This window comes from Ascaphus truei, chromosome 4 (assembly GCF_040206685.1).
Source record: "Ascaphus truei isolate aAscTru1 chromosome 4, aAscTru1.hap1, whole genome shotgun sequence".
NCBI classification, from domain to species: Eukaryota; Metazoa; Chordata; class Amphibia; order Anura; family Ascaphidae; genus Ascaphus; species Ascaphus truei.
Window position 1 is genome coordinate 283,130,857 of NC_134486.1, and position 144,179 is coordinate 283,275,035.

At 40.7% G+C, this 144,179-nt stretch overlaps 1 protein-coding gene across 1 annotated transcript; it reads left to right on the forward strand.

Moving 5' to 3' along the window:
* Positions 1-23,903: 23,903 nt before the first annotated feature.
* Positions 23,904-104,163, forward strand: LIN28B (lin-28 RNA binding posttranscriptional regulator B). The gene is made up of 4 exons (XM_075597534.1): positions 23,904-24,182; positions 24,979-25,193; positions 49,025-49,209; positions 103,468-104,163. The coding sequence occupies exons 1-4, from the start codon at positions 24,173-24,175 to the stop codon at positions 103,835-103,837; spliced, it is 780 nt and encodes a 259-aa protein (XP_075453649.1). The 5' UTR covers positions 23,904-24,172; the 3' UTR covers positions 103,838-104,163.
* The last annotated feature ends 40,016 nt before the right edge of the window (positions 104,164-144,179 follow it).

Consider the following 144,179-nt stretch of genomic DNA (forward strand, 5'->3'; position numbering starts at 1 on the left):
AAAAAGGAACAGGCTAACGTCCCCCACTGTTACCACTCTGGATCCTTGCTAGAGAAAAATGTAATCCAAGTCCTCAGCACCGCAAACGGGACAGATGTTATAACTGTGGTTCACTGCTCCTCCACGCCGACTGATCAGCAAGGTGAGGTGGTACCATGGCTTCTTTCAAGCCCCCGACACCACTCAGCGGGACAGATGACATCACTGCGGTTACCGCTCCTCCACGCCGCCCAATTCGTGAGGATAGAGTCCCGTAGCTTGCCAAGTTATGACTTGGGCAACAGTGTATCACAGGAACAGCGTCCACAAATCACTCCTACGCGTTTCGTAAACTGAATTACTTCGTCAGGGATTTTCTATTAGATGAAAGTGCAGTTGTGTTTATTATTATTGTAAAGTGCCAACATATTGCGCAGTGCGGTACAGTGGGGGTACAGAGTGACCTCAATTGCATAAATAGAATGACATACAAATAAGAACAGAAAAGCACAAACTGAGACAAAAGGTAATGCGGGCCCTGCTCCTGAGGGCTTATAACACTATTTTACTACCAAAGAAATACAATATATTTTTTTATATTCAATTAAACTTTATTAAATACTAGCGTCAGCTCGTGTGCGCTCTGCGTGCCAACCCCAGCATCTGCAAAATAATGACAGGCTTGACTTGGTTTTTTTGGAGGGTTTTTTTTCTCCCTCCTCTGTCTTTTCACAGCATCACTTTCATTAAATACCATATGATGTCATCAATTCGTTTTTTTTTAAATATAGTATTTAATTATAAAATGTTTTACCAGGAAGTAATACACTGAGAGTTACCTCTTGCTTTCAAGTATGTCCTGGGTACAGAGTTATGATGACAGATACATGGTTACATTAAGTGACATGGGTTATAGATTATATATAAAGACATTGCATGAACAGTTTAGCATTTAATCTTTTAGGCGTAAGAAACAGTTACAGACCAGATTAAAGTGTGATTAACAGCATTTATTTATTTATATAATATGGCAACAAAATCTGCAGTACAATGGGGCTGCAATACACACAGCAGTTGTGCAGGATGTAACTTAGGTGAAATAATATAAACGATATGGGTTTGTACTCCTGTAGAGGTTTCTATCGATGTACAGCAGGACCGGTGGAGAAAATATTATGGGGGAACTAGAGCATGGTAGACAGACACTTGTGAATGATATGTGTGTAATATATATTCTACGTACACATAACCATCTCTTTATATTATATACAGTATGCTTTAGAACAGTACAATATAAAACATTTGAATCTTTCATTTTATCTTTTGTTCCATTAAATAAAAAATATCAGATTTCTAGCTTCATTAAAAGTAAAATAGATGTATATTTTCCCTTTCATTAAATCCCGTCACAATATCCTGTGTGCTGTGTGTAAAAACCAGTGACATCACCCCAGAAAAAATGCTGCAAAGCCACCGCTGGCTAAGTTTGGGCTTGTCCACTTGGGACCTGCACTCAACTAGTTAGTGTGTGATACTTGGATTACAAGCAGCAATGATCAAAATGTGATCGAATAGAGTATCTCTATATATGTGTGTGGATAGGTTTACATGCTTACAGATCCTTCCTTTATAAAGAAATTAGCTTTTAACAAATGTCTATAAATTACAATCTTAATAGCTTCTCCCCCTATATTTAGTCAATTTTTTTTAGTTTTAATCAAGCACAGCACCACTACTATTCTCGAAGACATGTTGACCACTGCTGAGGAAGGTTGATACAGGAGATTCGGACCCAGAGCTGCTCGGTAACATTGAGCTGTGGCTAAATTACAGCACAACTTGGCTCTGCAATGCAGATTTCAGGCCCCTGTGGCAACGGAGGAGTTAATGGCAGGCTGGTCAAGGATAGTTTGGCCCTTCCCCCTATGCATTCACTGGGCTGTCGATATAGTGGTCACGCTTATATGTTATTGATGATTGATAGATTGGTGGAGAGAGGATTGATTAAAATCCATCAATAATTCATGTATTTCTATTTTGTCACTAAAGTTGCTGGGCACAATTGATTGGAAATGTGAGCAGTGCCCAGTCATTAACATGAAGTACACGTCCCCTATGCAGAGAAGTCCTGATTAACCTGATGATCAAGGGCCCCATAGTAACTCCCGATTGACCTCTTTGTGCAAGTATAAGTACGGCTGAGGAATAATAACTCGTCCTCTGGTTACTTTTTGCCATCAAATATTAATAAGTGGAAAGAACACCGTCCATTGTGCAGGGAATCTGTGTGGTTTTCTGAGCTGACACCATCTACTGTATGACACAGACATTGGCAGTGCAGCCCCCAGTATAATGGGGAACTGTTTCTGATTAACAGGGATCTCCTCTTGGTTTGGGCAGCTGCGGAGGTAAGTCTTGTTACCAGATAATAAATGAAAGTATACAGGTCAGTGCACAGTCAACATCCTGCCATCTGATGGCCTTCTAATGAGGCATTACAAGTAATGCAAAGCAATTAAAAGAAGAAAACTGACCAGGATTTGCATGGTACTGACCAGAGATCTGACTTCTAGGTGCAGCAGAAGATGATAAGACCTTTCAAGAAGGTGTCCAAGGCTCCAGGTGAGTTCATTTATGCATCTACGTGTTTTGGCTTCATTTCAAATTAACCCCTTTTTTTCTGCCTGATCTGCTTACTTAATGGAGCAGTAATTCATCCCTCATCGTGTGAAACTCATCAAATGCTTCATTTTCAGCATAATATGCCATCTATTAGGACTGTAACAGCCACATGAAGGGTAAAATATGTGGCACTTGTTCAGTTACTTTGTAGTTAGAGAGGCGGCTAAACCTCTAGCAATGAATGGTTTATAAACAAAAAAATTCCATGCACTTCTAACCATGGACTAATAGATCTGTGATCATTATGTAGCACCCTACCGTGCAATATTGACATGATGTTCGAATGAAATAGTTGAGTGCCTCGATCCTCAGTATTCAAAACACACTTATGATTCCTCCTCCCCCAGATTCCTCCTACTGTTTCCATGGCTATAATATGAAGACACCCACCCTCTCTGTGTAACGTGTACAATCCCATTTCTAAGCTCGGTAAACACATGCGGGGGGCGTGCTGCTGCTGCTGCTTCTCATGCTCTGCCCTTTTCCTGCATGTTACTTATCCCTGACCGGGAAGTTTGGGGACTTGGCTCTGCTCCAGATGCGCGCATGCGTGAACAAGGTGTCTGTGATGTCACAAAGCAGGGGTTTCCTCCCGTAACGTCGGCACTCTCGCTCCTGAGTGCTGGACATTCTGGCCAGACATAGCCACACTTGTTTGGCAGAGGGCACTGAAAACGTAGCAGTGGTGGGTGGGAATACAAGATCCGTATTCCCAGGAAACATGGCATTTCTTGTTGGAGGGTTTGATAATAGAATAAGGCACCATTCCATTTTAACATGAATTTCTGTTTATTTTAGAACATCAGATATATTGGGTTTATAGAAAGCAGATCATGTGTGGTCTTTGTTAGCACCACACTTGGTGACAACTATTACATGTTAAATATGTAAAGTGTGTGGCAACTTGATTATACCACAGATTTTTTTTTTTATGATGCAGTATTGTGAAGCATGGTAACCTAATTCCTGAGTGCCAGGAAGTTTTTGTATTTTTTAAATATGATGCTTTGTTCAGGAGATATAGTAGGTTAAAGTGAAACTCCCCAAAGCCCTTGTAGTCTCTAAAGGTTACCATAATAACTTCAAAAGTTGGCGATTAAAACCACAAGTGTGCTTTCTTTTGTATTAATTAATTAATAATAGGATTGAAGCAGGGGGCCTCCGGAGCTGAACTATGTTAATTTGAGCTCCAGGGCCCACTGATTTCTGAGATACTGCCGCTGTAGGGCGCGTCGGTAGAGGCTTTGACTGGGCTATGCGGGCGTTGAAATGTCCCACGTCACGCGGGCCAATAGGAAGCCGCGATGTCATCCCGTGCACTTTCCCATTGTTCTGTGTGACCAGGATCTTTAACCCTCTGAAGCTGCTAACGGCACCCTCTACCAAGGTAAGTATCGGTGGGAGTAGGGGGTCCCGGAGCTGAAATTAACATCATTCAGCTCAGGAGATCCCTTGCTTCAAACCTATTTTTTTTTAAAAACATCTCTTGTACAACCAGTGCAAAGGGAACCAAAACAGTTCACAACTGCAATGGATATACTGTACGTTTTTGTTCTAAAAAAGCAGCTAAAGTAGCAAATTCCCCCATCACCCCCTCCCTCGCCCCAGAAGGGTATGTGAGTTTAACATATGAACATTATATATATTGCACTTTTTATTTAAAAAAATCTAATATATATATATAAAAAAAAATTAAAGGCGCAGAACATGGTTTTTTTAAATAGCTGGACAGCAGGTCTCCAGAGCTGAACCGCGTTAATTTCAGCTATGGAACCCCGTGCTCCCCAAGATAGATACCTCTGTAGGTGCTGCCAGTAGCAGCTCTGGAGGTTTAAAGGTCCTGGTCACGCGGTCCAATAAGAAGCTGCAAGGCATGATGTCACAGCTTCCTATTGGCCAGCATGATGCAGGACATTTAAGCCGCTTTTATATTGCCCACACCCAGCCAGAGTTTCTACCGGAACCGCCTTCCGAGTCAAGTATTTCGGGAAACAAGTTGTCCCCGGAGATGAAATGAACACAGTTCAGCTCCAGAGACCCCCTGCTTCAATCTTATTATTAATATATATTTTTTTAAGGAAAGCAGGATTGCTGCTTTAAATAACAGGTCCTCAGTCCACCATTTTACACAATAAAGGCTACATATTGAATCCTCTTCTTGGGCAGGTGTGTTGAGAACAATCTTTTGGGGAAGATTCTATTTATTTCCTATTTCTTTTTGCAAAGGAGAAAAATCCTCATGGTGCAACCTTTTCTTTAAACCTGATCAATCAGGATAAGAAAGTTCTGCTGACATAATCATTGCATCCTGAAGAATTAAAAGCGGCACAGCAGGAGGGTCCTGGCAGGGAAGCTGGTGCTAGTCAATTGAGAGCCCCAAGCAGGATTTTTTTTATGGAGGTCCACAGACCTCATACAGAGTTAAACCATTTAACCCTATTGCTGTCAGAGAGGCAGCATCAAGCTACTTTCCAAAGTGCTGTTCCTCTGGTAATGAAGGGGTAAAGTACTGGGTGGGTTTGCAATACATTGTAAATCAAGCTATTCTTCAGTAGTTCAAATTGTAATGGGGGAGGAAATGCATAGACAAGCTTATTGATGGGACCACAGTCACACACAGCTGTTGGTACATGCAGAGTTTTGAATGCTATAAGAAAATCTCGTCATGCATAACACACACTTACGAGTACCCAGCCACGCATAGAATATATATCCAGATAACATGGAGCAAACATTTTGATTTGTGTCAATGTGCACCGGTGGCACGAGTGAAACGTGTCACTCTTGTTTCTTAACGTTTGATGCAGATCTTTAAGGAACAACGCTTAAGGCCACCTAACTGATTGATTTCATTGAAGAAAGGAAAACTGCAGCTGCTGTTGATGCAAATGGTGAGGCATCTCATTATCAGATTGTGTGGATTATTTGCTCCCTTACCTCCGCCTATATCACTCTCCAAAATGCTCACTAGTGCAAACAGCAACATTGGTGTAAAACACCTTCAGATATTGCTACGCACCAATGTAGAGTCAAAATGACACAATATACATACTTTTTTTGTGAGTAATGCTCTAGTTTGTAACACTTGACATATACAGTATGGCCTTTGGTCTCCTACAAATATAATTACCAGCAGAAAAGCTAGTTTGTTCATACAGTATAAATGAAAAATGATCCTCTGTAACATAGTGCGTTCATTTTTCCATATAGAATCAAGGGCACAGACAGTAAGCAAAAAGCTTAACATGTCATTATTGTATTGGGGGGGGGAAATAGAGCTGAATTATTCAAAACACATAAAAACATTGTGTCTGTATGTGAGTGAGCCAGTGCATCCACCTTGGGCTACATGACCTTGTGTATTGGTGAAATATGAACAATAATGCATGTACAGCCGTAGTCTGCGCTTATAGTGACGGCGACAGCGACGCAACATTGCGTCAAAACAAAAGCATTGTCGTAGTCATCGTTTAGAGTGGACGTGACGGTGACAGAGCGACAGAGCTACCACAAATCTGGTAGTCAGTAGAATTTGATTTTTGGAGAGACGGTCTCCACATGCGACTGGCTATAAGAGAATCAGAGAGCTTCCCCGTCCCTCTGCCTTCCCCCTTTTTGACGTCACTGGCCTTGTAGCCCGCGACGTCTCCAAAATATGAATTACAATTTAAGCAATGGCGACGGGTGACATCATCGGTCGCTTCGCCGTCGCCAACTGTAAAGCTGCACTTATAATCAGCATATATCAAACAGAAAAAATATTGATAGGAAATTCAGTATAAAATATATGAATAGAAAGTTGTGTGTAAACCGCAGACATGCAGACGCCGCGCTGCCATGCCAACATGACGCTCGTGACGTCATGACGTCACGCAGCATCAAGGAGCTGAGGCACACGAGCCGAGCCACCATTGGAGCCTGGCGCCAGACCGTACCATCTGCCGCCCCTGCGTGTCCCATCTCCCGCCCGACTGACCGCATTTTCCATCTCCCGCCCGCATCTCCCACCCGACTGGCCGCATCTCCCGCCGACCTCCAGCACCGCCCGCATGACCTCCAGCACCGCCCGCATCTCCCGCCCGACCTCACACCTGGCGTCACGCACCTCCCGCCCAACCTCACACCCGGCTTCCCGACGTCACGCACCTCCCGCCCGACCTCACACCCGGCTTCCCAGCGTCACGCACCTCCCGCCCGACCTCACACCCGGCTTCCCGACGTCACGCACCTCCCGCCCGACCTACCGCACCGGCTGCCCCACCAACAGCACCTCCCGCTTGGCTGGATGAACTGCTGCACAGGTGGGCCCTCCTTTCAATGAATACCGTGTCTCTGTGTCTCTGTGTCTGTGAGTGTGTCTCTGTGTGTGTGTGTGTGTGTGTGTGTGTGTGTGTGTGTGTGTGTGTGTGTGTTTGTGTGTGTGTGTGTGTGTCTGTGTGTGTGTGTGTGTGTGTCTGTGTGTGTCTGTGTGTGTGTGAGAGTGAGTGTCTGTGTGTGTGTGAGAGTGTGTGTGTGTGTGTGTGAGTGTGTCTGTGTGTGTGAGTGTGTCTCTGTGTGTGTGAGTGTGTCTCTCTCTGTGTGTGTGTGTGTGTGTGTGTGTGTGTGTGTGTGTGTGTGTGTGTGTGTGTGTGTGTGTGTGTGTGTGTGTGTGTGTGTGTGTGTCTCTCTGTGTGTGTGAGTGTGTCTCTCTGTGTGTGTGAGTGTGTCTCTGTGTGTGTGAGTGTGTCTCTCTGTGTGTGTGAGTGTGTCTCTCTGTGTGTGTGAGTGTGTCTCTCTGTGTGCGTGAGTGTGTCTCTCTGTGTGTGTGAGTGTGTCTCTGTGTGTGTGTGTGTGTGTGTGTGTCTGTGTGTGTCTGTGTGTGTCTGTGTGTGTCTGTGTGTGTCTGTGTGTGTGAGTGTGTCTGTGTGTGTGAGTGTGTCTGTGTGAGTCTGTGTGTGTGAGTGAGTCTGTGTGTGTGAGTGTGTCTGTGTGTGTGAGTTTGTCTGTGTGTGTGAGTGCATTTGTGTGTGTGAGTGTGTCTGTGTGTGTGTGTGTGTGTGTGTGTCTCTGTGTGTGAGTGAGTCTGTGTGTGTGAGTGTGTCTCTGTGTGTGTGAGTGTGTCTCTGTGTGTGTGTGAGTGTGTCTCTGTGTGTGTGTGTGTGTGTGTGTGTGTGTGTGTGTGTGTGTGTGTGTGTGTGTGTGTGTGTGTGTGTGTGTGTGTGTGTGTGTGTGTGTGTGTGTGTGTGTGTGTGTGTGTGTGTGTGTGTGGGATACCAGAAGTGTCACCCAATCACCCCGCCTCTCGCCCTCTCTCTCTCGCCCTCTCTCTCTCTCTCGCCCTCTCTCTCTCTCTCGCCCGCCCTCTCTCTCTTGCATTCTCTCTCTCTCTCTCTCTCTCGCCCTCTCTCTCTCGCCCTCTCTCTCTCGCCCTCTCTCTCTCTCGCCCTCTCTCTCCTCTCTCGCCCTCTCTCCCCCTCTGTGTGTCTCTCTGTGTCTCTGTCTCTTTCTCTGTGTCTCTCTCTGTCTCTCTGTCTCTCTCTGTCTCTCTCTCTGTCTCTCTCTCTGTCTCTCTCTCTGTCTCTCTCTCTGTCTCTCTCTCTGTGTCTCTCTGTCTCACACTCTGGATCTCTTATTTACCCTATATATCTTAACTGCCCTATACACCGAAATAACCTATACTGCTTTATTCCAGCTCTGACTCAAGCTTCACACGGAAGACATCGGAATCCCCTCTAACCCAGAAGACAGGTAGGGAACACATCCCCTCTAATGTATAACATTGCGGGAATGAGGGTACCTGGACATTGAGGGACTGCGGATCAGGTAAGATCCCAGGCGGGATTGCTGCTTTAGATATTGTGAAGCGGGGACGTCCAGACACTGGTTAAGGGGTTCAGGAAACTAGTCATTCACACCTGGCTTTTATTTCTAGATCCGACATTTACACACACACACACACACACACGTAACAAGGCCTAATTGTAGTATAATGTAATACAATAAATTCATTTATGTCAAAAACGAATGTTGTTCTGACTAGGAATTTATTAAATGTATTTTATTTATATATTTTATTTTAAAGCGGGGTTGGGGGCGGGACTAGGGCGGGGTTGGGGGTGGGACTAGGTGGCGAGTAAATTTTTTGGTTGGGCGAGTAGATTTTTGGGTGATTTGTCGAACACTGACTATTACTATTCCTTAGAAAGGCACCAATTGGTGAGTGATAAAATAGCTTTCTAACACACAAAGATTTCATTGCCATAAATGTACAATTGGTAGAGATGTTCTACATCATCACACATAATTGTAGTTTTCATAATTAGATATGTGACATCTATAGGTTTATCTACCCCTCCCCCCCCCCTACCCCCCAAAAATGCTCTCTGTTTGCACACGGGTTTTGGGTCTAATGCCCATAATAAAGGATATTGACTGAAATATTTGGTGTCAGGTGTCACCATAGATTTGTAGTTGTGCATAATTACTTTTGTAGATTGGTAACTTTTCATTTTAGATGTTGGACAATAGGTTTCATGTGTGTGTAGCTCCTGCTATGAAATTGTGTATGTATGTGTGTATGCATATCTCTCTCTCTCTCTCTCTCTCTCTCTCTCTCTCTCTCTCTCTCTCTCTCTCTCTCTCTCTCTCTCTCTCTCTCTCTCTCTCTCTCTCTCTCTCTCTCTCTCTCTCTCTCTCTCTCTCTCTCTCTCTCTCTCATATAGTGACAATTAGTACATGGAAAGAGTAGAAGTGTTAACCATGTCAATCAAAGATCCAAAGACTATGACCTTATTCATTAGACTGATATCACCGATCAGGGCACTATCGCACACAGGACCTCCTATTGACGTCAAAGCATGCATTTTGTGTTCCAGGGTCATCAATGTGGATAAGCTCTGAATACGTGCTACTATTTAGACGCTTAGGTAGAAATGAAAACTATAATTTATTTATAAAATATTTTACCTGGAAAAAAATACATTGCGTTAACTCTTATTTTCAAGTATGTCCGGGTACAGAATATTAGGTTGACAACATTAAGTGTTAGGCTGCGTCCATGGAAGGACAGGCAGCGCTGAGCCGTGTGGACACTCCGTGTGATGAGGATGTCTTGGGAGGGGGCTCACGCGAGCGTCCGCAGGTGTGCTGAGGAGTTCATTCCTCCTTTTTACCCCCTTATTTGTATATGTAACGTTTGTGACAATGTTTGTGACAATTCTACATTCTTACTTAAGCTAGCAATCGTTTGTAAATCTGTCAAAATCATGATTGTGTACCTAACGAAATGGCCGCCTTCTAACTTTGTGCTACAGTCTGTGAAATGCTGCAGCTGATATGTAACAGTATATTGCCGAGTGTAACACATTATTGTTACAGCTTTCAGAATAATAGACAGCCTGCTGTTTGGAACACAGCAACAGATCTGTTTGTGATACTTTGTTGCCAAAGCTAAAAAAGGTGTGTGTCAGAGCCTGTTTTAAAAGCGGAAGTGGGTATGATTTTCTAAATGGTTGCTATAGCAACCAAAGGATGATCAGTACGTTAAAAAAAATCATTAAATGGCATTAGGAGTAAAAAAAAAAAAAAGAACCCAGACAGTATCCTCTAATACTAAAGAACTGCTTTATTTAAAAAACAAAAAACATATTGGATTTTTCACGTTTTTGCTGCTTTAAATTAACCGTCTTACTTATTTGTATGTTATGAAAAACGAATAAGCATGGCTTCTCGTCGTCGTGACCACTGGGATCAAGCATATCAGCTACTTGTGTTTTATCTGTTTTACTAATGATGGCACCATAATTACTTAGCTATAACACATTACAGATGTAGCTGAGCTGGTTTTAAAAGCAGTGTCATTTTTTTAATTCTTTTATTACTTCTCATGATGGTTGCACAATTTCTGTAATAGGGACTACATACATCATTTGTGTAACTGCGGATCCCTTCGTAGTCCCTATTGAGAACTCTAATTTAATTCATGGAGTTAGTCCTATTCCCAAAGGGCAGTTGCGTCAAAAATGTATGGAAATTGTGTGACTATTTCTGTAAGTAAAAACAAAAGAACAAAACTTTTTTTTTCTTTTTTTTCTTTCCTTATCGCAACTGCCATGTGTGTCACTAAATGTGTGACTGAACTCCAGGTATTAGAATAATGGGTGCTACATCTGTACCTGCGGTTTTGAGGACTGCAAACAGTCTTATCACAGAGATCTTGGATTAAGGAAAATGTAATATCTCCAGGGCATTTGTTTATTTTTACATTTTACACTTCTATGGTAATCTGACATACTTATGCTTGTCTGGTTTGTTTGTTAAAAAGAAAAAAAAACAATCGGCTACATTTAATCTAAAAACGTAGCATTTTGGCTCCCTTCCAATTACTGAGAATTGTTTGGGATATGACTTGAACTATTTTATTTTGTTTTCATTTAATGTTGATTTATTATTATAACACATGTAATACATATAGAAGCATACCTACAATAAATACAAATGAATACATAGGCGTAGAAAAGTATATTATTAGCTTCATCATGCAATGTCCAAGAAGAGCCATTAAAGCAGCATTTTATTCACAATCGTACATGGTTTTTTTAATCCGTTGTGTAGTATTAAATAATGCTTACCGCATTTTAAAATATTATACTCTGCCTTTTTTTTTAAATGATTTTTAATTTATTAAGCGTCTTCAGGTTGCTATAGCACTTCCTATTTTGAAATAGGCAGCCATATAGCGCACCCTGGAAGCAGAATCTTCACTGATCGATCACGGGGGAAATGAAGGATCGGCAGCTTGGATAACTGCATTTCCGGGAAGGCAAGGAAGTGCTGCATTTATTAAAACAAAAATACAGTTAGATAACATTGGCCAAGAGGAAATGCCCCTTTAAAATAAGTGCAATATGTTTCCATAGCGCTACAATCAATTTGAGAGAATCTAACATTGTCAGCCTGGCTAAATCAGCATGATGAACTCTAGAGAGTATTTGGGTAGACTTGCTTTTACGAAGAACTATACTTTTAAATTGTGTACAAAATAAAGCAAGTTTATTTATTTTATTTATAAAATGTTTTACCAGGAAGTGATACATTGAGAGTTACCTCTCGTTTTCAAGTATGTCCTGGGCAGAGAGTTAAAATGACAAATAATACATGGTTACAAATACAGTTACATAAATGAACAGGGTATACTTTATATACAAGACATTGCATGCACAGTTAAAGAAGATGTATATTATAGACTTATGTAACAGTTACAGACCAGATTAAAATGTGAGACATAGTAATCGAACTGTTAGAAAATTAATTTCTCTTTTTATCTTCTGAGTAAATTATCTGTTTGTATCCAGAACTATTCTGATATTCATTTTAGACAGCTTTACAACATATTTGGAAATCCATCCAACATCTTTAACAAATGTTATGTGGCAGCATAAGTATATCAAGCTTTTCTATGCGTTTTATACCAAGTGTAACATTTAGTTTTGTATTAGTGAATGTATAGCCTCTAGTTCATGGGTGCATATTAAGCACATTTGCCAATCTTCCTGACCTAATGATGTTAAGCATTTGTACTAATTATTTTTGTAAGTCTAAAGATTGGTTTACTTCTTTTTCTCTAGTTTATAAAGTGTACTCTCATAATTAATCAGACAAAACTATAAGCTCAGTTTGAGTTTGTTTTTATGTTTCTTTACACTTATCCTGAACCTAAAAATATCCAGATTTGTAATTCTGGGAAGTACTATCTAGACCAGTAGTTTCCAACCTTTTTTTGGTTAAGGAACCCAAAGTGGAATTCTGCAGAACCCCCCAACCATCTCTAATAGCACCTCTGTGATCAGATGCATTGTAAATTCTTCTATATTTTATACAATTTTCAAATGAACAGACAATTTGCAGGGAACCCTTTAGAGATGCCTAGGGAACTCAATGGTTCCTAGGAACCGTGGTTGAAAAACATTGATCCAGATAACTCTTGGTAATATGCCATTTGCAGATATGAAATTAAAGTATTACATTTTCTATGATATCCAATTAATTTATTTTGCATTATTTAATTTTTAAGATGGATTGCTCCAAATGAAAGATGGTGCAGTTGGGAAGTGGTCAATATTACATTTCTTCAGATTTCCCAGTATTTTATCATACATAGCTGTCTGATTACACTTAGCTTACACAATATGCAAAGGTTGGTAATATTAAAATAAGACGTTTCCCCCATAATACACAAATAAAAGGCACGTTTGTAAATTACAAACCCATCATGCTACGTTTTCAAACTGTAACATTTGAAATTAACCTTGTATGTGCCCTTAACATATTTTGTTTGTGAGCTATCTAATTAAAGTGTAACAAAGCTAAAACCACCACAAAGACTCGCTCTTCTCATGAAAAATATGTAACCATGTGAGTTTAGAACATGTTTAGTTGGATGGGACGCTCAAATGCTTACAGATCAGTCCTACTAACAACATATTATTTAAATCCTATCTTTTAAAGATTGTCTTTATTTTAGCATCACATTCTGCAGCTGAAAACATCCAGGCTGCTTTACTGTACATTCCCCAGGACTGTGTCTGCTGTGTGTTTCATCCCTTTTCTCTCTATCCTTTTAATAATTGTGTGAGACATCAGAATGCCTAACAATGCCATGTACATCACTGCAGCATTATACATCAGTTAGATGTTCAGGTATACAAGAACAAATTATTATTATTATTATTATTATTATATTCGCCACAGCTAAAGAAATTGGCTCCTCTGGGGAACTAGTTGAAGTCTTTTGAGGAGTTTGGTTTGTGGACAAAAAAATAAATTTAAAAAATCCCTATATATTACTAACCGTGAAACAAACACTGGACATTATGGAGTTATATTGCCCTCTTACTGTGTGTTGTAAATCCCATATATAATGCGTGCAGCTGGAAGTGTGTGGTTATACTCTCCTTATTACCCCTAGCAGCCGCTACACTCAGGCGAGGTCATGGCATTGTCTCCTGTATACTCTGTGCTAAATGCTATATTAGGAGCAGACGGTGTGGACTTTATGAGCCGTACATCTGAGGCCGGGGCTGCCCCCCTCCCCCAATCTTCATACACACAACACCCATTAACACTTGGATTTGTTTAACCCCGTACACGCCTGCTGGCAGGTGCCTGAGCAGCAGCCAACCGATGTGCTAATGGAAATATAGACAGTAATTAAGTATAGTAGAGGTTACAGAGACCAGGGGGCAAATAACTAGGGCTGTTTGATCATAAATACATTGCCACATTAACCCGTTCACTGCCAGAAGGGACAGAACATGCTGGCCATGAGGTAGCCTGCTGAATACATGTCATGTCAGCGGGTGGCGCTCTGATCCATGTGCGTGCAGCTGCCTGGCTTCCCGGGGAGGGGGTCCTGCTGTGTGAGGCTTCTTCGTGCGACACTGTCACTGCTGGGAGGGGGGAGGGGCTGCACTGCGCACAGGCACAGGACAGACACAGCGCTGCCCCAGAGCACAGCACAGCGCTGCCCCCGGGCACAGAGCACAGCACAGCGCTGCCCCCGGGCACAGAGCACAGCACAGCGCTGCCCCCGGGCACAGAGCACAGCGCTGCCCCCGGGCACAGAGCACAGCACAGCGCTGCCCCCGGGCACAGAGCACAGCACAGCGCTGCCCCCGGGCACAGAGCACAGCGCTGCCCCCGGGCACAGAGCACAGCACAGCGCTGCTTCCAGGGAACAGGACACAGCACAGCGCTGCTTCCAGGGAACAGGACACAGCACAGCGCTGCCCCCGGGCACAGGACACAGCACAGCGCTGCCCCCGGGCACAGGACACAGCGCTGCCCCCGGGCACAGGACACAGCGCTGCCCCCTGGCACAGGACACAGCGCTGCCCCCTGGCACAGGACACAGCGCTGCCCCCTGGCACAGGACACAGCGCTGCCCCCGGGCACAGGACACAGCACAGCGCTGCCCCTGGGCACAGGAGACAGCGCTGCCCCCTGGCACAGGACACAGCGCTGCCCCCTGGCACAGGACACAGCACAGCCCCCGGGCACAGGACACAGCACAGCGCTGCCCCCTGGCACAGGACACAGCGCTGCCCCCTGGCACAGGACACAGCACTGCCCCCGGGCACAGGACACAGCACAGCGCTGCCCCCTGGCACAGGACACAGCACAGCGCTGCCCCCGGGCACAGGACACAGCACAGCGCTGCCCCCTGGCACAGTACACAGCACAGCGCTGCCCCCGGGCACAGGACACAGCACAGCGCTGCCCCCGGGCACAGGACACAGCACAGCGCTGCCCCCTGGCACAGGACACAGCACAGCGCTGCCCCCGGGCACAGGACACAGCACAGCGCTGCCCCCTGGCACAGGACACAGCACAGCGCTGCCCCCGGGCACAGGACACAGCACAGCGCTGCCCCCTGGCACAGGACACAGCACAGCGCTGCCCCCTGGCACAGGACACAGCACAGCGCTGCCCCCTGGCACAGGACACAGCACAGCGCTGCCCCCGGGCACAGGACACAGCACAGCGCTGCCCCCTGGCACAGCTGGCTTGTACTGTAGCTTATATCGTTCAAGGGGGATATTGTGTCAGCGACATGAAAGTGGGGAAAGGGCTGCGTGGTGTCAAGAAATGTCCCATCTAATAACCTCCCAGGGCTATCATAACAACCTGAGTGGACACGTGTTTATATCGCGCGCGAGCGTGCGTGTGCGTGTGTGTGTATATATATATATTACTATATATATATTACTATGTTGTCTGACTAATCATTTTCTTAATTAAAAAAAAACATTACACGATGCAGCGCTTAATTATTAAAGGAGAAGGAGGCAAAAAGAAAAGCAATCCAGGACATATTTATTTTTTTCATTTTGGGGGGAAGAGAGGAAAATTGATTTTACTTTCTTAAAAGAGCAAGTCACATTAAGCACGTGTAATTAGATATGATAATAAAAGGGATAACATAGTTAATAAAACAAGGAGAGTATTGTTTTTTGGTTAAGAAAATAAATGTATCCAGCAACATGAATACGAGTTTGCGTAACAAAGTTGCACAAACAATTAATGAGCGATGTGTAAGTATTTAAATTCTGGCTTCGAGTAGTGATGGGGCTGGAAACCGCGCATGCCGCAGCCCGGGACCTTTATCACGCGACACACACAACTTGTGACCCTTTTGCTGCAAGAGGGGACTAGCACAGCATTGCAAACACGTGGCACGGGAAAGCAATGCGTTGCTGTCACTTCTGGAAGCGAAGGGATGGTATGGGCAAATGAAAGAATAAAAAAGATCTATACACGGTTACTCTGACGGTTTGATCACTATGTTTGTCGACGTCTTTGGTCTTTCCTATACGGCCTTTACGATTGTAATTAGGCAAAGCCTTTGCATAGACAATGGACGGTGTCAGGAAAATGACAAATATGACGTTCAGTATAAAATGCAATGGGTGTTATACCCCTAGAGCGTAATCGGGTTTTAATTCCAGTTACTGTCAGACCTAACGAGCGCTCGTAATAAATTCGCCTCGTGAAATCCCCACTTATTCGTTATAGGAGGGGATCCAGACCAGGCGTCTGTTTGTGTAAATGCACATGAATGTTAGAAGGGGAGGCGGGACGTGGCCCCTGGATTCCTCGCAACCAATGACGTGGCCCCTAGATTCCTCGCAGCCAATGAGGGTCTGCTTGGGAGGCACATCTGCAGGTCTCCGCTGCAAAGCGCTCCCCGGGGAAGGCGGGAATGCCTTCGCTGGGTCACGTGTCACGGCGAAGTTCCCCGGCCTGAGAATAGAGACAGAGCGGTCGTGGAATTAGAACCAAGTGACGTCACAATCCCTTCCTGGAAAAGCTCACAGAGCCTATTGTCAATCATCAATATCCCTTTGCTGGCGCACAGTTCCCGAAAGTGATAAAGATTAAAAAAAAATGGTGGGGGTGGTCTATTTTCTATGGAAAGGACCATTTCAATGTGTGGCTTGCTCACAGTACTTATCCATTTCCCACCACAAACACATTCATCACGATTAATAAAAAGAGGAAAGAAGCCTGACTTTGGGATTGTGTAACTGAACAGGAAAATGCATAGATTCCTTTTATTTATTACATTTATGCGTAGCAGATTTTTTTTGTGTAAAGAAAAGTGCACGTTGTTTACAATAACTTGCAAACCACTTGGGATTTCAGGGCAGAATATGTTTTGGCATCATTTGATATATATCTTAATAAGAAATAAACAAAAATCCGGTAAAGAAAACTTGGAGATGTGTAGTTTGATGGGTTTATATCACTCGCTGTGTATTATATAAATTGTGTGTTCAAAATGATTCACGTGTTAGAAATTCGTTTTGTGCATAATCTCTTTCATTTCCACTATTACTGTACATTATACATAGTGATGCGTCATTCCAAAAAGGGTGAGGCTTTAATGAAGTGTATGAGACCATTGACTACAAATACGCTGGAAATCACTTACTCTTGATAGTCCTGCATTTGCAAGTCATACAATCTGGGTATAGAGGAGGGGGCAGAAAATGTTGGTGAAAGGGGGTAAGTGTATTTGCATCTGGGGGGTTTCATCGGTGAATGAATTGGGGAAGGGTTTTCTGAGAGTTCCCAGCTGCTGAATACTTTACCTTCTACTAAAAGAAAAACACACACACACACACACACACACAAAACCCCAGCAACTTGAAAGGCTGATGTTCCGTGCAGGAAATGAATGAGTCGATAACATCTGACACCAGTGACCAGTCCAGTGACCCCGACCTTAATTCCACTAATACTAGATGCCTGCTCACCATGAAAGTCTTTCCACCCTCCCCTTGCCCTGATCTCTGTAAGACAACCTACTTAAATATCCTGGAAATAGATTTACCATGGAGAAATGGACCTTGTGTAGATTTCTTCACTGTCCAAGTGCTGGAACTGGATGGGGTGCTATGAAATAAGTTGGGAAGCTGGGACAAAAAACTTGGTGTGGATTTAACTATTCCATAAGAAATGCTGCTGCCGCTGCTGCCGCTGCTGCCGCTGCCACTGGATCCTAAGCACCAATTTGAGTCCGGGAAGAATCGCGTTCAAGTGATGGTTGAGTTTGCACAGATATAGCAGGATCTTCAGTATAACATGTACTGTAATATTTAATGTTACAATTAATATTTTACATGGATTCAATTCAACGCAAACGCAAATGCTCGGATTCAGTTGGTTAATGTCAAATGTAACGTGACATCCACACATTTGGAATACACGTTCACTACGCAAAGACTTATAAGTGTTGGCCAGGGCAGAAAGAGTGTTACAGACTTTAATTATGTCAGTCACGATCTTGGCCTTCCTCAAGGGAAATCAACCCACACAACAGTACTGTACAGTACTTACATGACCCAAACAAATCTATGTAATGAAAACACTAATAAAAGCGATTTTCAAACTTTAAAAAAAAAAAAAAAAAAAAATATTTTACATGGATTCAATTCAAAAGATGTCCAAGAATGGCAGATGTAAGGTTGTGGTGACATATTGATGCTCTGTAAATGACAGAAAATGAACTAGTCAGAAGAAAGGGTACAAAAGATGTGGGGTGAAATATGTTGAGATCTTGTTAATTCTCACTCACTTCCAACATCACTATTATATACTATCACTAAGTGTCATTAATTCCAGTCAAGGCTATTCAATTAAAATGCTGCAAAAATGCTTCGTGACCCTAAAGGACTCTTCAGGACCCTAAAATCTCACTCATTTGTTTTTCTGGACACTTACACGTGACGTTGAGAGGTTATGAACAGAGCTCAACATGAATTATTCATATTACTTTAATTAAAAGAGAAATCCCCCTTTATACTGAATGGATACTATTTATCATAATTTCCCACCTGCAAAGTGGTGGAAAAATGAGGCAATTTTGGCAGCAGTGAGACATGGATAAATAAAAAAAAATGTTTTGCAATGGGGTGAACAGCTTTTTAATGACCTTATCTAGGTTATTCTCCCTTGAACTGAAAGATTAATCTGCAATACACTATTTACTATTTGGTAGATAATATATAATTCCTATGAAACGTTAGGCTCACCTGCCTATGTTTATTTGACAGTGACTGTGTATTTCATTCAGACAGCAGTGTTTTTGGCAATTGAGGACAAGTATATTATTAATTCTTAAAGGGAATTTAATGAAATGGGGCTATAAAGCTCCTTTAAAAAATGTTTTTTTAACTGACTGAAAATGTATTTGAGACTGATATGATCCTTTCTCAATCCCAAACTTTGTTGACTTTAAAGATTTCGGTTGTATCAGTAAGCAGTCCCTGACTGCAAAACTGGGTCACATTTTTATTTTTTGCATGGATAGCCAACATAGATATTACGGGTGAATTTATCAGAACATTTTCTTGCTGCAAATTGATGCAACTATGTAGCAAAAACTGCATTAGATTTACTAAACGCAAACAACACTGTTTTTAAAATGAATATTTTCTTAAATAATCGGAAGGAGTTTTATTGCTGCAGAGAACATCAATGTACAGTTAAACATGTTTTAGTTGCAAAAATGTGTTTTTGGCAAAATGAGTAATATTGGTGTGATGTGATCAGTATATAAGTATGATAAGCCAGCAAAGGGAATGTAACATACATCACTGCAGTCACCATTCATTGTCACAAATAAGACGAACAGCGTTCAGCTGCAAGACAGAGCCATCAATGTACTAAGCACATTTTAAAAATAATTTTGCATATAATATTCTATTTCACATGGCATAGTCTGATAGTCGTTGGGACACATAGTACCACTACTTTTTGATATACAAATGCGCATTAAAAAAATAAACCCCTTGTTCTTTAATAAGAAATGTAATGTTCTTATTAAAGAATATATATGTGTGTGTATTTCTACCTTTGTTTTTGTCTCCTGTCTGGGTCATTATTATATAACAATAGAGCAGCCTCTTCTGATTATTTTCACACTGGCTTGCCAGCATCCACCCTGTCATATTATCTCACCGCCTTTCAATAGTAACTAGATACCATCTCTCTACAATACGGTGCATGTAATATATTCTGTTGTCTGTGCTACTACCATAACTGAGGAAGAGCCCTCTGCGGGTTTCAACCTTGTAACGGTAACTATCTGTTAGTCCAATAAAAGGTATCATACTATCTGCTCATTCTCCATCGTGGGATCCTTTACCACTTTGGTGTTTTGAGACAGTAATATTGTATCTCATTCTTTAACAGTTGTGGAATCCCTTGGTGCAGTGCACAGTGCCACCATTGTTTAAAAGCATTGCAAAGTGTTCTTATTGCATTGGCTTTCAGAAGGAAATGTGGTGAAATTCATTGTATCCCCTTCTTGTTGCAAACACAAATTAAATTGGTAGCCCCCCCCCCCCCCCCCCGTGCTGGGACTGCTTAAGAATTAGTGATCCTATGTCCTATTTGATAGAACGTGTATATCTGTGAAACACCGGGGCTTATCTCGTAACACATGTTATCAATGTGTTCTTAAATCAGGGAACAGAGATATTTTTAAAATACTAATGGCCTTAGGCTTGCGAATGAAAAAACAAACAAACACGTAATGGTACTCAAATCTCTTTAAAATTTACCATCACACTCCCAACTCCTGCAGTTGTGTAGCAATAAGTGAGTATTTCAACAGTATGTGATATTGAAGATCTGTATTTTCAATACAACCTTGCTAAAGCTGAACTCTCTCCCTAAGTAAACTAGTAGTGCTTGATCATAGGAATAGTCTGTATGGCAAATATATAGTATGTCCCCCATAACACCGCCCCCCCCCCCCCCCATCCCATTAACGAACTTATTTAATCAGGCACACATTTACTATTACAATACAATTTCGGCTACAATGTTTAACAGGTATAGGCACCCTCCGAACCGCATGTGCCTCTGCACCCTTGGTGTGCTAACAAAGGGGTGATGAGGGCTGGGTGAGCGTTCCACTTGGGGACAGCTCGCTGTGCTCTCATGGGCTCCTCCTACAGAAGCAGTGCTGGGAGGGGCAGGTCCCATATAGGATAGCTACCTCCACTATAACCTATTGCAAATTTACGGTTCAAGACTGCAAAGGAATTTCAGGATTAGGCTTCTGCTTCACTTGCCTGATCGTTTGTGTTTCTTGTACTTAATTGTCCCCTCCCCGTCCCTGCCAGCAATAAACTTGCGCCCCCTTTTACACTATTATATATGTGCAGGCAGTGTGTTCATACAGAGGTGAATAAGCAAGTTCTGTGCAAATTTGAACACAACCTTAGATGTAAACTAGACGTTGATTATTAATAGTACAATGCAGTATATCGTTATAGTGTTAGAAATAGACAATCGGTGGCATTGTCAACACAATTGTGTTAGCATTACAGAGAAACAATAATAATGCAGTAGCGAAAAGGGTACCCTGAATCATAATGAAAGTACAATACATCACTGTAGTCCTTTTATTACAAACTGAAAGCAAAAGAGAAGGGGGGGCACAACATTGAGGGTTTATAATGGAAATAAACTAAGAATCAAGTGTTCCCTTAGTAATATTTTTCATTGAATTATGTATGTGTGTATATATATATATATATATATATATATATATATATATATATATATATATATATATATATATATATATATATATATATATATATATATATATATATATATATATATATATATATATATATATATATATATATATATATATATATATATATATAGTTATCTTACCCCCCCCCCCCCAAATAAATTGTAATTTTCTTGATGTCTTTTATAACAAGTGCTCTATACAGACATCAAGTGCAATAAATATATATACAGCCAATAGGTTGTTATTACTTTTACCCTTACATTTTGACTATAGCATCGCGATTGTGCTGTGTTCCTCTTTTCTGTTGCTGTGTATGGCGCATAATGTAGTTAGGAAACCATTCCCCACCAGGCTTTAGGCTTTATTCATTGTAACATTGGTCATTGTTCAAATGTGCTGTGCGATGTCTTGTTAAATGAGACTTGTGGTGTGTTGTGTTTGCTGGTGAGAGACAGAACATGCTTTGTGGCATGAAAGGTATCAGCGCCCCTCCCCCGTGAGCTGTGCCTTGCAGATCAATGCACACAAATACCTCCTGGCTTTGCATGTAGGGAGGAGGAGGAGGAGGAGGCGGCGGTGCTGAGCGACCTCACACTCACCACCTCGCAGTATTATTGCTGCATGAGCCGGGCATGGCTGTGTTATTCTCTTTCTAGGCCAGGTGACAATGTGACTGGTGGCGTTAAGGAGGACGAGCACTTGTGGGGTTTAGTTACCTTTTTGTTTTGTTTTTCTAGCGGCAGAATAGATAGTTATCCTCATTAAGGCTCAGATCAGAGTGGTTTCTTGCTTTGACGCAGATGGGTGACGCTATGAAGAGGGGATCGGTTTCATGTGTTGACGCTACTGGTTTCCAGCGCATGATCCTCAACTTCAACTGGGAGTTCGCTGACCTCTCTAGGTCTTCCCATCACGAAGTGTATTTACAGTCATGCACCGGTCCACTAGCACAGGCGGGGCTAACTGGCTCTTAAGTGTTCACAATGTAGTAATACAAAAGTAATATATTTTGTTAGAGCTGTTGTATTGGGTTCAATCAACGTGATATATATATACACACACACACACACACACAAAAAAAAAAAAATACAACAGCTCTAACAAACAAAATATATTACTTTTGTATTACTACATTGTGAACACTTAAGAGCCAGTTAGCCCCGCCTGTGCTAGTGGACCGGTGCATGACTGTAAATACACTTCGTGATGGGAAGACCTAGAGAGGTCAGCGAACTCCCAGTTGAAGTTGAGGATCATGCGCTGGAAACCAGTAGCGTCAACACATGAAACCGATCCCCTCTTCATAGCGTCACCCATCTGCGTCAAAGCAAGAAACCACTCTGATCTGGGCCTTAATGAGGATAACTATCTATTCTGCCGCTAGAAAAAAACACACACACACACACACACACACACACACACACACACACACACACACACACACACACACACACACACACACACACACACACACACACACACACACACACACACACACACACACACACACACACACACACACACACACACACACACACACACACACACACACACACACACACACACACACGTTGGACACGTATCAATGAGATGATGCAGGCGCACCTCACTCTCACCCCAGACTTATTCTTTTGTTCCTTTCCTTCTTTCTTCCCCACCACCCTTCCCCATCATTTTTTCTCTCTCCCCCTTCTCCTAAACAGGAACAATCGCTGTTTATTGAGGTTCTCTCTCCCCCCTCTTCCCTCTCTAATGCTGGGCTCTTATTTAGGAAGTCATTAATCACATCCCCTCCCCCGGAAAGAGATGGCGGAGAAACCTGTGAAGTCCGATCCAGCAACCCGCCCCTTTCCCCCCTCCTAAAAACAAAGTGCAACCTCCACATTTAACCCCTTCCCTGCCGTGCGATGTGTGGCAGCCCTGCCTGGCAGCGGAGGGGTTAAGGCACCATTACTTCGGGCAAACTCCTTAATCTCATGAATACATGAGTCACTTCAAACAAATGCAAGCAAACTAATAATGATTATGTACTAAGGTGTGCATGGTGTGTGTGTGAGATTCCACTGGGATTTATTTAGCACACGATATATATATATATATACACACACACACTTCATATTAAATGTAATAGTTCATTCAGATGTAAAATATAATTGAACATTCTGCGGTGTGATTACACAATTATGTCCCTAATACATGCATATGTACACTAGGTACATAGTACATTCATTTGAGAACATATACATATTTCTGTTACTTGTATTATGCGCACACATTGACATTAAAATGCGTAAAATTACCCCATGTATTCAATAATATATATATATATTTTTTTTAAAAAGCAAAGGGATTAAAGATGTAGATACGACAACATAAATAAATGTAAAAATACAAAACAATAAAAAAAAAAAAGACAACCTTAACGCATCATATGAAAGTACAAATGCCTGAGCGATGTGTTCATGTATGGTGCAGCATTTGCACATGACACCGGGGACGTCTTCCCTTAGTGATGCTCCTCTTATGTGTGTGAGAAGACACTGGCGTGTTGGAGTACTCCCTCTACCCCCCCCCCGCCCCCCGCGCCGCCTTCTCCCTCGTTCATTCATAAATAATTTCCGTGGCAGCCTCGGGTGAGGTGGCGATTGGCTGCACGCAGCTCCTGCCAGCCCCTCACGGCTCCGTGGGTGAGATTAGCAGCAGCAAGAAGGCATGTCATTGCCAGAGTCACGTGTGCGCGAAGGGGGCCGGGGAGCGAGCACGGAGCAGCGCAGGGAGCAGCACAAGGGGGAGAGCACGCTAGACCATGCGAGCTAAACTTGGGATCGCTGCAAATCGGGATGTCACATTGATGCACAAGATCGCCCCGATCAAAAAGGAAACTTCTCATCTCTCGTTTCTGGAGCAGAGGGCATCATGGCCGAAGGTTAATTCATATATCATTTTTTTTATGCGTATTTTCTATTTTAAAGAACAACGACAACAATGCTTGCGGAATGACGAGAGAGGGGAGGAGAGGGACTTTTTTATTTATTTATTGTTGCCGATCTATCAAAAAAAAATTATGTGGCGCCCAGGATTTATTCAGAAAACGAGTGCAGAAAGTTTCTTTGGGGGGGGGGGGGGGCTTTTTGTTTTGAATTGTTTGGTGTAATGGAGATAAGCTTGTGAAAGAATGCCTCGTGCAAACTGTATTCCACCTGCCCTGATTTTGATCATAACTTTTTCACTCCTGGGGATGCACATTGCAAAAAAAAACCCCTGGCTCCAGTGCATGTACAATAACAAGTTGTTGTGCAACCGTCCCCCATACCTCGCTTCACCTCCCTCCCCGCGCCGTGCGGGAGAGGAGCCCGAGGGGGGGGGGGGGGGTGTTATTACCCTCCTCGTAAATGGGATCGTCCAAACCCCAGCAGCGATCGAGTTAAATGCCCTTGGTTGGGCGAGCGATCGGCGCAAGCACACCGCTTCATAAATAAAGGCACCGGGTCTTGCTCTGCATTGAATGGCGCGTTGTGCACAAGAGCTGGATATTCCCTGGCATGCAGGATGTGTGCAAGTGTGTGTGCACTGTGATAGCATCATCATCATCATCATCATCATCATCATCATCATCATCATCATCATCATCATCATCATCATCGTCCTTGTGTGTATACTGCATATACATAGTATTGTTTCTGATTAACTTTTCCCCTCCCCCTCCCTTGATTTATTTCCAGGAGGAGATGGTAAAGGTGGTGGAGAAGAGCAGGGAAAGCTGCCAGAGCAGGAAGAAGAGGAAGAGGAGGAGGAGGAGGAGGAGGGGGGCTCCCAGGTCCTGCGGGGTGCAGGCCATTGCAAGTGGTTCAATGTGCGGATGGGATTCGGTTTCATCTCTATGACCAGCCGGGAGGGAAGCCCCTTGGAAAACCCAGTCGATGTTTTTGTACACCAAGTAAGTCTGCCCCCCCCCCCCCACCTCTTTCCCTCTCTCTGCTAACCACCCACAAGGATACGGATAACTCAGCCACCCACTTTGACCCCTTCAGTAGCAGAAAGGGGCTGCAGCGCATTGCCTGGCACCAGTTACTGTAACAGGGGTGTAACTGCAGGCAGTGGTTTACACTGAACCCCATAACATTTCTTCAGGGCTGAACTGTAAACATTGTTGCAGTGATCACTTTGCACCGATCCCTGCAGAGCCGCAGGATTTGGCGTTGTTATGTCACCGTGGCTCTGAATGGGGTTAATCCCACTTCGTTTAGCTGTATATGAGAGGAAATGGTTAATAATCTGCAGATATCCCACTGTCCCGATTTTATGTAATCACTTGAGTTTTGGAAACGGTGTTGATCCACTTATACGGTTAGCTGTAATGTCTATATATATATTAAAAAAAACAAGTGTGTGTGTTTTCCGGATTGCGATCAAATTGCAGAGCTGTTGGCTTTCACCCGCAAGTTGACAGGATCGCTTCAGTTCAGACATTTTAGAAAGGATCAACACAACCATATAATAGCTGGGAGTGAATAATAGTAAAGTCAACAGCCACGTTTTAATGGGGCTGCTGGGTCCCTGTGCCCCGGTTCTGAGCAGCAGGAGATCTGGTGTGAGCTCCTGCCCTGTCTCTTTCTGGGCGCACAAGTCATGGGAGCATGTGGCTAGAGGCGGTGCATGTTTATACTTTGCTAACGTGTGGACTGTGACCGAGTTTTACTTATCTCCCAGGGCCGTGTGAAATCACAACACTGCTCCACAAAACATGCATCTCAGGCTGCCTCTGCCTTCAGACAGATGTGACTTTGCAGGGTGGTTGTGGCTGCTGTGTTGGGGGTCTGTGATTTTCTTCTGTGGGGTGGGGGAGGGGGGGGGAGAAGATAACCCCTTCCATACCAGAGAGGTGCCTGCAGTGCTGTTTGGTTTTAATAGATTGACCCTGCCCAAAGTGGCTGCAATGAGTATCATTCAGGGTTGGAGTTAAAAGAACATGTTATGCTTCAGCACTGCCACCTGCAATCACAGTTTTATACCCCCCTCCCCCCCCAATAGCAGTGTGTTTAAAGTCCCACTGGAATGTAAGAGTTAGCCAGAGGGGCCACTTCCAGAACATTGCTTCTACTAAGATAGTGTTTCCAATCTTGCTATGCCATCCACTGTCAAAGCCCTAAACACAGACAACATAGCAAGGTGTCCCTGGCACATCAGACTATGATGGGGTTTTAAATATCCCAAATGGTGGGTGTTTTGGTGCTTCATGCATTGCAAAATGTATTCCTGTTTTCAGTATGCCATTAATGGTGATTGTGTGACTCTGCTGCCCACTGTATATGACGTTTACACTTTTGTGTAAAAACTGGAAATTAGTTGGTAGTTTTGTTGGTTTTTGATCATTGTTTTTATATGTATATAAGCATGTATTTTATTTGATTAATGCAGATCTGTCCTTGTCCATCCTCTTGTATTCCTATACTGTCTTGTGATTGCTTTGATTGGGGCCATGGTTCAGCCCCAAAGAGACAAAGCTCTGGTGACATGGAGCCTGATGGGTCACATGGGGACATCTCCCAGCTCTTTGCTAGATAGCTTTCGCCCAGGCCTGCGACTCTGTGCTTTGTCTGTTTCAACAAATAATAGGTGGAAAGTGTGAAATCAAACGCGTGGGGGATTATTTTTATGGAAGGGACATGCTTTATTCTTTCTCCCCCCCCCCCCTCATTCTTTCCTCTTCCTGCTTTTTGCTGGACATGAACCAGCCTATTCTTTGGCCATGTGGGTTTTTTTTCCTTCCCTGAGATCCAGTTACCTAAATCTCTCTCAGATCTGATTGCGATCAGTCTTCTGGTCCCCTTTTTCATTTGAACCTTCCCTGGGTCGTTAAATTGATTTTTACGATCTCATAAATTTACTTTATAGATGAATAAACTAAAAAAGAAAAGAAAAAACTTCTGTAATTGTATCTTTAGTTTCCTTTTTTCTCACCCTAACATTAAAACATTAAGATGTTATTTTCTTATGCCAAAAATGTCCATAAAAAATTATGTGAGCTTTTTAACTACTAAATGAAATGATATGGCACATTTATATTGCTTGCGTACCTGTCTTGGGCATTAAATACACTTAAAAATATTAGAATTACAATCCTTTTTAAAAATCTTATATGTAAATGCAATATATTTTTCAGTATTTTAAAGCAGTGATGATTTTTAGCACGACTTAGTTATATTAACTGTTTTAATATATAAAGCTATTGGCTGGTTGTTTTTCTCTGACTTATTCTTGGCAATACTAGTGTAATTTTGAATTACAATGTTTTTACATATGCTTATGAATTATTTTCCTTTTCTTACTGTAATATTCCAATTTGTCATTATACCGACATTATGAATTGAGAGAGATGTAGCTGATTAATATGATTAAATGAACTTGTGTTTATATTGGTTGGCAGCCAATAGAATACCCTTTTTATAATATAATGAATCAGGGAGCCATTTAACAGTAATGTATATTGTGTTTGTGTGTGTGTGTATAATCAGAGAGGTTGAATGTAGTCATATGTGACTGTTAAAAATAAAAAATACATTTGACTGTTGTTCTGCAGGAACACTTTGTATTTGTTGCATCAGTAGATAGCTCCAGGATAGAAAGATATACAGTATCTATATATCTATATGTATATTCCTAGTACTAAATTCAATTAGTAGAGCCTTAAATGGACCCGTGTTGCATGGCTAATTAGAGGCAGTTATCCATATTTCTGTCTCTTGTAAATTACATGCACTATTTTACCAAGACACTGTATCTGTATTAGTATCTAATTGGAATACAAATGTTTGCCTTCTGATTTGAGTTTAAAATCACACAGTAGTTAATGTAGTGTAACATTTCCTTTAAAAATGATAACATAGGAATGCACATGTAATGGCAATTGATGGCAGAAGGACTTCATCAAGTACAGTGTGTGGATGTTCATCAAGAAACGTCAACATTTTATTAGAAAATGTATTGGGAAATGTGACATTGGTAATTTGGATTTACTAGATTGTAACCAATGTTTAAAGGTTTTACAATTTTCTTATTTGTTTTTAAAAACCGTCAAATTATACATAACAATGTTATCATTTGATAACTGCAGGGATATACTACATAGAAAATGCAGCATCACATTTTGTTCATGTAGATTGATGCAATTCTGATATTTTCCTTATTTCTTGAATGTTTACAATGAAAGTAAAGAGATGCATGAATGCTGTAAAGTCATTAAAGGCTTGGCTAGACTGTTAATATATTTTGTTTCTTTCAACTATATATATATTAGTCTATTAGTGAATCCTTTTCAATGGTTGATGTTCTTATGTTTGTGCTGGATTCCCAGCCTATGCCATTGTATGACATCCTATCATTGTATTTAAATACTGTCAGAGAACTGTAATAACTTGTGACTCCGTGAAAATAAAATAAATCTACGAACCGTGTATTGATTACACTGTGACTGTTTTCAGCGTACTTTTCAGCGAAATATTCAACGAGATGTTACAAACAAACGGTGTGACTACAAGCGGCATAATTTACTGCAGGGGTAGCCAACTCCAGTTCTCAAGAGCTACCAACAGGTCAGGTTTTCAGGATATGCCTGCTTTGGCACAGGTGGCTCAATCAATCTTCGACTGAGACACTGACTGGGCCACCTGTGCTGAAGCAGGGATATGCAGAAAATCGCACCTGTTGGTTTCTCTTGAGGACTTGAGTTGGCTACCCCTGATCTACTGTATATCAGCCTTCATGTCACGTGCTGTAACACTGTCACATCAAGCAGTTGGAAGTGCTGGAGTAGTATCCCCAAATGAAATGTTTCCTGTTTCTATCTGTATAGCTTTCCTTATTCTTATGGAAACCTTGCATTTTATTGCACTAAAACAGTTGCCATAAAACACGATTTGAGGTATAGTATCCACACAGGGCGCTGCTTACTTGGCCATAAATCAACATATTGATTGCATATTTTAATTTACTGACCACTATTTCTACATTATATACCTCTGTATAGACTAACATAACATATATAGTCAATGATCTCCTGTCTACACTTTCATATTCCCATACTTTCGATCAAATATGTTATTGCCAAGAAACGTTTGATTTTAACTCTTGGAGCATATTTCGATATACAGCACTTAAAATGTGTCAACATATTCTGCAGCGCTATAAAGGGAGATGAAAGACCTTCATAAATATATGTGTAGATTATCCTCTGTATATTTAGCAGAGTTTGGTGGTCATGGTCTTGTTCAGATGAACTTAGTCTTGAAATATATCCATAGTGGCATAAGATAAGGTCAGTGCTTTACTACCACTCCACTGTGCATGAATATCAAAGGCATGTCAACTATTTTTTTTACCCAGTAACTTAAGTTACTCTATTGTTTTTTGTAAATGGTGTAATTGTTTTGACTATCTCCAGTAGATGTAATTTCCAAACCGTTTAGTGGACTAATTGATGGTACAGACCTAGAGAACAGATGTGTGTATTTCTGTGTGTGTATATATAGAATATTGTAGATGGGAGGGAAGCTCTCAAGTCTCGAAAGCACAAGCTGAGCAACATCTAAGCATAATTCTTACTTGTGTAATGAAATGTATATACAGCCTGCAAATAGCCCACTCTTTGCTCCAATCAACACAGCTACTGGAATCATTTGATAGTTCTAATGTTGGTTTAGGAGATTTATGTTTTTTACTAGGCATTATTTTCACACAACTATAGTTTGCCCCATGTGTCTTATTACAGTTCTAAACAAGAATATGCATATTATACTTGTTTATTTTATGTTTTACAATTTTGATATAGATGTGTCCATTGGGAAATTTTATTTTTATTTTGTGTCTTTGATCTACTCTTTGTTTATGAAAATAAAAGCTGCCAGTGATAGTTACATCTGCATAGTACTTGAAGTGGCTAAGCAGCTAGAACAGTTTCCCCCCTTTTGCTGTATGAAGCTAACTGTTTATTGGCTCTGCAGAATGTCAGTCATCCAAATAAAGCTTTGTTATGAATATTGTATTCAATAAACTGGTAAAAAATATTCATGTACGTACCTCAGCAAATTGTACTGAAGCTATATGTGAATCAATCAATATATTAGAATTATGGTCTCATGGGAAGGATGTACAATAGTAATCTAATATTTTTGCCGATATACTGAAGACAATTGGAAACTTCAAATAGTTTCCTTACACATTTAAGAATCATTATGGCAAAATTTGAGGTCAAATCTAGTAAAAAAAAAAAATTTGCCAGATTGCAACAGATTATATTATATTGAGTATTTTAATGGAAAAAAACAAGCAACATGAAACGCCTATTTATTGTTGATTTCCCTGCCTTTCATATCTCTTGTGGCTTCTAAGCTCAGTTGTTAGAAAGTTGCATATTTATTTGTATCAGCGGTATGAACAAGAACAATATTTTGCTTCCATAGATTAAAGGAAAGTTATTCTGCATTATTTACTTAACTGCCTACTGGTACAGTTAGTGGAGTTTTTGTGTGTGCGAAAGTATATTGAATTAAGTTGTTTCCTATTTGACCGTGATGTGTGCAAGGCGAAGTAGTAACAGATCAATCAGTACATTATATTTTGTGTACATTTGTAGTTGTGCTGATATTGTACATCTCTCTATTATACACATGACCAAGAACATATATACCTTAAACCGGAAACCCTTTTTTTTCCAGACAGGGTTGGTTCTAATGTTGTATCTGCTACTGTTATCCCTGTATTGCATTACACACTGTATTCTAGAATATACACGCGGGTGCCCCTTCATTTTACCGGACCTTTTTATAAACTTCAACAGCAAAATCTCTTTCTCTCTTTTTTGTTGAAAGAAGGTACGACCTGCACATGCAGGTACCCAAAGACATTCAAATAATTTTTCTAAATAAAATAAATGAAAATATGCTCCAATGTTGTTTTCCTTCCTAATAAATAGCTGCACATTAGTATATATAAAGTTTTTTTCAATTTCTTTTACACCAAGTTAATTTGTCTAAGGTTTCTGTTTGTGACTCATCTGTGTTCCAATTGTCATAGATAATTAGCTATTGCATTAATTGTAGAAAATGATGGTGTGGTTTTTCAGTGTTAATTGATGCCCTTGCTGCCTCAGGAGCAAACTTCATTGCAACCATCCACTTGGATTAAACTAAATACATTCAGTAACAAAACATACCTTCTGCTTTTAAGGAAGTTGTGTTCTAGTAACATGGCTTTTTAACAATGTTGTAATGATGTTTGTTAACTATTTAAAATTGCAGATGGTATTGGCAGAAAACTGTTACATTTTTCACATTTATTTATCAAATGTTTTACCAGGAAGTAAATCATGGAGAGTTACCTCTCGTTTTCAAGTATGTCCTGGGCACAGAGTTATAACAATACATGGTTCCATTACATGAACAGGGTTATACATTATATTTAAAGACATTGCCTGTGGGATAGCATTGTCTTCATATGGATATTTTTTTCCCCTTCGTCTGTTGCCTTTATTGATTAGGTTATTAAATATCACTTGTGCATCAATATCGATGGATGTTTTTGTGTTTTTTCCATATTGAATGTTTTACCTCTCCAGCTATATTCTTGTGCACTTTGTTTTTGCTTAATGTATGTCTGTTACCTTTTCCGATTTGTGTAGCCCTATTTTAACACTCTTATTTGTCAAATAGTCTTAAATACACAGAATAACTTGAGTATTTTAAGTGGATCAAAAACAATGTACCCATTATTTTCTGTGTATTTCATTCTACTAGCAGGGCAAAAACTAGGAGTGAAGAAGATATATTTTTGGTAAGAGCACCATATACAGTCATTTCACACTACAGGAGTACTGCTAGGTTTGTCCCTATATGCAAAAGAATGCAATACCAATGCACAATTACCCTCTTTTGATTTCATGCTTAATATACACTGTCAATCCATTGTCATTAACATATAATTCTCTCAATTCTATAGTATGCTGCATAAAATCTACATTTGAATACCTAATTTAGATTTTTGTTGCTTTTTTTCATCAATCTATTATATCTATATTTAGTCCTGAAACACTGTCAACTGATCAATTAAACATTGTCCTCTGACCTGCTTGCAGGAATGTCTGGATTTCATTCTCCAGGCTTGGTGTTTTTATTTTGAAAATTTTTTTTAATCACCATTATTTTATTCTATATATGTTAGTACCCTATATGTAATTTTTCATAATCCTATCTGTGTGGCATCTTCAATGACCTTACATATGATGAACAAGGTATTTTAAGTGTGTAACAGTATTCAGGTTTTGTTTTTGTTTTTCTTCCTTTTACGAAGGCCTAGAATCCATGTAAAGCGATTCTATATATGTCGGTTGGTTCTTAACAGAATTCTCTATTTGTTGAATATTGGTTGGAAATCCCCGGACTATCACATTTGACACTGCCCTCGAAAAGCATTCATATTAACTCATAGTTGTAGAGAAATGCAGTGTGTTTGGTAGAAATGGAGCTGATCATCAGATATACCATAAATATGTCTGGTAATCATCATTGGAAATTTGAAAGCATCAGATTTGCTTCCCTTTTGTATTTAGGGTGCTCTAACCAGAAGAAAAATCTTTGAAATCTGTCGTTTCTAAATTTGCTACAGCCCTATTATGTAAATTTGCTTGGTAACTAGACAAAATAAACCACCGTGGCTACAAAATAAATAAAAAATTAGCCGGTGTTTTTAATGAATCATTGTGTAATCTCCCTCATAGCCAGAAATTCAAAATAGGTTTAGTATATTTTTCATCTTTAGCACAGAAGGATGGCATTGGTTGCAAAGGATACCAAGTACATGCAGTATTGTAGCAAACAAAGGGTTGAATAGAGATATAGACAGAAATGGCTTATTTCGACCTTTACAACGGTTAATTAATTTGAGCTTATTTCTTAATTTTTCCGTGCTCTTATAGTAATTCTCTCACGTGACCTAAATTAAAATGACCTAAAAATGTGAAGCTGGTGGATATTTTCTAACCACCATGTGCTAAACCTATCACTGCCTGCATTATACATTCTAACACATTGTGGCTTGCTGCAGCAGATAAGGGGTTAATGTTCCCTCCCCCACTCCATTGAAGAACTTTGAATGGGAGGAATTTGCACCCTTTGGCTCAGGTTGCAGACTCTCTTGATCAAACCAGGGAAGTGAGGGTCATAGCTATTCATTGCTTACTACTTCCTTGGGCATTTCTAAGCATACTTTTCCCCTTCCCTCTCCCCCTCTAATTAACCCTTGTGCTGCCTAAGGGGTCTGCCCAGCGTTGGGTTGGTGACCCGTCTTGCAGCAAAGGGATTGATATAAAGATCTTTTATTTTCCCCCATTGGTCCAGTTTTATTCAGAACTCTAATCGATAACTCACTTGAATCCATTAATTTGAAACTTAATCAATAAATGGACAGGAAAGAAAAGTATTGATCTATGCAAAAGCAAGATCTAAGATTTTCTGCCAGCTTGGTCGAATTTCCTTAAAAATAAATAATAATAACACATTCCACCCCCCCCCCCCGTCAGTTGAAATGCTTTGTGTTATGACTCACTATCCAAACCAGTGATTTTTCTTAACCAACCATTCATTTATATTTATACTTCTAATATCCTGTTTTAATATCCAGTGTTTGAAATGAGTACATGTGTACCTCTGTGGTATTGATGTAGGATTGGCAGTATTTATGCTGATAATTGAAAATGGGTTGCATCAAAAGTGGTATGTGTTTATAGAGAGATATAAACACTTTTTAATCTAGACCCAAGTTAAAACACACTCCTAATACTATGTTATCTATTCATCCCAAATAGCATACACAGCAGTGTTTCAGGACCTAGGGACCACCCATCACCCTGGTCATTGGATACTCCTATTTATTCAGGAAGCTTCTGAAGTGCATATCATGTGCATCTGGGGGAGGGGAGGATTTATCTTGACATGTTTTTAAAATAAAGATGGCCACATTACTTTACTAAAAAAAATAAAAAAAGTATTGTTATTACCTATGGAATGATACCTCTGTACAACGGTTTCTGTGGTAGATAGATCTGCCTATTTTCATCGGGAGTACTATGGGTGCAGGAAACCATAACGGGGAGTTGGGTGCAGGTTTTGCATTTTTGATGCATTCAGGAGGTTAAAGTGGGGCCCCCATTAAGATTAACCTCAGCCCGTTACAGCGTTTTTGGCATGCGGGCCCCACCCATGAATGGCCCTGGACAGCTAATACCAAGCTTTTGTTTCTCCTGCAGAAAGCTTTTTTTTTTTTTTTTTTTCCTCCAGAAAGAAAACAGTTCTTTCTCTTTCAGCCTCTGATCATGTGACTTCCCTTCAGTTAGTCACAGATAGGGTTGAAGGTGAATCATAGGATGAATCAGACATCAAAAATCCAATTTTTGCTCCGAAGACAAAATGTGGTGAAAATACCTCATTTAGAATCCATAACATGGTACTTTCTTTAAAAAAAAAAAAATTGATATGTCTATATGAATGTAGGGCAGTTTTTGTTTGAAGACCTGTTTTCATCCTACCAATGATTGGAATGTGTTACGTACGAGCGCTTCATACACATTCTACTTATATATTGTAGAATATATATAAATTGATATCCCCTGAAACAAGTTCAATTTTTTTTTAATTGCGACCCCTCACCCACTTCCAAAGAATTAAGATGGCAGAAAATAAACCTTCTGTTAATGCAGTTGTGGATACTGGTGTAAATTGCCCATTGTTGTGGGCAAATGAAATAGCTTGCTTCTGTTTTAATGTCCTGTCATGCCAGGCTCTCTTTCTTTTTTGAGCTTGCTGAACGTTACCATATTTTCTCAGAACTCACATGGCAACTACAGTGGGGGAGGGAGTCCCACCCACAAAGCTACTGATGGGGGCTGGGATTCGTGTTGGAGAAATGGGGTGGTAAACACTCCCAATTTTACCAGAGCAACAACATATCAAACCCGGTGTCCAACATGTAACATGTAAAAACAGGATGATTCACTGGTTAACCATTCCCTGCCTCTCTTGTCGGCACATGACTGCTTGTCTGTGGAAATATACATGGCTGGAGTGAACAAAACATTCCTGTGGCTTGTCGTTTGGACTTTATTAAGACATGTTCTTGACACAACAAAATATGTTGGGGGACTGGAGCATGGCATGTTACACACACAGACTTCAGTGATCAAATGTGAAAATACTGTTCTAATTAACAACAACTTGACCTGTTTATCTGGCAATGTTCACTTGTTGTTCTCTGTTTAAAATTGTGATTTCCCTTTTCAATTACCTGTTTGCGTAGTGTAATTTCTCAAGTGTGTTACAAAGGCCAACAATATTGGCTCCAGTGCCCTTGCACACTTGTTTTCTTGCAGTTTTAGAAGGGTGGTTGGTGAACAAAATGCAGAATCCTCATGGCTATGACTTGTTTGCCTAATTAGTAGGGAAGGCTTCCAGGCTGTTTTTACATTGCAGCAGTGTAAAGTATGAATGTATGATCACGTGGGGGTGGGGGGAAAACTGTGGATTTGCCCACACACAATTCTGAGTTTGATATACTGTAACAGATGTATTTGTATGTTTGTGGATGTCCCCGCGAATGTATTTCTGAATTTTAAATGTGCATTTTTGGATGTTCGTTTCCATCTAAGGTGTTTGGTTGTGAGTATAATGCAATGGTTAATGAAAGATAGAATATGATTGTTTTTTTTTTCATTTTCTTGTCTATTTATAGAGCAAATTAAAAATGCTATTAGATCATGCCAATACTAATTAGATCTTGCCCATTACTCATTTATCTGTAAATAATCCTTGCAACCAAATTGACACCAGTGGATGTTGACAAAGAAAAATAAATGACTTAAAACATAGAATATAGCATAATGTGCCTTCTGTGTCATCAAATACTCCCATAAAGATGCACAAAGGTGTTCTTCCCCTCTCTATTACCTCGTTATTGGAATACACTTTTTAAGCAACATTTTACTCGGGATTTCCAGTTCAAACAAATAGGACATGTCCTAAATTATAATATTAAATATCCATTTTCCAGTCGTGAGAAAATGCTTTTATTATTCTGGACATTTTTGTTTTTGCTTTATTTTTGCTCTATAGGCAATATTTGGTAAAAAAAACAATGAAATTATAAAAATGTCAGCTAAAAAAAATAAAATTCTTGAGGCTTCCAGATTGAGTTTGTTGCCACTTTCCCTGACTTTCTCAGTGTCCTACATATGTCCCAACTGTGATTCAATTTACTACAGAAATATAGAATATTGCCACATGCAGAATGAGCTTTAGTTAGACAAATTATCCTGCAGGCTGCAGAATTGCTTTTATTTTGAACGGCAAGTTCTAATTTGCTTAATTGGTAACTTCTACCAACCATTGTGGCCAAGCATTGCCACTTACTGCACTTATTCCTTCACCTGCTGTCTCTGTAAAGTCTCCCAACAGTCCACTTAGATTGTAAGCTCTTCGGGGCAGGGATTTCCTGTCCTATTGTCTGACTTTGCTGCGCTTATTGTATTATTATAATTCCCTTTAGTGTATTGTCTTTGTAAAGAGCTGAGTACACTTTGGCGATGTATAAATAAAGATATACATACAATTTGATCATTGGGAAACAAAATGTGCTATGCTTAAATCAGGAGCGTTTTATGCTTGGATTTGTTTTAGACAATGACACTATCATTTCCATGCACATTTTCACATGGAGAGAATAAAGTTTTAAGAAGATAGCTTTATCTTTTTTTATAGACATATAAGCGAATTAATGTCTAGTGACAAACTATCTTTTAATCCAAAGTAATTATATCAGTACAGGAGGGGCTTGCTCTAAAAAATGAAGGTGTGATGTTTAAAATAGTACTGTGCTTTTAGATCAGTAACAAATTGTCATTTGTGTATTTTTAAATATATAGAAGTGTTGCCAAAATATGTTTGTTTTATTTTTTTTAAAATGTCCCACCGCATGTTATAAATGCAGAATTCTGTTGCACGTCAAGCATTTTCACTCATATGGTGATAGTATACTGTGTGTGGTATGTTTTAGCGTAAAGAAAATAAACCGTTTCTAAAATTCTTTCATGGGTGTGAAACAAGTTGCAGTATGGTAGAAAATACGATTGTACGGCCACGTGAGAAATATTTGATAAAATCCTGGGCCATCAAGACAATTTAAATGTAATATTTTTTTTCAGCAAGATGAAATCCATATTTATTTAATTAACAAAAAAAATCAGAGTTTTTGAAAGAATCCTCCCAAAAGAAAGGCATGTTTTGTTTTAACATAAATTCTTGGGTTATTTTGATGATGGCATGCAGTTAATGGTGGCTAAATCCTTTTTAAGGTTGCCCTTTAAAGTTTGTAGGTTGACCTAGGAAGCGTTTTCATGAAGCTCTGTTTTGTTCTCTAGTGGCGATAAGGAAATGCTACTTCACTGAAGCTGAACAAAATATGCTGTAGGCATTTTTGCTAGCTTCCCTTCATCTTCTTCTCAGGGTGCTCCCTCCTCCATTTTGTTTTTTCTTTTTCTCAAGTCTTCTGGTCATGCTCTCTTTGACCTCACTATGTGAACTCCTAACCATCGAGGACACTTGTAAGGTCAGAGGGTGCCAGCTTCAGATTAGAGCTGGAGACCATAAATATACGCAAAGAATGCAAGTCCCACCAAAACATGCAGTAAAGATTGCTTTGGAATGTGTCCCCCTGTAGAATGAGCAAGCTGACCACCAGGTAAAGGGGGCTGGTTAGCCAAACGCACAACATTTACTTTGTCAAGCACGTGTTCCTGTCATAATTTTCATTTGTTTTCATTGCTTCTTGACATTATTCTATTCACTTCCAAAACAAGTTTTAGGAACATTAAACCCTGTGAAGAAAATGTTTTTTTGCCCAGTTAGTAGATGTTCTTGTTTCAACCTATTATAATAAATTATTATGTTAAAATACATTGGCCTAAGAATTTACCTAAATCACTAATTTATGAGTAGAAAAACAGATAATTATTTAACTATATAATTTGTCATATTGGATGCAGCACTGGGGCTTTTTGTGTTTTGTTATATACACGAAGTCACAAGCCCAGTAGCACTCCTTTTGACACAAATATATATGGTGTGGTGGGTTTGGGTTCTGAGCTTGCTGGGTTTGAGTGTATTAATGTATATCACTTCCTTTTGGTTTTGTCTTTGACAAAGTACTGTTTCAAAATGAATAAATGTTGTTTGTTTCAGGAGGTTTTTGCCTAACTCTTAAGCTGAGGGTTTGTCTTTTTTCCCCTCTACACACACAACAAACAAAACCATTTTGCTTCCTTTCCTGTTGGTGTTTCTTGGTATTTAGACTAGAGTAAGTTTAAATACCAGGAAATGCCTTTTCCCAAGTATCACCTGCTTCTTTAAGTGTGAACACGATCCCCAAGCCCCACCGCTGTAACGTGCCAACGACAAACCACTTCATGATCACTTAGGTTTATGTCAAGTTTTGGGATCAAGACTGACAAGCTGGTGATAAACAAACACGAGCAAACAAAATTAACCACTCATAGCTTCAAAAAAATAGCCTAAATAGGAATACTTGAACTTTAAATAGTCCCATGATGTATAATGATAAAGCCTGGGTATGAGAAGTAGCTATTAAATGCAGGTGAAATAAGTGATCCGGAACAAGTCCCACAGTAATTACTTGAGGTGAAGAAAAACAGAGTTTTAGGAGACAGAATATGTATGAACAACTGGTGGGGATATACACTACAGAGGATAAGTAAATTAACTCTGAGGCCCAATCCATGTAGAAGTTCTCTGGCCGTCACTCTGTCGCCTGACACTCCTTGAGAAAGCGCTGTTTAGCGTGAAACGCGTGGGAGGAGAATTCCCCTGTTTTGTCTTTAGTATGTCCTTTGTTTTTTAAGATGTAGTTTAATAAAAGTTTTTTTATTTTTATACTTACCCGGTGTGTTGATTAGAGCTTTTTCCTGGGTCCGCTGTTTAACCAATCCTTCGTTGTATGATAAAGAAACATGGACTGATGAATATTGAATGGTTTTAAGTGCAGTTTCCCTCTTGGTAATATTTAGAACGATTTGAAAAAATAAATGGTGCAAGTTTATATCTTGACGTTCTTGAAACAAGGTTATGATGGCATTGCCGGACCCTACCGGTAAACAAAGCTAATTACATAATGATATAGAAGCATTTCCAGAGCTTTGTGATGTAGGCAGCTTGACCAGCTTGAAGGCTGGACTGTGGTGGAACACTGTGTCTTTAAACCTGTAGTTTTGTCAAACCGTGAGATGAGATGTTCAGTGACAGAAAATGAGATGTTCAGTGTCCCAGAGGCACAGATTCACATAATGTGTTTTCATGGCAATTCTGCACCACTCAAAATTATTTTGCTAGAATCCTGCACAAGACCTCCTGCCACTGTCTTCTGTGACAGATGAGCATCTCAGCTAATTATTAAGGTGGACAGTGGCACACTGTAAACATATTTTATGTGTGTATTTTATTTGTACATTGTACTCCTTTTATAAGCCAAAGTACTTTTAAAAAAACTTCCAGTACAAAAAAAAGCTTTTTTTTAAATGTCTAGGGCTTGAAAATTGAGACCCGCCAGTCCACAAATAAACACATTGTTCAGATCTTTTATAAACAACTTATAAAATCTGTGCACTTGTGATTTACATTGAATTACAATTTAGAGCAGCAACTCCCTCCCTCGGGGGAGGAGGGGGCCCCCACGGCTAAATCCTGCAATTTTGCAGCTCTGGGACACCACGGTTCCCAAGATCTTTACTGATTAAGTTACAGGTAATACTTCCTTGTTTTTAAAGGGGATTTTAAATGGTGGTCTAATAGGAAGGCACGACAATGTTGCTGCTCCTATTGGCTGGAGCTTTGGCAGCTGTTTTTTGTTTCCCCTGAAGGGAGATATAAACTGTGATTTCACCGGTAAGAACCTTGGAAACTGGGAAGGGGGGCTCAAAATTGCGCAGAGCACATAGCAATGTGCAGTTCAACTCCAACGCCTTGATTCGCGCACTGTAAATCAAATAGAAATAATTAAAAAAAGGGAGGATTGCTGCTTTAATATATGCTTTTATAATATTTTCACAATTGCTTTAGCTTACTCCTTTGCCCCCTTTATTCATGTTTTTTCTTTTGAACAACTTAGTTGAAGAGCACGGTCCTACTATTTCAAGCCACACCAATATATGCATTAACGTTTAGGGGCAATAGCCTCCTTTATCCAATAAGGGGTGTTTAAGATGATTGTATGTAGACTGCCAGGAATGGAAACTAATGTGCACTTCATATACAACAGGTCAGTTTCTCCATGATAAACTGTTTTAATTATTTGATGTATAAAGATACATCAATGATGTCTCTTGTTGTGGTCAGAATTTGTTTAAACCAAATGGAGCCTGATATGTTTAAATTGAGTGTGTTGGGTAGTTACTGATGCAGCGGCCGTTATTCGAACACATCTCGGCGCCGATTTTGAGTTCTCTGCTGTTCCCCACGCAGCATGAACGCGGCCAATCGCCCCAGGCACCCGCACTTATCGCGGATGTTTTGTTTGAATTTCATGGATTCTGTTTCTTCGTTTGCAATAAAATGGATGAATACTGTACTGTGTACTGTACTGTGCTACTAAAAGCCAGAACACTAAAATTAGTTTTTTCTGCACTCGCCGCGCTCGCATCTTAGTGCGGGGAGGTTGAAATTCATCCCGCGGTTTCAAATCGGGATTCCGATGTACGTGACGCGTGAAGTGTTCGAATAACGGCCGCAGCGTCAGTATACATCAGATCAACTATTTGTGCATGAGCCATAGACATTTGGATGGGGCTCGGTGTGACCACTGATTTAACATGCCCAACATGTACGTGACAGATTAGGGATGCAAAAATGAACAGGTTTCTGTTGTAATAATGTTTAATGCCAACAAATTACTTTTAAAAACAATAAGGGTCCATGTCATTTTTTTGGACCGTCCTTTGTTGACTTTAGGGGAATGCTAACAAGTTATTTTACATACGTTATAGTGACTTGCATGAGACGAGTGGGCTCTCATTTTCATGTCACTACCTAAACCCCTTGTCTGCAGGTAAACCAATGTATAACCTGTGGTAATGAGGTGAATGCATTTCTTACAAAGGTTCCCAAACCCATTCCAAACAACTCCATTTGCTGTAGTTTTCACCTGCCATGTGTCAAGCAACATGTATAATACTTAACCAAGACACCAATGTGTTCTTTTTTGGAAACCACTCCCATAAGACATTTCAATGGTGAAGTCCTTATTTTGTTTAAGTTTATTGTGGCTTCCTGTGCCAGCAACAATTGTTTAAATCAGGGGTTGCCAACTCCAGCCCTCAAGACCCCCCCAACAGGTCAGGTTTTCAGGATATCCCTGCTTCAGCACAGGTGGCTCGATCAGTGACTCGGTTGAAGACTGGGATATTCTGAAACCTGATCTGTTGGGGGTTCTTGAGGACTGGTGTTAAGAACCCCTCCCCCCCCCCCGCACATCCTGCCACTATTTGGTTATAGCGTAACTACATGGTGTGAATATAGGGCCATATTTACTAAGTAGTCTTCTACTATAGGACACCTTCTGGTGCTGGAAGACACCTTCCTACAGCCCATTCAAGTCAAGCTGCTGTCTACCAGTGTTGGAAGGTGTCTTGGGGCAGAAGACTGCTTAGTAAATGTGGGCAATCGCTGTTGCTAATGTTTCCAACATGACACAAGGGTACTTGACCGTTTAAAGTTCCTTTTGCTTGCACTCATTTTTGAAAACCCAACACATTTTAATTTTCTTTCCATTGATTTGCATTCGCATCTATTGGGCATCAAGGCAGCCAACTGTAATGATCAAGTTAGAGTTTTAATTTTTTAATGTATATTTGATATAGTTTATATATTACTTTAAAGGATCTTAAGATGCCAGTAATGTGTCTTAAATCTAGGTAAGCAGGGATCATTTTAAGCAACCTCATTAAACAAGCTATGTAACTCACAATGCAATCAGTGTGTTGATTATTAGCATGTACTATTGATGTATTAGTGTATGCCTGATGTACATATAAGATATACAAGTTATGACTCGGCTGCTAAATATAAGGGGAAAGTCACTTGTGTTGCCTCAGCAACGGGTGTACAGTACAGATTGGACCCCCTGCCTATTGTAGACATATGTTGTGATTTTAGAACAATAAAACTCTGTATATTGTGTGCATCTCGCAAGCTATTTTGGTGGCATATTCAAAACCATACATTGTTTAGATATAAATTTTAATGTGAATACTGCACTAAAACCCCTATTAATTAGCAATTGACTTTAATCAACGTTTTATTTGTTTTACCTATAATTATGCCGATTTTTAATTTTTTTTTAAATTGGAAGTGAATTCCATACTATTTGCATACTGCCTCCAGCTTTTTTCCTAATTGGGTTGGGTTAGTCACATGCATTTATACACAGTGTAGATTTGGTCTGTAAAGTGCTTGTAGTTGACTAGACATGCAGCACAGGGTTCCTGAGTGAGCATTTAAGGTGTGCAAGAGACCTTTTTTTTTAGTTTATTCTGAATACTGAATAAAAGCATTACATTACATTACATTAAACAGCGCATAGTCAGTTGGCAGTTTGGAAAATGTTATTACTATTACGTTAAAATTATTGCGCCCACTTATTTCCTGCTCTAGTGAATGAATTGGTCAGTAGTGCATGCCTGGTCACTATACGTTTTAAAAACATTTTTTTATTTATTGTAGTTTTCATTTTGGTCTTGAAAATAGACTACATATTTTTTTAACAAAGTTGCTTTTAAGGAAGTAATCCAAGCAGCGTAATTTTTTAAAACTTATTTTTGTTTTAATATATGCAGCATTTGATTAACTTTAGAGAAAACTAATTACCTAAGCTGCCAATCGATTGGTTCCCCTGTGATCGATCAGCAAAGATCCTGCTTCCCAGGGTTCATTAAATGGCTGCCTTTCAGTTTCAAATCAATCCTTCAGTCAGTGTAACTCAGCAGCTACAATGTATTCTTATATTACTAAGAAAACATTATCTATTGTTACAGTTTGCAGCTCAAACTGCTGGGAATATTTGCAACAAATTATCACAAACAGGAAAGTGTTACAAAGATCTTGCACTGCTGGGGAGGTGGGTTAAAACCTGCTCTAGAAATCAAAAGATGCTTAATATAGTAAAACTCATTAAAAATGGCATTAAGAGTTGAATTTTAAAATAAAAAGGGAGTAAGTAGTATCTAATACTACAAAGCTGACATTAAAAAAAAGAAAACACCGGTGGGATATTGCTTAGATTGCTCCTTTAAAACTAATAAAAATAAAGTCACACACATAACATGAAAAATAAGGGAAATTCTGTGACTCCCCGGATGCATGAGAGGTTAATTTCAGATCTTTAATAGTAGCTCTCTATGACAAATCGGCTAACTATTCTAATTCAACTCTGTTGCATCCTATTAGTCACAGAATTTCCCCTATTTTTGATTTTGTTTCATTTGACTTTTTTTTAAGTGATTCCCTTTAAAAATATGTAGTCTATTTTCGAGCCCGAAATAAAAACATTATAAAAAATTTTTTCATTGTGTTGAGTACGATTCACTATATTTCTTTGTTATTGAGAAAAATCTTTTTTTGTTCTGAAATGCTTGAGTTTCTGTAAACACTTTGTTATCCATACTGAAAGGGGAAAAAAATGTGCACACACAACAATTAGTTTATAGCATGTAAAACACATTTGAAAATATATTGATCTATTGTGTGTTTTTATTTTGTACTAATAATACATGACATTTATTTATTTTAAAAAAAGTATTAATCTTCACGCTTTTCTGTTACAATCCTTTCCCGTGTAATATCCTTTTGACATCATTTTGCTTTGGTGTTTAAAAAACCCCAGATAAAATAAAAATGAATACATGTTTTAAATTGCAAGGGAAATTGCCTTTTTAAAATGGTAAGTCAGATTTGGCTGAAATCTCAAAAAGAATTTTGAAAGCAAGATATTACTATATCAGGAGGCACGAGTCTCAGGTTTGCCTAAACCCCACTAGGCATCCCCATTATAATTTAACACTGAGGAAACATCTTTACATTTTTCAGAAATGGTTTAAAAATAGCTATGCTTTTATTAGTTCAGAGCAATAATGTCCAAGATCTAAACCATCAAACACCATACTACAATTAGAACGATTTGGTCCTGTTTTGGACTGCACTTTAATTGACTGGGGTCACCACTCAAAATAGAGTATATTCCCAAAAGATACATTTGCTTTGTAATTATTGGTTAGTGCAACTTTGGCTGCTTCATTGATATTGTCCTTGTGGTTTTCATGGTTAAGCCTAGATTCACAATGTTAATCAATACATTTTTGCTAAAATTGTGAAACCTCTTAAGTGGCGAAGAAGAGTGTTTGCTCCAATATGTGCAGTGTGACAGTGATAGGCAATTATTGTGTGTAGATGATTTTTGTGTGCGGGGTGTACACCAAAACATCTGATAATGAAAATAAGGGAATAAAAATATTCTGCTTGTGTTGGGGCTACATTTTGAAGGGATTGGAAAAATAATGTAAATCTACTCTGTATCATTCCACACGGCAGTAGTTTAGTTCCAACGTGGATCTATCAAAATATAAAGCAGACACTTTAACGTGGTATAGTAACTTTTGATGTAACGAAAAAGGTCATTCTTACGTTGAGCTGTTTAAGTTTTTTTTTCTTTCTCTAAATGCATGCACCATGTATCGTGGCTTTAGTTACCAATGGCACATAATGCATCATATTCTATTATATTAATCAGAATTAAACATTTGACCGTTGCGTTAGGGTAAGACAATGAGAATGTGGCTTAGCTCTTTTTTAAAAAAAAAGAAGAAGAAAAAAGCCTTGCCTAAAAAGTATTGTGTAGTGGTATTTCAACAACGAAGGCAGGAATAAAGACAGCCATCCACTATTATAATGTGCATTTGTGTGATGTGAGCCATTTCCTTGAAGTTGCACTTTTTATATCACCCTGTTGATGTCTGAACTTGCATTGTTTGTATGCAGAGCCCTCATAAAACCTGCTTCAGAACGGGATTTTGTTTTTGCGTCTGAATGCAGCGAGGTTATCATTATGGTGTTTTATTTACACTTGTGTGGTAATGTGTTCTTGTGATTGCAAGTTTATGCTCCGTAAAGTCAAACCCACATTAGTGCTTTTCATGTACCATGTTCTGCCCTACCGATGACCGTCAATTCAGTGTTAAACTAAGCATCCCTGAAATATAATATATTACGCTTACAAGTATGCAAGTTTGTTGCGTTACTCCCATATATCTCCAAATTAGAAAATTTGAGAAAGGAATGTTTACAAAATGGAAGAGGAAGCAACTTCACATTAATGCCCCTTTATTGCATCTTGCTGCTATGAGTTTATTTTTTTACTTTAATCAAATAAAAATACCACTTGTGGGGGCATGTCTAAGACAGGTCTGCAACCCTGTGTTATCGCTTAGCATACACTGCTTCCACTGCAGCTCAGGATTCTGGGATTATCGAGTTTAACATGGATACCTATAAATTGATGCCTGCCACATTCCACAGCTTTTGAGCACAGTTAGGTTAAAGAAGTGCTTAGCCATTTAACCTACTCACAGACAGCGGTTTCGACCTTTTGGGTCTCATCAGTGGGAGGTTGGTTGCTGGCTTTGCAAAGTGAATCTGGTTGTGGCCATAACCAAATAATTCACATTTTTATGGTAGGTAAAAAAAAAAAAGTGACAGAAACCTTTTTACTTCAAGCAAAAGTCCCTGCAAAATCTAATCTGCATAGCTGTACTTATGAATTGTACACTATTGAAGGTATTTTAGGAAAACAAGTAGGCAGTAGTATCCTTGATAGGACCAACAAGCTTTGAAGCCTCACGGCTCCTATTCAGGTATGGTAGTTGTACAGCAAGCGCAATAAAAGGCATCATACTACCAATTATTTTTTTTATTTTTTTAACTTAAAATAAAGGGACCAAATAGCGCCAAACATTTTTGGAAGATATTTTAGCTGGGATTTTAAATATTATTTAATGTTGAAAAAGAGCTTGATATTCAGTGCTCTGTTCTCCAACATTGTAACAGTTACAGTGCCAGGTGATGTGCCTGTCCTAGTTCTCTAAAACCTTAGAGCAGGTGAGTTACTACAATAATGAAATATGAAAAAGGGGGGTCACGTGTGTGGGATTTGTGGTAAATATACAGTGCTAGTTGCTGCTAGCATAGCCAATGAAAATACATTGAGACAGCCCCCTCACATGCTTTGAACGATGGCCGTAGTGTCCGAATTCACACTTAATAATGTGAAAGTTGCAGTTTCCCTACCGAGCTGCAGGTATCTGAATGCCTGGCTCATCAATGGAAATGGTAGAGGTTCTATCTTGCTACAGCAGCCAAATAGTACTCATAACTTTGTTTTTCTGACCTATGTCAGTTGTCCTTTAGGTTTCTCTTACAGTGGAGAAATTTCTTGAAACAGGAACAGGAAATGTGAGACAAACCTGCATAGTGATAAGGGCAGCAAGCAGTGCTAGCAAGACCATGTGCATGTACAATGAGCATTTATTGCCACTGGTACTTGTTAGAAAGTGTCTTTTCATTTAACCATTTTGCTGCCCGTGATCGGGTTGATATTACATCACTGCATTGCAGCATGAATACTATTTGTTTTATTTTTGTTACTTGGGTTGAATGGTAATGTAGGTTTGCCTTATTATAGTGACAAAACTATTTTTTTTATAAATAGATGTTTTCAAGTATTGTTAGTGACATTTTAAAGGTTCTTTACGACATCCAGTGCACAGTAATTGCAGCTGAGTGACATCACTCTGTGTTCTCTCCCATGCTTATGTTTTTTTTAATTAAAAATGTGAAAATACAATACAAACTGATTGTGGTGTCACAAATTAGAAAAAGGTAATACTGGTGCAATTCAAACGCCATTTTTGTATCCATCATAGTTGCTGCAATTTCTGTTTTTACTTGAATAATTTATAGCAGAAAGCTACTGTGGGCTTTTACAGTGAAGTATGAAAAGGGGGGAAGGAACATTTTTGGGAAAATTACAAATTTTGACAAATAGCATATATTTAAATACCACACTTTGTTAAGTTATGGTGGGTGAAAAAAGTGACAAAAACCCTCCACAGTAAAGCATATAGCAAATGGAAATATTACTGTATACTCATTTGCATGTCTTAGACAGGTCTGCAACCCCGGCTTTCACCATTATCACCCAGCACACAGTGTTTCCACTGCAGCAAGGGATTCTGGGAAATGACATGCAAATGAGCACACAGTGCCACCTTTTGCTTCAAAACCATTTAACATGGTCACCTATAAGCTTAAGCTTGCTACATTTCACAGCTTTGAGCACAGCCTGGGTTAAGATGCATAGCCAGTAAACCCACCCACAGACAGCCGTTTCGACCTTAATGGATCTCCTCAGTGTGGGGTTGGTTATACTGGCTTTGCAAAATGAAGCAGGGATAAGTTTCACCACACTTAGTTAAGTTATGGTGGGTAAAAAAAGTGACAAAAACCCTCCACAGTAAGGCTGAGTCCATGCTCCCTGCTTGCTCGCTGAGGCGCGCTGAGGCTCAGGGAAAGCGGGTGCTTTCCCTGGCCTTGCGGTTGCTTACCGCACGCGCCGTCAGCGGGCCTTCAGGGGGCGGGGCGGGCGCGTCACTGGCCGGGGGCGGGCGCGTCACTGGCCGGGGGCGGGCCAGTGACGTCACGGAGCTGGTTCGTCCTCATTGGGCGAACCGCTCACGTGACCGGCCTGTCTCGCCGGCAAGCGAGGAAATTTTAAATTCCCCTAAGACCTGCGCTTACTGTATGCTCATACATACATACATACATACATACATACATACATACATACATACATACTGTACATACATACAAAATTAAACTGAAAGAGGTCAACTGCAAAAATACAAAACAAACCTATATTTGTGCATAATAACCGGGCAATTAGTAGGTCTATAAACTTAATAGGAGAGTATATTAAAGATGATGAGGAAAGCCAGAAAACACGAAACCCCTGATTCAAGTAAATGGTAGTTAATGCCAGATCAAGCTCTGATACCCCTTATTGAAGCTTAGTGAATCCCAGCTATAGTCCCATGTATACTAAGCCCCACTACTCCCAGGACATACTTGAAAACGAGAGGTAACTCTCAATGTATTACTTCCTGGTAAAATATTTTATAAATAAAAATAAATAAATAAAATAAATAAGAGACCTTCAGTGGCTGGAGATCATCTTCCGGCTAATTAACTTAAATGTGCCCAGAAGGTATCATACTGGGCAGCACCACTTAGGAGATATGGGCCAGCGTTGTCATTTTAATAGTTTAATATTTAAGCAAATTCTTAGAATTATTGGAAATTCTGTCAAATACAGCTGAGGTCAAATTACATTCACCTTTAAAATCTCTAATTGTGCAGCATCAATCCCTTCATTTGATTGTTTTCTGAAGTTGGAACTATATAGCCCAAGCAACATAATGGTTTTATCCCTAATACACATGTCTGCCTTCTTACAAGTTAATATAACCTCAGTATCTGATTGGGAATGTATGAATGTATGTACCAATATTTGTGTTGTGGTGGCTAATGAAGATTTTTTTTTCTTTTATGATTTCAGAGCAAACTTTACATGGAAGGTTTTAGAAGCCTAAAAGAAGGGGAACCAGTAGAGTTCACTTTTAAGAAATCTTCCAAAGGCCTTGAGTCATTACGGGTAACGGGCCCCGGAGGGAACCCCTGCTTAGGAAGTGAGAGACGACCCAAGGCAAAGACTGTTCAAAAACGAAAACCAAAGGGAGATAGGTAAGGCTTTTTGTTTCTCTTTTCCTTTTCGTGCACAACCTATTTCTCCTATTTTATTTCTGGAGGGAATGATCTAGATTCCCTTTTCACCCTGGATGAGTGCTGAGGAGGCCTGCAATGCATACTGGTTTAATGCAGGTTGCTCTAGCAATAAAGTGTGGATATTTTATTTGAGCATATTGTTGGAGAGGAGTTTGTATGTACATGGTGTAGTGGGTTATGGACATAACTTTACTTTGTTCTTCACCCACTTGCTGATGCCTAATATTTGTTTACTTCCCATTAGAATCCATTTTGCTGCTGTTACAATGTTTTGTGCGCACTCAGTGCAACTGGAATTTAAATTGGCTAGATGACCACAGGCATCAGCAGGTGAAATATTCCAAATGTCTTGTTGCAACTTGCTATGCTAGTGGTTGTGTGTCATCTAATGCTGGGATAACTAGTCACCGTCTGTTTTTTTTTTTTTTTTTTTAACATATGAAAAGATAAACATAGGTTTTAAGAGTCACCTCAGGACATGTATTTCTTTTTGGACAGTAAGGTTTTAATAAGTCTGAGAGAAAATTAAATGAACAGTACTTACAGAATGTGTGATTTGCAGACTGGAAAATTACGTACATTTATTACATTCAATAAAATGTCAAGTGAAGCTCCATTTTTCTTCTTTTTTTTCGCACCAGATTCCTTTACTTTCCCTTTGTTCTGCGCACATATTTCTCTTTTGAAATCCTTCTGCATTTTTCTGCTTAGCATGAATGGTTTTATATAGTTATTTTTGCTAACGTCCCACACAATAGGATTGTATTCCCCTTCCTACTTGGGGTAGGACTTTTCCCACCTTTCAGAGTAAAAAGTTCCCCCTCCCCCTTCCCGACCATTTCGTTATTTTATGTGCTACCTTCAGCTGGGGAGGCATCTCTCCCCTCTCACTGTACTGTGGTGCCTCTTCTTTATCGGGTGCTCGCACAGCCTTACTCTTCTCTGCTTGGGAAGTAAGAGATCCATTCTGCTACAGCTACTGGCCATGGAACTTGACATGTGGCCAGCTTCTAATGACCACAACCGCACCGATTTGCACTTTTGTAGAGGAGACACCGGGGGAATGCATTTTGCCTTCCTATGGAGAATCCCTACCCCCTCTCTTTCTCCCACCCGCATACCTTTTAATTTGGGGTTCTAATGTCCTCTAATTAGAACCACAGTGGAGGGTCGACCCCTTGGAATATTCTTTGAAAAGTAGCCTGTATATTTTGGCTTTGTCTGCTTAGTGGGATGTGTTGCTGCGCTGTGCTCAATACGGTCTGCTCTGCTGTAGCTTTGCTGTCTGCTTTACTTGCCTTGCTATTGTCAGGAATCAACTCCTGGCTTTTCTCGCAGCCTTGCAGGGTACTGTTGTTCTCACTAATTCCCTCTTTGCAATCAACTGCAGCCGTGTGGGCTAGCCTTGTACTCACTCATTGGAGCAGTTCCCTCACACCCTCCTCCGGGGATTGGCCCGCTGGCCTTTAAGTACTGCATTCCCACAATCCTTTTCTGCCGAGCATAATCCTTCTTGGATGTTCACTGTGTTTGCCACAGCCACCTGTTTGGCCGCCTTGTTGCTGTTTCCATGTTCATGTTCCTTGTTCCTAGTTCGTGTTCCTGGTTCCTGAGGCCTGCTGCTCTCTCTCCACTGCAGAGGCCGTGTTCTGGTTCCTGTGCTGAAGCGGAGGATATCCAGCGTTTACTTCAGCTCCCTGTTTCCTGAGGCCTGCTGCCCTTCCCTTTGCAGAGGCCGGTCTACTAGTCCTGAGGTCTGTAGCTCTCTCTCCTTGCACAGGCTCGTTCTGCACTCCTGCGCTGAAGCATTGGTTTTCCAGTGCTGCCTGGCGGTGTGCCCACTCCGGTCTGCCTACCCCCCGGAGACCGGTACCATGGGCCATGGTCACCGCACGCGCAGAACCCGCTCCCGTCCTGCAGCTACTACGCTGAAGCGGGACCTAGTTGATTTCCTGTTATCGAAACTCCGCTTGGATAACATTTACCCTGATGTCTCCTATCCTGACCCTGGCTTGTCCACTGACTACGCTGCTCTCTCCAGTCCCGACCCTGCTATGTACGACTACGAACTGCTCAATCCTGATCCGACTACGTGGTCTCAGGTCGGTGATTATACAACCCCACCTCAGCCCCGCGGTCCGGTCCTGGTTTGTGGTGAGCACAACCGTGACAGTATGCTTGGCCCCACAAACTCGGACCGCCCTGTGGTGAGGGTTGGTATATTTCTATCTGAAATCCTGTCCCGGCCTGCGGACCAGTTCCAGTTTGAAAATCAGTACCTGTATGAAAGACTGCCCCCGCATGAAAGTCAGTTCATGTTTGAAGGTTTAACCCCTTATGAAAGACAGCTCTGTAAAGAACTCCTTACCACGGCCCAGCGCCTTCGAGAGTCAAAACAAACCCTGGCCTCCCATCTTCATACCTTAAACTGGGACACTGTAGATCCTATGGCATTGGTTCAGGCTCAAGATACGATCCATAAACTGTCCCAAGATTTGGACGATTCCATAAGAGTACAGGACCCTCTCCTCGCTGGCTACGCTCTTTCTAATCACTTCCCCGGTGTTTCCAGTCCTGTTGCTCAACCTTTAGGGGTACCGCCCTCTCCTGAGTATGACCAAACTGTCCCACTCTCACTGCCCCCTAAGGTAGAAGCTGCCACGGTCTCTAACCCTGATTGCACTTCCTGTTACTTAGACCCCAAGGATAGGTATATGTTAACCTCTGCCAATCAGCCCTGTGAGACTTCCGTGGAGTATACGTGTATTTCCCAAGCTATGGCTTTAGTGGCTGATAATGAACCGCTTCTACCCTCAATTTCTAACTCAGAATCTCCAAATCCTGCCCTTGAGGTCATTCCTGTATTAACCCCTGTGGGGCAGCACTAAAAGTCTCCTTTGGAAATTCCCTGTTGTTCACCAGCTAAGGTCACATCCTTGGCGCCAGAGGAGGAACTCCTTGTGTCCCCAATTTCAGAGGCAAATCTCCCTCTTTTTGACTCTCAGGTACTATCTGCATTAACCGCTGTAAATCCTTGCTGTCCCCAGGCTAATTCTTCCTTTATAGCATCAGAGAATGAATCCCCAAGTCTGACAGCATATGTGGCATTGAATGACTCACCTAAGGTTGCGGAGTCCTTGGATATTCTTTGCTATAATCCCCCTGCTTCAGCTCAAGTTTCCGCTGCCATGTCCCATGAAACTTCTGCTAAAATACTGATTCCAGTTAAATGTATTCAGGAACCAGGTTTTTCCCTTTTTCGCAGAATCCCCACTCCCAGGTATTTCGCTGACCCAGTCTCACCCAGAGAGCTGAGAACCCAACTTCAGCGCATAGTCCCCTTGTCAGGGAATCTGTAGTCGTTTCTGGTTTCCCAGACACTCTTTCCCAGGTACCCACTTCAGAGACCAGCACAGTTGTGGTTGACCCCCTTGTACTGTCTGTGTTCTCCTCTTCTCAAACCTAGGGTTAAAAGCGAACAGTGGTCTTTATGCCCCTCCTGAGGCTCAAGTTGTTGAGTTCCCAGGAAGTTTTGCTGACACACTGCTCCCACTCAAAAGTGATGCTTTTTCATATGTGCTAGCTAGAAGCCTGTACACAGTTTCCCCCCTCTCTGAAATTTGCCTTGTCGGTCCCGCTACTCAGAGAGGTAAAATCCTTCCTTCAGATCCGGAATCACTTTCCATAGAGGCCGTCCTTGCTTTTGGTCCCTCTGATGCCTCTGCCCAAGCAACCCCTCCAGAGATCTGCGTATCTGTCGTCACCCCCTTAGTACTGTCAGAGACCACACTGCCTACATTACAAATTCAGGTGTTTAAATCTGAGCTATTTTGTTTTCCTTCCCTTGCTAAGCCTCAGTCCCTTAGCACTGCATCTAAATGTGCTCCAGCAACCGTTGGGTTACTCGGGGCTAAAATTAAAACTCCTGTGTTAAAGGGTACCTTCTCACACATGTCCAGCAAACCTAGAATTTCCGTGATTGTTTCTAAGTCACTTTCCACTATATCTGATTTTCTCACTAGTTAAACCCAGACATCCACACCACTGACTAGCAGTTCCGTTATCAGAATTTTCGCACTAGTAAACATGCCTATTTCTGATTTTGTCATGACAAATACTTCAGTTGTTAGGGCCCTTGCAGTTTTGGATAAGACTCTCTTTTCTTCTGAGGGTTCTGCTATTAAGAGTTTCCCCAGTTCCAACTTACCGCTTATTGACCCTCTAACTCCTACCATTACTTTCCCAGTGCCCGTCACTGATTCCCAGGCACCAGCTCCAGACACTAGTTATCCTCCTTCCAGTGTCCCTGCAGTACAGGACGTCCTTGTTACAGATTCTGAGCCTCCAGCTTCAGACACTAGCCCCCCTCCCTCTGCTTCCCCTGCACTGCCTGATTCGCAAGTTCCAGATAGTAAAGCTCCAGAGCCTATTCCCACTCCTATGACAAGTACGATGCCCTTGGAGTTCATTGCAGCACGTTGTCCGCCCCATCCGGTTGTTCAAATCTCTGCAAGTACCTGTATACCTTCCCCGGACTCTGATGCCATATCTGAAGTAACCCTTGCCGCACTCCAAATTCCCGGTACGGGAGGGCAGTTTCTTTTCACGGATCGTTCTGTGGCCCCTGAAGTACCCCAGAATGACTTTAACTATGGGGGTTCTCTCTCCCTATTGTCTCTAGAACTCTACACGCTGCCTTGGACTCTGTGATCTCCACGTCCCAGACAATACTGTCTGTCACTGAGGGTTCTACAGTATTTGGGAGCTCCGCTACTAGCTTCTCTGCCTCTGCGAATCCATGGTTATCCCTCTCGGAACCTTCTGTTGCCCCTGTTATTTCCTCTGTGTTGGAAATACTCAGTACGTACCCCAAGATTTCGGTCCCTAAGCCTAGTTTACTGCTTGCCTTGTCATCTACTATACCAATACCTGGCTATGCACCCACCCACCCTATACCTTTGCTGACCACTACCCGGAAAACCTCTGGAGGAGAAGACCCTCTCAAATTCCTACGTGTAGATGTCAGCAAAAACTTTGCCTGTCCGGTGGTCTCCCTGTTATAACCGATCAATTATCTGTGCCTCTTGGCCCTGTGACGTTAACTTTGTAACAAGCTATTAATAATACACACCAAATATAACTGGGTTGAACTGAACGAGGCTTAGATATGATAAAATATAATTTATTCCTTGAAAAAGGTGAACAGAACAAGATATACAAATAACAAACAAAATATAGCACTTACTGAAAGGTTTGGACAAGAAAGCCATCAGGATACAGGATGGGCCATTTCTTCCAGAATTCAGGTTCAGATGTAGACATCACGACAATACATGAAGATCATGAAGACCATGCATGAAGACATTTGAGTAAGGGCTGACTCTGGTTTAAATACCATTTCAACCCCCTCTCTTACAACCAAGGCGCCGAGCTGGCTAGAAAAATCTCTTTGAAGGAGATTTTGGCTTCCCTTGTAAGTGTGAAGACCGACACTTAAAAACACCCAGTCCCTTTGTTCCTGCCCTTAGTATAAACATTCAGGACAGTTAGTTTTTTATCACCGGGCAATGCTAATTCCTCAGGATGCCCTTCCTGCCCTATTTAGCATAGCAGATGGAGTCTGCATTTTTCAGAGCAGATCCAAAACCCCAGATACACTTTAATACCTACACATATTAAAATACCCGGTTCTGGTAGGTCCAGCAGGTCCAAAATTTCCAGACATTAATGCCGGAAGTGGTACACTATAGGGTCCAAGTTTCAGCCCGCTGCGACCTTCGGAACCGGAGTTATACAAATACCACATAAACCGTTTCATATTTTATTATAAAAATCTCCGCTAAAATGAAATCTCAGCTTTTCACTAAATCCCCATTGAAAGCAACGGGCTCCGCCGCCATGGGTTTCAATGGAGCAACTCCGCTGTTGTAGTCAATGGCGTTTCCCGCCATAGACTTTCAATGGAGAAACCGCCGCCATTGAAGTCTATGAGAAAATCCACAAATCTTTACATTCGTCCACACGACTGGTTGGTCTGAGAGGGCTGGGAAGGGGCACGCATTAAAGCCGGAACCTTGGCTACATGCCACCCAAATCCCATCCCTCTGGTCATTCCAGAACCGGAGATATAGACTTACATTTTTCAGCATTTTACACTTAGTCGTTTTTACGCCACACGGCTTTTCCCCATTGGAATTAATGGCCGGCGCCGCCATAGACAATGCATGGCGCACGCCACCATTAGATTCAATGGTGCGACCCTCCTTCTCCGCTTGACCCTTTATGATGGTCCCTCATTCCCGGACCCGGTGGGGGTCCCTAGGGGCTAGGAGCAAAAATAATTTTATTCCCAGGGGCCCTAGAATTTAAGATTCCCACGCCAATTGTCTTTGAACTTGACCGAAGTGATTAAACTCTTTTCAAAGACATTGTATCCGCTTTTGCGGTCTGCGGTTTGGATGGCTGCCAACCTGTTCCTCTAGGCCGGCGTTGAGGAATCTCCATTGAAGTCAATGAGCCCATTGACTTACAATGGGAAACCGCCGCTCCTCCTCTCGGTCGCCACCTGCTGGTCGTCGCTGGAAAACAGGTCCAAAACCGCTACTTCTGCCATTGGAACGCATGGAGCTGCAATGGTGGCCTATGGAAGGCTGCAAAATGGAGCCTGAAAAGGCGGGAAAAGGGAACAAAGGACTATAATCACTATTTTAACATTAACCCCTTCCCTCCCGCATCAACCCTAGTGTATGTGTGAGTGCAAACACCAGGATAACACAATACATTTCTACAGGGGAATAAACATTTGGATACTGAAGCAAGGCAAAAAAACATTACTGGACCTCAGTCCAGTTAACCCCTTGCTTCCCAGGTGAGAGTAGAGGGTGGCCAAATGGGGTGTAACCCCTTTAATCCCGGGCCAAATCCTCTCTATCATGACAAGCCCGCACTCTGGTACGATTACTAGGGACCGGGCACCCAGCTGGGGTCCCTCTGCCATTTCGACTCTGGAAACACCTCCTTCTCCACAGCTCTGGATTTACAAGTCATTTCGCGTGGCGAGCCCCATACTAAGAATGTCTTTGCCACCACTCTCTTATCCTAGAACAGTACTCGCCAATGAACTGCTCGTTTACGGATCCCCTTCCTGCCTAAAGCACTTTAGGAACAACTCAATGTCACCAAGACCCATGAATGGCCCTGTCTGGCCGCAGTTCGCAACCGGGGGGGTGGGGGTACGCAAAGGAGTACTCACGAGTCGCTGGACCACGACTCTACCCCAATCCTAGACAGTTCAGGAATAATTCCAGGTCCCCCAACTCTATGAGTGGTCATTTTCGCCCGGGGGTCTCACCTGAAGGAGGGGGGTTACTGTCAGGAATCCACTCCTGGCTTTTCTCGTAGCCTTGCAGGGTGCTGTTGTTCTCACTAATTCCCTCTTTGCAATCAACAGCAGCTGTGTGGGCTATCACTGCAACCTAGCCTTGTACTCACTCATTGGAGAGGTGCCCTCACACCCTCCTCCGGGGATTGGCCCGCTGGCCTTTAAGTACTGCATTCCCACAATCCTTCTCTGCCGAGCATAATCCTTCTTGGATGTTCACTGTGTTTGCCACAGCCACCTGTTTGGCCGCCTTGTTGCTGTTTCCATGTTCAGGTTCCTTGTTCCTAGTTCGTGTTCCTAGTTCCTGGGGCCTGCTGCTCTCTCTCCATTGCAGAGACCGTGTCCTGGTTCCTGTGCCTGAGAGGATCTCCAGCGTTTATTTCAGCTCCCTGTTCCCTGAGGCCTGCTGCCCTTTCCATAGCAGAGTCCTGTCTACTGGTTCCTGGGGCACTGTTGTTCTCTCCATTGCAGAGGCCGTGTCCTGGTTCCTGTGCTGAAGCGGAGGATCTCCAGCGTTTTCTTCAGCTCCCTGTTTCCTGAGACCTGCTGCCCTTCCCTTAGCAGAGGCTGGTCTACTAGTCCTGAGGTCTGTAGCTCTCTCTCCTTGCACAGGCTCATTCTGCACTCCTGCGCTGAAGCATTGGTTTTCCAGTGCTGCCTGGCGGTGTGCCCACTCCGGTCTGCCTACCCCTTCCGGAGACCGGTACCATGGGCCATGGTCGCCGCACGCGCAGAACCCGCTCCCGCCCTGCAGCTACTACGCTGAAGCGGGACCTAGTTGACTTCCTGTTACCGAATGTTATGGCCCTAAACTGTTCAATTCCAGGTACAGGGAAGACCAGAACAAATATGAAACATGGAGTACCCCATTCCTTGCTGTGCTTCCGGTGAGAGGAAGAATTTCTAATTTGACAGAGATCTGAGTCAAGAAGACGTCAGATCTATGGGTCTTGCAGATTGTAGCAAAAGTGATATAGAGTAGAATACAAGACCGTGCCAATAATACTCAGATTTTATGTTTCAGGAGTCCCCAGTCATTACATTTGAAGCAGGCCTTCAAGGAAGTCATTTGCTGCAGGACCAGGAAAAGTACATAATCTACTCCAAACTTTTCATACATACCCAGAGCCTCCGTGCAGTTGTCTTGTTCTGCATCACAAGCATGTAAATAGCTTTATCAAAATGAGATCAAGGTGCAATTGCTTGGATCCATAATTAATGTATTGTAGCCGGGGGATTTTCTAGCTTCAGTCGACATCAAAGATGTTTACCTGCACATTCCTATCAGGACATTCAGTCAAGTACCTGAGGTTTTGTTTGATGAGAGAACACTTTATGTTGTCCTTCTTTTTGGGGCTTGCAACCACTTTAAGAACCTTCACAAAGGTATTGGCTGTAGTGATTGCCCATCACTGGGGATATAAGTATTGCCATACTTGGGTAAACATTTGGTAAGGTATCAACTCTTGATCAACAGGTTGGATCATAAACACAGACAACAAGCTCTTTGGAACCGTCCCATACACTAGGCTTTCTAGGGATGGAGTTCAACACCTAAAGACATGTACATTTAGCTCAAAACAAGGTAACCAAGATTTTGTCTGAAGCAAAATAAGTATGATGGAGATATTTGACCACAGCAAAAATTGCTAGGTCTTTAAAAAATAAATAAATATATATATATATATATGTTACCTCCGCTGCCGACATAATTCCATGGCCTCAATTTAATCTCCGACCGCTTCAAAACAATTACTTGAAGCTTTGACATAGGAATCCACAGAATTCCAACCAGAAGATTTACCTGTCCTCTTCTATACAGCAAAGTCTTAGGGCCAGATCCATTGAGCTCTGTTAAATCAAGGCAAATAACATGACATTACCTAAGTAGGTAATGTGTATTATTTTCCCCTGAGTTTTATGGTTATCCACAAAGCTGGATATATGCAAAAACAGCAGTTATCAGTTACAGTTATTAGTTATCTCATTAGCATAGGTTTAACATCATAAATTTGCACTGCCTCATGTTAGCTTCAAATAACATGTCAAACCAAAAGTGGGTTTTGCTCCCATCAAGATCCTGAATAGGTGTTTAATTAAAGTTAATGAAGCGAAGAGCCGGAAAATAACCATGTAAAGAACAAAATAATAGGTATGTGATTTCGCTAACTGGTTTTACAATTATCCAGATCCTGTAAAAAAAAAACTATTTTAGGGTGTGGATGTGATTAATGGCAAGTTTTGCTATAACCGAGCGAATGCATCGTTAAATCCCTGTGTTACTGTAACGATGGTCTGTGGATATGCGTTGATACAGGGAACACCTCTTTTGCATATCTTTATCGCTGTACTAATGCAATGGCTCCTTATGGCTGAAAATAGCACTTAATACTGCATTACTGAGCCTCGAAGATACCCGTTAGTACTTAACGAGACGTTAACGCCTCGTTAAGTAAATAACAGCTTTGTGAAAATTCCTTTTTACAGACAACAGCAGCCAAGGCTGGGGAGCTCGTTTTCTCAATTCATCTGCTCTACAACAAAGGCAGCTCTGCTACTAAACATCTAGGAGATCGGTCATCTATGCAATATCAAATATCTCCTATCTAAAGGAAATTACACTAAATATATTCTCTGGCAACGCAACAACAGTCGTGTACATATACAAGAAAGAGGACACGAAGTCAAAGGGCAATGACAGATGTCTTAAGGATCCTTTTCTGGTCAGAAAAACATCCTGGCCATACATATTGCAATTCATTTAAATATCTCTGCAGGTTTTTAAAGTCACAATCTAATTAATCCCTGAGAATGGTCACTAAAATGGACATTTGCAACCCTGTTTCCAGATGCGGGTTACCAGTGATACACCTCATGGTGACAGTGTGAGGCTTCCAATCTATTGGTCAAGAACAGTCAAGTCAAGAAGCAATTTATCTAGATGCCATGTCAATTAAGTGGGACTTAATCTACATCACTAATCTACATCTTTTCCCATGAAGCCGAAGGTTCTCTCAAAGATCAGATTAGAAGTTGTGATAGTCATAGCCTCCTTTTGACCGAGATGGCCCTGGTGTGTGGACCTAGTCAAGAGTCATTACATATGAATCATGATATTGTTGTCCTTTTTCTGTTAGTATCCCAAGGATAATGAACAGAACTTTCCCTGCCTGGATGACATACTACATCAACAAATCGGCAGATTAAAGTCTACCTGGCAAAGTGTGGTGTGTGTCTGTGTATAGTATATTATGCTAATCTCTAAGGATGTGTGCAACAACCGTAATGCCTCAAGGACAGGCAGCAAGGAGAGGAGACAGAGATGACGAGGAGGGGGGAATGGAGAGCAGTGTGCACATGGGGCACGAGGGAGTGCAAAGAGAGGGGAGGAGAGACTGCAAGGTGAGTAGGAAGAGGAAACAGATAGCAAAGGAGAGGAGGAGACCTAGTAAGGCAGAGAGGTGAGGAGAGTGTGCTAAGAGGAGCAGGGTATGATGGAGGAAAGAGTAAGGTGGGGAAGAGAGGACGAAACAGCACGGCATTGCAGGGAGGGGTGAAAACAAAGAGTAATGTTTCATTAATACCCTTTAAAATCTGCTAGATCAGCATTTGTTACGCTGGGTATAGCTACTGTGTGTGTATATATATATCTATATACACACACATACACATGCTTGTGAATCCTTTAGGATTTTCACATATTTCAAACCTAAAATGTTGCTAAATCTCAATCCTAATAATAGATAAACTGATCAATCAATGACATACAAACATGATACTTTTTCAAGATTTATTTATCCACAATTGATTCAACATTCAATATACATGTATGGAAAAAGTATGTAAACTTTTAGATTCAGTACCTGGTGGCACCCCCTTGAGCAGCAATAATTTCAAGTAAGCGTTTCCTGTAACTGCTGGTTAGTCTCTCACATTGGTTTTGATGTATTTTGGTCCATTCCTCCCTATAGAACTGCATCAACGTGTGACATTTGAGAGCTTCCTTACATGAACAGTTTGCTTCAGGTTCTACCACAACATTTTGATGGGTTTAAGACCGGACTTTGACTAGGCCAATCTAAAACACAGAATTTCTTCTTTTGTAGCCATTCTTTTGTAGATCTGTTTGTATGTTTAGGATCATTGTCTTGAGCATGAGCCACTTTCGCTTCAGCTCATGGACGGATGGCCTGACATTCTCTTCTAGAATCTTCTGATACAATGCAGGGATTCCTGGCTGTGTCAATGATGGCAAGCCGTCCAGGTCCAGAGACAGCAAAGCTGTTCCAAACCATCACACTCCCACCACCATGCTGGACGGTTGTCTTCTGTTCGAACGCAGTTTTGTTTTTCACCAAACATAACGTTTCTCATTGAGGCCAAAAAGTTGTACCTGTTGTAGTTGAGAACATTGTTTCAGAAGTCTTGTGGATCACCTATGTGCTATTTGGCAAACTTCAGACGGGAAGCAATGTTCTTTTTAGCCGTGGTTTCCTCCTGGCTATCCTTCCATGAATACCATTCTTGTTCAGTCTTTTTCTGATAGTTGAGTCATGAACACTCAAATTAGCCAAGGTGAGAGTGGCCTGGAGATCCTTGGTTGTCACTCTGGGGTTCTTTGTGACTTCCTGGACGATTTACCAGTTTGCTCTTGGAGAGATTTTGGTAGGGCGACCACTCCTGGGTAGAGTGACTGCAGTCTTAAACTGTCTTCATTTGTCTGACCGTGGATTAGTGGAGCCCCAGATCCTTAGAAATGGTTTTGTAACCCGTTCTAGACTGATGAGCATCAATAACTGCTTTTCTGAGTTCCTCAGATTTCTTTTGATCGTGGCATTACGTATTTCCACACACCTGCATGGTGAAGACTAAACTCACAAAGTTTCTGATCTTTATGTAGGGTAGGGCCTCCCAAACTCGCCTAAAGAACTCCTAATTATTTAAACACCTGATTCTATTTATCCCCTTTAATTTAGCTGATAAAACCAGGGTTTCACTTACTTTTGCACTTACCCTAACTTTAAATTTTTGTCTGAACAGTGTCTTAATTCATACATCATTTTGTTTCAAAAGACATGGAATGGTTAATATAAATCCTATTGGATATTTAAGAAAAGACAGGTTTTGATTGAAGTAGGTTATCATGGAAAAACTATGGAATTTCCGTAATTACCATTGCGGTGCACAAACTTTTCCTCGCCATTGTAAACTGGATGTAGTTAGAGCATTGACAGCCGTGTTTAGGAGAACCTCAAGGCTGTTTACTCTGTTCTAGGGCACGTGGCCTCAGCACACCACAGATTAGGGCTCATTCAACAAGGTCTATGGCAACTTGGGCTTTAAAAGCACAGGTCTCCCTCCACACAAGACATTTGTAAGGAAGCAACATGGTTCTCATTGCGTACCTTCCTTAAGCATTATAGGTCAAATCTCCAGGGCTTGGCTGATGGGAGATTTGGGAGGAAGATTTTACACGTCGTAATTCCTAAGGCTACTAAGGATGTGCCCACCCAATTTAACTGCTTTGGACATCTCAGATGTTTTTGGCTGTCATAGAGGAAGAAAATAGGAAATTTACCTACTGATATTTCAGTTTCTTAAAGACCTCTATAGCAGCCTACTTGTTTTTCTTTTTACCTGTCTATTTTTGTTCATTTGCGCTTCTCAGACGCTTAGATAACATATAATTGACTAGGGAACAGGCTACACTTTCTTTATACATGCGTCAGAAGTCTTGTCCTACCCCAGCTAGAAGGAGGAGTTAAATCTCGGCTGCTTTTGGCTGCCATAGAGGATTTGAAGAAACCGAAATATCGGTCATTACATTTCCTATTTTTGTACTGTCATGGGAAGACTGGTAAGGAAAGTTCTTTCTTTGTGGCAGCCCAAAAGTCTACCCCCGCCCCCCTCTTTTTTTCCCCCTTATAATTTTCTAAATAATGTCCTATTCTTTAACAAAATGAACGTTTTGTATAAGGCATATATGGCTTTTTTCTTTTCTTTAGGCAATTGATATGAATTTTGATAGCAAATACAGTGCGTCCAAGTCTGCCTGTACCCTTATAGGTCAGTGTTCTGACGTTGCATTGGGTGATGCGGAAACGAGTGGGAGACGGTTGAAGGAAATGATCTGGTAGGTGTGTAGGTTGATGGCGGAAATGTTGGAAGAGGTTTCGTGCAGCAGGATACTTAGTTGCATAGTTTTTTTTTTTTTTTTTAAATACAGGACTAGAAGATGCGAGGGCCACCAAATATTGTCTCATTCTCTTAACCCTGTACTTGGAGAGGGCCCTGAAATCTATCCTTCCCCCTTCTAGGAGCTGATGGAGGTTCAGGGTTTGTACCTCTCAATTCTCATTAGACGGCACAAAATAAAAACTTGGCCCAAGATCTAAAACATCCTATTTTATTACATGAGAATCCTTGTACAGAGGTAAGTGTGTTAATGGTGTCTGTTAATATCGGCTGCAGGTTTGATATCCTGAGTCCAGACATTAGCTGCGGCATTAATCCATTTCATTTGGAAGAAAACAAAATCCTCACAAGGATGAGAAGCAAATAATGATAATAATACAAAATAGGAAAAAATCAATAGAATTTCTCATTCAAACCTTTTTCTTTTCTCTGGCACATTTTCCTCTGTTCTAATGATGGTATATCAATGCGTTTGTATAATGTAGGGGTTGCTTAGCAACCGGAAAATGCGGGTCTTGCGAGATCTGCAGTGTCGGGTGGAGCTTTTGAGACCTTTAACGCTTGAGTTGCTAGGTAACCACCAAGTAATCACTACGCACTATATAAAAATGGATGCCATTGAAAATGGAAAAATACTGCACACGGTTAAGCAATTATAGAGACAACCTGTTGCTGTGAGATAAAATGAGGTGGGTGGCATTTGTTGGTGTGTTGCTTCCTGTTTGATCTTTCCCCGTTGTGAAAAGAACAGCCATTAACGGCACAGCCCTTTCAAAAGAAATATCTTGGGAACACCCACACCCTCCCCTTCACCCCTCCCACCCCCTTATAATCATAACAGTGTAATAAAATTGCACAGGCCTAATGATCACTTTTACTCTCTGGAATCAGTGTTGCAATAATGGACAAAAGCATAGAGGTTTTTTGTTTTTAACGGCTGCAATCACTTAGATTGTAAGCTCTCCGGGCAGGGATCTATTTTCCTATTGTCTGATTTTGTTTGTTTTATAATTCCCTGTACTGCACGGTCGCTTATGTAAAGCACCGAGTATAGCTGTGGGCGCTATGTAAATAAAGATATACTGTACATACACAGCAATTAGACATTGTTATGGAACATGATGAGGGGGCCCTGCAGTTTTGGTGCTGATCATGTATTATTGTCCATGCATATACTGTACTGTACCATGTGACTACTGTTGCCATCATAAACGGTTCTGATTCTCTTCCTCCCCCACACTACTCCATGTGGCCTTTTATGCCATCTTTCAAGTAGAAAGCCTGTGATGCCTGATGGGGGAGGGAGCAGATAACACCATTCATTCAAGGCATCATGCGTTTTTCCTCTTAACCCCTTCAGTGCCCGAAGGACACAAAATGCTGTAGGCATTGAATTTCTGGTTTACTTGCCATACTCGTTACATTTGTGGTTGCGTGTCTCGTATCGATCTGTATCAATTTAAAACATCACCCAGATGAACCGTGCCATATCTATCTATATATGTATGTGGAGATAAATATATATTTATTTTATTATGTATTTCACTGTTTTTGTTGATTATTTACATTGTTTTGCATCAGGGATGTGTTCAAATCTTAAATGGAGTGACTAATCAGATTATCAACCTGATTAGTACATTTTATTCGTTTTAGGACTAACAATTATGTTGACTATTTAAACTGTGTGTGTGTGTGTATACATAAATGTATAATGCGCGTCATTGGCTTTTACAAAATGCAAAGCAATGCCAAATTTGTCTGGAGAAGTGTTATTAGATTTATGACCTTTAATATAGCTCTGATTTGATACTTTTTAAAAATATATATTTTTGTATTCTTTAACATTCTAAGATAGAGTTGTGCCATAACTCAATAAACATTTCCATTGATACTGATCTTAAGAAATTTGTCATGATGATATTTCTGCTGACTAGGAAGCATACAAAAGACCTCTAAATCTTAATATATAAAATCGAATGGTTAGTGAGGTTAGTGCTATCTGCGGTGAATCTGATTGGTCCTCAGCCTCTGGCCAATCAGATTGCTGTGTGTGACGTCACCCAACTGCCACTCTTCCCCCTCGGCTCGCGACACGCACACACACACACACACACCTACCTCTCTCTCTCCGGCGCTCATCTCTCCCTCCCTCCCCTCATCTCTCCCTCCCGGTGCTCATCTCTCCCCTCCCGGATCTCTCCCCCCCCTTCCTCCCTCGCGGCGCCAGTAGAGGTCCGCCGCTCATCTCTCCCCTCCCGGCGCTCATCTCTCCCCTCCCGGATCTCTCCCCCCCTTCCTCCCTCGCGGCGCCAGTAGAGGTCCGCCGCTCATCTCTCCCTCCCTCCCGGCGCTCATCTCTCCCCTCCCGGATCTCTCCCCCCCCTTCCTCCCTCGCGGCGCCAGTAGAGGTCCGCCGCTCATCTCTCCCTCCCTCATCTCTCCCCCCCTTCCTCCCTCGCGGCGCCAGTAGAGGTCCGCCGCTCATCTCTCCCTCCCTCCCGGCGCTCATCTCTCCCCTCCCGGCGCTCATCTCTCCCCTCCCGGCGCTCATCTCTCCCCTTCCTCCGCTCATGTCTCCCTCCCTCCGCTCACCTCTCCCGGCGCTCCGCTCATCTCCATCCCCGGCGCCCCCCCCCTGCCTTTCACGCCCCCCCCTGCCTTTCACGCCCCCCCCTGCCTTTCACGCCCCCCCCTGCCTTTCACGCCCCCCCCTGCCTTTCACGCCCCCCCCTGCCTTTCACGCCCCCCCTGCCTTTCACGCCCCCACCCCCTGCCTTTCACGCCCCCCCCTGCCTTTCACGCCCCCCCTGCCTTTCACGCCCCCCCTGCCTTTCACGCCCCCCATGCCTTTCATGCCCCCCCCTGCCTTTCATGCCCCTCCTGCCTTTCATGCCCCCCCTGACTTTCATGCCCCCCCCTGCCTTTCATGCCCCCCCCTGCCTTTCATGACCCCCCCTGCCTTTCATGCCCCCCCCTGCCTTTCACGCCCCCCCCCTCACAGCCTCCGGGCAACGCCGAGTATATCAGCTAGTACCCAATAAAAGCAGAACAATACGTAAATACCTTAATTTGAAAGCCCCCCTTTTTTTCTCAAAATAAATGTTGATTCTTTTTTTAATAATAATAATTGAAAACAAATTACGTTAAATAAGTAGAAAATACCCTTACATCCCTATATCCCTGGACATCCCGCATGTACATAAGGAAGGGAATTGGGGGAATGGGGAAAGGGAGGAGTGCTGCTAACCTCTGGGACCGGGGCAAAGGGAAGGAGCTGCTACAACCTTTACACTGGCAGCTTCTTTAATAATAATAATAATAGCATGTTCTTGTATAGCGCTGCTAGTTGTACGTATCGCTTTACAGAGACATTTTCCAGGTACAGGTTCCTGCCCCGTGGAGCTTACAATCTATGTTTTGGTGCCTGAGGCACAGGGAGATAAAGTGACTTGCCCAAGGTCACAATGAGCCACACTGAGAATTGAACCAGGCTCCCCTGCAACAATCTCAGTGTCAATCAGTGTCGTTACTCACTGAGCCACTCCCTCCTCTTTACTGTAAGTCACCCGCTATCTGTAAAATGTCACTGAATCTTAGGGCTGAAAGTAATACTGCAATAAGAAATATCGATTTTAACTGTTTTTCTTTATCGCGATATTACTATCCTATCAGTCTATCCCAAACTCTACTCAAAACTTGTGCCGGCAGCGTAAGTGATCGTGGTTTTGTCATTGTATGTACTGTATGTATTTACACCTGCTCAAGCCAAATCCCTTTTAAGCGTTAACGGCTTTACGTTTACTCAGTAGTTTTAAAACAGAACACAACACTGATTTCATAGACACAATAAACGAATGACATCAATTGCAGCACTGCATGAACAAAACGATTTGGTTTATGTTGATAGACTTGGGAGCTTTGTTAATGCATTAGAGAAATAACTGAATGTTCTCTCTTCACATTCCATGTAAAATGCCCCGTGGTTCTTCCACAGCGTTGTCCTAGTGTGGGGGGTACTCCACCTCACACACAGAAAATGAAAGCTTTGGCATTTGTGGAATGTAGTGTCACTTGAATAGCAAATGGAACATCTTTAGTGGCTTTTCAGCCGATTTTGTGGCTTACTCTTTTATACAGAAGGGGGCTCTCTGGTCCCGTTTCCTCTTCATTATATAGTGCTGGAATGCTATTTGTTTTAGATTCTGCCAGCACCAAAGAAGTCGGTGTTTATATTGAAAAATGCTACTGGAGGTTGTAGGGGGATTTCGTTAAATGCCAATGGAGGTCTTTGAGAAGCAAGTACACCGCATATGTTCTGGTACAGTGGTTCCTTTCTGTGTTCTACATCATTTGTCAGCTATCTTCAATACAAATACTTTAAACTGGTTTTGTCATATTCTGTAGAAAAACAGTGTAGTGTAGTATTTTGATGTTTTTACGTTGGAAAGTGTTTGCGTCTGATCACATTTATTTTCCTGCAATGTATAGCAATTTTTAAGTATTATAATGTAGCTGGTGGCTAACTGGAAAGACTGGTTTGCATTATTGATTTGCATTACATCCCTGAGTGAATATACCATGGTACACATAGTTTACAGAGGAATAGGGGGAGGGGGGTGAAGCTTTACAGAGCAAGCAGAATAATAGGGTACTGTATGTACAGCTGGGACAAACACCTTTGGCCATAATAGCATGAAATTTTGTGATATGCTGTATATTGTGAACAATTTTTTTTTAGGAATTCTTTTTTCTGATTTATGCTAAAATATCCCCAATTTGTGCATTAAACATGTCTTCCCTTTTTGAAAGGATTTAATTTAAGTAAAAACATTGTCCTACTGGTGATGAAGTCCAATGTTGAAAGTAATGAATGAATTTAGGTCAAAAACAGAAAAAGTTGTTTATCGGCCAAAAAAATGACAGGTCATGTAAAACCTGTCCCCAGTCCATCCATGGCCCCTTCCTCGCAGAAATAATGCAAGCATCCTGTAGCATAGAATGCAAATCATCTGGCACTCCCCTTTAGTAAGAATCACACATCTGTTTTACAGTAGTTGCTCTGACAACGGCATGCAAGTTAATGGGGGATTTGCAAAGATGGATAGAGACCGTTATGGTGCAGCACACCAAAGGTGAGAGAAATCTTGAGACTGGTCCTGTTGATTTTAACCCATTCAGCACAAGAGGGGCCATCACTGAAGAGGGTTAACATCAAAGCATTTCCAGCACTATAGGGGTTATATACACCTGCAATAAAACAAATGCATATATTGCCTTTCAAAATTCAAGGATTTGTAAGATTTGGTTTTCAAAGAAAATGCAATTCCGAGTAGAAGGAAAAAAATGATATATTGTGCATATCGCTCTTAATTTAGGTTTAAGCCTATTCAGGGTTAAGCAAAATAAAATAAATAAAAAAATCAGAAGATAAATATATAATTAAAAGATGTGTTTTTGAAGCATTTTAATGAAAAATAAAATGCAGGGGGAAAAGCAGAGGAGCTAGAACCACAAAATGCATCTTTCAGATCAGAAGAATGACTCATAGTTTTCCTCGTGTTTTTACCGGATGAGAATGTAATTGATTGTAATCTGGTTTGATTAATATTTCTGGATTTCCTATTGTAATCAATCATTTCCTTTTTTTTTATTAACGCAACTCAGGTTTGGAAGCCTGTTTTCTGCATTTGCTCGGGTGTCTCCCTTTATTCATTTTTTTACTGTCTAATTCACAGTAAACTTTTTTTTTTAAATTATTATTTATTTCCCGGCAGGCTTTCTGATTGAAGACATCCCCTTCCCCTCCCCCCCCCCCCCCCCATAATTTTGCTTGAACTCTAGGCAAAATTACACAGAAGTATGAGAGTATAATGACAGGCTGTAACTTTGCACTCAACATTATGCTTCTGCTTTTCCATGTCCATTTAATATAAACCATAAAATGTAATTAAAAATAAGTTTAAAATGGGGAAACAAAATACATTGTATAGTACAGATTATGCATCCTAGTTCTGCAGCAAATGTAATATATGAGAATTGACACCATACAGTTCTGTTTTTTTTTGGTGATCTAGTAATCCAATAATCAAAACAATTGTCCCGTTATGAATTTCACATAATTTTTGGAACATGTATTTGATTAAAACAAACCTTGCACAACAATTTATGATCGTTAAGAGAAAATATACAGTAGCTGCTGCCTCACACATATTTGCACGTTTATTGATTTGATCTGTGTGTGTGTTTGTGTGTGTGTGTGTGTGTGTGTGTGTATATGTATATGCATATATATATATCCAATAAAGATTATCACTTGTGAGCACATTCACAGGTCTGCAACACTGCCTTTCAACTATTATCACCTAGCATACAGTGCTCCACTGCAGCAAGGGATTCTGGGAAATTACATGCAAATAAGCACACAATGTGTCACCTTTTGCCTGGAATATATGTATATATATATATATATATACACTGATCAATAAACTTGCAAATTCTTACACACTCGCACACACACAATTTCGCTTCTTGGTCCATTAGCAAGCAATTCATTACATAATTTGTCTTGTGCATTATACAGTACATGCCGCGTAATAAACCATTGCTTTTACTTAATAATAATATTACATTTTTTTACGTGCACAGATAATTGAAATAAAGTGACAATACAGTCTCATTTCCATATTTGTTTACCAGTTGCAAAAGTGTTACTAACGGTTCTCCCATTTGTAACCTGTAATCGAAGTCTCTAATTGAGATCAGCCAGTTTACAAGGTAGCTGTTCTATTTCTATCTGAAACTCACAAGCCCTTTATCCCCTGTACCCAATTTTCCTACTTTACCAGTCCATGAAATGTCTGTGAAGTGACTGTATAACCCTGTTCTTTTATTGTAACCATGTATTTTTTTATAACTCTGTGCCCAGGACATACTTGAAAACGAGAGGTATCTCTCAATGTATTACTTCCTGGTAAAACATTTTTATAAATAAAAAATAAAAAATACCGGTGTTTTATGTAATTCATGGCAGAACAATATGTGACAGCCCTACTCTGGTTTGGAAGGGACTTAAAAAGAATCGACTGGTTAAGGTCGCAACACTTTTCAATCCTTATGTTTTCATTTGTCTTTAGATGAAATATAGAGGTATTTAAAAATGCTAAATAAACGATGATAAAATTGGAGTGTGACAAAAAGTGGGATATTTTATTTATCTATATTTGGTCACAGCATAAACAGAAATTACTTCCCACACATGACCGGAAGAGAAACAGCACACAATACAGAAGATAGATTAAATAGAAACCTCTGAAGAAACTTGCAATCTGTACTTGTAGGTTTATTTTATATCCTAAAATTGTCTATACCATCCATTATTCCATCTAAATTAAAAAAAGAGAGGTTGATTGAATTCAACAATTTTAACATCATTCATAACAATTAAGTGAAATTGTACTGTTTTGGAAGTAGCGTAAACATACCATTTTGAGAATAATACTGTTTGAGTATAATGCATTTAAAGTTTGGTTTTGAAAGTGCCCATTAAGTCATTTTTGGGCGTGATTAAGAATTCTTTCAGGCATGAATTGTCAGTCCCGCTCTTTTGAGGTCTGTCTCTTTATAACCTCTGACCTTTGTCCTTATAAAGTCAACATCTGTGGGCAGGAGATTAAGGAAGTTTAAAGACCAGTGTGGTAAGTGAAATGGAAAAATGAGCTTGCATATTTAGGGTGCAAAACATCAAAGTCCAAAAATGTGCTTGTTGTGACCCTAGTGTTAGAGCTTAAGCAAGTTATTGTATTCTGTTTTAGTTTCAAGGTGACTAGCTCTGATAAATGAAGTCCATTTTAATGCAAGACAGTTTTAGTTATCTCTGCAACATATTGTAGTGAAAAAAATGTCATGTAGTGAGTTTGACTAGATTTACACTAAAATGGGCAGAAACTTTATAATCACAATAATCAAGATGGAATGGGCAATTGAATAAAAATGTGATAATGTATCCACTTAAAAGTTATAGAGCAGTGTTTTTCAACAGCGGTTTGTAGGTACCCTTGGGTTCCGCGGCATTCCTAAAGGGTTCCCGGCAATGTTCAGGTAATTTGAAGATTGTACCAAATACAGAAGAATTTACAATGCATCTGTTCTCAGAATCGCTATTAATTAGAGAGGGTTGGGGTTCCTTACAATGCATTTGATCTCAGACGCATATAATTATAGGGTTACATAGTTACATAGTAGATGAGGTTGAAAAAAGATGTGCGTCCATCAAGTTCAATCTATGCTAAATTTAGACAACAGATACTTTATCCTATATCTATACTTACTTATTGATCCAGAGGAAGGCAAACAAAAAAGCCCAGTGACATATCATCCAATGATATGTCATCAGGGAAAAAATAAATTCCTTCCTGACTCCAAGAATTGGCAATCGGATTAATCCCTGGATCAACATTCTTCCCATGTATACTTATTTGGTATATCCCTGTATACCTTTCCTTTCTAAAAAGATGTCCAACCTTTGTTTTAACAAATCTATTGTATCTGCCATCACTGCCCTTACTGTAAAGAACCCTTTCCTTTGTTGCTGGTGAAATCTCCTTTCCTCCAACCTAAAGGGATGACCCGAGTCATTTGCACTTCCCTTGGGATGAATAGTTCATTTGAAAGCTCCTTGTACTGTGCCCAAATATATTTGTATATAGTTATCATATCCCATCTTAGACGCCTCTTTTCTAATGTAAATAAATCTAATTTAGCTAGCCTCTCCTCATAATATAGATTGTCCATTCCCTTTATTAATTTGGTGGTTCTTCTCTGCACTCTCTCTAGTTCCAGAATGTCTTTTCTAAGGAGGGGTGCCCAAAATTGTACTCCTTGGTGCCCAAAATGTGTTACTTGACCAAAAAAAGGTTTACCCCACCCCCCAACCCCCACTAACCTAGAGGATTCTAGATCACCATAGCATATGTTTGTAATTGTTTATAGCATGAAACTAGTTTTTGCACAGCAATATTAGTTTAGGATTAGTCAAATGTGCATCTAACATGGAAAATACACCCTCTAAAATGTGTTTTGTGTCCCAATGAGCACACTTATTGATTAAAAGGTGCTTTATTGTGGCATGCAGTTTTCTTCCTAAAATCTGCTATGAATATTGTGTCTTTATGTACACTTAATAAGTACATTCGTTGGGCATCTATTAAGCTCATTTAATGAATTATTTTGGAAAAGTTGACAAAGTGAATATGCTTTCCACTCTCATGCATGCACCACTCAATAAACCCCTTCAGTGCCCAAATGATGTACGTTGTCACCCCAGGGGGTCCTTATGACATACGTGCATCATTGCCGTCTACTGTTTTTTTTAGGGGCTGTACACAATCACGTACCACACTGAACTGTCGGGCTTATCACATCCGTTTCGCGGGATGTGTGTAGTGATTGCTCCGAAAGAGCGATCACATGATGCGGTAATGCCGGGGAATCTGTGGCCACTTAAAGGGTTAAGAATGCCCAAAATACAAAACCTTACATTTTCTCATGAAGGCGAGTCACTTAATAACTAGTAGACCAGGTTAACTTGCTACAAGTTTTTTATGTATTTTTTTCTCCGTTACGCCTTGTATCTGAATGTTCATTCACATACTGTACAGTAGCTTGTTTGGAAGCAGCGGAGGTGTTAGGCATTGTTTTACTTTGACATCTTCCTTATTTCTGAATCTCCCTAAATTACATTTCCTCTATAAATCTCTAAGGTTGTAAAAGCCGTTTGTGAACAAATCAGATGCAAAATATATAATCAGGACAAATGTTGTTAAAAATTTATGCACAGTATTAAAGCAGCAGTCCAAGCTGACGTTCCCTCCCTTTAATATGTGCATTAATACAATACACACAATGATAAGTAATTAGCTAAGTTGTCGATTGATCCGTTCTCCTGTGATCGATAAGCGAAGATTCGGCTCAGGGGTTCACTAAATGGTTGTCTCAGTGCAGTAAAAGAGGACCAAAAATGCAAAGTTCTGTGGGGAAGATCATGTGACCAGGCAGTCACTAGATACAATTGGTGCACTGCTAGGGAGAGGGCAGGGCTCAAAAAGGGGTGTGCCAGAGCCTGTTTCTGAAGAGGAAGGGGATGTGACTTTGTAAATGGTTGCTATAGAAACAAAAAAATCCTGTTACATTATTATACATTAAAAATGTAATTTAGAGCTGTTTAAAAAAAATGCAACAAGAATTTTCTCATAGTACAGAACGGATTTATTAAAAAAACACGTAGGATATTGCTTGAACTGCAGCTTTAAAGGAGTTAAGTGAAAATATTCCATTTAATGTTACTTCTTGTTTAGTTTCCGCATTTATTATTCTAATTATTTGTTCTGCTCTTAAAATGTCATCCATAGTTTCATGTGTTCTGGATGAAAACAAAAATTGTCCTGGCCAAAACTTTCTTCCATTTTCGATTTCCAATGTGGTTTCCCCTTAGCCATCATTCTATATTCCTTATATGGTTTGATAATGACAAAGGCACCTACCTCCTTTCTTGCATGGCCGTTTTTCACAGTTACAAGAGATTTCAATGATTAATGGTGCAGAACCACTTGGAGTTTTAGTTATGAAACGGCACTTTGGCATATCATGATGTCTCAACGTTTCTGGGAACAACACTTTGTCAAGAGGAGATATCTCAGTTGTTCCCTAAATTCTTGAGATGAGGTGTGTTGAACCATGTATGTATGTATGTATGTATGTATGTATGTATGTATGTATGTATGTATGTATTTGCCGATACTATGATTATGAACATTAGCTGATTGTAAAAAAAAAAATGTTACTGTATACATTTGATTTGAGTAATTTTACCCATTGATTATATTGTACCTTTGTTAGTGGGTTATACTTAACGGAGTAAAGAATGCAGTAGACATTCCAAAATGTCAATGATCAAGTCTAACTCATAAAGCCGTTATGAAATTTAGGAATAATAGAATACAAAATGTATTTATTTTTAAGAGGTTGCAGTCAATTAATTTCTTACTTCAAAAAATGAATACTAAATAATCTCAAAAGAACATTTTGTTGAAACAATAAATGGAATCCAATTTTTTGTCACATGTTTTGAAAATGCAGTAAAGAACTGTTCTATTATACTGACATTTGTTTTATTTGTGTGTTTTTTTACGTGTTAAAGACAGAGGGGCCTATGCACTAAGCGCCGGGGAAAACAATCACAGGGCTGTTTAAATTGCCAAACAATCACAGGGCTGTTTAAATTGCCAGTTTTGACAGCGTTGCTATCACGATATGCAGAAAGCCCAGAATACCTGTGATAGCAACATTTGCAAAACTGGCGAGTAGCCGGCGATGTTATGATCGCCCCTCTGAAAAGGCCTCACCTGGCGATTCCTTTCTGCTGCAGAGAGAGAGCCGCCTCTCCCTGCGCAAATCTCGCCAGAGATCAAAATGTTTTAATATAAAATGTAATACTAGTGTACTGTAGCAGGGGGTCTCTGGAGCAGAACCTTGTTGATTTGAGGTCCGAGGACCCCCTGCTTCCCGAGATACAGGCCCCGTTATGGGGTGCCGGGATCTCCTAGGCATTTTATTCCCACGGTCACATGACGCGGGACATTTAAATGCATAGGAGATACCGGCACTCCATAACAGGGCCTGTATCTCGGGAAGCAGGGGGACCCTGGACCTCAAATCAACGAGGTTCTGCTCCGGAGACCACCTGCTACAATAAACTAGTATTAAAACCCAAATATAAAATTGAACAAATTTGTTACCGTAGCAGCTATGAAGCTGCTTTAATATAATTTTTATTAATAGTATGCGGGAGCAGGGGGTCTCCTGAGATGAACCGTATTTATTTCAGCTGTTATTTCTTGAATTGATTGGTTGGCTAGTGCTTTTATTTATTTCATTGGGGTATTTTAGGTGCTTCTGTGTATCTTTTATTATTGTGTAATGGGACCACCCACTGGGGCCCCCAGACAGCCGTTGGGTCCACCCGAGGGCCCACAGACACCCACAGGGAACACCTGGAGGCCCACGGACACTTGCGGTGACCACCCGGGGACCCCCGCCAGCCTCTGGTATCAATCCTTTGTAGAAAAAAAATTAAAAAGGCTTTTATGTGGGGGCAACAGGGGTGGTTGTGTATTGGTGATTAGTACATATTGTAATGTTTATTGGGGGCAGAGGGGGTGAGTGAAAGGCCAAGTACCCGCTTCACTCACCCCCTCTGCCCCCAATATAGCTGCTGTTGTTCCTTAACCCCTTCATTGCCTTTGTGGTTATCCGCTAAGGTAAGGAAGTTGCCTGTAAATGCATTTTTATTGCATGGGATTCATGCCGGGGGGCTCCGGTGCTGATATTAATGGGTATCAGCTCCGGAGACTCCCGGCTTCAATCCAATGCAGGAAAAGTGCATTTTTTCTAATTCCCCTCTTGCCGCTTCTCGGCGGCTTCTCACCACCTTTCTGCCAACTTTTCCTGGCGGGAGGATTTTGAGAGGAAATCTCTATTCTAGAGCCGCGATTATCCTCGATAAGCTAATGGGGGCTACTAGAATTGCACGAGTTTGAAAACCTGCCGATAAGTGGCATCTCGCCGCTCGTTTGGCGGTTTTTTTTTTCCCTCTGGAAAAAAAATTGCTGAAATGGGCTTTTATCGGCGACTTATCGGGGCTCACTGAATAGCATATGGGCCCCAGAAACTATAAAACTGTTCAAATATTTATTTGATTGGAGGTAATGTCCATATGGATTAAAACGTGTGTGTTATTATTATTTTTTTAAACAATGTATTCCACAAAGTCTCCTCCCTTTTTAACTTGCTTTTATATTAATTCATTACATTTGTAATTCTGTCCCCTACTTTTTAAACTATATAGTTGAGCTGATTTTGATTTTATTTATTTGGATTGCGTGCAAAAAAATATAATGTATAAAAAAAATTGCCCCAATGTAACAGATTTCCGTTTGTTAATTAACCCCTCTGGCAGCCAAGAGGTTACTCCCTGAATGGCCTGTTGAGTTGTACAGGGCTTTGTGATGTCTGTGTCCTGCTGACACTGGAAAACCGGCTTTTCTTCAAGTCAAAAGAACCACTTGCTGCACCCGTAATTCACCTTGTCGGATAATGCATTATATCATATTTCTCCCCTATTTTGCAAAAAATGATCCTGTATTCTAAATGTTTATCACTTGCATTTAAAAAAATTAAAAAGATAGAGCTATTTACCAGCCCCTGTTTATCATGAGAGGTCATCCACAAGGTGAAATAGATTCATTTACTTTTCGTTTCGTAGCTCATTCTTTTGTTTTTATTATCTATATTTTTGTACTTGTACTGACAGCTACAAGTTTACCGAGAGGCCAGTTTGGTAAAGGAATGTGGCTTTTTTAAATTGAAACACTTGCAGTAATTTAAAATGATAATTTGTTGAACTTTTAAGAAGGCGATCTGTGTAATTCATCCAGTGTGGCTTGCATTCATTGTCAGTCAGTGGCATCAGTGGGGTTAAGTACAGTATCCACGTGGGGTGACCTGAGCGAACATATTTATATCGGATAAAGTGTTTTTTTTATTTCTTTTGACAAAGCTGGTGATTGATTTACATCACAGCTCATACATTAAACACATTGCCTGTGAAGAGACAATGTGATGGAAGGAAAAACGTTGGAGACACAGGAATCCTGTTTGTTTTCGACATAGTGGGCATAGGTTGAATTACACAAGAACGACCTATTTTACATGTTTCGTAGCCCATTTCCAAACGCAGTAGAGAAACCGATCAAAATTTGGCAGAGAATGCAAAACATGTATTCATTAGGATAGTATTTCAATTAGAATTGTGCACTACAGAAAGTAAAGGGTTCAATGTACAAAACTAATACAATATGTTAAAGTATTTGTAATGTTCTCAAATGAGCCTGGGTTTTTTGACCACTGTTTTTACTTTTTTTTTTTAACCCCGGCGATCCTTAAATTTCTTCTTTTGCGGTGCTTAACATATTCTCTACCTCTGGAGCTGACGAGGTACATTTTGCTGAATTTTGTGAATGAAAACATGATTTTTGGTGTTGAGCAGGTGTTTAAAGTCACAGCCCCTCAAAGGGTTAAATAAGGCAGGGGAGCGCAGTCTTTTTCTCCTGTGCCCCCCTGACAGCTGTCCCCCTCTCTGCGCGCTCCAACCCGCCCCCCCCCCCCCCCCTTACCTTGGTTCCGGCATTCTGGGCGTCATGACGTCACGTTTCCATAGCAATGTGACATCACATGACTGTGTGGCGTCATTTGACGCCGCGTTGCCATAGCGACGCATCTCCAGATGCCGTCTGAACCAAGGTAAGTAAAGTTTACCTCTGTATACCCCCCGCAGATAATCTTGGGCCCCCCAGTTTGTGCACCCCTGAAATAAGATGTTTACAAGTAAAACAAAGCCCAGTGTGTGTTTGTGTGTGTGTGTGTGTGTGTGTGTGTGTATATATATACACTTAGTCCATTGGTTCTCAACTTTTTTTTCTCTTGAGAACCCCTCATATTAGTGCTCAGTTACCCAGGCGCCCCTCATCTTAGTGCTCAGTTACCCAGGCGCCCCTCATCTTAGTGCTCAGTTACCCAGGCGCCCCTCATCATAGAACAGTCCCAGAAAACCCAGTACAGATAGACACAAATCCTCACCTCTTCCTGGGGTATGCTTTTTCCTCCTTGTGAGATATATAAATATATATATATATATATCACTAAAATGTTACTGAATGTAGTGGGCTGGGGACTCGGCCCTAAAGAGAATTAGGGAAAATAATACTGCTGCAATTTCGAAGTTGTAGGAAATATTTTTTTTTTAATATTCCCAATAAAAACACTGAATCTGTTGTTATTAGGAAGAGAAGAAAAAAAAACTTGCAATTTATTTTTTTGGTACCGGCTATGGGGTAAATGCTATCTATCTGCCAAAGCCTTTAATGGGGCTTTGTGGCTGCAAATGCTAGGTTGGTTGCTCTGGCAGATACAGAATAAGGCCCTGAGTGGGTACTTTGTGAGTTGTGATACCTTTTTAATGTATTCATTGAACAAGGTCATCTTGTGCATAAGCTTTCAAGACTGCCGAGGTCTTTCCATCATCTTGATCAGATAGTTCACGATTTAGTAGTAAACAGTATAAGATCATTGAATCGGTGATATTAGCATTCTGCATGATCTCTCACGAACGTCACGCTATGGTTTATGAACATATGTTCTACCCATGCCACTTTGCTTTCCTTTTTGGGGTTTTTAGGACAGATTGCACCTTATTTGGCACCTGTAGCATTACTTCCTGCCCTTGTGTTAATCATTTTATTCGTCAAAAAAAGGCAATTGCATTTGAATAAATCTTTCTAAATAGGGCATACCATATGTTTCTTGAAGAATACTTAAATGTCCATGTATTTTGATAAATATTCAAACCCATATGGAGCACCATGAACACTGCCTTTTCATATACAAAATAAATATGAAATTGTTACTTTAATTTGCCACATTAATCCTGAATTGCTCAATCTACTTAATGCCTAATGATATTTGAATTTAGCTGGTTTATTCCACATATATGCAAAAAAATTAAGCTTGATAGTAACTTGCAAAGAAGAAGAGAAAAAAATCGCAAAATAAACGGGATGGAATAAGGCCACATTGAAGGGGCAGGGTCGCATTTTCCTAATGTTACTTTTATGTCTGAGGCGGTTAGTCCCCTTATGTGTTCTGTTATTGCCACGTGTATTACTGCTGTGAAGTTCCATGTACACGGAGGGCCCTATATAAATAAAGATGTACAGAACACACATTGAAGTAGACACCCCCATTTTTGACTTCCCTTTCTCCAGTACCCTGAAAGCAGGGTCCCCCAGAGCTGACCTGAGCTGCTTCACGAATCGCTTGGTTCCTGAGGTACTTATAGTTTTGTTTCCCTATAAATAAAAGAATAGCAGCTTTGTTGAACCAATAGAAAACTGCAGTCACGTCCCATTGACGTTGAAGCTTCCTAATGACCATAAAAATGATCCCTTTCAAAAGGAAGTCTTCTAGCTGACATTCTTGTAGTCCGTTATAGAAATATCATAGTAGAGCAGCATCTTACTGCACAAGGATTCAAAGTCCCTGTGCCCCTTTTTGCCAAAATAGAAACCTCCGTTATTAGGGTCGAAGGTGGTTTGACAATAGAAATGATATTGTGATATTGGGATGCAGTCATTTTCTACATGTAGCAATTCTCTTTGGATACAATTACTATTCAAAGATGTCCTATGGCAGGAGTGGCCAACTCCAGTGCTCTAGGGCCACCAACAGGTCAGGTTTTAAGGATATCCCTGCTTCAGCACGGGAGCCAACTGTGCGGAAGCAGGCTCTTTGACTCAGCCACTGATTGAGCCACCTGTGCTGAAGCAGCGATAACCTGAGCTATTGGTGGCCCACGAGGACTCTAGTTGGCTACCAGTCCTACGAGAAGAAAGAGACCATATAAAAATAGAACAGTTGGATATTTGTTTGTGGTTAACATGGGCAAATTGGAGTTAACAGAGAACCATTATCATTCATTTGAAACCTTTTACTGCCAAATTGCAAAGTGTTTCATTAACTTCGAATATAGTTATATTTGTATTGTGCTGACTCCTGAATCATGTTTTTTTTTTTTTGTACTGTTCCTTTCGCTGTATGGAGTAAAGCACATTTCCATGTTAATTCTGTTGTGCATGTCTCGTAAGCCCCAAGAAAAGATTTGTATTATTTGTTTACTAATGTTGATGGTCATTCACCGTAGATTTGGCAGAGTAAATCTAAACTATACTATGGACTTTGAGTGGTCAAGTATAAAGTATTATGGCATTAATTTGGGTTTCATAAATGTTGTGATTCTCGTTATTGATTGTTGGATAAAGATAGAAATCATTCGTTTTCAATTAACACTTTTGCGCAAGAAGGAAATGGTGGACTCCTCCTATACACAAAAATAATCCCATTTTTTGGCTATTTTTGTTTGGTTGTTTCTTTCTTTCTTGTAGAATACAGTATAAATAATGTTTGGATCGATGACCCGAATCTTTGTGTTATTTTATGTCTTTTTTTATATAGCGCAATTAATGTACATAGCGCTTCACAGTAGTAATACGCGACTATCATATAAATAACAAATAATATAAATAACAGGTCATGGGAATAAGTGCTTCAGACATTACTGTGAAATTTCCCTGCAGTCCTTATATTCTAAGTGTAATTCCAGCTCTTCCTGGTACACACTGGTCCTATATTGCTATACAAATGGAGACTGTAAAAGCCAGTAATGGCGTAGGGCAGGTGTGCGCAAAGTGGGGGGCGCGGTATTTTTCTGGAGGGGCGTTGCAGACGCCCCGTGCTCTTCCCCCAAGGCATTTAAATGTAATGCCGAGGGATCGGGTGAGGTCTCTGCAACTCTAAACTTACCTTCACTCTGCCGGCGTCAGGACTCGTGTCCATGGCCAAGCTGCGTCAAATGACGCTGCGGGGGACGTCACATGACCCCGCAGCGGCATTTGACGCCTCAAGTTAAGGGGGGGGGGGGCGCGAACACCAGAGGCAGAGGAAAGGTATGGGGGTGTGCGCTCGCCTTGGGGTAGGGTGTCAGCACTTATTCTGTAAGACACTATGTTGTGTATTTAAGTATGTGCAATGCAGTGTGTTTCATGGTGCTGATTTAATAACTTAAAATAAAGAGAAAATTATTCTAAAAAATATATATACATCGGACAAGTCGCTTCGATGCTGATCTGTTTCTACTCATATCACAATACACTTTGTAGTAGAGATATATTTTTAAACAAGCCTGATCTTGCTTCCCACTGGTTTATTTTAGTAATTTTGTATGCAGTAGCTATCTCAAGACACTGGCGTTGTCATTTCACAGACTCTTGATATCTGTTATGCTGGTTGTTGTATCATTGAACTAATGTGACTGGGGCTTGTGTGATGTGAAAGCGCGTTTTTAGATTACTCATGGGAGGTAGGAAATAATGAAGGATGCAAAAAAGTATACAATGTTTGAGTAAATATGGGCTTATTCTATATCCACTGAACCGGCCAATCTGGCTCTTTTTGGACGAAATTCCACATTGGTGCATACAGAATATGGCTGTGGCCACGCTGCCGTTGAGCACGCTTGGCGCACTCAATTCAATTACATCCAATCAATACGGCCACGCACGTGCCCGTACGCTCTCCAAAGCTCGGTGCTTGGAGAGACTTGGAAATTTGATTTCCAAGCGCAGAGAATTGTCACATGACCGTTCTGCAACCAATCAGCGTGGAGATTCGCCAGAGAGGGATGGAGGGGGGTCGGCGGGAGGATTGGAGGGAAAGCCAGACACAGACACGCACACATCCAATCCAGCCAATTACACGCCCCCTCCATTAATAGCCACTCCACCCCCCCACCCTCCTTCCCCCCGCCCTCCTTCCCCCCGCCCCGGCTCTCAAATGCTTGCAGGACAGCCGAGCGCTCATGTTTGGAGAGTTGCTGACGTCACCGCTCTCAAGCATGAGCGCTCGGCGGCAGCGTTGCCGCAGCCTAAAGCGTGTGTGGGTGTTCCCAGTTATGAGCCTCATTCCAGGACTCATAACTTCTCCCCTCTTCATGACATCATTAATGGCATCACTGCATGATATCATTGGCAAATGTAATCAAATAACAATCTATAATTTAGCAAAATATAAACATTTTACAATTTCTTTAAAAATACATTTTAATAGCGTTTGGTCAAAGCAAATCAGCTGTATGGTTTCACACTTAATATATGTCTTTGTATATGTTTTTTCTTTATTTAAACAGTGATGCCATTGATGCCAGTCGTTTTTTAAAATATTTTAAGACGTTAAAATTGCCATATTCTGCATAATTATGGAGTGTCTTTTGATATAATGTGTTATCATGCACAACAAAGTGGGAGGAGAGTCAGTCATGGATTCCGGACTGGGGCCGAAACGGTGAATTTTCACGGCTTTTCATTGTTTCATTTCTCACCCACAACATTTCTTTATAGAAAAAATGAACAGAAGAAGAGTAACCTTCATTACAAAAACTTTATTACACTTATTTTCAAAATATATGTTGCAACTCAGAGGACATCTAAACCTATTTCTATTTAATACATTTTTTCACATACTTTTAGAAAGTCCGATATGACTAACTTTATTAACCATAAATTTAATTTGCTGCCCTATACTGTACTTCTTTACTTTTCTGCCTAATTTCCTACCGGAATATCTCCCAATCGGTTGGGCTGATTCACACACAATTGTGCACGCTGTATCTCACAGGAACATTATACACACGTACCAAAGTTGGTGCAAATTCACCCAGTCGTGCGTGTCTCTGTATCAGTGTATGTGCAGAGCTGTGTGTATTCTGTACCTGTATACAGAGCAGTGGGGATCTGTGTCTATTCAGGTCTGTGTGGATCTGTGTCTGTATACAGAGTTTGGGCGAGTCTGGACCTATAAGTGGATGGCTTTTTTTGACACTGGGAACGACTCCCTCCCCCATTTTCTTCCTGCTTTCCCCTGGTTGCTACTTGGAATATTAATTTGAATGGATGGTTGGCAGGTATTATTCAGAGGTAGATGTTAGGGTTATGAGACACACGGGAAGACTATTTAAAAAGAACTCCAAAATACACTTATCTTCTCTCCCTGATCTTACTTTTCACCTAACTTCTGACATGTTCACACCAAATTTTGCACACTGCATGTCCCTGGTCAACAAATGTATTACATGTGGTGCAAATCATTTGATAAAGGAAGATAAATATATATATATAAAATCTGTTTAGAGTGTTGTATGTTTGTATTTTATTTTAGTGAATACTCTTGTTAACTTATTCGAACAGTATTAAGAATATTAATCAAATTCTTCTCAGTGCTCTATAGTTTTTTAATTGCTAAATTATAAAAACCCTAATTTTAATATCCTTCAAATTATAGGTGTAATTTGTCCAGCTATTTGTCAATTTGCTGTGATATGAACATGAAAATTAATTGTTGTATACAGAAATAATCTTGACAACATTTGTTGTTTCATTTTAGAACATTCTGTTTTGCATTAATTTTTCAATCTGCCTAAATAAATAAAAAAGGTGATGCGAGAAACGTTTAAGTTTGATCTTTTAGTAACAAATAGATTCTTTGAGATGAAATGTATCTCCTGCATTTAAAAGGAATGTTCCATTAAAAGTAGTATTTAGCTTTTTCAAAAACTCTGACAATTACATGAATATAATTTGTTTAAATACAAATTTGTCTGATTCAGTCAGACAAATAATGTTGGATGTAGATTTCAAAGTTTTTTTTATGTTTATTAATTTTTGAAATCTAGTTGATCTTGGTAAATAATGTTGCACTTTTACCTACTTTGAGACTTCCTTTTACCTAAGATCATACATTTTGTTTGCTGCAAGCAAGGGTTCATTGCTTTCGGATACTTTATTACATTGTAATTCTATTGCTTTTAAAAAGAGATGTTCCATTTTATATCGTGTACTTACAAGTGGTGTTTTTATTTTCTGTTCCTTTTTATTAAAAAGCTTTTTTTTGTTTTGTTTTTTAAAGCCAGCCTTTTCCTACTTAAAGCAATTATGTTCAAACTTTTTCCCTATCCCAGTAGAATTCTATAATTTACATTACTTTGTTAAAGGCTTTTAGGTATATATTTTTAGTTGCACTTTAATTCACACTGTTTTTATATCTTGTTATTTTTGCCCTGTTCTTCAGTTGCTGTGAAAATGTTTTCCCCCAAATGACTAAAATATATAAATGTGTTTAAGTGTACATCAGACATTGTCTGTTTTGTATTATGCGTTTTAATTATAACGTGTGTGTGTCACACAATTTGTGCTAATTTTAAAACCTAATTAAAAAGTGAATGTGCTCATGTCCATCTGTGGCCAACCAGTAACCCTTAACCTGTTTATATTTTTGCTAGTGGACAAATTGGTAATCATAATGGTGTGTTTTTTTTTTTATCCTTTCTCTGCCTTGTTGAGCTTTGGGATACATTTAAAGATTTATCAGCTTTAGTGGCTTGTAAAATGCAGGGAAACAAAGCCAAGCTGAGCTAGGAGCAATGAGGAGCTTGCTTAGCAGTAGCTAAAATTAACCTGAATTCCTCCCGCCCTTCCCCCTTCTTTTCTACAATTTGAGATGCCACCATGCGTGACCCCACATAGCCTTCTTGATTCTTCACTTGTTCCTTTTTTCTTTCGCTAGCAGCTGACGGAAACGAATGTTTCTTTCCTCTCCTCGTGTTGGTTGCTGTCTGTTTTCAGAGGTCACAATCTGAACATTCCGCTCTAAAAGAAATGTCCCAGGTTCTAAGGAAACCAGCTGCAAACAAGGTGTTGCCCCCGTACACTTCAGCCGGTAAAAGGAGCAGCAGCAGAAGCAGCCAATTATGAAGAGTACACACTTCCCCACAGATTATATGGCAGTCGGGTTAAAGAGGCAATCCAAACGGCTTTAAAATATATATATATATGCAAATATTACTGTATGCTCATTTGCATGTCTTAGACAGTTCTGCAACCCCGCCTTTCACCAATATCACCCAGCACACAGCACTTCCACTGCAGCAAGGGATTCTGGGAAATGACATGCAAATGAGCACACAGTGCCACTTTTTGCTTCAAAACCATTTTTAACATGGTTCCCTATAGGCTTAAGCTTGCTGCATAATATATATATTTTTTATTTTTTGCTTTAATTTAATGCAGCATTTGATTACCTTTATTGAAACCGTAAGCTGTCAATCAATTGTTTCTCCTGTGATCGATCAGCAAAATCCAGTTTTCCAGGGCTCACTAAATGGCTGCCTTTCCGTTTCAATCAATCCTTCAGGCAGTGTAGCTCAGCAGCTACAATGTATTCTCATATTACCAAGGTAACATTATCTATTGTTACAGTTTACAACTCAAACTGGTGGAAACATTGGCAATAATATGTCTCAAATAGAAAAGTGTTGAAAAGATCTTGCACTGCTGGGGAGGTGGGCTAAAACTGGCTATAGAAATAAAAAGATGCTCAGTATAGTAAAAATGATTAAAACTCATACAAATTGAGTTGAATTACAAAAGTAAGTTATCTAATACTACAGAACTGATTAAAAAAACATATGTAGGGTATTGAATAGATTGCTCCTTTTATGAACTCTCAGTGGTGAATGATTTGGCATTTTGTTTCTGAGCTGTATTCTACTAAAAAGTACGACTTTCTTACAGGCAAATTAATCAAGTTGCATGCAAAAAAGATGATGGTTCTGGTAAAAATGTTCTGCTGAAATTTGGGATTTGAACCAGACTCCCCTGTTCCAAATTCAGGAGAGTCAGTGTCTTTACCTTTTGAGCCTACCCAAAAACTAAAATGTATTTCAACAGATCAAAATGTGAACCTACTATATCTCAGACTATAGAAGAAAACCATACTCTTTATAAAATGGGGGAGAGTGATTTATTTACTTCAAGGGAGCAAAATGATATTATAGGAATTACTAAAACATGGTTGGATGAAACTCATGCTTGAGTCATTCATTTAGAGGATTGTTCCCTGTTATTGAGGGATTGAGCAAATAGAACAGGTGGTGGAGTATAAAAAGAGGGTGATGGTGCATTACAAAACTGTGGTTAGTAAATATGTGCAAAATATGTTAACAAGTTTTAAGGATACCTATCCAATCATATATATCATCAGATACCTAATTCACAATAATAAAGTGTCGAAACATGATTACTACATAAAGTGCATAAGAAAAGTCCATCAATAAAACTCAGGTCTAATAAGTGAAAAATAGAAAGTTTTATCTGTAGAAAAAATGACAAGTTTTCCTCCGATTCCTTAGTGCAAATTGCAAATGAATCCAAGTGTGTGCTGCTCTCTGTTGGAGGTGTTCCACTCCTCCCTCAGTACATGCAAAGAAAAAGAGAGAGGAAAGCGCAGAGAATACCCACGGTGTAATACAATTTATTTAAAAAACATGTATAAAAAAAGTGGTATCAAACTCACATTTAGGGCCTATGCACTACTAAGCACCGCTAAAAAAAAATCACCATTTTTGAGAGCGTTGCTATCACGGTATGCAGAAAGCCCCGGACACCCGTGATAGCAACATTTGAAAAAATGGCGCGTAGCCAGAGGCGTGATGATCGCCTCTGTGAAAACTAGGAAATGGCGTGGCATGTAAAAAAAATAATTGGCGACCGGCCTATTTAAATGGTCTATTTATTGTAATCTTTCTCTGCATTGTTGGGAGTGATTGAGGGACAGACAGAGCTAGGTATTTGGAGGATTTGGGATTGCTAGAGTTGTTGTGAATTTTGATAGGCTTGTCTTCTGTTTTGTTTTCTTTACAATTTTATTGTCTTGTGAGTTTGAACGTTTTTTTGTTAGTGTGTCATTTATTTTATTTCTCTGTTATTTGTGAGTGTTTGAGGTATGGACGGGAGGAGTGGGAGTAGGCGCGGATGTGCACGTGGGAGTCAAGGGAGTGATGGTGGCGTGAGTGGTGGTTGTGGTGGGGTGAGTGGTGTTCGGATGAGTAGGCGTGGGAGTCAGGGGAGTGATAGTGGGGTGAGTGGTGCTGAGGTGAGTGGTGTTTGGGTGAGTAGGCGTGGGAGTGCACTTGGGAGCTAGGTGAGTGGGGGTGATGGTGGTTGTGATGAGAGTGGGAGACTCCTGCAGTCTCTTCCATTGCAAGCAGGGAAGTCCAGTCAACAGCAGCAGAGCTCAGTAGTTTGCAGCTCGGCGTCCACGTATGAAGCGTATAGAAAATAAAAGAAATATACGTTTTAACGATGAGGCGAACAAAGTCCTTGTGACTGGTATATTGGAGCGTTATGACCGGCTGTATGGGCACTTATTAGGTAAGAATAGCATTAGCAATTAGTGTCCCAATAATGATTGCCATCTATTAGCTAACATTTCGCATAGAACTGACACTTATATATAAATGTCATTGTTTATATATACACATGCTATCATTGAGTGTTGGCGGACAGATAACAATTATAGGAATTATACAATTCTATGTAAATGTTATATAACCTGCTATACATAATTTTCTAAGTATGCCTCAAAAGTTGATAATCTTGATGTGCCACAGATATACATTTAAAGACAGGCCTGGCGTACAAGTGGGAAGCAAGTTTTTTCTCACGGACCTTGAGTATGCCGATGACATCATATTCTTAATGGATATAGCCCAAGAGGCACAAGAAACTTTGAAAGACATGCAAGCCAATGCAAAGAAGCTCGGATTATCCATGAATATGGAAAAGTCGAAATACATATTTACCGGTACCCAGCAGATTCAACTTCAACTGGATGGCAACCCAATCGAGCGAGTGGACTCATTCAACTACCTAGGGTCTATTATTGATAGCCAAAGCAAAGCAGCTACGAACGACATCAAAAGCTGCATCAGTAGCGCCACTGCAGCGTTCGCCTCTAAAGAAATGCTTGTGGAACCAACAGGACGTAACAAATGTAACAAAAATTAGATTTTCTTAACGCCTCGATACGCACCATTTTACTGTATGGCTCAGAAACATGGACAGTACTCAAAGGCGATATGAACCTACTCGAACAATTCCAACTAAGATGTCTACGTAACATACTCCATATTACGCTACGAGACTGATGGAAAAATGAAGATGTACGGTTAGCCTGTCTAAACCAATTCACAATCGACCAGTACATTAAGCGACAAAGACTTAGGTGGCTTGGCCACGTCTGCCGTATGAACATCACCAGCCTACCCCACCAGTGCCTCAACACTACACGACCCATAGGCTGGAAAGTGGACTGAAATGCTCCAAAGAAAACGTGGTCGAACCAGGTGGCGCAAGATCTCAAACCGCTCCACATCACAGTAGCCGAAAGCCCAAAAAGCCACCCTAAATCGAGATCAATGGCATGGAATCACTAGAGACGTATTGAACATCCTGCCACTGGCCTACACAACTCATCGCTCCTTACCTTATAAAAGATGAAGCAATGTCGTTTACGGAGTACAGTATGTACCATATACCATACAGATACTCACTGACAAACTGCATGTCAAATAAATGTTACAAGCGTTCACACATTTGTTCACCATGTTTGTTTATTACAAGATATGTACATGAACAAAGTTATTTTGTTGTATATCTAAAGGCAAGACAGCATACAAGGTTAAAAAGGATTTGTGGGAAGAGATTAGAATGTCCGTGTCGGCCTGAAGAAATCAGGTCAGAAGTCATGACAAACCAAGTGAAAATATAAGTGCAATATAGCGCTCGTGTGACAATTAAAATTAAAATAATTATGAACATGTGACAAAAGTGAACCTGTCATAAGGAGTCCAAAAGAATGTCCTGGAGCTGCCCAAAAAGTTTCTCTGGTTTCTCGCAACCAGATATGGATGTAGAAGTGAGGAAACCTCTTGTGGCGCTGAGGCAAGGGGTAGCCTATAGATATGGATATGATCGTGGATATAGTTCTTTTCTTTGGGCAATTACCTCAAGAAAGGAAGACAAAACATGCAAAAAACACTGCAATAGTGCATTACCCAAGGACAATATGAATTGATTAAACAGAGCAATTTAATAAAACAATTGAACAAGAAATAAAATGGCATACATTGGTATAACAATTATAAAACATCTCTGTGCGGCTGCACCTATAGAAATGGAACTTGCTCCGCCGTGAGAAAAATTGGAATCCTGACACACTTCACCCCATGGCGAGCGGTGTTAACCAGCGAAAGACCTTAAAACAAATGCGCATGTCCTAGCCACCTCTGGTGAGTAGGATTCCAATTTTTCTCACGGCAGAGCAAGTTCCATTTCTATAGGTGCAGCCGCACAGAGATGTTTTATAATTGATATACCAATGTATGCCATTTTATTTCTTGTTCAATTGTTTTATTAAATTGCTCTGTTTAATCAATTTATATTGTCCTTGGGTAATGCACTATTGCAGTGTTTTTTGCATGTTTTGTCTTCCTTTCTTGAGGTAATTGCCCAAAGAAAAGAACTATATCCACGATCAGAAGTCATGACAACTGCAGGAAAAGATTTGATGATATAAAAAGAAAATTGAAGGCTAAGTTGCAAAGCATATGTAGCAGAGTCCCCCCCTTACCTCCGGTGAGGGGAAACTGCTGGGTTGCCCGCCGGAGCTCCGCGCTGTATCAAGAATGTGGGGGAGGCTATATTGTTATTTGCGCATGCGCAGTGCGGCGAGGTGCTCATGCGCAGTCAGGAGTGCGACAGCCATTTTAGTTTGGGCTCTGCATACACCGCAGTGGGACTACATGTCCCAGAATCCTTGGGGGGAGGAAGATCAGGTGGGCTGCCCTAGCCAATGAAAATCTGGCAGCAGGAGAAGGACAGGATATTCTCTGGGTCAAGGAGCCAGCATGCTCAGTCGGATGGAAGGCTGCAAGAGAGAAGGTTGTGTCCAGGGAGCAGTGCTTCCTGGGCTAGGCCTAGACCTTGCCCCCTAGGCCCCTGTTAGGCCCTGAGCCATATCAGAGACAGTGTTGTAGGGATTGCCCCAGATTGGGACGCTCTCCTTATTACTATAGTAGTACTGGTGATCGGGCGGCCACGAGGCGCACTGCGTCCTGGGACCAGGCTACAGGACATAGAGATATTCAGATGAGACACTCCAGCTGGAGCTCACCCCACGAGGTAGATTAGGACCCCTTAGGAGAGATGGGAAATATGTTGTAAACAAATGAGGGCAACATTAATTGATTGGCACAGAAAAACTACCGGCCACATAGTTCGTTGTTCCAATGCCTGCTCATTTCATTCTCACGAACACCTTCAATGATGACCTCAGACTCCAAATTAATTAAATGGCTGCTGGACAATTGGTCATGACTAATTTGAGGCCATTGAAACAGTACCTATTGAGTCTGCCATGCAGCAGACCAGGAATATTTGTGTGATCTCATAAGTAATGATGTTGATTTGACACCACAACAACACAATTTATAGGTGAGTGCCACATCAGTCTAATTTTTGTGGAGATAACAACTCTGTCGATGTGTCGATGTCAGTCACACCTGCAACTGTCCCATGGTCATATGAATCGTTAGTTGTGGCAGAGAAGGTGCCACACAATATTCTTAGAGATGCAGGGTCTGCCACCTGTGAGCCAACCTGTGATGCAGGCGCCACTATGTAGAGTTTAGAGAAGATTGTTGTTAATAAGGGCAAGTATGTTAACATAACATTAACTGTAATATGAGTAAATAAGACTATAGAATTCATTAGACTCTTTGTATATGTGAGAGTTTAACTATGATCAGCAGCAGCCATGTCTGCTACATATCAATGTTTTTATTTTTAACACAAGACCTACTTAAAAATACTATGGTAATACTACTACATACTATGTGAATGCAAATATGTATGAAGGGGTGTGTAATAGTGTTTATGTAGACTCACATAATTAAGTGTATGTACTAACTACTATTCTGCTCGCATTGTCTATTAACTCATGACATCCTAACAGAATACTAATTAATGACCAGTAATGATAGTGTTCTGTTTATAATGAGACAGATATAAGGACGCAGAGATAAGTAAAAAAGGCAAAAAATGGAACAATACGAATCCTCTGCTGGGTTCGCGTCCGTGGCTCTCATGGAGTGGTCTGTGATAGTCCCGGAGTCAGGTGAATGAATAGCCAAGTTATTTAAATGTTCCAGCTGATTTGAGCCAGATTATTAATTCACAGTTCTTTATATTGTATACGAAATCGACGTACATATATAAAAAAAAAATTTGTTAATGGAAAGAGTGAGAATAAATAAAGGTTATTAAAAAGTACAATAGTGTTATGTATCTGACTTGTGTAAGCTGACTTCACATATGAAGTGTAAATATTATGCAGCTGTCATCTATCTCACATACATTTCACACATACACAACAAAACTAAATGAATGTCCCTTTTGTACATGCATAACCCTCATGCACACATGATTCATATTTATTGTCATGGTTATAACAAAGGTGTTTGAGCTTGACATACCATAGGCAGATGGGCATGTACACACAACAGAGGTTGTATACCCAAGATGTGTACAGACTGCACTATCCTATGATGAGAAAAGATTATTACATAGAAGTTAAAGAAACATGAAGGGCAGTATACATTTATATCAAAACATTAATTGCAGCTTACCTGAGAAATAGGTTGCGATGACATTCCGCCTTTTCTCCACCCTACTGGCTGTCTGCTCATTATCCCCTGCAGCACGGACAGGAGGGTCCTCCTCGAGACCCGTATGTTGTATGGAAGATTATGACGCAGTGCAATATTGTGCAGAATGCAGCAACACATCACTATGTCACAAACCTTTTAAGGCTTGTACTGTAGGGCACTGCCAGATCTATCTAGACATCTGAACCGACTTTTCAACAGTCCAAACGTCCACTCAATAAATGCTCAATAAACGATCGAGTGGATATGTGTGCCGCATTATATCGCTCCTCTACAGGAGTTTGAAGGTTACCCAGTGGGATTAGGGGCAACGGTAGGATCCCATATCCTGAATCACCTATAATACAGCAACAGAAAATATTTCTACACATTTTACAATGTAGTTGTGTATATAAATATGTATTATTGACCTCAAACATTCAATAGCTTAACAAGAACAATGTAGTTTCAGATGTGAGGTGTTTATAAATATATTAGAGGGTCATCCTACATGCAGATATCGGTGTTTGAGACATTATTTCTGAATGTAAGTTTGGCAAATTACACATCCATAGTATAGGCATTCATAATTGGCATGATTTAATGTTATCTTTGTTGGCACCAACTATGCAGAATATTCTGTCTGACATAACAGCTGCATTATGTAAAAAAAGGTGTGTGTGTGTGTGTGTGTGTGTGTGTGTGTGTGTGTGTGTGTGTGTGTGTGTGTGTGTGTGTGTGTGTGTGTGTGTCTATATATGTGATAAACTCTATTCACATGTAAATATGTATGAGAAATAAAATTGAAAACATGAGAACATGTAGCTTAACCGATTTCTTACTATAGATCTGAGTATAGCAAACTGTATCTATTTCCAAGTAATATTACTATTATGTATAAAAGCCATATATATCAAACAAACGTGATATTCCCGCTTACTTATATTATATGTACTCACCGACCACCCAACAATGTCCAAAATAATCCGTTTCAAATGCATGGAAGACTGATGAATTTCTCAGAATAAAGGAAGCGTGGCTGGAACCCGAGAATCTGGCTACCACATTCAGAGTTTTCATGTTGGCATTGAATACGACCTGCACATTGATGGAGTGAAAGTGTTTCCTGTTACGGTACACATGCTCATTTCCACTAGGTGGGGTCAGCGCAACATGTGTGCAACCTATTGCACCCATCATGCAGGGTAGCCCGGCTATGTTATAAAAGCCATTCCTTAGTTCCAGCCACTCTGTCTGCTCTCTAGGAAAATTTATATAATTCCTAGCGCATCTAGTCGGTGCACATAGAAACTGACTAAGGGCCTGAGAGAATGCCACTTGTGAGACCCTGCCCACTATGCCCACAGTTGACTGAAAAGACGCAGAAGCAAGAAAATGTTATGAGCTCCGCATTTTGACAAGGCCAGGGACTGCACCACCTCTGCCTGTTACGGAATCTAAATAGGTTATCTCATGCGAGTATGGAGGGTAAGGAGAAACATCTATATGGACCGGGTGGAATATATCCCCGAGCGGGGTCCCAAGAGGGTGTATTCTGTCACTGTTCCTGACCAAGAGGGTAGGTTGGTTAAGAAAACTGACCCAAAACACTACTACTGAAGGGGGTATGGGATCTCCATGTTATGGGAGGGATCCAGACATACCTCATTGGTTAAAATTGTTATGCTATGAACTGTTATGCCATCAAATGTTATGCCATGAACTGTTGTGCATTATTCCATCTTATCCAATTTAGGGATGATGTATAAATTGAGTTCTCAGCGGTGTCCGTGAGATTCCACCAGGGGGAGTTTGTAGCCATGTATCCTCTTGGCTACTAATCTGCCCTGCCTAACACATAAAACCTGCTACCAGTGCAGGCAGTGCTAGGGTTAATCTGGGTTTTCCCCTGTGATAAGCAGCTCCCTTGAGTCACAGGGGGTGGACCTAGGGCCTGTGTGCTGCCCTATCAGGGGCTCAGGCCTAAGACCTTCCCCCTGGGTACAAAAGGGGCTGCAGATCCAAATTCTAGGAGTTCTGAGTGTTGGAGAGACCCTCTCCCTCGGGAGTGGGGTACTACCCCTTATTACGCCAATAAGGGAGCTAAGGATAGACCTTTGGGGCCTCATGCTCCTTGAGTTGAGCCCAGGAACCCCTTGGAAGAAGTGTACCTGTTGTATGCTGCTGAAGAATAAAGAGTTGTTCCTGTTTTATACTCCTACCTGAGAGTGCAGTTAATCAGGGGGAGTGCCGGAGGGTCTTCCTGCAGGGACTGCACCCAGTTCTGCTGGGGCCTGCTGGAGATGGAGGCACTGCACCAAGTAAAGAACTGAGAAGAACCCTAAAGCCTGTCGTGTTCATCCCCATTACCACCGGCGGACACTCAGTATCCTGTAAGCCTAGCAGGTGAGCAGCACAACAACACCAGATACCAGTGAAATCTCCCAGAGGGTGGGGGAACACCTGTTACATTAGTTTGCAAATGTATTTTAAAAAAAATGTTTCAACAATAAAATGGCGATTTAAATGTAAAAGGTATTTCTGTGTGTGTGTGTTTGTATATAATTTCTAAATAGAGAAACGTCATTTATAGAAATGGAGACACAAACTAACAATGTTTCTGCCCATTATATTATACCATACTGCCCATTGTTAGAATCGGCATACGCGTTACACAGTGAGGGAATACACCCACCGTATAAACATGCCCAGTGCACTAATAGCAATGTGTCTGTACATGTATCGAATTATTGCAGCCCAGCTCCAAATGATAATCGCATTAGAGGTTGGGGAGCTCAGCTCTCTAGTGTACCTGTACTCTTGCTAGAGATTGTGTGTGTGTTTTCATTCCAAATGTCGAGGTCATTGTTGCTAATTATTTTATTTATCGTCTAAGTGGTTTCTTTGACTTAATTCCATTGCTTTCTTCACAATTACTATTTGTACTTCTAAGTATTATTACATATCTTAAGGATCATAAGGTACCAGAGTGTCCATTGATACTTCATAAATATGGCTATACTATAAACCTTACTGTAGTCTGTCTCCTGTTGTCTGACCTAACACCACGTGTGGAACATCACCTAGCACAGGAATACTCTGGCTCCCACCTAAGCAGCATGTGTTAGTCTGAGACAAAATAAGAGGGGATTTACATAGCTGTGCTACTATGTTAATTAAACCGAACAGTCTTTGCTTAAAGCTGCAGACCAAGCAATATTCTACATGTGTTTTTTTTTTTTTTTTTAAATAAATCAGTTCTGTACTATGAGAAAATACATTTTTAATGTATTATAATCTAACAAGCATTTTTAGTTTCTATAGCAACCATTTACAAAGTCGCATCCCCTTCCTCTTCTGAAACGGGCTCTGGCACACCCCTTTTTGAGCTCGGCCCTTTCTCTAGCAATGCACCAATTGTATCTAGTTACTGCCTGGTCACATGATTTTCCCCACATAACTTTGCATCTTTGGTCCTCTTCTGCTGCACTGACAGCCATTTAATGAACCCCTGAGCCGAAGCTTCATCGATCGGCAACTTCGCTAACTGCTTATCATTGTGGGGATTGTATTGATGCACATATTAAAGGGGGGAAAATAATAATAATAAAAAAAATGGCAGCTTGGACTGCTCCTTTAAACTGGTAACAAAACGTATTTTTTGGTTTGCTAACTTTGTGTGCCATCTTGACTTCCAGGTTACATTACAGTGCAAGTGTGTAAAATGTGGCGTTTTATAAACTAAGCAATTACACGATTATTGTCCTCGTGCGGTTTTTCTGGCTCTGAGTTTTCATTTTCATAGTTGGTTTATTTGCTGCATTTAGTCAAACAAGGATACATATATTTAAAAAAAATCTCCTCTGGTAAAATACAGCCTATTATAACATCAACACAAAAGCATTTGCCAGGATATGTATTCAGGATAACACTGCAGTGTGGTATTGGACTTTGGATGTGCTCATTTGCATGTCATTAGCCAGAATACCTGGCTGCAGTAGAAGCATTGTATGCTGAGTGCTTATGGAGAAAGGCAGGTTTGTGAGACCTGTCTGAGACGTGAACGTGCTCATAAGTGGTATTTTTTATGTGCAAACTATTTTTTGGTACGTTACGGGTAAGTAACAGTGGGCAGAAGTGGTAATTGACCCATTTTGGGACCACTTTAACACCCAGTGCCTCCTGTGTAGACAAATTTGTGAGGAAGGGGGACTTTGAAGTCATGTGATGATGACAATTGGCTGTAACTGCTTTCACATTTCCAATGGGTTCACTGCTAGTAAAGCAAGACGATTCCTTTGTTCTTTAGTATTGCCTTAGTGCCCTTTGCAGCCACCCTAAGAACCACAATCACCTTTTGGTGATTGTCACGCGGCAGCCACTATCACTTGCATGGTTGATATAAGCTTTCGTACCAGGTAACAATACTGCCAATATATTAACCTAGGGGTCCCCAAGTTCAGTCATCAAGAGCATGCAAAAGGCCAGGTTTTCAATTAACTAATTTACCTTGATTTTTACATCATGCTTGGTTGCAGGTTGCCCTGAAAACCTGGCTTGTTGGTTGCCCTTGAGAACTGACATTTGGGAGCCCTGTGTTGTTCCATGTATCTGGGTGGGACTAGGTTTGATTTGTCGCCTTAATGGTGCTATTGAGAGCGAGTAGTCATTTTCAGGGTGGCTTTTTACTGCAGACTGAGGGGTGAAATCTAAATGTAGCTTCTGTAATATATGGTAGAAATATTATAAAAGATGTTGCTACATAAGGATTAGGTCATGCATATACAAATATGACATGTACACAAAATAATAATGGTGAATTGGCATGGCAGTGCACAATTGGTTTATGTACAGAATATTGGTTTGCCATTGCTACAAGAAATATGGATACTACGTGGTACAGCAGTTAGAGCTGTTGGCCCAGAAGTGCTGTGAGCTTGTTTTGGAAACCATTTTAAGCCCAAGTAGCATGGGATAAACACTGCTTCTTTTCGTGGTGTGTGTTTACATACTAGGAGTTCTTTATACATATAAATATATAAATATATACACATGCAATTATGAATTCCACATTTTGTATCTAGAAGTGAAAGTAATAATCTCATGATCTACGTCTCATTATTCAGTCCTCTTGCTCACCGCCTCTAACTTTTTGGCACCTGGTTCCTTCATCGTTGATAAAGGAAAAGCTGTATTATTCATTTGTACATGGGTTTTACCACACATCTTACAAAATGTAATAAGCTTTGCACAAAATATGAAATTAGAAAAATGACATCGCACAATTTCCCCTCCCTCTTGTAAATTTATGGTGACACCAGAGGGTGAAAATGATGTTTTCTCAGGAATGTTAGCGCTTAATAACTTCTCAGCACTTACAGCCACCTTCCCTTAATACACCGTTTTATAACCATCATGTCAATGCATGTTCTATGCTCACAATTGTAGGGATTTGTAAGCTTGTGTGTAGGGGTCCCACCTAATACTTAACTGATGCAAGGTGATTATTTGTGTTATTCAATTATTTGATCTGCATGTGAATCCGTTTGTTGCCATTAGAAAACATTCTGTTTTACCTCTGTGTAATTGGTGAAGATTCATTGCAGATTGTAATACATTTTAATGTATAGACCAAGCGCTGTGAGGTAACAAAAGCTCTATCTATATACACTGATATATATATATATATATATATATATATATATATATATATATATATATATATATATATATATATATATATACTTTGCTGTGGAGGGTTTTTGTCACTTTTTGTACCCACCATAACTTAACTAAGTATGGTAAAACCCATCCTCATTGCTTCATTTTGGCGTAGCCAGTATAACCAACCCCACACTGATGAGACCCATTAAGGTCGAAACGGCTGTCTGTGGGTGGGTTTTCTGGCTATGCATCTTAACCCTGGCTGTGCTCAAAGCTGTGACCATGCAACCATGTTAAAAATGGTTTTGAAGCAAATGGTGACACTGTGTGCTCATTTGCATGTCATTTCCCAGAATCCCTTGCTGCAGTGGAAGTGCTGTGTGCTGGGTGATAATGGTGAAAGGCGGGGTTGCAGACCTGTCTAAGACATGCAAACGAGCATACAGTAATATTTCTATTTGCTATATGCTTTGCTGTGGAGGGGTTTTGTCACTTTTTTTACCCACCATAACTTAACTAAGTATTGATAGATATATATTTATATATTAAGATTGGTTAAAAAAAAAAAATTACCACAACTTGGGGTTTTCAGGCCCAATACTTGCATTAGAACACATCCACTGAATACTTTAATATATTCTTAGCAATGATTTTAATGACTGTGATACACCCACCGGGTGCAAAGTCAGCTCGGTTTCTCGTTTTTGCTCAAAGGGGTTGAATTAGAGGCTAAATTAGCCTAATTTCTTATCTAGGTTTACACAGAGTTGAATGTCCTTAGAAATATCACAACAACAATCATTATTGACAAAGAAAAATTAATAATCCTCTACAGAGCGCACATACTTTGGGGACATGCTCATGTTCCCATTCTGAACATTTAGATTTAAATCACTTTAAAATGAGATTATTATCTAAAGATATTTATTTTAGTTTTAGGAGCCCATTTCTTTATTTGCAGGTGCACTCTTTCCATTTCATGCTTATTATCTTAAAACAGAAGTAGGTGTAGGTAACGTGTGCGTGTGTGCCTGTGTGCGCACGCGCGTGTGTGTGTACGCGCGTGTGTGTGTGGTAAGGTGGGAGTATTAGGTATTATAAGGGTGGGAGCAAATCCCGTTGCTATCGTATGCGTTTGACATTCTCTTAGGAAAGGAATAATAATGTAAAAATAAAAGGCACATTTTCTTAATTAAAGATGCCTGTGTGTGAAACCGGGTTAACATCTGAACTATCTCCCTGCTGTGGTAACCCATGAAATCGGTGACATAACAATTCTTCTCCAGATGATGGAGAGATGTGTTCTTAATGTCTTCTTTCATGATGTGAAAACCTTTCTCTTGTCATCTTTTCTTTCTTATCCCAGCTCTTTTATATTTCCAATTATTTTCTTTTTCACCCATATCACTTTCCTCTCTACAGTTTGGAGATTTCACCCCCTACTGCTGTCCACTTACATTTTTGTTCAGTTCATCATTTGTCGGGTCTATGACCCTGCACATCATTTTGACCGATCTTGGCTTAACACCGGTCCACTTTATGGCTGTCCCAGAGAGGGCTTAGTTGCTTGAGTCTTTTGTCCCTCAGCATATAAAGGTCCAACTAGTGTATGTGTCTGTGGTCGGCTTATGCATTCTGACTCAATTGAAAGAGAAAAGGGTTTGCTATAGAGACTTCTGTACATCTACTTTCTGCATTTACAGTGTGTGTATTTGAAATCCGATACTTAGATGCAGAATTTACTGATCAGTTTATTACTTGTTTTTTTTTTAAGGAAAAAATCAACAGGCATAGTATATATGCCAGCTATCTAGCATTTTACTTAACACATTATGCATGGTTGTGGTTGATGATCCAATATCTGAATTTAGCCATCTTTTGATCCAAATATTTGTATGTCTGAACACAGAATTATTCTACACTACGCTTTAAAGCATCTGACACTTGTCATGTATTAAGGCTGCGACACAGCAGTAAATGCCACATATATTGCATAGATGATGCTGGGTGGTATGTCATTTGAGTGGTTGGAGGTAGCTGACTATTTCCATTTTGTAAATCCCTGGAGGAGAAAAACATTTAGGGATGGGGTCTGTGCTGCTTGTGAGAATGATTGACATGAAGAGAATAAATACTCCAAAGGATGGAATAAATGCCTCCTCCTTCCCCTTTTTTGGCTGGAGCACACACGAGAGCAGATAGCATCTAAGGCATTGCCTCACTAGGGAAGCCAATTTTGATGGGGGTAGGAATTCTGAAGGGCTACTTCAAGCAGCAAATATAATTTTCCATTACAAAACCAAACAAGTCTCTCAGCAAACCACAGGAATAAACTGATCCTGAATACTCTGGAACCAGAATGCCCTTAGAACTGTAGACAAAGCAAAAGGTGAGGATCCATGCATGGAAACAGGTCCCTGACAGCAGGTTTTTGGTCAAATGGTGACGTGCAGTGGTTCACTGAATCGGATAACACAGCGCATACTGTAGTGACTGATTAAATTGATTTGTCCATGACTGCAGGCTGCTCCATTACATAGACCCTTTAACCCGCTTCCTCCTCGAGGTGTCTGCAGCACATTTCGTTTAGCAACGGCTTCTAGCAGGGATGGGGTTAACTTGTATCTGACGTAGCCAGAACCTTTCCATAATTAATATAATGTCAAGAAGAATGCATTTGGTGCACCAATAGTGTTTGTATAAGAGCATCCATTCCTTGTCAATAAAAGACGCAGAAATATGAACTCAAATTAACATTGGTGTTGTGAGTCTGTACTCTTGTCAGGAAGTGTAGGAAATAAGTGACCGAATAGGATTCTCATTTATTATGTTAATTTGAAGGGGAAAAAAAACAAATATCAAATTTTTCTCTTTCTCTATTTATTTTTATATATGTGGTACAAACAGTGTTTTACGGTCTGTGTTTATATACTTGTAGAAATGTTTCTTAATGCTGCACTACATGTTGGTTTGATTGGTATTGTAGAAGGACAGCTGCTTCCTTTGTTGAACAGTTACTGAAATACACTTCATGTCATTGGCTTTTTTTGTAATAGTGCCGTTTTTGTGCTAACCTATTTTGATTTTGCTTTGTAACCAGTATTAGTGCTACCTTTTATAATTTTATGCAAACGAATGTCTGAGATGTCTTCTAGCGTTTTTAGGAGCAATGAGGGGCATACAAATTACTGCAAAGCATTGACGGGGTTAACAAAATGGCTGCTATGCTGCCTTATGTGTGATGGTAATGTTGTTGCTTATTTTGAAAACTAGTTTATATTAGATTGCTAGTGAGAAATGAATTCTTAAAATAAAATATTTAACAAATTGGGTGAAAATTTTGCACTGTTCATTTATTTTTGCCAAGATACTAGAATTAACTTGTAGTTTCAATGGTAAGAAACTCTCAGGTTTATCTTCAGAACTTTATAAAACATTTTGGAATCGTATTAAAACTGCAAATTGTAACAATAATACTTGCAAAACAGAAAACAATGTAGTCAATCCCCCCCCCCCCCCCCAATAAATATATGGCATGTTTACTGTTCTGTGAACATATAAAAAAGGAACAACTATATTTAGTGCTATAAATGGGGAAAAAAACTGTACATGAATACACTCAGAAGTTATGCAAGATAAATAAAAGCAGTCAATATGAAACGTAGGTTAATTTATTTTACAACCTATTTAGACTAGCAATTAATCTTACTTTGATTTGAATTTAAACATTTAGGAAATTCAATTCTAGTAGCCGCGTTTTGGTCCTGGAGAAAATTTGAGAAAGAGCTCTGAATACAGATGAACTAATTGCATTTAGAGGGAAGGAAACTTGAATAAATTGGTGAAAACCTCCGATACAGGGGGGTGGGGGGGAGGGGAAGGGTACTTCCCTAACTAAACATTATTTGATGGATTTCCTTTATTTCTTAACACAGAGTGTATTGGCTATTTTGTATGTATAAACAGTGTTTTTATAATATGGTCCATTAATATTATTCTTTGTTTGAGGTTGTGGAGGTCATTTTAATCATTGTGGTTTTGCTATAGATTTGAGATGCGTAGAAATCATGGACAGAAATAAATAAACGTTCCTAAATTTGATTTGATTAGTGCATGGTTATTTTGTTTTGTAGCAACTAAAACATTTATTTAATCTAAATTATTTAGATCGTTGTTCTTTATGTATATTAAAACAGAAATCGTTTAAGAAAATAAATGAAATTCACATAACCATTTCAAAATAAATTTTAAAATATAGATTGCAAGTAAATGCATTCTTTCCAAAAAAAAGAAGAAAAAGGGGCTTTATTTAAAAATAAGAACATGAATTGGACGCGAAACGTACTATTCATGATGCACGTTTCTTTCAACTTTCTCTATAATTGTCATTTCCGTAGCTGGGAAATTAAATGTAATGATCAAACGTGTTCAAATACAAGCACAAATTAAAAATAAAAAATAAATTGTTTTACAACTGAATTAAAATATATATATATAATTTTTACTTGACTGTTAAGTCTTTAAAAGACCTTTCCTTCAACCGTTCTGATTTATATGAGAAAGACATTGTCTAACCTTTAAATAATCAGCAAATTTAAAGAATTGGATATTTACAGTTGAACAAATATTTGAGATGTCCTATTACAGTTGACTTATTTTAAGTATGTTTAAATAGTTTCAGGTAAGAGTACCACATCGAATCTTTGTTGTAGGTAATTTGCCAGTTACAAGACCTGCGTTTTTAATGCGCTTTTTATACATAACCCAGCGAGGCGTGTAACTGATATGTATGAATGTGGTGGTTAGTCCATTACGGGTAAATCTCTGCAAATGGTTACATCGCCACCTAGCGGATTGTTTCTTGTTAGCAGCTCTTGAGAAAAACAAAAAAGGCAACACAGCTATTTTCTGCCTTTTTGGTTAGCAGTATATTGTGATGAAATCTCAGATCTAGCTTTATTCAAAAACCTTTTTCACAGCAAAATAAGTGCACCGAGCCGCAATTGTCTGTAAAAATTCCCATGCGCTGCGTCCTGCGCTGCGTCCTGCGCTAAACTGTAATTGTGAAGCGGTGTGAGACCCATTGGGAGAAAAGCGCTATATGAAATAAAGTTATTATTATTACTAATTGACAAACTGCACAACCAGGAGAACATAACGCTATACCAGAGACAGCATAGTCTAAAAGTCTCTTGGAAAAATACTAAATACATATTTGTTGTTGTCATGTAACGAGCCCATTCAAATGACTCATTTAGGACGTAACGACTGTTTTAGCCAAAAATAAACACCAACATTTGTATATATATTAGTCTGTCAGATGAGAAAATAGGTCAAAATTAGTTGACATCACGGTTTTATTCTTTTGCCCTGTAATTAGTATGCAGTGCAGTATATATATTTTACTCTCTGGAAGAGAAATGTATTTTCTTTTTATCTGATTATCTTCATATTTTAAAAATACCAGACTTATCTTTTTTTTTAAACTTAGTGTTGTTTAGCGTAAAGCAGCAAGTAATTTATTATTTATATTTATATGTGAATCCCATGGTTATATATCGATCTTACTTTTTATTCAGTTGTTGGTTATCAGCTATTTACAAATTACATTGGACCTTTTAATATTTGTTACGCAATTGCAGAGGAAGTTTTTTTTTTTTTTTAATGCGCCAAACATTGTTTTGCAGATTTTTTTGTTTTTCTATAGAAAAAAAAAATAAAACTACATTTTTCATTTCAGGTTTTTTTAATATATATTTGTACAAATGTCTTACAATTAATTTGAAACATAATTCTATTTCATGTCATATAATATAGCTTTTGCTTAGGAATAAGGTTTATATAGTGTACAATTATCCTTCATCTCGGAACTCCAGAGTGTGGCTGTGATGCAATGCAAGATTTAATGATAAACTGTTGGAGGTAGTGGGTTCAATTTCTGAGTTTGGACACCCATATTAATTCGGCATTTCCAAATGATTCTATGTTTTTAATGGAGGAATGTACATGTTACTGCACTTCACCCCTTTGAAGTATGCTGCTGGTAAAAGGATTGGCCTTACATACATTATATGGAAAACAAAGAACAGATCCTGTTGTTCCAATTGTACTAGTATATTTTAGCCCAATTCCAGCACTGCAGAAACTGTTTATTTTTTCAGGGAGACCTATAAGGTTCCCTCAGCATAGTATTTGGCAATGAATGCTGTTTAATGTATTTAGTACAATGACTGTGTCTTAAAGCAAATCTGACATTCTGCATTTTAGAAATAAACGTGTTCATTTTTAAGAACATTCACATTGAGTTATAGTACACACAGTTGTGTTGTAATGCACCTATCAGCTTGCAATATTAAAAATGTGAATTGTTTTATTTGTAATAATATGTATTTGTCTGACCCTGGAACTTAGACGTTATCGAATCCTTATTATTTGAAGCAGCTCTTGACAAACTGATTTGAAACTTGACCTGCTGCTGTTCTACAATATTTTGCACAGATATATGTATATGTATGTTTAAATTGATTTCCTGCATAGTCAGAATTTCTTTCCCAGTGTATGAATAAATTATCAACGTAGGGGGAGGTTATAAGCATGACACAGGTGGGGGAAATGATTTCCCAGGAGGAGTAATTCCTGGATCTAATGTGGGGGAGGTGCATCATGCCATCTAATAGATTAATTGTTTATTCTTTCTTTCCGTTCTGCCTTTCAGATGCTACAACTGTGGTGGCCTTGATCATCATGCTAAGGAATGCAATCTACCTCCTCAGCCAAAAAAGTGCCATTACTGTCAAAGCATAATGCACATGGTAGCCAACTGCCCCCACAAAATGGTTCCACAGCATCCAGCAACTTCTCAGGGAAGATGTGAAGCAGAACCACAGCCTTCAACTTCTGCTTTTCAGAGAGAGGGAGGAGGGGCCTTCGGCTTTTCATCTCCATCCTATTCTCAGGAGGGAAGATCAGACCTTTCGGAACGTTCAAGCAGGTCACCTCAAGAACCTTCCATAAGCAAGATATCTGCATCCCCCGAAGAACAAAGCAGAAAGGGGCCTTCTGTTCAAAAAAGGAAAAAAACTTAGCTTTGTCCTGGTGTTTCCCTTCAATTTGCCCTCTTGGGGACGTTCTACCTCATACAAGTACAGGGGAAGTCATTTCATTATTCGCAGCTGACCTGGAATTTTAACTACTGTTGAGGAACTGTGAATTCAAATATATATATATATTTTTTTTTATCAACAATAAGGACAAATCACTCCAAGCAAACTGAACATGCAGGGTGTCTTGTGTTTTTACCTCATTTGTGTGTGTGTGCATGTGTCTATATCATGTCTGTATGTACAGTATACATATCAATCTATAATCTCTAGAATGAAATATGTATATATATATATGTATATATATATGTATATATATATGTATGTGTATATATATATATATATATATATATATATATATATATATAGTGTTCGACAAACCTATACATTTGCACGCCCCGGGCGAGTGGATTTAACATCGTGGCGAGCTCCTATTGGCCCAAGCAGCACACGTTTGGTACTAGGTGGCGAGTAGATTTTTTTGTGTGGCGAGTAGATTTTTTGGTGATTTGTCGACCACTGTATGTATATATATATATATATATATATATATATATATATATATATATATATATATATATATATTAGAACTATCTGCATTCCCACATTCCCAATATACATCACCGAGTATGAAGCAATATTCATTGTTCTTATTTTTGAATACTTTGTTCTGGAAGCACTCCTGCTATTCATTTGATTTTATATAATTTTTTTACAGTCAGAACCGTATTGTATGAGCAGAGGGAGTTTTTAATGTCTAGACTGTTAGTGAGCTGACACCAATATTATTATTACATCCTATACTGGATGGTTGCTTTTTATTTTTTTTTGTCCAGATCAGCTGGCATTAGCATTTTTGACTCTGCACCAAAGCAATATTGTGAGCCAAATATGCTTGTGGTGTCCTTGAACACTATGTGCAGGTGTGAGCGCTCCAGAAGAGACAGTGAATGTTTATTTTCTGTGATGTTGTACGAATATTTTAATAGAATGATTTATATTGTGTACTAGATGAAGACAATGCGAGAAGAATGACCATTGCCGTTAAAATAGTTTTGGGCTAGTGCACCTGTGTGAGGTGAAAGAAACAAATCAGCAGCATCCAATATCAGGATACCCATTTTGCTAGCTGGATACTACTAGGCTGTAGTGATCCCATTTTGATTTTTGTTCTATGCTAACACAATTGGTTTGAGTTCAGAGGTAAGGTGTGAACATGGAATTACTTGTGTGCTTGCTACCACCTCACTGCTGGGGGGTAATGCAATCAAAGCACATTATTTAGAAGCACTCTTGACTATTAAACATGTTGTCAGGTGTGATGGTAAATCGGATTTAACATGAATGAGATTATTTAATGAACCTGTAAACTTAATAGCGTGAGAAAAATCTAGCTAGCTTCTTTTCAAGGATGATCACTAGCTATACAGTATCTCCAAATAACTTTGTAGGATACTGCTGGCAAGTCACAGCAGAGCTATATTGTCGTAAGTGAACCGATATTTGCTTTCTGATCATGTATGCTCATCTTACTGATTGAAAGAAACTTTTTGCATACTCTGTTTTTACATATTGACGTTAGAACATGAAGCGAAGGCTCCGTTCTTCGTGGAATGGATTATGAGCTGACCAGTTTATACAAAATATGCGAAATATGATACCAGTTCCAGACATATCAAAGTGACTTGATATTCCATTGTCACATTGGAGTAACTGATTAATTTACAAGTGCTTTAACTAGGGATTTGAGCAATTCCACACCAGCCATTTCCATGCTTTATAATGGCAAAGGGACACCTGTGTGCCATATGAAGCTTATATACCATTAACCGTGGCACAGGCCCATATAATGTAAGAAAAGGTTGTGCTGATAACCTCAAAGCTTCTTCCTTACTTATACACAAAAAATACTTTTGGGCTCTGTCAATAGTTGTGGGTTGCTATGCACAACCATTACAAGAATGGTGAGCTATTTATATAACAGTTTAACTGAATCGGATTTGCCTAAAAATAATTGCCATGGTCAAACCTTCTTTGGAGCTGTTCTTAACAATATTTTTCATGAATGGTTTGGTTTTCGCAGCCTGCACGGGCAGATGCGAAATACATCATGATTACTGTTATATATCAGTGTAGCTCCGCTAACACAGTACAACATACTGTGGGCCACGGAGGACAGGGCCTAGTGCCTAGTGCCTGACCCTTTGAAAAATGGTTTAGTTGTATTGGTGCCAGCGAGCAATGCATCCAAGCTAGAATGGAGGGTACAAGTTGTGATTTATCAAGTTGGTTTTCAACATGTGTGGCAGCATATATGTTTCATGATTTACTGGGACCAAACACAACCTAATTACATCCCCCCCCCCTTCCAGAGAAAAAAAAATCCAGTGTTATTCAAAACCGTCTCTGTGCTGTGACAGATTCTGTAAAAACAAGAGATCGTGTCCCACACAATGAGGACATTTGTATCCCCTTTGGACAAAAACCTGGAAAATATTGGAGATCTTTTGGATGTTCAGAACTCCTACTTCTCTCTCCCCCCCCTTAAATAACATTTACATTCCTCACTGTTGATTAAAAGAGGGTACTCTTGCAGAGGCCGTGTATGCTCTTGATTATGACTCTGGACTGGAGGGATTTGAAATTTGGTACCATAAATAATCAGTACGACAGGCTTCATTTAAAATATGTACCATCTCCCGGAGAATGGAGCCTTGTGATTCTATGAACATTTAGTTATATCCCAATAAACACCAACATGTTCCTGTTTGAGGTACATTTTGTAAGTGAACTGCCATTTAAATGTCATTAACTGGTGTATATGAGCTGGACAGGTATAGCAATTTGCAGTATTAACAGAGCCCACCCAGTGCTGCTACTGCTTACAAAGGTTATCTGTATCCACTAGGAACAAATCAAGTTATTATTCTTGAATTCCATGACTGTGTTTCTCAATGGTTTATACTGATTTTTGTCAGTATGGTCTAATGCAAAGTTTAACTTGTGACGATATTGAATGTGATGTATCGATCGAGTACTTCCTTGCCTGAGGTAAGGAAAGTTGTCTTATTTAAGTTATGTGGACAAATCAAAGTGGCGTTGCATAACCCTGTGGCAGGCGTGATAACTGGGTTATCCCTGACCCGGCTAGATGGTCCAGAAACTCCAGCACAAGAGGGGTTACGCAACAAAGATGCAAAAGAAAGGGGTCACTTTGGGATTTGAAACCAAAGTTTCCTCACTTTCTATAAGGAATTGAAAAAGTGGGCATTCCCTGTTTACATAAACATTGTTCAGAGTTGAGACCACAAAACAATAAGAGGTTAATCCAACATGCAGCGGGGTGCAGTCCATCACTCCACCACCATCTTATGCCGCACCTCGGACTGAACTGCAACGAGCACATACCAAACCTATGTTAAGCCTAGGTTTTATTTTTGTATATGAGAATATTATCCCTATTACAGAACATACTCAGGACGAAGAACTTTGCTCAGGGAATATACCATGTAATGTTGTCGTTTCCATTACTGAATCGTCTACAGACCTGCTTTCTCAGAACAAACCAAATAGACGTAGACCTTTTTTTAATCTAATCTATAAGTGTTATATACTGGTATTAGTAACTACCTCTTAAATTTGACATAAACCCACAATTCTGATAATCAGATACATATTTTTTGTGTGTGTGTTTTTGTTTCATGTGTTAACTGTAAAAACTGTGTTCATTTTCATTTTCTGATTTACATATGTGAATATTTGTGATTTTATCCCCCCGACCCCCTCCTCCCCTTTGGTTGTATTCACAATGTTTACATAGGTAAAAAAAATGTTATTCTGTTTACAGCAAAAGGCTACCTCATATTACCACATAGCATATCTTTATGCTGCTCCAGCCTTACAGGTGATTGTCAAACCAATGGTACATCATTTTTTTCTTTTCCTGTGTTGTGAGTATCTATTTTACAATAAGGCAAGTTAGTCCATGTTTGGCCAACGCTCCTTAGAATCAACGCAATTGAAATAGACTGCAGAAGACGACTGCAAACATGTACTTCATTTAAGTTATGTGATGTGTATAACATACAATACTCTTCATGGGAATTTATATTGTAATTATGTAGAGAAAGAACTTCCTGCTCGGGAAAATGTTGTCTGCTGGAGTGGCCAGCTATACAATGCTGCGCAAATGTATTTCCCTTCATGTTGTACTCACTTGCATGGTTATACCAACAATATTTGTGTCTACAGTGTTTTACACTTTGGTACTCCGGCGGATGGAGCAGACTGTCTGTGTAAGGATGTATGTGGCACATACATGTGAGCCATTTGAGTCGTTTTGCACCTCCGCTTGATACTTGCTTTCAATTAATTCCATATATAGTATAATAATCATTGGGAACCACTGAATGCTACTAAATGGTACTGTGTTGCATTTATAACCAATAATAATTACTGCAATGCTGGGATGTAGTAAAAGGTTATTATTATCTGGCATCAGTTGGTTGTCGTTAGCAGCCACGTAGGCTGTACCAAAGAATCCAGGGTTTGTGGTTTGTTTCGCCGGGCCTCTGTAACTCTTACCTTCTCCGATGGCATCTCCTCATACAGGGTCCCGTCATCATGGCTCCGCAAAGTCAAATGGTGTCACGTTCCCATGACAACGCGATGGCGCTATGACATCCCGTTGTCATGGCAACTCGACACCATTTGTCGTGATGGAATGCTGAGGAGATGCCGTCGGAGAAGGTAAGAGCTGAGGCCCCGCACATGTCCCTGCACCGAGCCCCGTAAACATCCCAACCGGCACGGTGTGTTTTTAAGCCAGTATTGTGACACTTTGAAAGTGTCTCGTAGAAAGAATGAGAGGTAAGAGGAGAATGAGAACAGGAAACCAAATGGTTAACATTTTGTAATCGGGTATGCCGTGTAAAAGTCTGCAGTGGTTCTCAAATGGCATCCAAAGAAATATTTAATGATGGATCCTTATATAAAATAAAAAGAGTATATAATTTCTTTTCATAAATTCCTTAACTGACAGAGGCATCTTCAGTGCAGTGCTTTTCTGGAAATAAAGAGTATTGCGTTTCTGTTTGTTGCTGGTGGTGCTTCTGCAGTTTGCGACATTGCAGAGGTACCTTTAGTAACAAAGGCTACCATTTGATCATAATGTAATATTAGTCCATTTCTAAAAAAAAATATTTTATCTTGTGATCGGATTTTGGAGTGTTTAGTAGATGTCCTTATCAATATTACTTTTGAGACTTTTTATAGTGTTATCCAAACCTTACAACTAATAATACTTTTGTTTTTTAGATGGTGTTCCATAATTTTTGTGTCTTTTTTAAAAAATTTTTTTAATGCAGCTTATAACATTCTTTATGGAAAAAAAAAAGACCTGGGGAATCTCAATAAGTCTTAAAAGTAATTTAAATTAATTTATCTCCTCTGTAAGAAATGTTTATCAAAAAAGTTATATATGTGAAAATCACCCGTTTATAAAATAGATCAGGGTTGGGGAATAATATGTGCATATGCACTGTTTTTTTTATGTGTAAATGTCTTCATGAATAAGACATGTTTGAGACAAAGCAGACTTTTTAGATATATTGAGTTGTACCTCTTCAAGAACTGTATATCCTCTGACTTGTTCGCTGCAACTCTCTTGCAGTGTAGCAATACAAATTAGATGTGCATACTTTTCCCTCATGTATGTAAAAATAAGAGACTAGTCTATGAAGTAACGTCTGTTTTTAAAGTTTATCCACAGGACTGAAGTTTTGTCACAAATATTTTGTGATCTAAAGGGTACCAAGTACTATCTGCAAGTTACCAGCATTAATGGCAGTACTGACTACCTCGTGGAGTTCCACTACTTTAAGCAGCAACTGGTTAGAAAATCTTAAAATGCTTTAACTAGCATTTGTTGCAAATAATCATAATAGTAATAATAACCATACTAGAGACCAAAGTAAACACTGATTTTTCTATTTGTTTTAAATACCATGTCTTATATAGTGTTTAAGTTATCTTTTGTAGCCTAGAATACCTTATTTTCCATTTTTATTATAATATGTTTACAAGACCATATAAACCAACCATGCTTGAATTGTATGTATTCTTTGTTCCAAAAAAATAAGTGAATGAAGTTTTATGGGTCATATTGCCTGTTTACTGTCTTCTCAATGGACTTAAGCACTGATTGCCTTTCTGCATATCATGTATTTTATATCTTCATTTCATGCCTCGTATCTTTATTTTTTTTTTAAATATCTGTCAATCATGGATATCGTGAGGTTTTAAAGGAATTACTTGATTAAGAAAATAAAACATATAACTTTGGCATTTACATGATTCACGGGATTTTTTTTTAAATAAGATACTGTAATAAAGGAAGAAATTGATCATACTGAACTAAAGGAACATCTGGTTCCATCAGGAAAAGATTATGGAACTAGATCAGCCTACTTACAGAATATCTGTTGTAATGAGCCTGTTTGCTTCTGAAAGCCATTCCCACTATTTGCATAAGATGGCAACCCCAGACATACAGGTGTTTTTACAATTTTACATTGGTAGCACAACCCAATCAAGCACCATCAATGTTTGGAATCGATCCGATAAGGGCTGATTTTATTATTGGAAAGTGTCTTGTTCCCGCAATGTCTAGTAGGGTCGCTGATATCTGGGCACACCACAGATGAACAGAAATATATATTTTTGAGTAAGCAGCCAACATTGCAGTCAGTGGGTGATCTTTTATCACAGCATCAATGAGGAAAAGGGGAACAAATCAACATTTATATAAAGAAAATAGCGACAATGTAATGTGAAGTCACAGCATACCCTCCAACTGTACCTATATAGCAGGTAAACAGCTGTACCTATTAAAAACCACATTCAGTGTGTAGTAAGCTTCATAGGTTAGGGGACTTCCATTTCAAATAGTACGTGAGTTCCTCAAGCACGAGTAAAGGCTTTACAGTGGTACTTATTTTTACGTGCAGAACATGGAACGACTTGCCAGTATCGGCAGCATGGTGATTGATGTCACATGCACCTGATGGTAATGGGCCACCATGGACTTTAAAAATATAAAGAAATGGTAGCACACCAAAATGTATTCACTAATTCACATCAAAGTCCAAAATGTTTTCATTTGCTCATTGACATTTATTGAGAAGAATTCCAGAGTGAAGAACAACATTTTGGGATCCCTTCTTCTTATACTATAGATAGCAAGCGAACATCAATGTTGTTTAGTGTGAAGGTTGAAAACTTCAACATGCACCTTGGTCACAAAGAGCCAAAGGCCGAATACAGTATTCTTGAAAATGCGTCAACTACTATAGGAGAAAGTTACCTGGGCGTCCTTATTTCAGCTGACTTAAAAGTAAGTAAGCATGCGGGAAAGCCAGCAGAATGCTGGATGTATAGGGAGAGGTATTCACAGCAAGAGGCGGTGTTGCCACTTTTATAAATCATTCGCAAGTCCTCACGTATGAGTAGGGTGTTCAGTTCTGGAGACCATATCTCAAGAAGGATATAAATGTTTGTGAAGAAGGCGCGACTAAAATGGTGCCTGGTGTACACCATACAACTTATCAGAAAATACTAGCCTTAAAGGGGCAATCCTTGCTAGGACCAAGTGACTAATAAGGGGGGACATAATAATTTTTTTTTAAATACTCGATTGACAAACACGTCCTTATTCAGAGTCCGCAAGAAATGCAGCTAGTTAACACAGATGAAAGCAGACAACCCTTTCCTAATAACATGGTTTGAATTGCTTAGGGGAATCATTTAGACCTGCAGTGTTCAATAGGAATTCAAAGCTAGCCACACTTGTGGTTGTCATCTTTCCATTTTCGTCACAATAGCGTCACGACGCCCACTGCGTTGTGCCCCCTCTCTTACACCCCCTCCCTCACCTCTTCCTTTCTCCCTACCACCCCCAACTCTCCCCGCCACCACCTTTCCCCCACACCCTCACCACTCTCCACTTCCCCCAATACATACACTAAGCCCCCCACCCCAATAGACATCATAAACCCCTCACACTCCAAATACACAACTCCCCTCAAACTCCAAATACACAACTCCCCCCAAACCCCAAAAACGTAACCCCGCAAATACACAACCCCTTACAGGGGGAGGCCTCCGATCAAGCGGGCAAATGAGGAAGCGGGACCAACTTCCAGCATTTAGGGGGGTTGCTGTATCACTAGATGCTGGACAGATGCCCCGGATTTCTCCCCCGTTGCCCCGGTTATCTCCCCCATTGTCCCGACTATCTCCCCCATTGCCCCGGCTATCTCCCCCATTGCCCCAATACATTTTCCTACGTATAGGACACCTGATTCAGGTTACAAAAATGTGTTACAAGATGATGTTTTCTGTCTGGCTACATGAGTTTGCACCTTTTGGTATGTATAGCTTGCATGGGGGGAGGGGCAACTATGATGGACATTTACAATTACGTTACGGCTTTTAACAAAGTACAGGAGGGAAGCATATTTCAGAGCAAGAGACGTGCTAGAACGAGAGGCCATACGCTGAAGCTGGAGGATGGCAGGCTAAAGCGAAGTTTGATGAAGTCCTGCTTTGTGGTTAGGGTGGTACACTCCTGGAATAGCCTCCTAGCAGAGGTGGTAGGGGCCGAATACAGTTGGGGAATTAAAAAAAAAATGCTTGGGATCGACATAAAGCTATCCTAAATATAAAAGATGAATACAAAGGGGGTCTAAAATTCACAGCAACAGCACATGGGAAAATGGGCAAATTAGGACGGACAGGAGGTTCTCATCTGCCGTCAAATTCTAGATTTATTTTAAACTAGTTGCAATGCAATTGGAACAAAGAAAACCAGGCACTAAAAAGAGGTCAAAATGTAACGCTTATGAAACTCAAATTAAAACGTATATTTGTATGAAAAACAGGACCAGAAGTAACACATTATTACAATAAAAATGACACAGTAACCAGCAAAACAACAAAATGGTGAAAAACCTATCTGCATCCATAATAATGGTCATACATCGGAGTACGTTACTACAATGTATTGAGTTAGACAAATATGAAATGTTAGCTATAGCAAACTTTATCCATAATGTGCACAATTAATTGATAGCAAGCAAACATCAGGTATAAGGGAGGAAAAGCCAAATCTTCCAAAGATTTTCTCACCAAAATACAGTATTTATGCATAAAATACAATATAAATAAACAAATGTTGATTAGGCTTACAGTTTACAGCCTGGAAAGGCCGCAGCACCAATATAACCAAAATGTGGATTGACCAGTGAGCAAAGTATAGATACATGCGTCCACTATAGAAATCAGTGACTGTGTGCAGTCCAGATTGTAATTCTGCCCTTAGAGTGTGAGTATCCTGAACCTTTCTTTTTGGAATGATGCTCTTTAGGAACACGTGGTGTTATGGTTTCTCTTTCAGTGTTCCGGTATATTTGCCGTGGGACCATGTTGATCTCCTATCTCTGTGTAGTAATAAAACGCATGTAATTATTCTGACATCTCTTCACTGCTGATTGGATGTCCCAATACAAAGTCCCCTGAACTGCAGATATTTGTGTAGTATCTGTAGTTTCCAATGTCGCTCTGGTCATGGTCCCATCAGTACTAAAATGTGTACTGATAACCGAATAAATCTGGAAGACGTTATTTATAGTGTGAATATCAAGGAATTTTTGACTTGCCAATTTGCTTAATTGGGCTAAATATCTCGCTTGTGTGACACCTTTCTCAAAATGTGTGTGTGCTTTGCCACTCTCCATATTTCTATGAATTCCTACAGTGCACCAGCCTAAACAACTCCTGGATTATAAAAAATATATATAAAAAAGTATTAGTGTTACAGTATATACACCATGGGGCCTATGCAGAGAGCAGCGCTATTTCAAAATTCGCCATTTTTTGGAGAAAATCGCGCAGAAAACAGCAGAAAATGGCGAGTTACGAAAAACGCGCCAATTTTTCTTTTCTATTTGTAAAACTCGCCTCGCGGCTGGCGAGAACCTCCATCTCGCCAGTTTTAAAAATATCCTAATGCAGAGAGGCGCGAACGGCATCTAGCGGCTGTTCGCGCCAATAAAATGGCGCGATTGTCTCCTTTTTGCCTCGCCAGAAAAAATTGGCAAGAAGCTGCCGCTCGCGGCCATAGCAAAGAGAAAAAAAAGGCGCGAAATTTTTTTAACACATTTCTGAAGCGCGCATCTCGCCAATTTAAACTCGCCACACGCATCCATGTTAAACATAGCAGAATTCGCACATTTCTGCATATGGAGAATAAAACTCTCCAAAAAAGCTACTTTTTAATAAACTCGCCAATTTTAAAATTCGCTGCTCTCTGCATGAGGCCCCCTAATGTTTCACCCTTTTCCATCTAATGACAATATCCTGAAAGTAAACATTATTATGGAATTGTAAAACTTCATGGGATAGACATCGGTGTTCGAGGAAGAGACCAGATAAGACAGGTAGGCCAAGTGATCTTCAGCGACTTCTTTTGATGGCCACCATCCACTGTACCAGAACTTTGCAAACTCTGCATCATACACACAGATACCCAACAAGCTCTGAGAAACCCCTGCCATTACCACATAATGTATACAACAAAAAACAGACAAGGATGCCCAAAGCTACTTCCAATGTGACAAAAATACACAGTGCAATACCTATACAAACTCTGCATCATACCAGTTTGGATACAGATTTTTTTTGCCACTTGTTCATTGAAAAAGTAACCAGACCGATTTCTACAGTTTCTTAAACTTCATGGAACTTAAGGCTTGTTATTTATTTACATTTTCAATTTTTTGAAGTGCACACGATTTTCTGACAAACCAGCTCTGCTCTATTTTCTGAATAACAGACGTAGAGTATGCATTTATCTTTCATCCACGTGCGGTTTCATTTTGGTTTAAACTTCCAAAGATCTACGGAAGATTCCACTGACTGATGCCTCAAACCACTTCCAAGATCCCATCCTTTTCCTAATTCTATTTTAATCTACGTACTTTTGTTTGTGTGTGGTCCCTGATTGTCCATTCACGTTTTTGGAGCTCGAACACCACGGAAAATCCATATATATTCAGGAGGAGGCTTTTGGCTAGCAGCCCCATTTATGTCTGACACAAAGAGTAACGCATGAGATTTAAATATTATTTTATATCATTCAGTGTTACTTTGCAATGGGTAATGTATCATGACCCAGATGAAATGTAACATTCCACCCCAATGGCAATTTTTTCTTTGCCCACAATTTTCCACTATAGAACAAACCAATTAAAAAAATATTTGGTATTCATGTACTAAAGTTCAAACAAATTTGTTCCTAGCATATTAATCCAGCGGTGCGCAAACCGGGGGGGCGCACCCCCCAGGGAGGGCAGGAGATTTTTCTGGGGGGGCGCAGGCTGTTGCAGAGGACCCATGCTCTTCCCCATGGCATTTATATTAATGACGGGGGATCGCGTGAGGCCTCTGCAACAATTTTTTTTTACCACGATTCAGATGCTGTGACGGGTCTCCATGGCAACGTGGCATCAAATGACGCCGCGGGTCACATGACCTGACGTCACGTGACCCCGTGACGCGACTGGACGGTAGGAGGTGGGGCGCAGCCTCGGCACAGACCAGGCTGGGGTGCAGCTGGAAAAATTTGCGCTCCCCTGTATCAATCAATGGAGATGAATCATTTCTGGACTAGAATTTGTTTGAATCTTTTAACATTTGGTGTGCATGAGTAGATATTTGCACACATTTATGTGAACATGAATTTCCTGCAATACTACAGACCAATTTACCTATATCCACTCCACATGCAAATGTTGTAAAGAATTGCAAGGTAAAGCGTCCCATTTTGGAGTGGTTCTTGAACAGTTTATGAGCGAGGAAAAGCTCTACTTGTAAACATATGTTAGAGTAAAGTGGAGCCTGTAGCTGCATGCCCCCCAAGGTAATTAAAATAATGTAAAATTTATGGTTCATCCTTCGCTTGTGTAGGAAGTGGGGAGGATTTACAGTAAAAGATAAAGCTGCATATTTTATTAATGGGTTCAACGCAGCATTAGTCACAACCTAAGTGTCTTGTTGAGTATGTCACCACAGATTAGTATCACATTTAAACATTTATATTGCATTGCTACCTGTAAAATCATGTGCTAAGTGTACTCTTTTAAGAAGCCTGTTTTTTAATCTATGCTAAACATAAGGCTCAAAAGAAAAGTTTTTATCCAAACAAAAAATAAATCAAAGCGCCTTTTATTGGCCATGGTAAATCCAATCACGCTGAAAATAGTAATTTACCTAGAGAGAAAATTACGTGTATGATATAAGTGATTAATAGAGAGCAACACAAATATTCTGAAAGGTCTATATCTTTCCATATTGCGTGAAGCATAATAATAATAATAAAAAAAATATTCACTTTCTGGGGATGTCCGATGCCAAAGAAGCAGCACATTAAGACTTCCATCATTCTTCTTGTCACATAAAAGGTAAGTGACTTTAAAACTTTTCTAATGTTATTTTATTTTTCAAAAAAGGGACATATGTGTGCTCTTGAAATATTAAATGTTCATCAGACTGGGTTGAGGACATGTTAGTGGAATGACTGCTTCATCATCTTTGTGACACCTGTTTGAGCCTGCCATAGTGACTATTGCATGTACCATACTGTTTAATGTGATAGGCCAAAGCAAGACGTGTATGTATATAAGGCAGAAACTATCTGTGACGGTGCTTGTCTCCAATCTGGAAGCAGAACCGCAGGGCTGAGGTAGGGATTGCAGAATAACCGACCAGAACCCTGGGGCAGAGTCCTGTTAGAGTATCTGTAGTCGGTAAGCAGAAAAACAAATAAACAAATAAGGTAGCGCTAACTTTCTAAGTGTGCAAATTAATTCCAAATGGATATGAATGACCTGTTATTCCTAATTGGGAATAGAGGCTGGCTGCCTGTGATATAACTCTGAACCCAAATCAGAGACAACTGATAGAGAAAATATTATATCTGTGGCGCTCCATACATACACAAATGGTGGTAAAAAGGATATATACAACCCGTAATGGTGGCTTTGTCGGGTCCAAAGGTAGGCTCCACACGATAGCAGTATCACATGAAAAAAATAGGGAAATCACATAGCATAATACTGTAAAATAAATATTCACAGCATACAAACTAATGACAGGACAAAATAACAAATAACAAATGACATGGGCTGAGAAACACTGGGTGACTGATATACAAATAAGCACATTTAATATATGACACAGAATATGAATAAAACACAAATAAAATACACAACATGTGTTAAAATAGAATAAGTCCCACTGGAAATCTCCTGCTGTGGCTGAAATGACCACTTACCAGATGTAAGATGGTCATAGGCAATTGATAATTAGAGAGTATCCCCTCTCGTCTAGATCAGATCAGCTCCACTGCGTGTCTCCTGGCATCAGGGGCGAGTTGGTGCTCCGTAGCCGTTGCCGGATGGGACGCCCCCCTGCTCACATGGAAACAGCTCTCTTCAGCTCAGTCGGTTGGGGCTTGGCAATCGCAGCCGCAGATTCGCCGTGCAATACCCGGAACGCTGTGCAGATGGTGTCAGCAGATTCGTGGATGCTCCGATCGACAGAAGAAACAAGACAGACGTCAGCATAAGTCAGCAGAGTAACCAGTGGGACCACCCTACGCGTTTTGGAAGTACCAACTTCCTTCCTTCTTCAGGGGTAAAATAAAGATAATACAGTTTCTTCAAAACAAAGATCTGCTACATCCACTAGGCCAAGGTAATATCACTGGAGAGCCCAAACGATATACTTGTGCTACTGCCTTCTGTGTCCATTGATTTATAGTTCCGATTTAAAGAGACAGTGCTCTTGTAATTAGTCCCAGACATGCGCAGTATGGAATATTAAAGCTGCATGTATTCTCAGCAAGAAACAATGAATAACAAATAACAAAAGCCACTAACAACAATTATACATAAAACATATAACATGATTCTAACACTGATACAACTATACTATGACCTACTATATATATTGAGCGCCACTAATCTATCCACAGAAACAATGAATACATACAAGTCATGGATAGCTAATAAAGACAAATGGAGTAACATTCTATACTATACTAATGTGACCCAATATCCTATTGTGGGAATATATGTGGCACAAATCATGCAAACATAATAGATATAAAAGTGATCTGAAATAATAGAACCTACAGTATAAACCCTATTTGTTATACAAACATCAAAATGTAAATGGTATCTAATATAATTAACCCTAGACAAAACAAGTCTCTATGATTATATCCAGAGATATAGATAAATCTAAAATAGAAATAGAAATGTGAAGGAGTGAGTATTGGTGTGCACTTAATGGGAATTGCATAATTCCTCCTCATCTAAAGGAACTCATGGGTTAGTATAATGTGCGTTTATTTAATATACTGTTGTGCTGTGAATAGGAAATATATGGGAATAGGCCCCTAGGGTGTGAATATTAACTAAAAGCTAATGTGTATTATTGACTACCTATGTGTGAAAATTAAATATGAGTGAAAAAGTGTAAAATATACCCTACCTAATGTAAATATAATTATAAATATAATGTAAATATAAATATAATGGTGATCTATATAGATATACAATAAAGTTGGAGCGCAGAGAGAAAAGGGTGGTGTTAGACAAAATCACTTTAATGGGTAAAATAACATTTAAAACTTACAATTAGTAAAGCTGCATCGCCCATGATCTCGCGAGAGAGCCCTGTATTGGACTTCTACTTCCGGGTTGTAGCAGGGCAGCGACTCGCATTAGGACACTGCCGAGGGAGGCAGTGTTAGTGAGGACAGGCTTGGGAACCCCATGGGCGATGCAGCTTTACTAATTGTAAGTTTTAAATGTTATTTTACCCATTAAAGTGATTTTGTCTAACACCACCCTTTTCTCTCTGCGCTCCAACTTTATTGTATTTCTGACTGTTGTCCCGGGTGATCGCCGGAGGATTTGGGAGCTGCGGGGGAGAGGTGGATAAACAGAGATATCCAGGAGAGAACAGACAAGCGCAGTCTCCTTTTCTGCTGGGAACTTTGATCTATATAGATAAAAGATATAGGTAAATATAGATCACCATTATATTTAGACTTATTCACAGCACAACAGTATATTAAATAAACACACATTATACTTACACATGAGTTCCTTTAGATGAGGAGGTATTATGCAATACCCATTAAGTGCACACCAATACTCACTCCTTCACATTTCTATTTCTATTTTAGATTTATCTATATCTCTGGATATAATCATAGAGACTTGTTTTGTCTAGGGTTAATTATATTAGATACCATTTACATTTTGATGTTTGTATAACAAATAGGGTTTATAGGTTCTATTATTTCAGATCACTTTTATATCTATTATGTTTGCATGATTTGTGCCACATATTCCCACAATAGGATATTGGGTCACATTAGTATAGTATAGAATTTTACTCCATTTGTCTTTATTAGCTATCCATGACTTGTATGTATTAATTGTTTCTGTGGATAGATTAGTGGCGCTCCATATATATAATAGGTCATAGTATAGTTGTATCAGTGTTAGAATCATGTTATATTTGTAACAGATTTTCTGGCCTGGCCTGACCCACCCAATCTGGTCGTGTCTGGTGGTGCACATGTTGGCAACAGGACTCCTGAGTCTCCCACATGATGTTGTGTGGGGATTGCCAACCCAGACAGGCAGCTGAGGTAGTGTGCATGAGTCCTACCTATATCCAGTGCAGCGCCTCACCCTCATCAGGATCCCTGCGTCCGCATGGGGATGATTCTGATGAGGAACTCCTCCGTGGTGCCATCATATGTAGAGTAAGTTCAGACTCACACATGAAGATGTCTTTGATCAAGGTTTACTTTATTGTGGCTTACGGTGCGGGCCAACTGCCCCTTACAGTGATTTGCTTTGCCACACATCTTGCTGTGCTATCCTTTCAAAGGTACACCCTCCCAATGGAGTGGGATCCCCTCTCCCCTCGGGGAGATCACCCCTGCGCCAGGTCACTGGACACAGTATGGCTTTGTCAGCTAGATGTTACTTAACAGAATGGGGCCACTAATTAACGCACTAGTGTGCCACCCACTCCCAAGTCTCAACGCAGACTTGCTCCTTACTCCAACACACTAACTTTGATCAATGCTGTGCCTTATATATCTCAGGAGGCAGGCACATCTCTGATGTCACTAACGGTGGACTCAGAGTATGTAGCCACTCCCATCCATACATAGGGCACCTCACCAGGGTGTGAGGGCAAACCTCCATGATTACTGCTGGCATCCCTGTAACTTACCAGGTTTACTGCCAGCAGGAGAGAAAACTGCAGACCATTTTAAAGCATGGCCACATTCTCCCCCTGGTGAATCCCAATGCCCCGTCTGGGACCTAAATTTGTTGTACCTTCATCCGGGAAGCACTGTAAAATGCAAACATAATTGATTAGAACATCATAGAATTCACATCATATGTAATGCAGAGCACTCTCTGACCAGCAGGGGCACTAGCTAGCATAACATACTACCCTGGCTCTCCTAATAATAGTGACGGGGGTCAGGCTTCTTAACTTCCCGGCTACCCTTATCAGTGACAGTTATACTGTACTCCCGTGTTAACACACTCTCGGGTCTATACACAGCTTTATGCATGTAGATGCTACGGCCTATGCTCCACACCCGCATGAGTTGAGCAATCCTCTCCTCCGCTTTACGTCCAGTAATTGCGCCACCTCGGTTCACCATATACTGCTCTATGGTTTCCCGCAGCCACCTATCCCTGTTATCCTCTATCTCCTGCATGAGGGGTTCAGGGACATAGGGATACTCTAACCCATGTGAGTTTTTGTATTTAGTTATGATGGCCCTCTCCGCCCTACTGGCCCGTGTCAACCTAGTGTTGCCCGCTTTCCCTGGTAACACCCATGATAGGGGTTCATCCGGGTCCACCGGATCCTCCAATTTACTTGGACCCAATGGTTCTATTATCCCATGACGGATCTGATACCACCGTTCCTGTAATGCCTTCACCCGTTCTTCCTCAGTGAACTCCCCACGAGCCCACCAATAATCCACTACACCCTCTCTTTCTAAAAGGAACCTAGTGCGGTCTAGCCATGCCTCATAACCCTCGAATAAAGGGGCCCACCACCGGGTCTCCCTAATCTCTTCCTGAGCTGACTCTACTGAATCCCCTTCTTCCGGTTCCCCCCAGGAGGACACCCCAGATGTCCCGGTAGACCGGGAATGAAGCCCTACTCTCGGGCTTAGTAGCAAGGGTAACACTGACTACGCTTGGGCAGTCGCTAGACACGGACACTTCCCGAGAGTACCCTCCACCCATCGACCCATCATCAGAGGTAAAGCAGTCCAGTCTCTCCCCAGTCCGCTCTTCGGAGGTGACTTGGGACCCCCCAGACATCCCCAAGCTCGAGGATGACCAATGGGAAAAAGTGACCGGGGTCGGGGCTTTAACTAGGGCCTGGGGTTGGGCGTAGGGACGGAGGGCCGGTATCCGCGGGGTTCCGACCGCTTTCCACCGCTACATGGTCTGGGGCCACCGCAAGGGCCCTCCGTCACTCGGGTCTCACCGCTCTCAGCTTTCCGCAGGGCCTGCCAGCGGTCTTCTTGGGTCCGGGTGATCAGGAAACAACGCCCGATCGGCAAGGCGCGGTCATCTCTCCATCCGCTCCGCTACGGCCACCGGAAGTGACGCCCTCGACTGTGCTGAGGGCTCCGCCATCTTGGGTTGGGTCCCCAAGCGGGACCTCTTCCTCCACCACGACATCCGGAAGTTCAGCTTGTCTCTGCCGCCCCACCTGGGCCTGGCACCGACCTTCCTCCACCGATGCCACCCTCGGAGCCTGGTAGGAGCAAGGACTACTCTTACCATTCCGTGGAGTCGGTGTGGATCTGCCCTCGCCACTGGAACCGCCGGCCCCCAGAACCGGGGGACTCCGCCTCTCCGTTTTCCTCTGCACCGGCGACACTCGGCTTCTCTCACGGACGACACAGGTAAGTGGTACCTTTCTCCCGTTACCGCCACAGGGGTTCGTTGGCTGCCGGGTTACCACTGCGTAAGACACCACAGGTTGCTCATCGGAGGAATCCAATCCCGACTTGGTTAGGGGCACTCCACTGGGTGACCGCCGGTTAGTCTCTCGCCCGGCACTATGGCCGATAGTGTCCTTTTCCTCGGTCTCAGTTTTAACAACCGGCACCGATCCCCATTCTCCGGGATCCGCAGACTCCCTCCAAAGCGCACCGGGGAGTTCCGCCGATAACATGGCTGCGTCTCCCGATACCTCTACAGCCTGGACTGGCACAAAGGTTGGCATTGGCCACATAAATTGGAGGCCACATTGCGGGCAACGTGCAGCTGTACCCACTGCGCCTCCTGGTAGTCTACACTGTAGGCATAGAGATGCCACCGTCTCAGTGCCCGCCACTCGAATCACCAGGAAGCCTGCTGGTGCCGAGTAAGGTTGAGTGGATACCATGGATCCTTCTTCAGGCTTGCAGGCCATGGTCACTATGGGAGGCACTCTCAATAGTGGTCTGATCTGCGTACCGGCTCCTCGTGACTGACGAGCAGGAGTTGAATTGCCAACTCCTCCCTTAGCTAGCTCCACCCGCATCTGGCAAAGCTGGAAACCACCCCCACTGGTGGAGATTAGGGGAGGGTCCCACAAATGTATGGGATGTCCCGGGATTAGTGCTGAACTTCTCACAGTCCTGGGGGGCGCGGCCTCTGGTTTCGCGCCACCACTCCCGAAGCACCACTCCTTATTTGGCACCATCCCCGGCCGGGTTCTCCCAATCTCTTTGTCTTTTCCTCCACAGGCAGCACTAAGTACAGGAACTACTTTCTGTAAGGGTGCGGCCGGTTCACCAGCTCCTCGCTCAGCTGAACCCGTTCCCACTGGGCATAATTGGAAACCACTCCCCCTGGTTGAGATTAGGGGGAGATCCCATAAATTGATCGGGTGACCCAGCACTGGGGCTGAGTTAGTCATTGTCCATGAGGGCGCGGCTGCAGCTTTCGCGCCATACCCCCCATCAGGGTGGAGTTTTCCTGTTGGCGCCACTCCAGGCCAACTTTCTGCAAGTCCCGCATCTGCAGAATTTTCTGCAATTGATCCACGCGGTCTCCCAGGGAAGTGGGAGCCGCCATTTTGGTTTGCACTGTCAGTCTCTTTGACGGTCGAGGTAGCTTTTGACTGTTTGTACGCCGACTGACAAGCAAATTCATCATGTTCTCCACACATCACTGTAATGTCCTCCTCAATGTCCTCAGGTGTAGTACCCCTAGGTCCCAGACAGGACAAAAACGGTGTGGCCACAGCTTTCGCACCACTCCACAGCAGGCTAGCCAAAGTCACTTCAGTAGCTTGCTCTTCAGCGGAACGCACCCCACATGCGCTCCCTCCATCTGCCTCCGTCCGCCATTGTGGACCTTCCGCGCCGCGCGGATCCTCCATTCTTGCGGTCGCCATTTGGTTGCTGTATTTGCAGTTATTGTACATGGAGCTCCTCTCTGCAGGGCAGCCGCCACACCGGTACAATAAAAACTGCCTTGATGCACCACCTTGTGTACCTAATGTAGGCTGGACTCGTGTTTGCACTACCTCAGGCTAGGCTCACTCTCTCTGTGTCTGCTGTATCTCCTTCCTCCCAGTCTGGGCTCCCTTTGGTAAGTGGTCTGGAATGGGCTAGAGTACTCTGGCTCTTCCATGCAGTACTTGGGCGTCTACCTACTGTTGGCTAGCCTAGCGCAGACCCTGTCCACAATTCCTGACCTCGTTAACAGGCTATCCCTTCAGGCATCCTACCACTAGCACTACCTCAAGGTGACTAGGACAGCTATAGCCCCTCTCCAAACCTCCAACTCCTTTCAGGCCTGTAGGTCATCCCTGCGAACTGACAAATTCCATCAGCCCCCTAACTACCCCTAGGCTCCGTCCCAGCACAGCACAAAGTGGCAGCATACACTCTCCCTGTTTCCTAGTGTGCCTAGCAAAAGCCTGTCCTGTTGACAGGTTCTCTCAGCAGCGCCTCCAAATGTAACAGATTTTCTGGCCTGGCCTGACCCACCCAATCTCACATTGGCCCCTCTGGTCTAACCAGTCCTCATTACATGGTCGTGTCTGGTGGTGCACCTGTTGGCAACAGGACTCCTGAGTCTCCCGCATGATGTTGTGTGGGGATTGCCAACCTAGACAGGCAGCTGAGGTAGTGTGCATGAGTCCTACCTATATCCAGTGCAGCGCCTCCACCTCATCAGGATCCCTGCGTCCGCATGGGGATGATTCTGATGAGGAACTCCTCCGTGGTGCCATCATATGTAGAGTAAGTTCAGACTCACACATGAAGATGTCTTTGATCAAGGTTGACTTTATTGTGGCTTACGGTGCGGGCCAACTGCCCCTTACAGTGATTTGCTTAGCCACACATCTTGCTGTGCTATCCTTTCAAAGGTACACCCCCCCAATGGAGTGGGATCCCCTCGGGGAGATCACCCCTGCGCCAGGTCCCTGGACACAGTATGGCTTTGTCAGCTAGATGTTACTTAACATAGAATGAGGCCACTAGTTAACGCACTAGTGTGCCACCCACTCCCAAGTCTCAACGCAGACTTGCTCCTTACTCCAACACACTAACTTTGATCAATGCTGTGCCTTATATATCTCAGGAGGCAGGCACATCTCTGATGTCACTAACGGTGGACTCAGAGTATGTAGCCACTCTCATCCATACATAGGGCACCTCACCAGGGTGTGAGGGCAAACCTCCATGATTACTGCTGGCATCCCTGTAACTTACCAGGTTTACTGCCAGCAGGAGAGAAAACTGCAGACCATTTTACAGCATGGCTACATATGTTTTATGTATAATTGTTGTTAGTGGCTTTTGTTATTTGTTATTCATTGTTTTTCATTGTTTCTTGCTGAGAATACATGCAGCTTTGCTATTCCATACTGCACATGTCTGGGACTAATTACAAGAGCACTGTGTCTTTAAATCGGAACTATAAATCAATGGACACACAGGAACTGTATTATCTTTATTTTACCCCTGAAGAAGGAAGTTGGGACTTCTGAAAAGCGTAGGGTGATCCCACTGGTTACTCTGCTGACTTTTGCTGACGTCTGTCTTGTTTCTTCTGTCGATCGGAGCATCCACGAATCTGCTGACACCATCTGCACAGCGTTCCGGGTATTGCACAGCGAATCTGCGGCTGCGATCGCCAAGCCCCAACCGACTGAGCTGAAGAGAGCTGTTTCCATGTGAGCAGGGGGGCGTCCCATCCGGCAACGGCTACGGAGCACCAACATGCCCCTGATGCCAGGAGACACGCAGTGGAGCTGATCTGACCAAGACGAGAGGGGATACTCTCTAATTATCCATTGCCTTTGACCATCTTACATCTGGTAAGTGGTCATTTCAGCCACAGCAGGAGATTTCCAGTGGGACTTATTCTATCTTAACACATGTTGTGTATTTTATTTGTGTTTTATTCATATTCTGTGTCATATATTAAATGTGCTTATTTGTATATCAGTCACCCAGTGTTTCTCAGCCCATGTCATTTGTTATTTGTTGGTTTGTCATGTTATTAGTATATATGCTGTGAATATTCATATGCTATGTGATTTCCCTATTTTTTTCATGTGATACTGCTATCGTGTGGTACCTTTGGACCCGACGAAGCCACCATTACGGGTTGTATATATCCTTTTTACCACCATTTGTGCATGTATGGAGCGCCACAGATATAATATTTTCTCTATCTGTAGTCGGTAAGCAGACTGGTCTAGTAGGTTAGGGCAGGCGGCAGAGGTGCAGAATCCAGGCAACAGGCAAAAGGTCAGGGCAGATGAATATTGAAGAACAGAAAACCTAGTTTATTAGCACTCGTTCACTAGTATGATTTCTGAATGAATTAAAAGGTATTTTTAATGTCACAAAACGAATAAAATAATGGGTATTAAAACTGTGAACCACATATGTGTAGTGACGAGGATTGTAATAGGAGTACTGTATGAACTCACGATCATATGTCTCCAATTTGTCTATGTAGATAGATTTGCCCTCATATAGGCATAAGTTGTCGGATCAATAGAACACACACCTCTTAATCCTGCTATATATCCACCTATACTTAGGCTCTCTCTAATGGTGAGTTACAGTAGGATTGATAGAGTAGCATGTTCCTATACCAATGCTGATTCAGGGTCTTTATCGTCAGTGATAAACGATAAGGTGTAATATTAACAATATTGTGTTAACTTAGTTGACTGATATTATTAACTCTGTATCATTACATTGACAGTGTCATGATCACAGCATCAATACATGAACACTGTTGTAAAATAACATTGTAGATAGTTAGAAGCACAAATCAAACCTTGTAGCTAGTGAGCTTTAAATATCAAGGAGGAACATTGCAGTGTAATGCATATGTCCAACACATTAAATCATGACAAGGTGTAATATGTCATGTGTTTTTGTTCATCTGAGGTTGTATTTACCTAATTTTAAGACCTGCTAAGGAACAGATGATTGTTATTATGTCCTGATATGTAAAACCATAGAATTCAAAGAGGGTGCACTTTCTTTTTCACACAACTGTAGCTGATGAGTTGATAAACAGCCTGTTAGAGTATCCATAGTCGGTAAGCAGGCTGGCCTAGTAGGTCAGGGCTGGCGGCAGTGGTGCAGAGTCGAGGCGACAGGAAAAAGGTCAGGGCGCGGGGAAGGCCGCGAGGTCGGGTCAGCAACAGGGATTCCAAATAGGCAAAAGGTGATGCATGACGGTGAAGATCAACCGTAGCTGCAGCAAACAGAACTTTGCTCGGCAAGTCCCACTGGGAACTCCAGTCTTAACTAGCAGGCTATATTTCAGACAGTCCAGGAGGAGCATATATGGGGAAAAAGGAAACAAAAACAGTGCAAATGTAAGTGCAGACGTTGAGATTAAGTGATTTGGCTGAATGATGAAATCTTGGCTCTATTGGTCTATCTACTCACAAGATGTTAGTGGTATATGCGCAATTGGCAGATAGGGCTGCCACCCCAAGTGGATGCTGTATATTGTGGGATTCCCTCCAGGCTCGTCTCATCAGTGTGGCAATGATATATATGGAGGAGAAAAACAGCACTACATAGCGCGATCTGTCTTGTATTGAACTTTATATAAAAATAGACATAAAAAATGTGCACTTACAATGTGCTAGCAATAAAATAGCATTTATCACATAAAAGTGAATCAAGTGGATATTCCGCTGCTCTCACCGCCTCCTCGTGGGCTCTGGATCTCCTTCGTCTGCAACTTGGGATTCCAAAACTCTGTGTGTCCTCCGGTGCGTGTGACGTCACTGCTCAGTGGACGGTGCAGCTACGGATCCCTCACTAGTCCAAAACACCACTCAACGCGTTTCGCCCAGCCCTTGAAAGCTGTGTGTGGCTTCGTCAGGAGTGTGTGAGTTGTGGGGTTAATAGGTGTCTTTATATACCCTCTCAGGTTAAGTTCAACAATCAATCTAAACAATTATCTCAGCGCTATGGTTGGTAATCATATACATATATTCGGAGCATTGGTTACAACTTTAACACATCATGAAAAATCATTTAACATTATTTCCTTATGAAACATCATTCTCATAAATATATAAAAAACTTTGTGTGTATATCCTTATAGTTATATGAGGCAATATCACCTAGGGGAGAGTCTGGTCAATTTGGTGCAATAGACTCAGGTGAGTGGGCAGATGTTATACTGCAAAGACAAGTAATGGAAAAGGTGCTTACAGCTGCGATCAGTCAGCATTTATGGAAGAGAGTTGTTTATATATTTTTTATGGGGTTCGTAATACAGCCATAATTTACAGCAATATTTACTGAGCACCAGTACTGAGATGAATATCTGTGCTTAGTTAGCTCAATTATATAGTATAGAATTAATAAGGAAGCTGCTAACAATATTAGCTAATTCTTATATTATCTGCCACTGCAGATTACTTAGGGAGACTTTACCTATATAAAAAAATGTCAGTGTTAATTTTGGTGTTGAAAAATAATAAAATAAAAAAATATATTGAAAAGAAATGGAGAATGACATTTCATTTACATCACTTCAAAATCCACATGTGAACAATGTATTACAAATTATTGAACATACTATCACATCTATCACAATGTGCAAAATACATAAGGATCACGGGAGTTAGTCTTGATAATATTCAAGAAATGCATACACAATCTATTAGGTATAATCTTTCCTGGAGTTAATATTATATCATGGAAGAGAATGCAAACAATATCTGTTTACACCCAGTGTGTATTGCATGATGTTGAAAGCTGAAACAACACAGATGAGGCAGGTGAAACACAAAAGAGAAGAAAAGAGCATCATTAGTTGTATATTTATACAAGGAAGGGTGTCAGATCAATTTCAGCGTTCAGACCCTTTGGTGTCATAGTTTTTAGACGGTGGATCCAGAACGCTTCTCTCCTAAGCAATTCTGATCCTCTATCTCCACCCCTCCAGTGTGGTAATACATGCTCTATTGCTTTGAACTGCAAGCTTGTCGGTTCACCAGCATGACATTCTGAAAAATGTTTTGGGATACTATGATTCTGAAGTTTTCTATGAATCCCACTTAAATGTTCTAATATTCTCGTCCGCACAGGCCTGATAGTTTTTCCTACATACTAATACATACATAATAAATGATGTTAGGTCTATCTGGGATGGCTGGACCCAAAATAGGGTCATTTTTTAGGATGTCCCAATGTTTATGGAGGATTTTTTTATTGGCACCTGCCTCCCTATTGTATCCAGTGAGGAAAGCAAATTCAAAGTTTCTATTCTCTTTGTTTTTATTCTTTTTCATTTTTAATAGAAATCTATTAAAAATGAAAAAGAATAAAAACAAAGAGAATAGAAACTTTGAATTTGCTTTCCTCACTGGATACAATAGGGAGGCAGGTGCCATTAAAAAAATCCTCCATAAACATTGGGACATCCTAAAAAATGACCCTATTTTGGGTCCAGCCATCCCAGATAGACCTAACATCATTTACAAAAAAGCTAACAATCTAAAAAACAAACTCGCACCAAGCGCGTTGAGAAGTAACAACAAAAAATGTATGGATAAAAGTTGGCTTAATATGAAAGGATTTTTTGGGTGTAAAAAATGCACAGCTTGTCGGTACAAATCATCTGAACAAACCCAATTTGTATCAAACATCACAGGCGAATGTTTTAATATAGAAAGTTTCATGACCTGCAGGACAGACCATGTAGTTTACCTTCTGGAATGTTCCTGCAGGTTACAGTATGTAGGAAAAACTATCAGGCCTGTGCGGACGAGAATATTAGAACATTTAAGTGGGATTCATAGAAAACTTCAGAATCATAGTATCCCAAAACATTTTTCAGAATGTCATGCTGGTGAACCGACAAGCTTGCAGTTCAAAGCAATAGAGCATGTATTACCACACTGGAGGGGTGGAGATAGAGGATCAGAATTGCTTAGGAGAGAAGAGTTCTGGATCCACCGTCTTAAAACTATGACACCAAAGGGTCTGAACGCTGAAATTGATCTGACACCCTTCCTTGTATAAATATACAACTAATGATGCTCTTTTCTTCTCTTTTGTGTTTCACCTGCCTCATCTGTGTTGTTTCAGCTTTCAACATCATGCAATACACACTGGGTGTAAACAGATATTGTTTGCATACTCTTCCATGATATAATATTAACTAAAAGGAAAGATTATACCTAATAGATTGTGTATGCATTTCTTGAATATTATCAAGACTAACTCCCGTGATCCTTATGTATTTTGCACATTGTGATAGATGTGATAGTATGTTCAATAATTTGTAATGCATTGTTCACTTGTGGATTTTGAAGTGATGTAAATGAAATGTCATTTTCCACTTCTTTTCAATATATTTTTTTATTTTATTATTTTTCAACACCAAAATTAACACTGACATTTTTTTATATAGGTAAAGTCTTCCTAAGTAATCTGCAGTGGCAGATAATATAAGAATTAGCTAATATTGTTAGCAGCTTCCTTATTAATTCTATACTATATAATTGAGCTAACTAAGCACAGATATTCATCTCAGTACTGGTGCTCAGTAAATATTGCTGTAAATTATGGCTGTATTACGAACCCCATAAAAAATATATAAACAACTCTCTTCCATAAATGCTGACTGATCGCAGCTGTAAGCACTTTTTCCATTACTTGTCTTTGCAGTATAACATCTGCCCACTCACCTTATTCTATTGCCCCAAATTGACCAGACTCTCCCCTAGGTGATATTGCCTCATATAACTATAAGGATATACACACAAAGTTTTTTACATATTTATGAGAATGATGTTTCATAAGGAAATAATGTTAAATGATTTTTCATGATGTGTTAAAGTTGTAACCAATGCTCCGAATATATGTTATAATTACCAACCATAGCGCTGAGATAATTGTTTAGATTGATTGTTGAACTTAACCTGAGAGGGTATATAAAGACACCTATTAACCCCACAACTCACACACTCCTGACAAAGCCACACACAGCTTTCAAGGGCTGGGCGAAACGCGTTGAGTGGTGTTTTGGACTAGTGAGGGATCCGTAGCTGCACCGTCCACTGAGCAGTGACGTCACACGCACCGGAGGACACACAGAGTTTTGGAATCCCAAGTTGCAGACGAAGGAGATCCAGAGCCAGAGAGGAGGCGGTGAGAGCAGCAGAATACCCACTTGATTCACTTTTATGTGATAAATGCTATTTTATTGCTAGCACATTGTAAGTGCACATTTTATATGTCTATTTTTATATAAAGTTCAATACAAGACAGATCGCGCTATGTAGTGCTGTTTTTCTCCTCCATATATATCATTGCCACACTGATGAGACGAGCCTGGAGAGAATCCCACAATATACAGCATCCACTTGGGGTGGCAGCCCTATCTGCCAATTGCGCATATACCACTAACATCTTGTGAGTAGATAGACCAATAGAGCCAAGATTTCATCATTCAGCCAAATCACTTAATCTCAACGTCTGCACTTACATTTGCACTGTTTTTGTTTCCTTTTTCCACATATATGCTCCTCCTGGACTGTCTGAAATATATCATTCTACTTGGGACCCGGGAAACAGGTTCCACCAGAGGGTTTGAGCAGGGATACATTATTTTGAGCACATATTGTATATTGCACTATTAACTTGCACTTAAGGACTCTTATATTTTAAGTTGTTAGCGCCTTTTATTCACTATTATTCACAATTAACTAGCAGGCTGCCAGTAACCAAAATGGCCGAACTGAGGAGAAAGGGCTGGCAAGCTGGAAAACCCGAACTGCAGCAAAACCTGGCACTGATCGGGCAGAATCCTTACACTATCTATCTGTTATCTTTGACTTTTACTAAACCAAAAAGTCTGAAGTGGTGGATCTCAGCAGTTAACGTAAATGGTAGTTTTCAGCTGATCGCACCTACAGATGTTTTGAATAAGTGCCTTGATAAATATTTTTTACTGTTTGTAAAGCTATTTTATGGATATTCTTTCCATTTTCGGATAAGAAAATCTCATACAACTACAGTGAATGATGATTAAAAAAAACACTTTATGTGTTCTATATATGCCGAAGTTGCAGTTCGCCAATAATCTACATAGATGTAACAAATGGCCGTGAATCACGTCCGGAAAGAACTAATGCTGAGCCAGAAATTTTTTACTATTGTAGCCCCTGTACCCCCACCCTAAGTGAGATCTGGTCTGCTACTAGTGTCTTTCATGCGATGTGCATACCTGTGAGGTAACAGGAGGGCTGAGTGCTCCGTGATGATGTGGGGATAGTCAGGATAGGTTTACAGGGCACCTTATTCGTTTGCATCGCCTCCAGTCAGTGAGGATCCTGTAGTAGTTGGATGGTCCATGCTGACACCTTTCCATATCCCAAGATAGTGATTCACACTTGCATATGGAAAAAAGAGTGGTGTGAATAGCGCTAAAAACTGATCAAAACAAATATAATAGTGATTGTAAGGACAACAGTGTGAATATTAAATAATAAACAAGGCTGCCAGGAACATCTAACCCAAACACAGTTAGTGAGACACAGAAAAAAACAGATACAGACCGGCGCCTTAGAGTCCAATTTGGTGGTGAATATAGTCCAATAGATGGCTTGAAATGTCCAATATTTGGTGTTTTAGTCCAGTGGACAGCAGATTCCTCAGCAGCAAAAGTAATATGCCATGCAGGGGAGACAAGAGAACAAAATCATAGTGTAACACAGTTGGTTAAAACTTTACACATATAGACATACACAGACAAACCCAAACAACACTTAAACAACACTAAACAATAGGCTGACTAATATTAAAGGTTTTAATGAACACAGTAAAATCCAGCACACTGGTGACGAGCGGGTTCAGGTTCCGGTGTTTTAAAACCGGAAGCCTACTTACAGCAAGACCACAGGATATAGGCAAATAGGTAGTGAATCGATCATCCGTCGGTAGATGCTTGTGAGCGCGTGCCGCATGTGGAGTCCTGCAGGTCACTCCTCGTGTTGATGCCGAAAATGGCGACTCTGCCTTCTACTCCACAAGACGCCTTCCGTTTTCGCCCGGAACTGCGTCACAGCGGGCGGGACATGGATACCGGATCGCACTCCAAATGCCAACTCCTTATGATCTCAACTCCAGAAACTGCTGCAAGGCTCTGCTCCTCTATCAGTGATACTGGTAATGAACTCTCAAAGGCCCAACGCGTTTCGTGCGCATGCGCACTTCTTCAGGGGATAATGAGCACAGTTCATGACGGCTTGATATACAGACAAAGCGCTCACCATTGGTTCAAGCAAATGTCACTCAAAGCAAATTGGTGTTAGCCCTAATTGGTGTCACATTCTGTCAATCATGTCCTGTGTAAATGGCAGCCTTAACACACAAATAAAACTACATAAAAACAACAAACATATATACATAAAAACATATAACATTTCAATCATGTTACTAATTATACCTATTACATCTTATTTTAACAGACTGAATTACACACCCTAAATTAATGATGTAATCTTATTCCATATTGATGTAGCACACTCTGCACACAAATGGCTTTGGAAATTGCAGCAGCTATTATAAATTTAAATTTAAATACCCATTATGTTAGAATATTTGAAAATTTATGATGTTAAAAATCAATTAAAAAACTATCGATTAATTTATCTAAAAATGTATATTCATAATTTATTTAAAAATGGTTTAAAAGAGTCTTTTAAGAATCATTTAAGAAAGACACCTAGATCAAAATCAATGTTGAGACCGTTAGGTGAGAGTGTTTTTAATTCATAGATCCAGTAGGCTTCACGCCTACTGATCTGTTTAAGTAAATTACCTCCTCTCCAGTGTTTTTGTACGGTTTCTATGGCTTGACATTTTAAACCCATCGGATTCTTATTATGATGAATTTTGAAATGATGTGAAACACTGTGTGTATCTAAACCTCTTTTTATGTTATAAATGTGTTCATACACTCTTCTCTTATAACATCTTCCTGTTCTGCCTACATATTGTAGGCCACAGGGGCACTGCAACAGATAGATGACAAATGAATTGTCACAATTGATAGATGTTTTTATAGTGTATATTTTTTCTGTAACATTTGATTTAAAGGTATCGGTGCTTCTACTAAATGAACAGGCCATACATTTGGTGCATTTAAAAAAACCCTTTCTTTTGCTGTTTATTTTTAATTTTGTATTTTCCAATGGGCAACTAGGTGCTAGACGCATTTTAATATTTGGTGCTTTTGTAAAAATGATTTTAGGTTTTTCGGGGAGACATTTAGATAAAGTTGTATCACACAAGAGCATATGCCAATGTTTGTTAAAAATCTGGCGTATTTTTGGCGCCATCTCATTATACTGGGTTATAAATGAAACTTCAGTATTTTTATTTGATGCATTTTTATCTTTGTATTCCAGTAATGTATCCCTCTCAATTTCTTCCACCTGGATGGATGCTGCCTCAAGTAAATGTTCTGGGTAACTTCTATCACGGAATTTATTTTTAAGCTCATTTGCCTGAAGCTCAAACTCCCCAGGATTTGAGCAGTTGCGCTTCAGGCGTGTGAGCTGACCCTTTGGGATATTCCGGATCCAGCTAGGATTGTGCTGGCTGTCTGCCCTTAAATAGTTATTAGCCTGGACAGACTTAAAGAATGTTTTAGTTTCTATTTTATTGTTACTAATGTACACTTGGAGGTCTAGAAACTCTATATGTTCCTTGTGGTGGTTAAAAGTAAATTTCAAATCCCTATCATTGGAGTTTAAATATATAAAAAATGTCTCCAACTGTATCTGGCTGCCAGACCAAACAAATATAACGTCATCTATGAAACGGCGCCAGAGCACCAGGTATGCCCCGAGAGGACAGTTGTTCCAAATGTAATCTTCTTCCCAACTGTCCATAAAAAGGTTGGCATAACTCGGGGCAAACCTCGTGCCCATCGCCGTTCCACAGACCTGTTTGAAAAATTGTGAATTAAACTGAAAGTGGTTATGAGTTAAAATAAATGTAATACTATCTACCAAATTTTTTTTTAGTGCTGTTGGTGTGGTATTATCCGATTCTAACTTGCGTGCAATGGCCTGACATCCTTTCACATGATTAATGGTGGTATACAATGATGTCACGTCTGCTGTTACCCATATATATTCGGGTTTCCACTCCAGGTCTCTTAGTAACTGGAGGACATGTGTGGTATCACGCAAGTAGGATCGGATCTGCTGAACCAAGGGTTGAAGGTGGTGATCTATAAATAAAGATAAATTTGAAGTGAGTGACCCTATACCTGAAATGATAGGCCTACCAGGGGGGTTCGTGATACTCTTGTGTATTTTAGGGATGAAATAGAAAATGGGAGTGCGCGAAAATTGTGTGTTTAAAAACTCTAACTCTTGTTGTGTTATTGCTCCACTTTCCAAACCATTATCTAGCATACTAGTTAACTCAATCTCAAATTGGTTCAAAGGATTACTGGCAAGGGGGAGGTATGTGGCTGTATGTGGCTGTATTGGGTTTGTCTGTGTATGTTTATATGTGTAAAGTTTTAACCAACTGTGTTACACTATGATTTTGTTCTCTTGTCTCCCCTGCATGGCATATTACTTTTGCTGCTGAGGAATCTGCTGTCCACTGGACTAAAACACCAAATATTGGACATTTCAAGCCATCTATTGGACTATATTCACCACCAAATTGGACTCTAAGGCGCCGGTCTGTATCTGTTTTTTTCTGTGTCTCACTAACTGTGTTTGGGTTAGATGTTCCTGGCAGCCTTGTTTATTATTTAATATTCACACTGTTGTCCTTACAATCACTATTATATTTGTTTTGATCAGTTTTTAGCGCTATTCACACCACTCTTTTTTCCTTGTACTGTTTTTTCCATCACAGGTGTAGCTGCTTTAAATTTATGGTATTTAATCATTATATTTGTATAAACACATTTATATATAACTTAGTATAGTTCATATCACGTTTTTGGTAACCACTATATTTAATATGAGTACATTATTTCACGCTAGATCCCGTAGAAACATCAATGTGGATCTGATTTTTAAAGACCCCCATACTGTCCCTTTAGTGGAGCCCAAGGTGGCAGATTTTCATCCAATTATGGTTGAACTAGAAAAAACACTAGTCACTGAGAGCAGACAGTGGTGGGAGGTTACCACTCTAAGTAAATACTTAGAAAATCATAGAATCCCACGTGGACTCCGTGTCCAAAAGGTACCAACATTTGACACAAATAATGTGCCATTTATGCAGGAATGGAACGACATTTTAGATCAGTGTTCATTTGCGCTGATGAAAACATTAATACATCAGCGTAAGAAGACACTGATTGAATTAGACACTGAGATTGAAAATCTAAAAATAAAATTGGACCCTTACCTTATTAATAAAGAACTTTTAGATATGGAGCCTACGGTCAAAAAAAGACTAGATCAAATTGAACTAGAGATAGTGGGCACCAAACAGAGTAAGTTCTTTAGGGATAAAAATGACTACGATACAGGTCGACAAAGAACCTAGAATAAAAAGAGTAAAGAGGAACAGATTAAAAAACAAGAACAGAGGAATAGTAATCCATCTGTAGGGACTAAGAGGATTAGGACGGATAGGGGAAACCACATTCCGAATAATAATTCAACTAGATCTAGAAAACCACATACTCTTCCCCTTATACCTATTCCTGTTCCCATCCCCCAGCCACAGAGGGTATTACCACAACATGATACCAACCAATACCTTAGACAAAAAAGAGCTAAAGAGATGTATGACGCACAGATGGCATCTAAACATGATGTCATTTTGACTAACAATAAATATCATGTGCTATCAGAAATTGAATCAGAGAGTGAACCCCCTTACCGACACCGACAGCAAAGTCTAATTTCTCTTTTTTAGAATGGAGGAAGGAAAGGGAGCATATCTTTCCTCAAATAGAAATAAGGAATCCCAGTGTAGAACTTCCGCCTCCCACGAATCACAAAAAAAGAAAAAACGCACCAGAGGGAGAAGAGGGGGTACTAATAGAAATAGGTTAGGTGCCAATAACACCTATTTAAACATCTTTAATCTCAGTCGACACACCCTTACACCTGTGGAAAAGAAAGTGTTAGGTAAGGGCCTCACCTTTGCGCCAATATGTGGCCCTAACAGTTTCAATCTCCATATTGATGTGCACAAGTTTGCATGCAAATTGGCACTCAAAAAATATTTTTTGAAAGATGCAGTAACCCATCAGCTAGATCAGAAAGCTTTCAGTGTTGAGGAAAATAAACCGTGCACTAATTTGAAAGTTAAATCTACATTTTACCCCAAATTTGCGCAGGGTCACCTGGTGAACTCATTTGTAGAGATAGTAACCAGAGAATTGGAAGAATCCAGTAGGGCTTATAAAATACATAAAGATAATTTAAATGTTAAAGAAAAATTAGCTCTACAACAACTGGAAGCCAATAAGGAAATAGTTATAAAACCTGCTGACAAAGGGGGGGGGTATAGTGGTGATGGATATTGATTATTATCTCAGGGAGTCAATGCGACTTCTTGGAGATACAGCCACATACCTCCCCCTTGCCAGTAATCCTTTGAACCAATTTGAGATTGAGTTAACTAGTATGCTAGATAATGGTTTGGAAAGTGGAGCAATAACACAACAAGAGTTAGAGTTTTTAAACACACAATTTTCGCGCACTCCCATTTTCTATTTCATCCCTAAAATACACAAGAGTATCACGAACCCCCCTGGTAGGCCTATCATTTCAGGTATAGGGTCACTCACTTCAAATTTATCTTTATTTATAGATCACCACCTTCAACCCTTGGTTCAGCAGATCCGATCCTACTTGCGTGATACCACACATGTCCTCCAGTTACTAAGAGACCTGGAGTGGAAACCCGAATATATATGGGTAACAGCAGACGTGACATCATTGTATACCACCATTAATCATGTGAAAGGATGTCAGGCCATTGCACGCAAGTTAGAATCGGATAATACCACACCAACAGCACTAAAAAAAATTTTGGTAGATAGTATTACATTTATTTTAACTCATAACCACTTTCAGTTTAATTCACAATTTTTCAAACAGGTCTGTGGAACGGCGATGGGCACGAGGTTTGCCCCGAGTTATGCCAACCTTTTTATGGACAGTTGGGAAGAAGATTACATTTGGAACAACTGTCCTCTCGGGGCATACCTGGTGCTCTGGCGCCGTTTCATAGATGACGTTATATTTGTTTGGTCTGGCAGCCAGATACAGTTGGAGACATTTTTTATATATTTAAACTCCAATGATAGGGATTTGAAATTTACTTTTAACCACCACAAGGAACATATAGAGTTTCTAGACCTCCAAGTGTACATTAGTAACAATAAAATAGAAACTAAAACATTCTTTAAGTCTGTCCAGGCTAATAACTATTTAAGGGCAGACAGCCAGCACAATCCTAGCTGGATCCGGAATATCCCAAAGGGTCAGCTCACACGCCTGAAGCGCAACTGCTCAAATCCTGGGGAGTTTGAGCTTCAGGCAAATGAGCTTAAAAATAAATTCCGTGATAGAAGTTACCCAGAACATTTACTTGAGGCAGCATCCATCCAGGTGGAAGAAATTGAGAGGGATACATTACTGGAATACAAAGATAAAAATGCATCAAATAAAAATACTGAAGTTTCATTTATAACCCAGTATAATGAGATGGCGCCAAAAATACGCCAGATTTTTAACAAACATTGGCATATGCTCTTGTGTGATACAACTTTATCTAAATGTCTCCCCGAAAAACCTAAAATCATTTTTACAAAAGCACCAAATATTAAAATGCGTCTAGCACCTAGTTGCCCATTGGAAAATACAAAATTAAAAATAAACAGCAAAAGAAAGGGTTTTTTTAAATGCACCAAATGTATGGCCTGTTCATTTAGTAGAAGCACCGATACCTTTAAATCAAATGTTACAGAAAAAATATACACTATAAAAACATCTATCAATTGTGACAATTCATTTGTCATCTATCTGTTGCAGTGCCCCTGTGGCCTACAATATGTAGGCAGAACAGGAAGATGTTATAAGAGACGAGTGTATGAACACATTTATAACATAAAAAGAGGTTTAGATACACACAGTGTTTCACATCATTTCAAAATTCATCATAATAAGAATCCGATGGGTTTAAAATGTCAAGCCATAGAAACCGTACAAAAACACTGGAGAGGAGGTAATTTACTTAAACAGATCAGTAGGCGTGAAGCCTACTGGATCTATGAATTAAAAACACTCTCACCTAACGGTCTCAACATTTATTTTGATCTAGGTGTCTTTCTTAAATGATTCTTAAAAGACTCTTTTAAACCATTTTTAAATAAATTATGAATATACATTTTTAGATAAATTAATCGATAGTTTTTTAATTGATTTTTAACATCATAAATTTTAAAATATTCTAACATAATGGGTATTTAAATTTAAATTTATAATAGCTGCTGCAATTTCCAAAGCCATTTGTGTGCAGAGTGTGCTACATCAATATGGAATAAGATTACATCATTAATTTAGGGTGTGTAATTCAGTCTGTTAAAATAAGATGTAATAGGTATAATTAGTAACATGATTGAAATGTTATATGTTTTTATGTATATATGTTTGTTGTTTTTATGTAGTTTTATTTGTGTGTTAAGGCTGCCTTTTACACAGGACATGATTGACAGAATGTGACACCAATTAGGGCTAACACCAATTTGCTTTGAGTGACATTTGCTTGAACCAATTTTGAGCGCTTTGTCTGTATATCAAGCCGTCATGAACTGTGCTCATTATCCCCTGAAGAAGTGCGCATGCGCACGAAACGCGTTGGGCCTTTGAGAGTTCATTACCAGTATCACTGATAGAGGAGCAGAGCCTTGCAGCAGTTTCTGGAGTTGAGATCATAAGGAGTTGGCATTTGGAGTGCGATCCGGTATCCATGTCCCGCCCGCTGTGACGCAGTTCCGGGCGAAAACGGAAGGCGTCTTGTGGAGTAGAAGGCAGAGTCGCCATTTTCGGCATCAACACGAGGAGTGACCTGCAGGACTCCACATGCGGCACGCGCTCACAAGCATCTACCGACGGATGATCGATTCACTACCTATTTGCCTATATCCTGTGGTCTTGCTGTAAGTAGGCTTCCGGTTTTAAAACACCGGAACCTGAACCCGCTCGTCACCAGTGTGCTGGATTTTACTGTGTTCATTAAAACCTTTAATATTAGTCAGCCTATTGTTTAGTGTTGTTTAAGTGTTGTTTGGGTTTGTCTGTGTATGTCTATATGTGTAAAGTTTTAACCAACTGTGTTACACTATGATTTTGTTCTCTTGTCTCCCCTGCATGGCATATTACTTTTGCTGCTGAGGAATCTGCTGTCCACTGGACTAAAACACCAAATATTGGACATTTCAAGCCATCTATTGGACTATATTCACCACCAAATTGGACTCTAAGGCGCCGGTCTGTATCTGTTTTTTTCACACTTGCATATGTTCAATTGTATTTATTGCATTGTTTAGTTGTTACAGCAATGCATTCCTTAATTGCTTCCCCTGGAAGGTTACTTTAAGGCTTGAGGCCGATCTAAGTTCCCTTCTGATGCTCATCCTGTATCCCCTTATGGGACACAGGGTAGCTGTTGCTCACTCTACCCTGGGGTTTGGCTTGTAACCCTGCCTCATAACAGGGCAGGTCTGATACTGACAGGTTCCACATCTGCACATGCCACCTAGCCAGTACACTCCCCCAGGCTGACACTCTCTGGTTGTTGCTAGGCCCACGCTTGGACACACCACTGCATCCAGGGCTGCAATAGCACACTAGGCCTTCAGTGAGGAATTAACCCTTCCAGTGCCTGACCCTAGCAGGATTTATACTATTAGGGCCCATGAAAAGCAGTAGCGGCCGGAGGCTATGCTACATTCTCCCCATGGTGAGAATCCAATGTTCCCGCTTGGCTTGAAATACAGTATGCGCAACATCAGCATAATGTACCAACAACTTGGTAATTAACCGTAACACACTATGCATTAACATGTGTATACATTTTAATACATCAATACAAAATTACCATAACAAATATCCATCCCCGGCTAGAACCTTCGATCAAATATGAGTGGTACTTGGGCTACCTCAGTAGGAGTGGGCTGGATGGGGCTTCTTTACCATATGGCCCTGACTATCAGGTACCCTTACTGAATATCACCGCTTTCTCCCAGACTCAGAAATATATTCCACTCTGTCTAGGTGGATGTTGCGGCCCACTACCCTTAGATATTGTGCCATGTCCAGATCGCAGGATTTAGATCCTCTGGTATTGTTGGCTAGGTGTGCTAGTGTAGCTTCTTTCACCCCATCTTGCGGAACCTCATTACCAAAACTCTCAGCCCTTCTGAACTTCATAAGGCCCTTCTCTGTTGCGGTGCCAGGTAACACCCAAAATAGTGATCCTTCCCATGCTTGTGTCACCGGACCCTCTTCCTTAACTGGAGATGTAGCGATCACTGACCCTGACATACTATCCTTCTCTAGCCCCTTCTGTGCTGGCTCTAACTGAGACACATCACCCTGGCTCCCTTGATCTCACCAAGGCAAGGCCTTCCCCACAGACATAACAGGCATGTTATTACATTTTTCATTACTGCTTGGGGCCACAGTACTCACCGGGGACAAGGGCAGAGGGGTCAAGGGTTTATTGCTAGGACTGGGTCGGTCTGGGCTGACGGGGCAGATTGGGGCAAGTTGGGCAAAGCGGCCACTCTAGCGTCTCTGAAGAGAAAACTTTTGGGAGTCTCCCCAGGAGGAGCAATAGAAATGTTCACAGTCCCAGCTAGGTTTAGTTGACAACGGCCTCTAGCCTTTAGAAATCGTGCTTCAGCCATGGCTGCAGCATTGAGAGAGTCCTTTGCTTCCTTCTGCTCCTTGCAATGAAGGAAGAAGGGGTCCACAGTGGGCCAGTCACTCACCAGAGAGATAGCAGCAGCTGTGAAGCCCATCCAACTGGATGGCTTTGCGGCCTTCTCTTCTCCCAGTGGTGGAGCTGTCATCGGTGTCGCTTTGAGGTCATCGAGGATGGTACTTCCCTGGGGAACCTCTCCACCAGCTCCAACGTGTCGTAATGCCTCTCTGCGGCTTCCACATAGGCAGCAGCTCTAGCGCGGGCCTCGCGCATCTTTTTCCAGCGGCGTAGATACAGGTTGGCAGCTTCCTGCGCTCGGTCCCAGTGTGGATCGCCATCCCGGATTTCCCTCGGGTCACCTGCAACGATCACCGGAACCTGCAACTCAACGTTCGACTCTGGTACGTGGGAGACTTGGACCAATACCTCAGGGATATCCGCGGTTTTGGCTCCCGACTTGGCAGCAGTAGCGGTCCCTTAAGCCGGGTTCTCCCTCACGGAGTAGCATGCTGGATCAGCAGCAGAGCGCACCGCGCAATATGTAGGTGGTTCTTTTTCGTGGGGCTCAAATGGATGACTGCTCGGCTCAGATGGTGCACCTGACAAGGTAGAGTACAGCTCCGGTGGCGGTGGGGCATCGGGCATATTATGGAAGTTACTCACCCAGGCTGTAGGGCCCAGAAGGGAACCTTCTTTCTGCCCCACATAGCACACCGAGTGTAGCTCCATGGTAAAATGTCTCTGGGTAATCCGATACCATTTGCAGGTCAGGGTAAAACAGTTAGTAAACCATTGATAGATAATGGTTGGTGGCATCGCCAAGGTGTAGAGCGTACGCAGCTCCTCAGTACTCATATTGGGATTAGGCAAATGAATCTCTTTGGGTTTGAGCCGCAGTTAGGGCACACAGCAGATTAGACAACTACCCATCTCCTGGTGCTGTCTGCCCGGATTATTGCATAGAGGACAAACTCCCAGCAGGAGAGTTCCCTCATTGTCCTTGATCAATAGGACTCCTCCGTTGAGCTCAAAAACTTGGTCGATTTCTTCCATAGTGTATTGAGTAAAGCAGCTCTGCACACACGGCTGTAGCACTTTGGAAGTACACGAGCATCTGGCTCCTCACATCCTGTTTGCTCCGTTTGGGCACACCCAGCTCCTCCCCCTGGTGAACGCGATCGTCCAATTCAGAAGCAAGTAGGGGGCGCAGTTTCAGCAGTTCGCTTCGATTCTGCAAACTGAGTGCCAGCCAAAGCTTGCAACTGCATGTAACGTTTGCAAAAAGGACCACGCGGTTTCCTTTAAGGGCGGGAACCAGGTCTCTGAAACTGCCATTTTGTTAGTAGTACACTGCCATGCAGCTCCCAGTTCTCTGAAACTGCCATTTTGTTAGTAGTACACTGCCATGCGGCTCCCAGTTCTCTGAAACTGCCATTTTGTTAGTAGTACACTGCCATGCGGCTCCCAGTTCTCTGAAACTGCCATTTTGTGATCACATACAGTACTGCAATATTGAGTCCCGATTACCTTTGGGAACATCTGCTAGCCTTACTAGATTTTCCTTACAGGGAATGCTGTCCCTGGGCAGGCAAAACCGCCGTTTAGCACACTACACATGCTGACAAACAGTCCAGTTCTCAGTGATATTTTGGGCTTGAAATTGCTACTAGTAAAGTGGTAACTCCTCAAACGGAGGTTCTTGGCAACCCTGACCTACAATCAATGTCCCCTTTCCCTCGAACGATACCTATCAATACTCTTACACCACCCCGTCTGAACCCTGACACCCTAGTCTCCTTCAGGGACTCCTGGCCCGCGGCAACTAGACACCCCCTCCAGTCACCCTGTGTTCCAGTCCGCAGGGTGACGTAGAACAGAACATGTGCTTATTGTCCCAATCAAAACATCCTTAGGGCAGTGCAGGCTGCAGCTCTTGGTAGATGAAAATCCCCTTGACACCACACTTGTCCCCCTCTCTTCCTTTAGCACTGGAACTGAAAGTGTACTTGCTTTCTATGGTTTCTTCTGCTTTGAAAAACCTGTCCTGATGAGAATGCATCTCAGCAGTGCCTCCATTTGTAGCCCCTGTACCCCACCCTAAGTGAGATCTGGTCTGCTGCTAGTGTCTTTCATGTAATGCTGTGCATACCTGTGAGGTAACAGGAGGGCTGAGTTCTCTGCGTTGATGTGGGGATAGTCATAACAGGTTTATAGGGTACCTTATTCGCTGACACGCCTCCAGTCAGTGAGGATCCTGTAGTAGTAGGATGGTCCATGCTGACACCTTTCCATATCCAAGACAGTGATTCACACTTGCATATGTTCAATGGTATTTATTGCATTGGTTAGTTGTTATAGCAATGCAGTCCTTACTTGCTTCCCCTGGAAGGTTACTTTAAGGCTTGAGGCCCATCTAAGTTCCCTTCTGATGTTCTTCCTATATCCCCTTATGGGACACAGAGTAGCTGGTGCTCACTCCACAGGGGGAGGAAAGAAACACACACAATTTTAGGAGAGTACCATTTTTTATACCCTGGGATTGGGCTTGTAACCCTGCCCCATAACAGGATAGGTCTGATACTGACAGGTGCCACATCTGCACATGTCACCCATCCAGCACACTCCCCCAGACTGACACTCTGGTTGTTGCTAGGCCCGCTCTTGGATACACTACTGCATCCAAGGCTGCAATAGCACACCTTCGGTGAG

What these genes read in the sequence shown, in the direction of transcription:
- LIN28B (XM_075597534.1), top strand. An exon ending in TCGATGTTTTTGTACACCAA is followed by an intron (nt 25,194 to 49,024) that starts GTAAGTCTGCCC and finishes TTATGATTTCAG; the next exon opens with AGCAAACTTTACATGGAAGG. An exon ending in CGAAAACCAAAGGGAGATAG is followed by an intron (nt 49,210 to 103,467) that starts GTAAGGCTTTTT and finishes TCTGCCTTTCAG; the next exon opens with ATGCTACAACTGTGGTGGCC.